The sequence below is a fragment of the Schistocerca americana genome, chromosome 6, assembly GCF_021461395.2.
Source record: "Schistocerca americana isolate TAMUIC-IGC-003095 chromosome 6, iqSchAmer2.1, whole genome shotgun sequence".
Lineage (NCBI taxonomy): Eukaryota > Metazoa > Arthropoda > Insecta > Orthoptera > Acrididae > Schistocerca > Schistocerca americana.
Window position 1 is genome coordinate 223073106 of NC_060124.1, and position 144179 is coordinate 223217284.

Here is a 144179-nt window from a genome sequence, read left to right on the forward strand (position 1 = left end):
TGCGGTCGCGTTTCAAGATCGCTCAAAGGAGGAAAGGCCGCTGGACCTGATGGGATACCAGTTCGAATTTACACAGAGTGCGCGAAGGAACTTGCCCTCCTTCTTGCAGCGGTGTAGCGTAGGTCTGTAGAAGAGCGTAGCGTTCCAGAGCATTGGAAAAGGGCACAGGTCATCCCCGTTTTCAGGAAGGGACGTCGAACAGATGTGCAGAACTATAGACCTATATCTCTAACGTCGATCAGTTGTAGAATTTTGGAACACGTATTATGTTCGAGTATAATGACTTTTCTGGAGACTAGAAATCCACTCTGTGAGAATCAGCATGGGTTTCGAAAAAGACGGCCGTATGAAACCCAGCTCGCGCGATTCGTCCACGAGAATCAGAGGGACATAGACACGGGTTCCCAGGTAGATGCCGTGTTTCTTGACTTCCGCAAGGCGTTTGATACAGTTCCCCACAGTCGTTTAATGAACAAAGTAAGAGCATATGGTCTATCAGACGAATTGTGTGATTGGATTGAAGAGTTCCTTGATAACACAACGCAGCATGTCATTCTCAATGGAGAGAAGTCTTCCGAAGTAAGAGTGATTTCAGGTGTGCCGCAGGGGAGTGTGGTAAGACCGTTGCTATTCACAATATATACACTCCTGGAAATGGAAAAAAGAACACATTGACACCGGTGTGTCAGACCCACCATACTTGCTCCGGACACTGCGAGAGGGCTGTACAAGCAATGATCACACGCACGGCACAGCGGACACACCAGGAACCGCGGTGTTGGCCGTCGAATGGCGCTAGCTGCGCAGCATTTGTGCACCGCCGCCGTCAGTGTCAGCCAGTTTGCCGTGGCATACGGAGCTCCATCGCAGTCTTTAACACTGGTAGCATGCCGCGACAGCGTGGACGTGAACCGTATGTGCAGTTGACGGACTTTGAGCGAGGGCGTATAGTGGGCATGCGGGAGGCCGGGTGGACGTACCGCCGAATTGCTCAACACGTGGGGCGTGAGGTCTCCACAGTACATCGATGTTGTCGCCAGTGGTCGGCGGAAGGTGCACGCGCCCGTCGACCTGGGACCGGACCGCAGCGACGCACGGATGCACGCCAAGACCGTAGGATCCTACGCAGTGCCGTAGAGGACCGCACCGCCACTTCCCAGCAAATTAGGGACACTGTTGCTCCTGGGGTATCGGCGAGGACCATTCGCAACCGTCTCCATGAAGCTGGGCTACGGTCCCGCACACCGTTAGGCCGTCTTCCGCTCACGCCCCAACATCGTGCAGCCCGCCTCCAGTGGTGTCGCGACAGGCGTGAATGGAGGGACGAATGGAGACGTGTCGTCTTCAGCGATGAGAGTCGCTTCTGCCTTGGTGCCAATGATGGTCGTATGCGTGTTTGGCGCCGTGCAGGTGAGCGCCACAGTCAGGACTGCATACGACCGAGGCACACAGGGCCAACACCCGGCATCATGGTGTGGGGAGCGATCTCCTACACTGGCCGTGCACCACTGGTGATCGTCGAGGGGACACTGAATAGTGCACGGTACATCCAAACCGTCATCGAACCCATCGTTCTACCATTCCTAGACCGGCAAAGGAACTTGCTGTTCCAACAGGACAACGCACGTCCGCATGTATCCCGTGCCACCCAACGTGCTCTAGAAGGTGTAAGTCAACTACCCTGGCCAGCAAGATCTCCGGATCTGTCCCCCATTGAGCATGTTTGGGACTGGATGAAGCGTCGTCTCACGCGGTCTGCACGTCCAGCACGAGCGCTGGTCCAACTGAGGCGCCAGGTGGAAATGGCATGGCAAGCCGTTCCACAGGACTACATCCAGCATCTCTACGATCGTCTCCATGGGAGAATAGCAGCCTGCATTGCTGCGAAAGGTGGATATACACTGTACTAGTGCCGACATTGTGCATGCTCTGTTGCCTGTGTCTATGTGCCTGTGGGTCTGTCAGTGTGATCATGTGTTGTATCTGACCCCAGGAATGTGTCAATAAAGTTTCCCCTTCCTGGGACAATGAATTCACGGTGTTCTTATTTCAATTTCCAGGAGTGTATAAGTGACCTTGTGAATAACATCAGAAGTTCACCGAGGCTTTTTGCGCGGATGATGCTGTAGTATGTGGAGAGGTTGTAACAATGGAAAATTGTACTGAAATGCAGGAGGATCTGCAGCGAATTGACGCATGGTGCAGGGAATGGCAATTGAATCTCAATGTAGACAAGTGTAATGTGCTGCGAATACATAGAAAGAAAGATCCCTTATCATTTAGCTACAATATAGCAGGTCAGCAACTGGAAGCAGTTAATTCCATAAATTACCTGGGAGTAGGCATTAGGAGTAAATTAAAATGGAATGATCATATAAAGTTGATCGTCGGTAAAGCAGATGCCAGACTGAGATTCATTGGAATAATCCTAAGGAAATGCAATCCGAAAACAAAGGAAGTAGGTCACAGTACGCTTGTTCGCCCACTGCTTGAATACTGCTCACCGGTGTGGGATCTGTACCAGATAGGGTTGATAGAACAGATAGAGAAGATCCAACGGAGAGCAGCGCGCTTCGTTACAGGATCATTTAGTAATCACGAAAGCGTTACGGAGATGATAAACTCCAGTGGGAGACTCTGAAAGAGACGCTCAGTAGCTCGGTACGGGCTCTTTTGGAAGTTTCGAGAACATACCTTCACCGAGGAGTGCAGCAGTATATTGCTCCCTCCTGCGTATATGTCGCGAAGAGACCATGAGGATAAAATCAGAATGATTAGAGCCCACACAGAAGCATACCAACAATCTTTCTTTCCACGAACATACGAGACTGGAATAGAAGGGAGAACCGATAGAGGTATTCAAGTGCCCTCGGCCACACACCGTCAGGTTGCTTGCAGAGTATAGATGTAAATGGAAAAAAAATCTCCAGCAACGCTACGCCATCAAATTCTGCGTGAAACTCGCAAAAACCGCTATGGAGTCCCTCAGAATGATTAAGGACGCCTATGGGGATGTTAACCTGGGCCGATAAAAAGTGGTAGATGGTTGGAGCTGTTCTGGGAAGGGTGGGAGCTCGTCAAATTGGACCAGCGCGCCAGTCAACCATCAACTTCAAGGACTGATGAAAATGTGCCCAAAGAAAAGGCGCTCCTGGCCTCCGACCAGTCCTTAAACATCCTTCTGATGGTTGATGAGTTGAGTATTTCATACAGTACCATCTAAAAAATTGCTACCGAGGATTTGGCATGAGAAAGGTGTGCACCAAGTTTGTGCCAAAAATCCTGAGTGACGAACAAAACCTGAATTGTGTGCAAATCTCCCAGGAAATTCTAAAGTGTGTCCACGAAAACCCAGATTTTCTTCACAACGTGATTACCGTTGACGAACTGTCTTGTTTTGAGTATGACACAGAGACCAAATGCCAGAGCGCTGAGTAGCACACCGCTAATTCCCAGCGTCCGAAGAAAGCCAAAATGAGCAAGTGAAGGGTCAAAACGATGGTCATCTGCTTTTTTGACCCTCATGGTATGGTTTACCAGGAATTTGTACCCCCCGGACAAACTGTGAATGCTAAATTTTACGTGGAAGTGCTTGAAAGGTTGTGAAAACACGCCCTCTGAGTGGGGCAGACATCACCGCCTGTTGGAAGGTGCACCATGAAGACGCGCAGTGCCACTGCACGCTGTGGGTGTTGCAACACCTCACCAAGCACAGGATTGCCACGTGGCGTCACCCTCCCTACAGTCCACATCTGTCACCGACTGACTTGTTCCTCTTTCCCCAGCTCAAGCAGGACCTCAAGCGGCATCGATTCGGCTCTGTAGAAGACTTCCAAAATGCTGTGATGGTGTCTCTGAAGAGGATCACGGAAAGCGAGTCCAAGAAGGCGTACGTGCAGTGGGACTCGCGATATACGCCTTGTGTCAAAGCACAAGAATGCTACTTCGAGGAATACCATGGATTTGTACCAGCTAGTTCAATAAAAAAATTTAAATTAATTCAGTCCTCCTACTTATTGATCACACCCTGTGTGATAGTGATGCGAGCTTCGTATTCTAGGCCTTGTGTTGCTGTACAGTTTGTTCTAGCATAATTAATTAACGATTATCTTCCAAAACTCCATGCATAAATATGGGATTTTTCCTGGGCTCATACCTCGGGTTATATTGGTGACAGGTAGTGTCAAGTGTTTTGTATGGCTCTTGGGCTGTGGATCATTCTATTCCTAACAAACTGTTATTCTACTGTAACTATCCAACAGAACAGGTCAAAGTTTGAATTTCATACAAGGCGAATGCAGCCAGTTGGTTGGTTCTTTAGTATGTGATCTGGTCTTCGGCGCGCCTTAAGGTGTTTGTGGATGCACCATTTAGCTCATGGACAGTTCCTTAGAAAACCCGAGGATAGCATTTTTCGCCATTTTTTGCCGTCACCAGCGAGTATCTAAATAATTAACAACAGCAAATTCCTGAAATTTCAATGCTATATTATCTAGGCATTTATCTAGAAGTGCCACCTTCCCTTTTTAAAATTTGTATCCGTTATCGAGAAACAACCCAGAAACATGGTTTTTTGTGTACCAAAACCCAGACGTAGATTCCAAGACGGCCAAGCACAGCAAATGGCTGAAATTTTTACGATATATTCCCAAGATTCCGATTTCGAACTATCTTGAAAATTTTCTTGGTATCTTTATGAGTTTCCTAGATACAGAGGTTCAGAGTTATCTATGTGTATACATAGAATACGCACATAAAATCCAGTATGAGGCGAAAACGTGGTTTATAAAGTGATGCAACACAGATAAATACCTGTTATCACCAAAAGGATTCTGAGAACCCCATGATGTAGTACATAAGCACACGCAAAATTTTTGTGCGTGTGAAATCCTGTCTGAAGTGCAAATTTGGTTTTGCATTAATTTCAGTATCGCATAAGTAAACCATCAAAATTTTACTGAACCATAAAGTTCTTTTCATATGAGTTACATGCCCTGCTGCACCAGCGATAAAAAGAGAACCAGCTTTCATCCTCCTATTGGACCACAATAAAGGTGAATATGCTCCTGTTTAATCAAAGATTCTGACTGAAATGCGGGATACCAGCTGCCAGATCCTACCTCCCTGAGCAGTGTTAAAAATTTACTCAAAAATTCGCCCTTTCTCAAACGAAGAGAAAAGGAGAGAGTAGCAGTGGAAACCAGAAAGAAAACAAGAAGTACTGGAAGATGGTAGACAGTGGTTGTGGTATAAAAAGAACGAAGAAGACAATGGCAGTGTGAGAAAAAGTGAGGGATACAGTGATAGTGGAACATAGCTGGCAATGACAGAAAAGTGCTAGGAAAAGAGTGAAGGAGAGAGTGTCAGCCAGTGAGAGAGGAATAAAGAGAAGGAGAAAGTGGAAGGGAGACAGAGAGCTAGTGATAATGAGGGACAGGGTTATGGCAAAGACAATGAGGAAGCGAGAGGTAGTGGGGAGAGAGAGCATCATTGAGGAGAAACGAATGAGAGAGTAGCAATAAGAGAGAACAAGGCGGAGATAGTGACAATGAGAGAAGACAGTAGCAGTAGGACAGAAAGAAAGAGACTGGCTGTGAGGATAGCTCGTGGGAGTAAGGAGTGAGTCGTATGTTAAAATCACCAGTATGCTAGAGGTTTTGGGAAAATGTTTAAAGGTGCTGAGGAAGGCGGAATGATGCGGCTGGTACCCCAATTTTCAGTCACTCTTCTATTAAATGCTGATAATTAAAACAGTCTCGATCCCGTTTTCAGATTTTTATTTGTTAGTAACAGGCTTCGGCCCTTTCCTCAGAGCATCTTCAGGCTTTTCTCAGCTACACTACTGGCCATTAAATTGCTACACCAAGAAGAAATGCAGATGATAAACGGGTATTCGTTGGACAGATATATTATACTAGAACTGACATGTGATTACATTTTCACGCAATTTGGGTGCATAGATCCTGAGAAATCAGCACCCAAAAAACCACCTCTGGCCGTAATAACGGCCTTGATACGCCTGGGCATTGAGACAAACAGAGCATGGATGCTCATGCAGCTTCAACACGATACCACAGTTCATCAACAGTAGTGAATGGTGTAGTGTGACGAGCCAGTTGCTCGGCCACCATTGACCAGACGTTTTCAATTGGTGAGAGATCTGGAGAATGTGCTGGCCAGGGCAGCAGTCGAACATTTTCTGTATCCAGAGAGGCCCGTACAGGACCTGCAACATGCGGTCGTGCATTATCCTGCTGAAATGTAGGCTTTCGCAGGGATCGAATGAAGGGTAGAGCCACGGGCCGTACCACATATGAAATGTAACGTCCACTGTTCAAAGTGCCGTCAATGCGAACAAGAGGTGACCGAGACGTGTAACCAATGGCACCCCATACCATCACGCCGGGTGATACGCCAGTATGGCGATGACGAATACACGCTTCCAATGTGCGTTCACCGCGATCTGAAAAAATGACGTTTTGCCATTCGTGCACCCAGGTTCGTCGTTGAGTACACCATCGCAACCGCTCCTGTCTGTGATGCAGCGTCAAGAGTAACCGCAGCCATGGTCTCAGAGCTGATAGTCCATGCTGCTGCAAACGTCGTCGAACTGTTCGTGCAGATGGTTGTTGTGTTGCAAACGTTCTTATCTGTTGACTCAGGGATCGAGACGTGGCTGCATGATCCGTTACAGCCATGCGGATAAGATGGCTGTCATCTCGACTGCTAGCGATACGAGCCGTTGGGACCCAGCGCGGCGTTCCGTATTACTACACCGATTCCATATTCTGCAAACAGTCCTTGGATCTCGACCAACGCGAACAGCAATGTCGCGATAGGATAAACCGCAATCGCGATAGGCTACAATCCGACCTTTATCAAAGTCGGAGACGTGATGGTACGAATTTCTCCTCCTTACAGGAGGCATCACAACAACGTTTCACCAGGCAACGCCGGTCAATTGCTGTTTGTGTATGAGAAATCGGTTGGAAACTTTCCTCATGTAAGTACGTTGTAGGTGTCGCCACCGGCGCCAACCTAGTGTGAATACTCTGAATCGCTAATCATTTGGATATCACAGCATCTTCTTCCTAACGGTTGGATTCCGCGTCTGTAGCACGTCATCTTCGTGGTGTAGCTATTTTAATGGCCAGTGGTCTATTATGGCTGATGGTGGCGACAGATGGATCGTGATCCGGAGAAATAAAGACGTCATCAGTGACATCCTTATTTCTGCGGATCTCGCTCCGTCTGCCACTACCAGTAGCAATAACAGCGGCGAAACGCCTGAAGATGACCTGAGGAAAGGACCGAAGCCTGTTGCTAACAAATAAAAATCTCAAAACGTGAACGAGATTGTTTTCATTTGATTTTAAGCATTTTATACCAGTCGCTGCTTTGCTACAGTTAGAGAACGCTTTTTAAAATTTTAGTCTTATATTAAGCAGTGGCAAATTTGTCTTTTTTTGTGCTCCGATAGAAGCATTATTCCGCTGGTATAGTATAGTCTGTTCAACTCAATCCTTTTCCGTTTTCATTACGTCGCAATTAATCCACTGTGCTCACAGCCACAGTCTCCCCCTCTGATGTCAGTGTCTCATTCTTTCCTGTGATCACCTACAGTGGCCGCGGATGCTCCCGGGCGCATCACAGTCTGCGAACTTATTTACCTCACGAACAAGACGGTGCGCTCCTTCACCCGTATGCAGTATTCAGAGCCGCCGGCGGCGGCAGCGGCTGTTGCAGTCGGCAGGAACGGGGGCGTCCCACGTGTTGCAGGCGCCTCGAATAATTCAGCCGGCGCTGAGTGACGCCTCGCCGGGACGCCGCGACTGCGGGACGATGGATTCCCGGCGTCCCTTTACGGCGCCCTGGCGGGGCCGACGCGGCACCGTAAAGCGTCCGCGCCTACGCCGCCCACGCACCGCTAACAAGGCTCTCGGCCGGCGCGTGGCTTTCTCTTCCCTTTCTTTTAATCCGGCGGGCCGCGTATTCCGAGTGTCTCATTAATGCCGGCGCGGCATTCACGCCTCCCACGCGCCGCGCGGCATTCGCGCCCCGCCTTCGGCAGTTTTCGGAGCTCTCCGTGCGTCTCCGCCGCGCGGCGGCACTCTCGGGCAGAACGGCCCGCCGCATAATGCGTAGCAGGGGGGCCGTCTCGCTGCTGCTGCGTCTAATATATTTTTAACGACAGCGACGCAGTTAAAAGTGCGTGCGCCATATTTCCTCGCAGCCGTGACGGCCGGGAGAGCCGCTATTTGCATTCGGAGCGAGCTCGCTGATTACTTTCTCCCTGTCGACTTGTAACTGCCGCGCTCCCTGCGACCGGATGCGGCTGTTTATGGCTTTCGCTTCCAACGAGACCTCCGTCACTAGTACAGCTATGGTTTAGCCTTATAAAAAGGTAAACGTGCGAAACACCTTTCGCTGGCTCTCTTTGTTTTGTTTTATTATTGCTCGCGTAACAACTAATATATGAGATAAAATATGTTGCTACGAAAAGAGCCCCGAAATACCTTTTAGTGATGCTCTACTGTGACTTTCTTTGGATCATTAATTTTCAACAAAACAAAATATATTATGTTCTTATTATTCTGGATCTGGATTTCTATTAAAGGAACATTTTTTCGTAGCTGTAACTCGCCATAAAGTTCAACATATCTTCCTTACTTTACAGTTATTGAAAAGGTTAATGAAAATTATTTCATTATCAATACTTATGTTACAGTACGCAATGATTGTTCAACATCAAAATTTTGCAGTGGATTTTTGTTAACAGTAAAACACCAATAAGTACCACGACTAACACGAGAACATGAGACTATTATCACAGAAAAAGATGTTTTTACTATAATGTTTGCCAGACAAGAACTACGCACAGCAAGATTTCTTTTATGTTATGAAGGTAAATTATCTTTTTGCACTGATAATAATATATCATCAGCAGCCCGCGTCAACCTGTCCGCTTCTTTGCGGTATGATTGGTTTCATTTAATGCAGTTTGAATGACCCACTGCAGTGGCTCGTTCGTTCGTAGCGCAGCTCTGCACCACGAATAATATTTAAATAGCTGAAAATGTCTTAAAAGGATGGCATACAATACCAGGCAAGCTTATTACAAATCATAATGCAAGTTTTCACTAAGTAACTCTATTCAAAACATTTAAACACATTAAATTATTACACACCTTTACAATGAGTACGTAATGTCGTACGTCTCTCAATCATGACAAAAGAATGCTACGCAAGCGTACAATATAACGTCACAGGCTCTTCCTACTCACGTAACTCCAAGAAGACGACAGAGAAATTAATGTTCCGTCACTATTATTTATACTTGTCACGTATTCTCATCTTTGTTTGATATTTAATAAGTATCGTCTGTGACGGTTTCAGTAGTCGCCGGAACAGATGTTCTCTTTAAAAAAAAAACAGTTCAATTATTCTTTTCCCCATTTTTTCCTTTAACCACATATAATATATGTTTTTCTAAGAGACGTTACACACCCCAGCGTGCGACAAGCCATCCGGCCCCACAAAACTAAATGAGAGCTTTGCACGCCTTTGAGATGGAACAAGGGGATGCCACGACGCTCTGATCACGGACTTACTTCAAACTTTGTACATCTATAGTAGGCCATTAAAACAACATAATGGGAAAATAGTAAGGTGCAACACCCTACCACCCTGGCAATTCCGAGAAAATCGCAAGAGAAGTTTTACGCTTCTATCATGTAAGTGATGTTGAAACATCCCCTTAGAAAAATTTTATAAATAATATTGCTCGTAAACCTCTTACGTTATCTGATTTTCAAACAGCTGAGCAAGACTGAACGTACTCGGACAGTTCTCTCTTTACTTACTCTGATCATCACTAAACTGACACACAATATTTTTTTTGCGCAACGCAATCTGACTTTCAATAATCCCTACAAAAGAATGGCCCTGACTAATAATAAGATATACCTTTCATGAATCACTTACCTCACAAAAATCTTCGTTACTCAAATTACTGCAATACAGCGTGCGCCAATACTGCCAGCTGAATAACTACTGAAGGCGCTGACTACTGATAGGCATAGTTAGCAAATGAAAGATTTCGACAGAGAACAAACAATGTATTTACCTTAATAATGTTCAAAAGTCATCATATATATATCAGTTCATGATATCCACTACTACAAATTTACTCTTTCTGATGGACACACGTCCAGATCGCCCGTATTCGAAATTCTGCCATCTTTCTCCCCACATCCACCACTGCTGGCGGCTCACCTCCAACTGCGGAAGACTACGAGCTGTTGTCATCGAACTGCCCAACACTACAGTAGCGAATATTCCAACAATGCCAACCAGCCGCAGACTGCACACAGCACTGCCAGTGATTTTCATACAGAGCGCTAGGTGACGTTACCAACATAAAAACCTAAACAGCCTACTTACAATGTGTTTGTGCGCAGGTGCCGGACGTCAGAGTTCACGTTGGTCACGTGGTAGCCGGCACCGTAGCTTATCATGTTCGGTCAGAAGGTTAGCTGCCCTATGTAATAAACAACTGAATGAATGGAGCAACGATGAACTTTAACGGGTGTCATGAGATATACGCCCCGAACAAATGCAACGAGCAATAACGGACAAAATAAGATTAAAAAAAAAAAGGAAAGGGCGGCTAGCGTTCGAGCTTCATAAGACAAAAATGTATGACACGACGGTTCACCTCCGGCTCAAACTTTCATTTTTACAGTACAAGTGTAAATTCTGCAATATTAAAAAGAATTGCACCTTGTAAAGGGGAATCCACCTCTAGCATTACTTTTCCTCAGGTGTAGTTGTCGATACTAGTATCATTTTTCGAATTTAGGACAGGTCAGTACCTATCTCAGCTGCTTTCCTGATAACTTTCATATAATTTTATACACAGTATGCTATATATCGAGCTAAAATTTATATAAAGGAGTTACTTTATTTTCAATGTTACAATCGACAAGTACTAGTCCTGAATGCACAGTTAAAATTATTTTTTTAGGAACATTTGAAATTATCAGTTATTTGGCACACTTACCATTTCTATTATTACTTACACAATCAAGTACTGTTTACTATGTTAATTTGTGGATTCATTAATGAAATAATAATCGAAACTAACAGAAACTCATTTGTCAAGAAAAACTGTAAACCCTTTGGAATATTGTCATTTCCGCCGAGTGAAGACGAAGTAAGCATGCTTCTGATGTGATCGGACGTATTTGTGTATTTTGGGCGAACAATGTAATTTCGGCTTTGTTAATGTGAAAATTCAAAAGATTGTATGATATACTAAAATGTGACAAAATATATTAACGTAAGAGCAAAAATTCTGCAACAACAATCTTCCAATCTTCAGATTTATTTAGATCAATTCAACCATGACGTCCTAAAATGCGGGAGTTCCGGCTTCCAGAATCAAACCCCTAGGCAAGAGGAACTGGAGCCAACTCTACACGAAAAGCTAAGTAAACTAGAAAGCTTCTTGTAGTCTTCGCTCCTCTCAAATTTCTCATAAAATGCGTTGCTTATTGTCGACAATAACTGGAATTAGGTAGGAGGGGGAGAGATTACAACCTACAGAATTCGTTCTTGCTACAGTAGCAAGTCTCACCGCTGCGCAGGTTAACTTCCAAATGGGGCGTGCCTCTGCATTTACAAGGGATTTCGCAAATTACGACAGGCATAGTTTTCAGGAAAATTCCATTCGTTTCTTCATTTACTTGTCGATAGTTATAAATATGTTTGTTCTAATAATTAAATTTAATTATAAATAGTAAGTAGTCAAACAACATGAAATCCACTGGAATTTCATGCAAATACACGTGGTTTACTTCATTGTATTACCTCTCAAATGTCAAAGAAATGTGTGTGAAATTTTATGAGACTTAACTGCTAAGGTCATCAGTCCCTAAGCTTACACACTACTTAACCTAAATTATCCAAACGACAAACACACACACCCATGCCCGAGGGAGGACTCGAACCTTCGCCGGGACCAGCCGCACAGTCCATGACTGCAGCGCCTTAGACCACTCGGTTAATCCTGCGCGCCTCAAATGTCATATAAATTAAATAATATGACCAATGATGAAAAAATATAGATTAAAAATTAAGACTGAGCGGGAATCGAACTGTCGCCTCATACACGTTCGGCTTACGGAGCTCAAACGCTAACCACTTTTTTTAATGCCATACTAAAAGTGTACAAAGTTTGAAGGAAATCTGTGATCCCAACGCCGTTGCCTCCCCTTATAAGTTAAAAATTTTAGTGGATAACGTGATTTCTAAGGCACTGACTATATATCCTAAAGTTCAAACTTATACAAAAATTTTATTCTAATATAATTGGAAGGTGTGTAACAGAAACAATCTGTCGGTGAACACAGTAACAATATTATGAAAAGAATAGTTGCTACTCACCATATAGCAGAGATGCCGAGTCGCAGATAGGCCCAACAAAAAGACTGTAAGAATATGAGGTTTCGGCCTGAAAGTTATCTAAATAAGTAAAAATAGAGTGAAAGTTATCTAAATAAATAAAAATAAGACTGACGTCCTCTGTTTCTGATTGTAAGCTCTGAGCTGTAATAATAAATGAACTGTCGTAATGAAACATGTACTGTCGTGATATGAAAGCACAGTTGCACTGTGTTAATAATTAATTGTTGTAATGAAAAGGGGAGTCTTTCAAACTGTAAATGTTAGCCATCTGACTGCAAGAACTTTGATCGGTATAAACTGCCTGAACAATGAACTTTGACATGAAACCTAGAGTAATTGGTTTTGCAAAATTGATCACCAAAACTGTCTATGAACAACATAAGTTAACCCTGATTGAATAAATAAATAAAAAACATCATAATATTTTCTCCTTGCTTCTATTCTGCGCAAATCTGGATAACGCGTTGCAGTGCTACTCTGTCTTGCACGCCCCTATGCTACAGCTGCAAATTACTGTATCTGCACAGAGAAACTCGAGAGGTGCAATGAGTTCTATGTTAATTGAAAATCGAACTGTTTTTCGAACGCACTTGGTGGGATGCTTCATTAAAAAGAATTTTAAGAGAAAGGTTAGTAAGAAAATGATATATGCGCATAAATGACAACACTAAGTTTTTTGTATACTGTGAAAAAACGCTCAAGACCGATTAACATCCAAACAATACACTTTCCTATCTCTCAAATATAGCAACTTTCAGTACAATAACCAAGCTAGTTCGATGACGCAGCAATAGAAAAAAAAGTAACATCATTAATATCTTTACCGTGGACATTCCATTATTCCTGGTCCTTCACATGTTGATTGAACAAAGCGATAAATTGAAACTTTAAATTTGAAACATATTATTGCCATTGATTCCTCACTTTTACACAAACATTGACTACATCCTTATTCAAACACTGCTTAATACTGTCCGTCTAACTCGAACACAACTAAACTTTGACTACTCCACCGCGTCCTCACGCATCTCAACGATACTAGATTAACTTCTGCGTTACAGATTCCAACATCGCTGCTCACTCACAATCGATTCAGATACTAAAATTATACATGACACGTATGAAGCCAACAAGGCCTTCGTCGAAAATAGACAACACACACACACACACACACACACACACACACACACACGCACACACTCACCCAAACGTATATACAATATTAGTAAACGCAATAATTTATTCAATAAGTAATTCAGACACACAGACACACACACACACACACACACACACACACTCACATACACACATACACATACTCACCCAAACGCATACACAATATTAGTAAACGCAATAATTTATTCAATGAGTAATTACTGTTTAGTATTTTGCGTTAGAATGGCTTGGCAATCTAGTTGGGAAGGGAACTCTGTAAACGATACAAAATCTAGTAGTTTGAAGTTATACACCGAATTTATAGATCATTCACCTGTCTTGAATAATCTGTTCATTTTTTAGGATTTCGCTCCTCAATCGATAAAAAAGTAACTCTGACAGGATCGCTTTGTTGTCTTTCTGTCTCTCTGGGCAGGTGCGACCAGGACTCGTGGACTGAAGGTTCAGTACAAATCTGACTATGTGGATCGATAGTTCATCCATTCTGGGAATCGATAATCTCGACATTTTTTCCTGTTGCCTACATTAATACTGGCAAGATATCGGTACTAGGGATTCTGTGCACCTCATTATATAACAAATCGTCACTGTCAATACAGCTGTTTTGTATTGCAGAAAAACCAACCCGTTTAAGGGGAGTAGGACGTCAAAAACTAAAAAAAAAAAAAAAATAATCGAAAGTATGCCTATTTCACAGCGCGCATCTTCCTGGATAGTTTGATGTATAAAACATATATATTTGAGAGATAATAGATAGGTTATTTGGTCGTAAGCGTACCAAGATGCAGCGCCACACCCCTTTGCACAGTATGTTTCTGTCATAAGTAACTGTATTTCGCTCTATAGAATTCGAATGTTTATATTAGCGCCAGAGATTGTCATACGTGAAACAAAGGACTATTGATATTGATACTTCCTTTGAAGAAATGTTTTCATGGCGGTACCCAAAACCCAAATGAAACTTTTAACCAATGCGTATGGGAAAGATTGCCAAAAACAATTTTTGTGAGAAGAAATGCACTTTTTGTTGGTGTTCATGAGGCAGTTTCATGTTTTAATGATGGTGTGCAAAGTAGGAAATATGTTTTAGAGAAAATGGGAATTTAGTCCGAAGTGAACTGCATCAAGCGATAGACAGAGAGCGTATAGTGAAAGCAGATAAATCATTTTTGGAGGTGATAAAATCAAGAAGAATGCATCATAGGAATGTGAAAAGGGAGAAAACTGATTTATAAAATTAAAAGACCTTGCTTATGGTGCTGGACGGTTCTAAAAGAGCGCCAAATAGAAGTTGAAAATTTAACGGCCATTTTCCGCAAAACACCAATTTCCGTACTTTAGTACATATAACACCCAAGATAAATATCCTATTACTTTGAAACTTGTTATTATTAAACACAAACTTCTTAATGCAAAACTCTAGAATTTTCCAAATCTATTGAAATTGTGGTAAAATTGAGATGATTAACTGTAAAATTTGATTTTTTTTTCTAAACATTAAGTTTATAATGTAACAGCTCATTCACTTGTTCATAAATTAAATAAATTCTAGAGTTTCGTACAAGTTTGTAGGCTGTGCAAAGTTCATTGAAGAATCTCTCTTACTTACGAAGAAACGTGGACCTATAGCAACAAATGCAGCCGTATAGTAAGTGAAAAATTTCATATGTAAAAAAAATTATTTTGTTATGTTTTTGAACTTCCACTGCTATGAATGTGAATCCTGAGTCCTTCCTGATCATGCTGACACAGTTTTATGAATTTATTTGTAAAAGTATAGACAGTGGTAATTAAAATGTCCTGTGGCACGTCTCCTGCTCCAAGTCGGCCGGTTTGACGTCCTACCCCCCCCCCCCCCCCCCCCTTAACTAGTGCTCTGTTCCCTCGACGTCTTACGACACGCTCTGTGGAAACACCTGTGCTTCTGAGCTCTTCTATATTTCCTCGTGCAAAAGTATCCTGAAATTTAAGTGCCATTGCTATCCTTTAAGATGTAAATTCTGGGATTTGTTCTCTGCATTTTGAAAACTGTGAATATCTCACTCGATCAGTCTGAAGGAAATGATTTCTCAAATGCTGTTTTGAGATATGTACCAAATTACCAACATTAAATTTCTGTTTACGTTAATCGAGCATTTTAATACGATATTATACCATATCCATGAGTCCATTATCATGAACATCGATTGGTCTCACTTTCATTGTGGCATGTTTGGTTTGGTTATACTGTGCAATTATTTCTGGGAGGATATGTGTCCATTTGTATGGGCTATGATCTGTTATTGTTCTGTTCAGACGTTCCACGATACTCACCTGCCGGTGGGTGAATGTTGATTAGTGATATATTCCACACCGCTGCATCACAGTCTTGATATACCTATTCAAAAACTTTCTACCGTGGTCGGCTTGGAGGTTGCCTGGGCGTCGATTCGTTCATGTCTGCAACAAAGGCTCAAACACATCTGCGACACTTCTCCCCGTTTTTGTTTTAACAGGTAACGCCCAGGCAAATGTGGAGTATGTATCGATAACCAACAAAATATATTTGAATCCATTATTCTCAGGTGAATATTTTCTCATGTGTACAAGATCAGCCTGCCGTAAGTCATCCAAAGCTTTAATCATAACATTTCTACGAGGATATGTTTTGCGTGCTGGTTTATGCAATTCTCGAACTACTGTCACCATACTCATTCGATTATACCTCTCTCTATAGGCTCTGAAATTACTGAGACAATCTCATTAGAATGAACGGTACTGACTGCAGCAGCTGTTGCCATGAGCACTCGTAGTTGATCTGTTTATCTCATTGGTATCGTTGTAGTATGTATACTAAGGAGGCCGAGTGCTGACTCTTTTATACTGAATGTCGGTACCATCACCACAGCTATTTCGACCGTCTAATAATAATAGTTTTTCATTGTCTCTGTATTTCGCACTGCGTTGGTTTCCTGCTTTCCTGTGTACACATGTCAATTGTAGTACTTCACCATTCATCTCAAGGGCTTTCGGTGAAAATTTTACAGTTTTTGAGGGATTTAGGAAAACGATGTTCAGTAGACCTGGTGTTCTTTGAAATTCCCTATCCTCTATCTCTACTGCATTTTCATTTAAAGTTATGTATGGTTTTCACCACTGAAACCAAATATTTTGTCTGTCCTAGCGTCGGTGTGGCGGTTAATGAAACCGGCAAAAGCGTCATCATTTTGAGATTTCGCTGAGAGGTCATCGGGAGATTTAGTAACTGGTTTAAACGTTTATCGTAGTGTCTGCTCTCGATCCAAATGTCCTATCCTCCACAAGCGTAACTTCTCTCGAATGGCGAAGACCTTATGCTTAGTTGACATCTTGCTATACACTACATCGACTGCTTCACAGGGTGCCCTTTATATATATTTCACTCATTCTTATAGTTAAGTCCCTTGCCGCAGTGGCTACACCGGTTCCCGTGAGATCACCGATGTTAAGCGCTGTCGGGCGTGGTCAGCATTTGGATGGGTGACCATCCAGGCCGCCATGCTCTGTTGCCATTTTTCGGGGTGCACTCAGCCTCGTGATGCCAATTGGGGAGCTACTCGACCGAATAGTAGCGGCTTCGGTCAAGAATACCATCAGAGCAGTGTGCTGACCCCATGCCCCTCCTGTCCACATCCTCCTTGAGGATGACATGGCGGTCGGATGGTCCCGATGGGCCAGTTGTGGTCCGTAGACGGAGTAGTTTTTTATAATTAATTCATTTACTTTCTTTTCAATTCCATCAACTTTTACAGCTACGTCGTCTACTTTCTTTCTCAAAATGGTGTTTGTGTATGTCTCCAGTTTCTTAACCATAGTGGCATCTAGTTCATTCATCGCTCTCTGAAGGGTCTGGACATACGTCTCTTACTCCTTAATTTTACATTAGAGAGACTGAAATTTTCCATCCATGTACAGACGCATTCTCTGTCTATGCACGCCTATCCTCTTGGGCTGAGTGTCTGACAAATGTGTGAACTTCCCCATGGTGTGAATGTATACTAACAGATTCATCACTTTTCTCATAGCTATATAAACTCCTGGAAGTTCAATCTGTACCTACTGTCATTCAGTTTCCTTGATTTATCAATAACAAGAAACCCACAGTGTGTGTGATTCCAACAATATGCAGAAGGCTTTACAGATCATTGAATGACATGTTGGTTCTTGCATGTGCCTGGAAAATATCTCTTAGAGTCAAATTGTCATGACTGAAAGCTATAAAGAGAGTTGCATCATTCCTCACCAACTGCTACGGGGTTCTGCGGTATGTGTGACTCAAATAAATTACGAACAAAGCAGAAATATTGTAGAATTTGATCTTTGTTTCCCACAGAAACATCTTCAAATACGGACATTGTGTGTGGCTTTATTTAATCTGGTGGGAGAATTTGACTTCTTTGACTGAATGTTGTGTATGTTATTCGATTAACACCCTGCAGTATCTGTTGCAGTAGCTGGTACTTGGGTTTAAACAGCTCTTTTGAAAACACACATAAATGCCCAATGCAGATTCCATTCGGGTGTATTAGTAGTGACATGGGAACATTTGTCTTGCCGCTGCTGGATGGATCTACAATCGTTGCTCTTACATTATTGGGTAGGAGGACCCAGTTCTTCTTCTTCTGATCTTCTTCCACACAATCACAGGACCAATCAATTACAATAAAGTTGTGATGTTACACCCACTCGGCCATGATACCTATTACATCAAGTTTTGGCATGCAATAGGCTTTTATAGAAAAATGAATGCTTGTAATAATAATAATAATAATAATAATAATAATAACAATAATAATAATAACATGTGTAGCCATTATAGTGCAGTCATTTTACTGACTGAACTACAATGGCTACACCCGACATTACAATTGAAACTTTAGTTACATTAGAAAAACAACAAAGATTTGCTATATATATTACATTTCAGCAGTGATACTTAGGCTGTATCAGCTCAACAACAAAAACAACTTATTAATTTTTTACAGTATTTCTCAGATAACCAAATTCCATATGTATTTCTCTCAAACTAATGGGTGTCCCTTTAGCTTCCTCTTTTGACACCACACTGCTAAGAAGTTCTAAAGCGTCAACATGCCCACTATACATATGGAGATAGTTCACAACACAATTTGAACATATGGCACCCTAGGGTTCAACCTTTCAAGCACAAGGTGTAGCACTGTCTGTAGGTTGAACAAATTTGTAACAGTGGGGTGCTTCAGATAAATGTATCCACCTCCAGATCTCACCATGACTGTCACACAGTAATACAAAGATATTATAGGCAGTGTCAGACAAGCACAATAAATGTCCAGAGATGGAGAATACTTGGAGGTCATCGGTTGGTTGGTGTCGTGCTCTGCACGAAACAGGTTCATCCCACTCCAGCTCCATAAACTGCACTTTAAAACTTCTTGATGGATTTTCAATTTCTAACACAACATGCTATTCAGTGTTCACTGATTCTTCTATATCACTATTTAAGCACTTTGAACTGCTAGCTGTTAGATTATAAGTTGAAGTGAAAAGCAGTAGAACACTGCGAGGAATTGGCAATTCCTCATCCACCACATCAACACTCTGTCTTTGCAGTAACACCGGAATGTTCTGGGTGGTAGATGTGCTGGAGATTAGTAATGACCTACACTGTATCATGTAGGGCCCACATAACAGTTATTCTGAGAGTTGGGAACTTGCTGGGTGTCATCGTTACCCAAATCAGTTAGTGGGATGGATAAAAGTTGCTTGTTGTCCTGCTCCTACATGGTGGTCATGTACCCTACAGGATATCACACTGTTGCAACTGCTGCTGGTTCTGACAGGTCAGAGTTCCCTGAAGGTCTGAATGAGCTAATGGTAGCTGCTGCTGGTCCAGACGTGCTCGATGTCACAGCTTATCCAGTGGAGTTGAACGAAGAATGTGAACTCGACCAAGAAGTGGAGGAGGCACTGCTACATGTGGTAACAGTAGCAAAAACATGTAAAGAGTTACTTTTATGCCTCTTCTTCAATAGAGAGGCAGATGAGAATCTTCACTGCTGTTGACACTTCACGGATCCTCTTCTTCCAGAGACTGACTGCATCTGAGCCAATGAGATACTGCATCCACCTAACATTATATAATTATCATATGACTGGAAATTAATAAGTCAGTCAATTTATTGACTTCGGCAGCATTTCTAGATTGGCTCCCAGTCAGGAATTTGCCTAGGAAGGAGTTCTTGCATGTGCCATATCCAGCAGGGGAAGGCTTGTTGGTTTCCTGGATAAAATGCTGCTTTGCTTGCAGTTCAGCCTGGCTGCAACTGATGGTGCATGCAGGCCCAGCTATGGCATGTGACAGGATGTGGCCACTTGAAAGAGAAAGAGAGAGAGAGAGAGAGAGAAAGAGAGAGAGAGAGAACGAGGTATCACTATCAATGGGTTGCTGTCACCTGATGCTTTGTTTGAGGATTAGCTTCTGGTCTGCTGCTTCTCTCCTGACCTGCATGCTTCGTAGTACATGAGGTGGCCTCTCTCCCAACATGTGTGCGTGGGAGGACAGGAAGCAGCTGGCACATTTGTCCCATGTTGGTGTGAAGATGTGATCAAGAGATTTTTGGCAGTGTAATTATGTGTGGTGATTTATGTTGACGTGGGTTTCATGATGATATTCATTGTGTGATCAGAAAGAAAAAGTGATCTGTTTAATTACATCTTTTTGATTTATTTCACAAGACCTGTATCTTCCCATGCAGCAGAGAATGATAGGCTTTCCCCACCAAATAAAAGAAGATAAACACCTGCAAATTAAATTTTATAAATAATTATGTAATTGACATTGATTTGAATTTCCTGTGCTCCTTCCTCTCCAGCACAGACTGAGTCCATGTCCTGCCATTTTACGTATGGGTTAGGGAACAGACAGGGAATTAAGAGGGATGGAGTATTTACCTGAGGAGGAGAGGTTAATTAATTTACCGATTTAATTAACTAGTCAATTAATTTAATATCAAAATTGTGCTTGAATTGTGAGGGGACTTCCCAGAAGGGTGTTGGAGCAGGAGATGGAGGGGGAGGACAGGTTATGCCCAGGGAGTCGTAAGTCAACCCCCAGGGATCATAAATCAATTAACAGAACAACAGATTAAGTGGAGGATGACGAAGTCATAAACCAGTCAAGTTTGCCCCTCAGTGTATGCAATCCGCACTAACAACATGTGCTGATACTCCTGTTGCTCCTCTACTCCCAAACTTACATATGTCATCAACTATTTGTCTACAACCTGCATTCATACATCCATTATGTACATTCGTGTACAGGGGACACATTTAAATCGTAAATCACTTGCTGATGCATGATTCAATATTCCTTCTGATATGCATGCATGTCTGAAGGAAGACTGAATCGCACTTCTGAACAACAAAGGCACTGCAGTATGACAATGGACAGAAATCCTACTTGTTCTGATGAATGGCAGATTGTTCTAAATGTGGATACTGTAAGATAAAGCTGATGAGTAGGGGAAACAACCCTGTAATGTTCGAACACATAAAAGGTGCGCTGTTTGACTGTGACCTCAACTAGGTATCTAGGCATAACGTTGCAAAGAGGTATGAAATGGGACAAGCACGTAGGAACAGTAGTAAGGAAGGAGAATGGTCGACTTTGGTTAATGGGAAGCATACCTCTTTCTAAACGAGACATAATATAGAACAAGTGCACATCCTAATCTTGAGTACTGCTCGTGTCTTTGGGATCTTCACCATGTCGAATTAAAGGAAGACATCGAAGAAATTTCAATGGGTGCTGCTGATTTGATACTGGTACGTTCGATCAACACACGTGTAATACTGAGATGCTTCGTGAACTGAAATGAGAATCCCTGGAGGCGGTTACTGTGTTCCTTACGCAAAACGCTGTTGAGAAAATTTAGTGAACCGGCATTTGCACATGCCTACATAACTATTCTACTGCCGCCAACGTACATTTCAGTGTAAGGACCACGAAGGATGGGTAGAGAAAACTGCTTGAGAGTAAATCGGAGGCAGGCGAAAGCGTTTAGGAGTAGCATTAATGAGATTATCGATAAACTTAACTTCAAAACCGGCGACCACGATTTAGACGAACTGTCTTGGAAGCGAAATAATAAATGACGGGCGAAGCAAGGATGAAATGAAAAGCAGACTAGCGCAGACAAAGGGGCCATTAATTACCAAACCAGGGAAGACGCACTGTTAGATTATGGAAAAAAATATGACCTACGCAATCCCAAAGACAGAAAGGGCACCTAAATACGAAAGCTAAAGTATACAAGCAGCTTAACAGCTCATGTAACGAAGCTGCTGAATGGAAAAGAAAATTAAGGAGCTGTTAGACAATATTCAGCTTGATCTTAGGAAAAGTAAAGGTGCTAGAGAGGCAGTTCTACTATTGCCCTTGATAATGGAAGAGTTCAGATAATCAATAAACATTCATAAGAAATGCAGATTTAGAAAAAGCGTTCGATAATGTGAAATGGATTAGCTCCTACTCTTCTATCTATACATCGATAAAGCAGCGACAGGAGCATATGGGAGTGTTTGGAGTGAAATTAAAATTCAGGGTGAAAAAATATCACTGATAAGATTCACTGGTGACTTTGCCATACTCGGCGAAAGTACAGAAGAATTACAGGATCTATTGAATGTAATCAACAGTCCAGTGAGTACGGAATATGAACTGAGTGTAAACCGAAGAAAGTAATTAGTAGTAGAAACGAGATTAACGATCGATCAACTCAAATCAAAAGTCGTGACCATTAATCAGATGAAGTGAAGGAATTCTACTGCCTTGGAAGCAAAATAACATTTGGCAGCCGGCCGGAGTGGCCGAGCGGTTCTCGGCGCTTCAGTCTGGAACCGCGCAACCGCTACGGCCGCAGGTTCGAATCCTGCATCGGGCATGGATGTGTGTGATGTCCTTAGGTTAGTTAGGTTTAAGTAGTTGTAAGTTCTAGGGGACTGATGACCTCAGATGTTAAGTCCCATACTGCTCAGAGCCATTTGAACTATTTTCTTGAACATTTGGCAACTGAAGCAAAGAGGGCGTAAATAGCATGCTAACAAAGGCAAGAATCATGGAATCATGGACAGTGGGAAAACAGCAAAAAAGACAACTGAAACGTTTGACATGTGGTGCTATACAACAATGTTGAAAATTAGCTCCCTGACGGCGCGTGGGAAAAAATGAACATTTAAATATTTCTGTTCGAGGTCTGATTTGTATTATTTTACAAAATTCTTACGGCTTTCGTGGCCACTTGTTGTCAAACTGCCTATTGACTGCTGTCTCGGGTTCTTCGGTCGACGTTCATCTAATGATCTTACTATCGTTTATATTATTTTATTACGATGATCATTTATTCCTATGTAAGTTGGCAACAGTAAAATATTTTCACATTAAGAGGACAAAGCTGGTGACTGAAATTTCGTGAAATGATATCGCTGTAACGAAAACCGTTCTTGTTTTGCTGTTGCCAACCTAACTGGCTTATCATATCCGTGACCTCTCTCCGCTATTTCGCGATAATACAAATTGAGCAGGCCTTCTTTGAACCTTTAGAACTTCCTCCGTCAATGATACCCGGTAAGGATAGCATAATGTATAGCAGTACTCTAGCAGAGATCGGACAGGCATATGTAGGTAGTCTGTTTAGTAGACCTGTTGCATCTTCTAAGTGTTCTACCAATAGAACACAGTCTTTTGTTTGCCTTCTCCATAACATTAGTTATAAGATCGTTTACATTTAAATTTTTTGTAATTGTAATTCCTAGGAATTTATTTGAATTTTTACCTTTCTGTAGTTCCTGTAGTCATGTCCTAGTTCATGAACCACGGGCAACGTATGAGTGGCCGAGTAAGTGGTCCCGACAGTCGGGATATCAGTTACTTTGGAATAGGGCTGGCCATCTCAGACATATTCTGAGTCGTGGTCACCTTTGTGCTCATACGGCAAAGACTACCAAATCCACCGGTTAGTCCCTCAGCCGTTAGGGGTAAAACCCAATGGGACTCGGGGCAAGTAAGGCTAGCAACCTGCTTCCCTGGTACTTTAAATATGATGCTGGCAACAATCAGAGCAAAATGCCTCGGACCTTTGGAGGTGACGGAGTCCCACCTCTAACTGACAAACCAGGGACTCCCAAGATACGACTTGGCAAACAAATGGTAATGAGATGGGGAGCTATTAATATCAATGAGGGCTACTCTGGGAAGAAGGTAGAGCTGGCAGAGGCTGCAAGTAAGATGGGGCTGGACGTTTTAGCTGTTAGTGACATTCGGGTAAGGGGTGAGAAAGAAGGGGAAGTGGGAGAATACCTGTCAGGAGTCAAAGCAGGAATAGCACAATGGGGTGTAGGGCTTTACATCAGGAAAGAAATGGAACCCAGCGTAGTTGCAATAAGGTATGTAAACGAACGACTGATGTGGATATTTGACAGTGTCTAGCAAGAAAATTAAGATTGTGTCAGTATATTCGCATTGTGAAGGGACAGATCAAGATAAGATGGATAGTTTTTATGAGGCACTCAGTGATGTAGTTGTTAGAGTAAAGGATAAGGACAGTGTTCTGCTCATGGGTGATTTTAACGCCAGGATTGGAAATTGAACGGAAGGGTGTGAAAAGGTTATGGGTAAATTTGGAGAGGATATGGAGGCCAACAGGAACGGGAAACAACTCTTGGATTTCTGTGCCAGTATGGGCTTAGTAATCACAAACTCCTTTTTTAAACATAAGAACATTCACCGGTATACTTGGGAAGGCAGGGGAACCAGATCTGTCATTGACTATATAATAACAGATCAGGAATTCAGGAAGGCTGTGAGGGACACACGTGTATTCAGGGGATTTCTTTGATGACATTGATCATTATTTAATCTGCAGTGAAATTGGGATTGTGAGGCCGATTGTGCAGGAGGTCAGGTCCATATGTAGGAGGATAAGAGTGGAGAAACTTCAGGATAAGGAAACCAGGCACAAGTACATAACAGCGATCTCAGAAAGGTACCAGTTAGTTGAATGTAGTCAATTACAGTCATTGGAAAAGGAATGGACAAGGTACAGGGACACAGTACTAGAAGTGGCTAAAGAATGTCTTGGAACAGTAGTGTGTAAAAGTTGGATGAAGCAAATAGCTTGGTGGAATGATACAGTCAAGGCAGCCTGTAAAAGGAAAAAGAAGGCGTATGAAAAATGGCTACAAACCAGATCCCAGGTAGACAGAGAAAGTTATGTTGAAGAAAGAAACAAAGCCAAACAGATAATTGCAGCAACCAAGAAGAAATCGTGGGAAGACTTTGGAAACAGGTTGGAGACTATGGGTCAAGCTGCTGGAAAACCATTCTGGAGTGTAATTAGCAGTCTTCGAAAGGGAGGTAAGAAGGAAATGACAAGTATTTTGGACAGGTCAGGAAAACTGCTGGTGAATCCTGTGGATGCCTTGGGCAGATGGAGGGAATATTTTGAAGAGTTGATCAATGTAGGTGAAAATGCGATCAGTAATGTTTCAGATTTCGTGGTAGAATGGGATAGGAATGATGATGGAAATAGGATCACATTTGAGGAAGTGGAAAAAATGGTCAATAGATTGCAGTGCAATAAAGCGGCTGGGGTGGATGAAATTAAGTCGGAACTCATCAAATACAGTGGGATGTCAGGTCTTAAATGGCTACACAGGATAATTGAAATGGCCTGGGAGTCGGGACAGGTTCCATCAGACTGGACAAAAGCAGTAATCACACCAATCTTTAAACATGGAAACAGAAAAGATTGTAACAACTATAGAGGTATCTCTTTAATCAGCGTTGTGGGTAAAATCTTCTCAGGTATTGTTGAAAGGAAAGTGCGAGTATTAGCTGAGGACCAATTGGATGAAAATCAGTGTGGGTTTAGGCCTCTTAGAGGTTGTCAGGACCAGATCTTTAGATTACGGCAAATAATGGAGAAGTGCTATGAGTGGAACAGGGAATTGTATCTATGCTTTATAGATCTAGAAAAGGCATATGACCGGGTTCCTAGGAGGAAGTTATTGTCTGTTCTACAAGATTATGGAATAGGAGGCAAACTTTTGCAAGCAATTAAAGGTCTTTACATGGATAGTCAGGCAGCAGTTAGAGTTGACGGTAAATTGAGTTCATGGTTCAGAGTAGTTTCAGGGGTAAGACAAGGCTGCAACCTGTCTCCACTGTTGTTCATGTTATTTATGGATCATATGTTGAAAACAATAGACTGGCTGGGTGAGATTAAGATATGTGAACACAAAATAAGCAGCCTTGCATATGCGGATGACTTAGTTGTGATGGCAGATTCGATTGAAAGTTTGCAAAGTAATATTTCAGAGCTAGATCAGAAATGTAAGGACTATGGTATGAAGATTAGCATCTCCAAAACGAAAGTAATGTCAGTGGGAAAGAAATATAAACGGATTGAGTGCCAAATAGGAGGAACAAAGTTAGAACAGGTGGACGGTTGCAAGTACTTAGGATGCATATTCTCACAGGATGGCAACATAGTGAAAGAACTGGAAGCGAGATGTAGCAAAGCTAATGCAGTGAGCGCTCAGCTACGATCTACTCTCATCTACAAGAAGGAAGTCAGTACCAAGACTAAGTTATCTGTGCACCGTTCAACCTTTCGACCAACTTTGTTGTACGGGAGCGAAAGCTGGGTGGATTCAGGTTACCTTATCAACAAGGTTGAGGTTACGGATATGAAAGTAGCTAGGATGATTGCAGGTACTAGTAGATGGGAACAATGGCAGGAGGGTGTCCACAATGAGGAAATCAAAGAAAAACTGGGAATGAACTCTATAGATGTAGCAGTCAGGGCGAACAGGCTTAGATGGTGGGGTCATGTTACACGCATGGGAGAAGGAAGGTTACCCAAGAGACTCATGGATTCAGCAGTAGAGGGTAGGAGGAGTCGAGGCAGACCGAGGAGAAGGTACCTGGATTCGGTTAAGAATGATTTTGAAGTAATAGGTTTAACATCAGAAGAGGCACCAATGTTAGCACTGAATAGGGGATCATGGAGGAACTGTATAAGGGGGGCTATGCACCAGACTGAACGCTGAAAGACATAATCAGTCTTAAATGATGATGATTTTACCTTTAAATTCGTGTGATTTATGGTGTAACCGAAATTTAATGGATTTCTTTCGTACTCATGTTGATGACCTCACAATTTTCCTTATTCGGAGACAACTGCCACTTTTCGCACCATGCAGATACCATGTTTAAGTCATTTTGCAGTTGGTTGTGAATCTTGATGATTTTAACAGACTGTATACGACAGCATAATCCGCGAAAAAATTTAAGAGGGCTGCTCAGATTTTCCCCTAAATAATTTATGTAGATTAATCACAAAAGAGGGTCTACAACTGTTCCTTGGGGGAACAACAGATATCACTTCTGTTCTACTCGATGATTCTCCATCGACTACTACAGACTGTGACCTGATAGGAAATCACGAATCCATTTGCACAACTAAACATAGGCACTCAGACTGATTAGAAGCCCTTTTGTAAGGAACAGTGTCAAAAGCATTCTGAATATCAAGATATATGGAATCAGTTCGTGATCTCCCGTCGACAGCATTCATTAATTCGTGTGAATAGAGATCTTGCTATGTTTCACAAGAACGGTATTTCTGATTCCGTGCTATTTGTCAATAAATCGTTTTCTTCGAGGTTAACTAGTGATGTTCGAACGCAGAATATATTCAGAAATCCTACTGCTATTCGACATTACTTATATGGGTCTGTAATTCTGCGGATTAGCAGCTTTCTAGTCATTGGGTCTTTCGTCGAGGGAGTAGTTTTATGTGATTGCTAAATATAGAGTAACTGTATCAACATGCACTGAAGGGAACTTAGTTGACATACTTTCGGGACCTCAAGACTTGCCTTCATTTCGTATTTTGTTGCTTCACTACGTACTTCTGAGTTACTCACGTTGGCAGCTACACCTGATTCGAATTCTGGAATATTTATTTCGTCTTCTTTGGCGAAGGAGTTTCGGAAAACATAACTCCACTTTAGTGAGAATGTCATCGGTAATATTGTCATTGGTATCGCAAAGTGGCGTCTTACTGCTTGTGTGTTGCACATATGTCTTTGGACTTTCTGTCGGATATCGAGAAAGAGTTTCTTTATGGAAGATATGAAAAGCAACTAGCATTGAACTCCGCTCTGAGGAGCTGTAGAGGATAAAAGCTGTAGGGTAAGACAGAGACTGGACTACATCCACCAATAGTCGAGTACGCAGGGTGCCAGTCAAGTGTTAGTCTTAGATGAAGAGGCTGGCGCAAGAGAAGAATTCGTGATGGACCGCAGAAAACCAGTCAGAAGGCTAACGAATAAAAAAAAAGTTTTAACAGCTGGTGGGACGTGGCAGGCAGAACTTCCAGAATGTAGTAGCTCTACAGAATCTACATTGATGAGCCAAACAAACTAGTACACCTGCCTAATATCGTGGTCCGCAGCTCGTGGTCGTGCGGTAGCGTTCTCGCTTCCCACGCCCGGGTTCCCGGGTTCGATTCCCGGCGGGGTCAGGGATTTTCTCTGCCTCGTGATGACTGGGTGTTGTGTGATGTCCTTAGGTTAGTTTGGTTTAAGTAGTTCTAAGTTCTAGGGGACTGATGACCATAGCTGTTAAGTCCCATAGTGCTCAGAGCCATTTGAACCATTTGAACCTAATATCGTGTAGGGCCCCCGCGAGCACACAAAAGTGCCGCAGCACGAAGTGGCATGGACTCGACTAATGTCTGAAGTAGTGCTGGAGAGAACTGACACTATGAATATCTCAGGACGGTCCATAAATCCATAAGAGTACGAAGGGGTGGAGATGTCTTCTGAACAGCACGTTGCAAGGCATCCCAGGTACGTTCAGTATTGTTCATGTCTGGGGAATTCGGTGGGCAGCGGAAATGTTTAAACCCCGAAGAGTGTTCCTGGAGCCACTCTGTAGCAATTCTGGACGTGTGGGGCGTCGCAGTGTCCTGCTGGAATTGCCCAAGTCCGTCGGAATGCACAGTGGACATTAATGGATGCAGCTGATCAGACAGGGTGCTTACGTACGTGTCACCCGTCAGAGTCGTATCTAGACGTATCAGGTGTCCCACATCACTCCAGCTGCACACGCCCCACACCATTATAGGGCCTCCACCAGCTTGAACAGTCTCCTGCTGACAGGCTGGGTCCGTGGGTTCATGAGGTTGGCTCCATACCCGTACTCGTCCATCCGCTCGATACAAGTAGACTCGTCCGACAAGGCAACATGTTTCCAGTCATCAGCAGTCCAATGTCGGTGTTCAGGGGCCCAGGCGAGCGGTAAAGGTTTGTGTCGTGCAGTCATCAAGGGTACACGAGTGGGCCTTCAGCTCCGAAAGCCCATATCGATAATGTTTGGTTCAAATGGCTCTGAGCACTATGGGACTGAACTTCTAAGGTCATCAGTCCCCTAGAACTTAGAACTACTTAAACCTAACTAACCTAAGGACATCACACAACACCCAGCCATCACGAGGCAGAGAAAATCCCTGACCCCGCCGGGAATCGAACCCGGGAACCCGGGCGCGGGTAGCGAGAACGCTACCGCACGACCACGAGCTGCGGGCCGATAATGTTTCTTTGACTGGTTGGCACACTGACACTTGTTGATGGCCCAGCATTGAAATCTGCAGCAAGTTGCGGGGGAAGTGTTGCACTTCTGTCACGTTGAACGATTCTCTTCAGTCGTCATTGGTTCCATACTTGCGGGATCTTTTTCAGGCCGCAGCGATGTCGGAGATATGATGTTTTACCGGATTCCTGATGTTCACGGTACTCTCGTGAAATGGTCGTACGGGAAAATCCTCACTTCATCGCTACCTTCGGAGATGCTGTGTCCCATCGCTCCTGCGCCGATTATAAGGCCACATTCAAACTGATCTTAATAACCTGCCATTGTAGCAGCAGTAACCGATCTAACAACTGCGCCAGACACTTGTTGTCTTATTTAGACGTTTCCGACCGCAGCGCCGTATTCTGCCAGTTTACATATCACTATGATTGAAAACGCCTATACCAGTTTCTTTGGCTCTTGAGTAATTAATGAATGACTTCAACTGGATGCTTCAAGGTACTTGCTGAGTCTATCTAATTCTCGTTGAATTGAGGCTATTATCGAGGCCACGCAGTACTGTCCTATTGTCCCCAGGTGGATCACTAATTTTTTTGTACAGTGTTCATATGCTGTAGGATAAAATAAAACGATATACATTAAAATTATTACCTTTCCTCCTATTCTGGTTACAGTTTTCTGGAATTAGTGGAAACGGCGGAGTGCGGATCCGCTTAACGATCAGGGAGGCTGGGCGGCCGCAGCCGTGGTCTAACCCGGTCCGTCCGACGTTTCGAGCAAATTACTGCGTCTGCAGCGCAACTTGGCCGTAACAGTCCAGCGCCGCCGCTGTTGCCGGGATTAAAACGGAATCCCTTTGCTCTTGTAATTCCAAGGAAATTACGTGATTAGATGCTTTTAAAGAAATTAAATGACTATGAGACCGTGAGAGGATGAATCTCTCGGAACAGGTAAATGCGTAAAAAAATAATTAAGCAACGATTGAATTTCATTTCGACAACTTAATATCGTAATGCCTTTGCTGTCTTACCGTCTATCTAAATCACTGGTTAATTTCATAAAACGGCAATATTCGAATTCGTTACGAAAACGGAAGGAGGGAAACTTTAGTGTGACATACACGCTGCTGTAATTAATGGTCTCGTAAACCGAGAGTCAGACAATATTACTGCGTGCTCTGCGTCATCCACCGTGCTGTAGCGGTTCTATAGCTGGCAGGTCTCGGGCGGGTCACCCGTTTGTTCCCTGTTTACTGTAATTACCATCTGACGTTTGTCATTTCCGGGTGGTTCTGCGACTTCTTTATTAATGGCTTATTATAATGTTCTAGAACATTCCTTTTTTTATGGGTCGTCAGTCTGCTGACTTGTTTCACGCAGCCCACCACGAATTCCTTTGCCAATCTCTTATACAGCTATATTTACATAGATATTCCGCAAGCCACCGAACGGTGCACGGCGGAAGTTTACATATACCACTACTGGTCATTTTCTTTCCTGTTGCGCTCGCAGACAGAACGAGGGAAAAAGTCCGTATGCTTCCGTGTGAGTCCTTATCCCTTTAATCTTATCTTCATGGTCCTTGCACGAAATGTATGTTGCGATAGTAGAACCGTTCGGCAGTCAGACTCAAACGCCGAGTGTCTAAATTTTCTCAATAATGTGCCTGGAAAACAACGTCATCTTCCATCGAGGGATTCCCATTTGAGTTCTCGAAGCATCTCCGTAATACTTGCGTGTTGTTCGAACCTCCTGGTAACAAATCAAATAATCCGTCTATGAATTTCTTCAGTGTCTTCCTCTAACCAGACTCTGTGCTGATCCCAAACACTCGAACAGTACTCAAGAGCGGCTCGCGCTAGTGTCCTATAAGCCGTTTCCTGTACAGGTAAACCACATTTTCCTTAAATTCCCCGAATAAAACGAAGTTGGCCGTTCGTCTTCCCTATTACAATGCTTGCATACCTGTTCTATTTCTTAGTGCTTTGCAACGATACGCCCAGATATTTAGTCGACCTCTCTGTGTCAAGCTGCACACTAGTAATCTTGCATTCAAATATTGCTGTATGTTTGTCCTAATCATCTGCATTAACTTACTTTTTTCTGCACTTAGAGCTAGCTACCATTCATCCAACCAACTAGAAATTTTGTCTAAGTCGTCGCGTTTCTTCCTGCACAGCACAGCATCGCAGCAGACAGCTGCAGATTGCCTTTTCCCCTGTCCGCCGGTCTTCCTCTACTCTGTGAAGAACCTCCTCATTTGTTATCAGTCCACCTCATTTTCAGTTATCCTTCTGAAGCACCACACGCCAAACTCTTCGATTCTCTTCTTTTTGCGGTACATTCCATGCTTCACTATCATAGAATACTGTGCTCCAAAGGTGCATTGTCAGAAATTTCTTTGGCTAAGGCCTAATAGTAAATTTATTTCACTAAAGATTGCCCACTTTGCCTTTGGTAGTTGTGAGACGCCAATAGAACTACAAGCCTTTTGGCTGCAATAGCGTTCTGCACTATCTGGACCGCCCAAGAGACAGATCGTTCCTCACGAACCTAGATACGTAAACGATTAGGTTGCACCATGGGTAGAACGATATGGACAGAATGGCTCTGAGCACTACGGGACTTAACATCTGAGGTCATCAGTCCCCTAGAACTTAGAACTACTTAAACCTAACTAACCTAAGGACATCACACACATCCAAGCCCGAGGTAGGACTGGAACCTGCGACCGTAACAGTTGCGCGGTTCCAGACTGAAGCGCCTAGAACCGCTCGGCCACACGGGCCGGCTGAGTCCCAGGATTAGTCCCTACAGTAAACGTTAAAAGTTTAACAACGAAAAGAGTGTTTCATCTAGGTACTGAAGTAAAAGTCCTCACCCAGTTTAACCCAATTTTCATACCATCATTGCTCATAGGCACATATATAATCAAGAAAGCAATAATTGATATTAACATGGGTGATGAATTACAAAGGGAGAGGAACTACCAATGCTGAATTATACAACGCACTTAACTTATAGGTAGATTGGTTGACAAGCTATACGAGGAACATATGGGACGTGCTGCTCTATTTCCCTCTTAGCCTGCAATGCCAGATAATCTCACCACAGCTGGTGAGTCAGAGTGTCGAGTCCTGCATGCGACAGAGTCTCCTGGCAGCAGCTAATTATTCAGCCGACGTGTGATCAGCTGGCTTCCAGAAATGCGAGTGCTACCTCCTCAGCGCATCGAAAGTCAGACCGTCCGTTTCTACACGGTTATTAGCCTCGAAGGTCTGCTTCTGCGTCTTCATCCAGAGTGTCCACTTGAACGTTCTGCTCGATAAAGACCAAAAAATTCTACCTTTTCTTTCTGCTCCCCACAAAACCCACTCAAAAGTGTATTCCACCAGTCAGAAGGATTCGCCGAACGTTGATCACTGAGATAATTCTTTAAAACAGCAATCCAACATCCTACCAATCGTTTGTTTCAGGAGTTAAATAATGGGCCTCCTTCCATTGAATGCAACTCTGAGAAAGACGATCTCCAAACTCTCATTTCTCAGGTATCCTTTTACTTCACCCAGTGAGCTGTTTTCCTGAGTTCGATAATTTCTAGAAAAAACGGTATCCGGAAAAGCCATTTACAAATATTTTCTTAGAACAGCCAATGGACCTTCTTCCCACCTGGCGAAAGAGAGAAGTGTTTACTCCACATGCAGTGGTCATAACTGCCCATTAAAGGAGAAGAGAAAATGTTAACAATAAACAGCTGCTAACATACCACGGGAAAGAAAGGATGAAAATCTCTCCATCACCCTGGAACTCACTGTTTTTCTACGAAAAGCGTTACTGGCGAAAAATAACATTCTATCTGTGTTTTCTGGGCAGAGAGACTGACTTGTAAAAACAATTTATTCTCCACTGGCCAGATGCGTGACACGGTTTATTATGCCAGCTGCTTTTATACAAACTCCTGTGCAGTCTTGACTGCTCACACGTACCAACACCAGTCCGGATAATTTTGTGTCCCTGATCTGCGTACCTGACGTCCAGTGTCTGGGTCACTGTCCCTGCCCAAAGCAGCCTGGTTCACAGGCCAACGTCGTCTACCTTTCCCACCCCCACACCCCCCTGCCGAGTAGGTGTGCCCTGATCTGTTCGTCTTTGTTTGGGCGATTTTATAGCTATAAGGCCCGTGGACCTGGTGAGTTGGTTTGCTACTGGACCTCTACCGTCTTGGCCAGACCACTCTCTGCTGTCCCATACTCCTTCAGTGTAGACATGTAGCATCTGGCATGCGGTCGTGCAGTGTCCTCTCACAGTCACACATGTCGGCGACCCGCTCAATGGTGATGGTAGGAGGGGGAGGGGGGGAACAGAAGGTTGGTCAATTAGATGGGTGGCTTAAGGAACTACCTGTTCTCCTTAAGGACCTCTCAGGACTGGCCAGCAGCAGCCCCTGTGTTCTCCTTCCACATGAAGACCCATCCAAAACTCTGTGAAGCTCATACAGCAAAGCAAGTACAGGACTACAGAGATAGAGGGGATTTAAGAGATGATTTAACAGCTCGATCTCTGTAGTCACCGATACCACCCATATCGTGACTTGTAAAAACACACTATGCTGTCGATCAAAAGAATAAAAAGCAAGGATATATGAGACTTGTCAATCTGCCACGTCATTGATGCATTTCTTAGTCTGCTTCTTATTCAACAGTATGGAATACAGGATCTGGGAATTGTAAAGGACTGAGCTCAGACGCAGCAAAAAAATTAAACCATTTTGTTTCAGTACAGTAAATTTACTCCAAGTACAGACTGGTAACCTGAGCAAATTTATTAAAGTAATACAATTACTGAAGTGTAAAGCACCCAAAATCAAAACTCAACAAAAGCGCCAATTAGGGGCAATATCAAGTAATTATTTAACTGTGCTCTAAAGAAAATTAGACCACTAACTAAAAACAATTTCAAAAACTGTTAATATGAAATCGTTCAGAGGCACCAATAAGAAACAATATCAAGAATCGGGTAAACGCACTATAAAGAAACTTAGACCACTTACCAGAAATTATTTTTAAAATATCAGTACTGAATAATAGTTCAGAGGCACCAATAAGGAACAACGTGAAATAATTACTCAAATGCGGCGAAAAGGCGCTTACACCACTTATCAGAAATGATTTTAAAAATATCAGTAATGCAACATAGATTAAACTGCAATCCAGGGTTTACAACCGAAGAACGTGAAGCCTGAAAACTTTGTTCAGAAGCCTGTATTTACATTCGTCATCGGAAGCAAGCGGCTGTCACACTAATTTTACATAGATAGAATACAGTGAGGGTTTATACCTCTAAAAGAGAAAGACGGCAACATTAGCATATATAAAATATATTTAAAATAAATAAATGCATAGTATTTCAGATAAGGTACCAGTTCTGCCCACTTCCCCTTTTAACATCTAAGAACATGTATGAAATTACCAAATGAAGCGAGTGGCAGCTCAGACGATTAAGCTCCAAAACAGCATAATGTAAGACGCGGCTCAGATAGTATGTAGTGAAAATTACTAAAAGTACCCAAGGTGCAGACAAGCTACTACTTGCTCTCCCTTTGGAAATTTTAAACAAAAGGAACATTTAAATACTGAAGCATCCGAGCTCCCCCGAGCACTGTCAACACTGAATCATACCGAAAGTAATTTCATTTACTTTTGTCCCCCAGTAAGACGTAATACGGCAGACAGGAGCTCACTATTCCGTTGTGCGATGATAATGGCCGCAGTGGTCTCGCAGCCAGTAACCCCCAGTGAAGTACTTTCGCACTGGAATTAGAAGAAGCCTTCATCACGGAAAATGCTCCAAACCAGCAAGGTAAATGCCAATGAGGAACCGACGAGCTCATATGTGGCTATCCATCACACAGCCACCTCCAAATAGGAAAACTTGCCGCCCTTGAAAGGTAACATTCGCTGCTGTCCTGGACAACACTCACTTTCTCGTGGCTGCTAGCAGACTGCCACCAAGATATGTTTCAAGGCCCTGTCTCCCCTTGTGACCGTGCACGACATCCCTCTGCTGACACATGTGGGTAAATCAGTGTTCTCGTGGCATGACCAAAAAACTCACAGACAAAGCACCTGCCAACCTACCCAAAGTACATCGATACGAACTTATCACTTGTGTCCTTCTTAACGTGTCCATTGTATGTTATTTTTCATTAGAGAAAGGAGAATTCCTTCCTTTCATTGCTGCAAACAATCCCAACATCGTAACACTCGTAAATAAAAAAATTTAAAACAATTAGTTTTTTCTAAAATGTGTGTGAAAAATTATTTAGAACTCCACATTCTCCAATCAAAAAATAATGAAATGGAACAGTACAGTACAATAATACAAACCATATGAAAAGTAGGCCTATTTTATATACGAATTTATCCGGTCGTCCAATACCTGTAAGTAACTGAAAATTATCATTCCACATAAAAATTTTGAAACTAACTTATCAAAAATATTGTATGTAAGATTTTTAAATGTCTCTTGAGGCTGAGTGCTATTCACACAATTTTTCTCTAGTTTCCCATGGACCTAGAGTAAATAGTACGGCAAAAGAAAGAAACTAAATCCAGGGTGAAAAATCAAATCCTGTGAACTATTTAAAAACAAACAGTGTGCAATGATCTAAAGTATTCAGCGTATGGATGTTATTATGTAAACCCATGTGTAGTGTTTCCTGACATAATATCACATTTACAGTAATGTTCTATGTTTATGTACAGAACTTTGTATCACACGCTATTCCTATACATGTCAACCAAAGAGAAAAACGAAAACAAATCTGAAAGGTAATATAAAAATTAATTAAGCAGTAATAAATAGGAAATTAACTAGTGAATCGAGAGAAATCAGAATGGTGCTATACTTCTTTATGTGGGAAACAAAAACTGTCCCCATTAGGGGCATTGTAATACATCGTACCTAGGAATCGTGATTTGCGATGTGAATGATGTTTTGTCACGGTCGAGTTAAAATGCAGGGGCATTATGCGCGCGAAATCTAAAAAAAAACTTTGTCGCTCTTTTCTTTCATTTGCTACATTAAGAGAATTATTATATAACTATGAACGGCTACTTCACTTCCACCATTCTGCTGTTGATCGTAGGATTGGTAGATGGTTGAGGTACTTGTACAATCTTATATAAACAAATAACTATTGTAATTTATTTGAAAAATATTTTGTCTTCATTTAAAACAACTACGTAAGTCCTTAATTCGAGTATCAGTAAATTGAATATAGAATCAGATTCCCATGAATATTGGAAGTTTAGGACAGAGATAAAATATAGCATATGATGTATTTGCATATCTATCAGGAGACGCAATCAGTCAAACCATGTAAGCTACGTAGCCCTCGCTCTAACATAGAGATCTGTCATAAAATGGTCCCAGTTTTCCAGTACTGTCGTGACGCCTGTGATTTCTCACAATTCCCTACACCGGTCTGCAGCTCGTTGTCCCTGTCAAAATGCTGTCCCCACAGCCAGAAGTTCGTGTGATTGAAGAGATAAAATTCAGAGGTAGCCAAGCCTGGGCTGTATGATCGGTGATGTAACACTTCCCATCGAAAAAGCTGCAGGAGCGTCTCCTTTGCATCTGCAGTGTGCGGCCGAGTTGGAAACGTATGACAGTCATATGGGCTGCATGAAATCATGTCAAACTCTTCAGCAGGATTTCATACTAGGCTGGAGACCCTATTTTCTAGACATCTTTACGTATTCACGATGCGCTCCGAACTCAGTGTGACGTGACACGATAGATAAGCTTATTATAGACACTGAGCAACACATGAACAAAGCTCCACCAAATTTTAATTGTGGTTTTAATTTCGCGACCAATCAGAAGTTGAAAGAAAACTAGTCTTGCACATTACGGAGCACCCGACCATAACCCTTAGGTATTGGTGACTTAATTTGCTCTACTTTTCTTGTCTAGTCAGTTCACCGAGAAACCCTGCCACTGCTGTATGGTGTACCAACTTCGTGTTTCACAGGTGTTGTCAGGGATACTGTGCAGCGTCACTGTGTTCTATACAACAAAGGATGCTTACACTTTTTCAGCTCTCCCGTTTTGAGACCTCCTGCGGTGTAATCACCGGCTCGAGGGGGTGGGGGTGTTGGAGGGAGAAGTGGGATATTGACGCAAGTATGAATAAAACGGAAAGGGGCTCCCCTTTAAGATTTCCAAGTTCGACAACACCCTCAGTGCTAGCCGCGCACCTTTGTTGAGCATTTTAAAAATGTACCTGTATATCGAGAACCTGTCACCGATTCCTAGGCAACTTCTTCGACGACCTTTCAGCTTCTGCAGGCTCTAGGGTAAAAGCGGAGCGCCACTCAGTTGTAGGATGCTAACTGAGTTGATTCTCCATCTCATTTTCGGTTTCAAATTGAGTATAGTGAAATTATAGCGTCTAAGGTAAATTTGCGTATGCCTGATATCAATAATCTCGATACTGTATTGACTACCATCAGTGTGAAGTAACTTCTTCATCGTTTAGGTTAGGCGTATTGTCTGCGTTCCTCCAGGTGTCTCAAATCACGGATGCTCTCAGTTTACACTGTCTGCTTAAGATGTCCCCATAGATAAAAATCAAAGGGCGTTAAGTCAGGGGATCCGGGCTGCCACTCCACGGGACCACGGCGACCAATCCACTTCCCTGGCAGTTGTTCCTCCAACCATTCACGGACACCAATGCCATAGTGTGGCGGGGCTCCATCGTGCTGAAAATAAGATGGGAAATTGTCGTCAGCGTTCAGTGTGGTAGGGAACACAAGGTCCTGCAGCAGCATCAGGTGCTGTGGTGCAGTTAAGGTGTTGTAAATGAAAAATGGCCCAATGATGCGGGTGTCCCATATGCCACACCACACCATCACCTTCCCTGGACTATGTTATCGAAATGGGGCAACACAGTTCGGATTTGCGTCACTCCAGTATCGATAATTATGTCGACTAACCTCCCTGTTCAAAGTGAAATACGCCTCGTTGCTGAACAGTGTGCCCTTGGCAAACGAAGGATCCAGTTCGTGTTGTTCAGTAGCCCACAGGCAGAACTCCAACCGGCGATCACGGTCATCCTCATTAAGTCGACGTTGCATCTGCAGCTTGTAAGGATGCCACTTATTGGTGTGCAATATCCGGACAACGGAGGTTTGCCTTATTCCACATGCTAGGGCCACACGACGGGTACTTCCTTTAGGACGTTTCACAAACGACGCAACAACCGCAGTTGCAGTTTCCTCATTGGTGGCAGTCCTTGGTCGCCTACTACGTGCCCTGTCGTGAACAGAGCCCGTCTCCCGAATTTGGTGATCACGTGAGCCACTGTGCTGTGTGACACAGGTTCTCTGTCTGGGTGCCGCCCGCTGTAGTCAGCTGCTATTGTTCAGTAGCTGCGTTCCCCTGATATAAGGATGATTTCGATCTTCTGTTCACGTGTCAGACCCATTTTAGATCACCTAGAACAAAGAGAGACATGAGTCGGTATCAAGGTAATTTTGAACATTAGTAACTTCTAAACTGAACAAGATAGACAAAAACAAATTACACCACTAAATTCCAGAGCTCAAGCGAATGTTATTTGATGTGTCTTACACCCCCGTTCCCATTTAAGAAAAATGACTTGAATCCAAAATGGCAGATTTCAAGATGGCGGCCATGAATGACATTCGCTCCAAAAGTTGCGGCCCCACGTCAAACCTATGTTCCCATCATCACATTTAAATTTTCTCTTTAATCTTCCAACATACGAAAGTGTCCAAGGACTTTTGCCTTTATATAATACAAAAACCTTCATAATGGCAAAAACTTGCAGTTCGTAACTTGTGTTTACTTTCCGACAAGGACTGGCAGTCACTTTAAGTTTCCTGGCTTCTAGGAGAGCCTTAATTTGCTGATGCTGTGAAACAGCCTATATGCACACCACGCGTTCGGTAATACCATAAGAAACTACGAAATGTGGAGTTTAACGCCGTACAGTATGACGGCTCATAAATTTTGCTTATGATGTGAAAACTATGCCGCATCACATTGCCTACGTTCCTCTCCACGAGGCAAACGTGTGAAATACCTGATTCTTCATTTCACGCCTCGCGTAGTAGAGGAATGTGAAATTCCACGCTGTGACGTCACCGGCTCCTCGTCCACGTTCCTATTCAAGTCCCGGGTGAGGCTGGCTTTAACGGGCAGACACACGAGACGAGAAAGGTCGAGTCGGACAGGGACTACGTGTATAACGGAAGTGTACTTTTCTTCTGGAGCCCGCAGTAGCTATCGACGGATCGACTCAAGTCGTACAGTCACACTACTAACACAGTCCAGTAAGGCATTATCACTTTCAAGCCATTCTGCGAGACCGTCTTGAACGCGCTCCGTCAATACCGATAGGTTTACTGATCAAAAGCTGCAGAAGTGGCGAATACAAAAGTACTGCAGTAACGTAGCAAATTATTAGGAGTTGTCGCCTTACACTGAAAGCATAGCTTGCCGTGGAGCCGGACAGCAGATTTTGCTCATGGCACTGGCACAGCTGACCCTGGCTACTGGGCCGAGCGAGCCGTGTACTTGTTTAACGCTGCGTGCAGTACGTGACGCATACTGTCTACGAATCTGAAGATGTACTATTAAATATTTATCGATATTTATTCAAACGTTGTTGTTGTTGTGGTCTTCAGTCCCGAGACTGGTTTGATGCAGCTCTCTATGCTACTCTATCCTGTGCAAGCTCCTTCATCTCCCAGTAACTACTGCAACCTACATCCTTCTGAATCTGCTTAGTGTATTCATCTCTTGGTCTCCCTCTGCGATTTTTACCCTCCATGCTGCCCTCCAATGCTAAATTTGTGATCCCTTGATGCCTCAGAACATGTCCAACAACCGATCCCTTCTTCTAGTCAAGTCTTCTCCCCAATCCTATTCAATACCTCCTCATTAGTTACGTGATCTACCCACCTAATCTTCAACACTCTTCTGTAGCACCACATTTCGAAAGCTTCTATTCTCTTCTTGTCCAAACTATTTGTTGTCCATGTTTCACTTCCATACATGGCTACACTCCATACAAATATTTTCAGATACGACTTCCTGACACTTAAATCTATACTCGATGTTAACAAATTTCTTTTCTTCTGAAACGCTCTCCTTGCCATTGCCAGTCTAAATCTTATATCCTCTCTACTTCGACCATCATCAGTTATTTTGCTCCCCAAATAGCAAAACTCCTTTACTACTTTAAGTGCCTCATTTCCTAATCTAATTCCCTCAACATCGCCCGACTTAACTCGACTACATTCCATTATCCTCGTTTTGCTTTTGTTGATGTTCATCTTATATCCTCCTTTGAAGACACTGTCCATTCCGTTCAACTGCTCTTCCAAGTCCTTTGCTGCCTCTGACAGAATTACAATGTCATCGGCGAACCTCAAAGTTTTTATTTCTTCTCCATGGATTTTAATACCTACTCCGAATTTTTCTTTTGTTTCCTTCACTGCTTGCTCAATATACAGATTGAATAACATTGGAGAGAGGCTACAATCCTGTCTCACTCCCTTCCCAACCACTGCTTCCCTTTCATGTCCCTCGACTCTTACAACTGCCATCTGGTTTCTGTACAAATTGTAAATAGCCTTTTGCTCCCTGTATTTTACCCCTGCCACCTTTAGAATTTGAAAGAGAGTATTCCAGTCAATTTTCAAACGTAGTATACCAAATTCTATGGATAAAACATCCATACTGTTAAAATTTCAAATAGATAACTTCATTATCTTTGGATATATATACATTTTTACCTGAAACATATAATAACCGTGCTGACATTGCGAAGCTGGGTTACGGACTGTAATGTATTCATTTATAGTATCAACTGAAACTACAATCAAGAGGATAGGCTCATATAATCTAATTTTCTGGAATTTTCTTTACATTCATTACCACAGATTTCTGACGTAATTAAAAGTACTTTGGAAAATTATTATTTCGTCGTGGTTTGGTTGTGTGTTTTGGAGAGATTGAGAGAGTGGATGGAGGACATAAGTAAAATGGGAATGTGATATTTTATTTAAACTATGTAAATGTGTGCATGTGAAAGTTGTGCAATGGGGGAAATTGTGACGTATGTCCGAGTGAGCCTGATATTGTAAAATGAAACCAGAAGGGGCATTGAGTATTAAATTTATTAGTAATTTATTTTTTGGAAAGGAATCGTATTTTGTTTTCATTAACATTTTATTTATTTTCGGAATTACGAGATCTCTAGTCTAAATTACTTGTGGTAATCTGATTGGCTGACATTTTACATCTACATCTACATCCATACTCCGCAAGGCACCCGACGGTGTGTGGCGGAGGGTACCTTGAGTACCTCTACCGGTTCTCCCTTCTATTCCGGTCTCGTATTGTTCGGGGAAAGAAGGATTGTCGGTATGCCTCTGTGTGGGCTCTAATCTCTCTGATTTTACCCTCATGGTTTCTTCGCGAGATATACGTAGGAGGGAGCAAATACTGCTTGACTCTTCGGTGAAGGTATGTTCTCGAAACTTTAACAAAAGCCCGTACCGAGCTACTGAGCGTCTCTTTTACAGAGTCTTCCACTGGAGTTTATCTATCATCTCCGTAACGCTTTCGCGATTACTAAATGATCCTGTAACGAAGCGCGCTGCTCTCCGTTGGATCTTCTCTCTCTCTTCTATCAACCCTATCCGGTACGGATCCCACACTGCTAAGCAGTATTCAAGCAATGGGCGAACAAGCGTACTGTAACCTACTTCCTTTGTTTTCGGATTACATTTCCTTAGGATTCTTCCAATGAATCTCAGTATGGCATCTGCTTTACCGACGATCAACTTTATATGATCATTCCATTTTAAATCACTCCTAATGTGTATTCCCAGATAATTTATGGAATTAACTGCTTCCAGTTGCTGACCTGCTTGTTTTTGTAGCTAAATGATAAGGGATATGTCTTTCTATGTATAGGCAGCACATTACACTTGTCTACATTGAAATTCAATTGGCATTCCCTGCACCATGCGTCAATTCGCTGCAGATCCTCCTACATTTCAATACAATTTTCCATTGTTACAACATCTCGATGCTCCATAGCATCATCCACAAAAAGCCTCAGTGAACTTCCGATGTCTTCCACAAGGTTATTTATGTATATTGTGAATAGCAACGGTCCTATGACACTCCCCTGCGGCACACCTGAAATCACTCTTACTTCGGAAGACTTCTCTCCATTGAGAATGACATGCTGCGTTCTGTTATCTAGGAACCCTTCAATCCAATCACACAATTTGTCCGATAGTCCATATGCTCTTACTTTGTTCATTAAACGACTGTGGGGGACTGTATCGAACGCATTGCGGAAGTCAAGAAACACGGCATCTACATTAGAAGTACCGCGAGGATACAAGTGCTCGAGATGATCTGATTGGCTGCTTAACATACTGGCCAATAGGAATTCAGCATTTCCCGCTCGTTTGAATGGGGCTTTGTGCCTCAGATCTAAGGTATGAGTCGACAGATAGTCGCTCGGGAGCCGTCTTTTGGTAAACTACTACGTTAAACCGTGCTGATCAAATCTGTACCAAAATGAATGAATCCGCGCGATTGATCGGTTCTTGAGTCTTTGACGAAAATCGACTGCAGTATGGAGTATTTGTGAAAGTTTGAGCGTTGTCAGTTGTTTATTTTAGGAGATATTGGTGTGTGAGCATATGATGTCGTATACAGTCCGCCTCCAGTAGCTGAGTGGTTTAGCCGGCACGGTAGCTAAGCGTGTTCGGTCAGAGAGCTGGTTGGCCTCTGTAATAAAAAACTGAGTGGAAGGATCAACAATCGAACTTTAACGCATGTCATGTGGCGTCCGCAACGGCCAAACCCAACGATCAACAACGAACAACATTGCAAGAAAAAAAAAAAAAAAGCAGTCAGCGCGACAGAATGTCAATCCTAAGAGCCCGGGTTCGATTCCCGGATGGGTCGGACATTTTCTCCGTTCAGGGACTGGGTATGGTATTGTTCTAATCATCATGATTTCATCCCCATCGACTCGCAAGTCGCCGAAGTGGCGTCAAATCGAAAGACTTGCACCCGACGAACGGTGTACCCGGCGGGAGGCCCTAGTTACTCGACATTTATTTATTATGTCGTACACAAACTTCGAGTGGCCTTTTTCGTGCAGATTACGAGACATTAAGGCTAGCACTTCTGTACAAGAAGCGTACTGGACGACTGAATGTGGTAACTCGCAATTTGTCGTACGCCCGCGACTGTTTAGGATGTTCAAAATATCGGGTAGGACTAAGTATCTTTTGGCTGCCTTCGGGTTTGAACTTCGTACAGAGGCAGTCCTTAACATTGCATAACTGATGCAGAGATATTAAATAATTATTTGATAGCTATTTTCCGTGTTTTAAAGACAATAAACCAACTTAAAAGAAATTTTAGGCATTTTTTGAAACGAGTCATGCAAGAATCCCGAACGCTCGATAGTTTAACTTTCAGCTGCTGCCCATGGACTAGAGTTCTGTGGCCTTTGCGTGGTGTGTATGTAGTCGAATTTTCGTCAACGCTTCTTTTGTCGGCTAAACCAGTATCTACCTTCGCAGAGAGAAGGAGCAGACAACCTGAAACCTATTCAGGCACCCGGGTGGGGTGACCGAGCGGTTCTAGGTGTTACAGTCTGGAACCGCGCGACCGCTACAATCGCAGGTTCGAATCCTGCCTCGGGCATGGATGTGTGTGATGTCCTTAGGTTAGTTAGGTTTAAGTAGTTCTAAGTTCTAGGGGACTGATAACCTCGGAAGTTAAGCCCCATAGTGCTCAGTCATTTGAACCATTTTGAACTATCCAGGCAGGTGGACTTACTGTTTGGAAGATAGTGAGGGCGAAACCCACCCCGTCGCACTGTGGTGTGATCGCAGTTGCTGCGGGAGAGGCAACGCCAGGATAGAGACGATGTGCCGCTCCACCACTGCTTTCCGTCAATCATTACGTCACTTGCATATCGGTCAACTTTTCAACAGAAAACCTCCCCATGCTGCTGTCTATCGCGTACTAACACAGCCGGAAAACCAAACCCTAGACTGAACCGACTAGTGCTGAAACCAAATTTGCGGGCGGAGGGTAAAGTCTGCATTACCGTTTCCCAACAGTAATTGGCGTGACTGAGTGGAGAAAGTTTCCACACACACAGCGCGTACCATCGGCATTGGGACTATCGTGCTGATATTTCCAGTGTAATACACTGAAGTGTCAAAGAAACTGATATAGGCATGCGTTTTCAAATACAGAGATATATGAACAAGCCGAATACGGCAGTGCGGTCGGCAGCGCCTACATAACACAACAAGTGTCTGAAGCAGTTGTTAGATCGGTTACTGGTTGGTTTGTTTGTGGGATGAAAGGGACCAGACTGCTACGGTCATCGGTCCCAGATCGGTTACTGCTCCTACAATGGCAGGTTATCAAGATTTAAGTGAGTTTGAACGGGGTATTATAGTCGACGCACGAGCGATGGCACACAGCATGTCCGAAATAGCGATGAAGTGGTGATTTTCCCGTACGACCATTTCACAAGCGTACTGTAAAAATCAGGAATTCGGGAACACATCAAATCTCCGGCGTAGCTGAAGCCGGAAAAAGATCCGGTAAGAACGGGACCAATGATGACTGAAGGGAATCATTCAACGTGACAGAAATGCAACCCTTCCGCAAATTGCTGCATATTTCAGTGCTAGGCCATCAACAAGTGTCAGCGTGCCAACCATTCAACGAAACATCATCGATATGGGCTTTCGGAGCCGAAGACCCACTCGTGTAACCTTGATGACTGCACGACACATAAATTTACGCCTCGCCTGGGCCCGTCAACACCGACGTTGGACTGTTGATGACTGGAAACATGTTACCTGTTCGGACGAGTCTTGTTTCAGATTGTATCGAGCGAATGGACGTGTACGAGTAGGGAAACAACCTCATGAATCCATTTTCCCTGAATGTCAGCACGGTAATGTTCAAGCTGGTGGTAACTCTGTAATGGTGTGGAGCGTGTACAGTTGGAGTGATAACGGGACTGCTGATAGGTCAAGATACAACTCTGCATCCACTCATGTGCATTGTGCATTCCGACGAACTTGGGCAATTCCAGGAGGACAATGCGACACCCCATACATCCAGAACACTCTTTTGAGTTGAAACACTTCCGCTGGTCACCAGACTCCCAAGACGTGAACATTACTGAGCATATCGGGGATGCCTTGCGACGTGCTGTTCAGAAGACATCTCCAACCCTCGTACTCTAATGGATTTATGGACAGCCCTTCAGGATTCATTGTGTCAGTTGCCTCCAGCACTACTTCAGACATTAGCCCAGTCCATGCCACGTCGTGTTGCGGCACTTCTGCCTGCTCGCGGGGCCCTACACGATATTAGGCAGGTGTACTAGTTTCTTTGGCTCTTCAGTGTAAATGGCATCAGTCTGGAACGAGCAGTGGAGACCAAGGATCCCTTACTCATATACTCACAAAACGTCCAGGAAAAACCTCAGAAAATGTGTCGGTCGTATTCGAGTTCCGGCTGTGTCTTCAATCCTTATTTTGGATCCAGTCTTCTCATCGGCATCGGCTAAGTTATAACTGTGTCTTTCTGTTGACTTGCGTTTTGGCTTATAAGTTATTGGTTTTTATTACTTTTCGCATGAAATGTAGAGTTGATTTTATGTTAGAAAGGCGAGTGCCTGTTCTACAACTCTGTTCTGGAGAGGAACATCAGGCTGTGTCCAACGATAAAAAATTTCTTTCCATATTATGCGATGGAAGCTTCAATTACTATTTTTTCTACTTTATTGTTGATAGTCAGTTTTATTTAATTTATGTTTCACTATTGAAGCATTGCATGTTCGTTTATGCGAATCATTCGTACGTAGCACTCGAATATGTAAAAGAAATCTATTTACGTGACTATACATTTATTTCGATACATCGTATTTTTTAAAAATTTTCTCTCTTATGAGATAACTTCAGTTGTGAAGCTAGAGTAATAATTTATTGTACCATGGCCAGAGACTTTAACTAACGAGATACACTTCTAGAAATATCCAGAAGTCCTACTAGAATTTTTTTTTTTTATAAATGGGACTACCTGTCTTCATTTTTTATTTCCGCGTATTTGCACCCTTTTTGTTGTATCATGTCAAGCTGTGAACATTAGGCGGGCCTCTCCTGTTACTAGGTCGAAATAAATTATATTGTAATCTCAATGCAGACTGTATTTATTTCAGAACACTTTAACCCCATTAGTTTCCTGTTTAACGAGTAATATTTTTATATGTTCTGGAGGCGTATTCGGAAACTAAGGTCCGATCGGTCACGAAATGGAAACCACTGTGAAAATCGGATCGAAGCTTTTCACAGATGTGTTAGGCAGTGTCTCTAGTAACCCCGTCAATCGCATCACATCGCTCTTTTCAGTTCTGAACGAACAGTGAGCACGTAAAGATGCCTAGAAAATTGTGCCTCCGCCAAGCACGAGTGCCTGGTGAGAAATTTCGCCTGAAGCTATGGAGCCCACATCAGATAACTGTCACCCGTTTCCTTCTTCAAGACAATTCTCAGCCGCATTCTGCAGGGGCAATGAAGATGCTCCTGCAGCGTTTTCAATTGGAAGTGTTTGATTACCCACAATACAGCCCGCAATTGGCTCCCTCTGCGTTTCATCTCTGCTCACATGAACCGCTGGCCATGAAAGACAACATTCTGGTACAGAAAACGGGCTGCAGGCCAGCGTAGAGAATTGGCGGAAAGCCTCCTATAACGAGGGTATTGGAAATTTGGTACAACGCTACGGGGAACGTGTCAGTCGGACCGGCGACTATGTAGATAAGTAGCTGGAAGTGTGTAACTCACTATTGCAAATAAGACATTTTTGATTTTGACAGTAGTGGTTTCCATTTCGGACCGACCGAACCTTACTTTCCGTGTACAGTGGCCGCATCAAATAAAAACTGAGGGTGGATTTCTCGCTGGTATAATGACCGGACACGCGTTCTTTCGTTATTTATTCTTTGTTACAAATCAGAACTACCATGAGATTTGTTTCCCGACCGTTTCCTCATTCTCGCGCATGTTTTCACGTGAGAACTTTGTCAAAAAAATCGGCCGTCTATCACCGAAGTATGACGTCATCAAACGCCTCAGTGGTCTGACGTCCACAGCCCCACAATTTAATTTTGACGATGACTTATTTCATAAATACATGCAGATTTAGAATCATGCAATATTTTACAGCTTTTTGTCTGAAACGAGACTAACATTTACTCATTGTCATTGGAGCTTTCTCTTTCATTCGCAGCATTCGAGTTATGCAAAATTTCTTCGTATTAATTACATCTTCATATCGTGATCTAATGAGAAAAAAAATTTATTGAAATATCTCAATCTTTAGAGAGACAAGGAGGAACGCTTCACTATGCTGCTGTTAGATCTTTCGTAGCTACAATTTTATTATTTCGTTTCGTTATCGATCGAGAGTCTAAAATATGAACAGAAAAATGGAAACAGAAATACGACAGAAATTAATCGTTTCAGTGAAGGAGTGTGTTTTCAGATACTTCAGGAAATGGAAAAACAAAAGAAAGAGGAAATTTAAAGTTTGATTGGCCCGACTGCGTTGTATAACAGCTCGTTAACAATACTAAATAGCTCCAAGTTTAGTGAGGGCACTCGTAGCGAAGGCACGGTCTCACTGGTCAGTCATATGACCAATCTCAACGGTAAAGGAATAAAACATGCCGTTTAACTCTTGGTCTTTAAAAAATAAAACAAAAAAGTGTAAGTCTTGTTGCAACCCTTGTTGACTCAAGTACGAGCAGCCCTCAGCGGCTCGCCATCTTATTTACAACTATTCATGACGACGCATTTCCGGGTTAGATTTTGTTTAAAATGTGACTTGTAAGTACTGCATCTCGTTCCAGTCAGTACAAACTTTAATTTTATTAATGTATTATATACCTGATGTGTTTTAGAACAGTTAGTTTAATTCTGAAGACGGCGCTCATAGTAGCGTCGGAACCTGGTTAATTTTGACTTAATATTTGTGACCGAGGGCTTATTTGTTCTAATATAAAATAAAACAAATATTATTCTCGCAGCGAGAAATAAGCCGACGTTTTTTGTGTTAACGATGGGTGTCGCATGAAAAATGTGGTGAGCAATAAACGTTTGGTCTGATTTCAACTGTGCACTGAAAAAATTGCACATATGTACCGAAACACCGTGGAAAATGAACATGGCGGCTCACCTGATACTCGTGGTACATGGTTTATGTTCGTTGCCTACTCTTTATAGAATGGGATTTAAGAAAAATATATACTGCGTTATTATAAATGATTGCTAGGGGAACTGGACTAAAGCTTGTGTCACGGATAAATAATTCCCAAAATTTCGTATATTTTCCTGTGTTCACGGGGCAGAAACGTAAATTTCTGCATGGTATCTCTGCACCAATTAATGATTCAGTGACAAAACAAAGCGTTTTCTAAAAAAATACTCTCGGGGCTGCTGTATGCTAATACAATGAAAAGTAAAACTGAAGCTTCGCGCAACTGTTAAGAGGTGGAGTAACTTGGAATGATTGGGCCTGTTGATAAACGACGGGGAACGAATAAAAATTTTCGATATGCAGTGGCACTGAAGCGTAAATCGTTCGCCTGTAACAAAAAGGAAAACATGAGGCTATAAATTCAACAGATGCCGCATGAATATGTATCTCACAGTTCACAGCTTTATCTCGCGGGACAGCCCGATAGGCCAGACAAATAGCTGTTTTCGATTGTTCTTAAATTATTCTCTATTACTCTCTTACAAAATTTCACTTTGCAGTGAAGAATGCGGAATGAGAAGTTATCAGAACATAAAATTTCACAATTAATACTGGGGAGAAAGAATAGCGGTGTTCAAGTAAATTATCTGGCATATGCTGATGGTTCTACTGTAATTTCAGACAGCCTAACAAATGTTATGGTGCAGATGAATCTCTTGCAGGAGGTGGTGTTCAAGAACTAGAGAATTTTCTTAGGAACACGAAATTTGGTACACAGATAAAGAATTATCGGAAAGTTTCGTAACAGATATTTGTTAAATAGAAAAAGTAAAAAAAATATTTGGGAAAAATAACTGAAGAAAATGAATTACTAAAATCAGCTGCAAAGGAAAGAATCGTAAGTCACAAATAATCTTGATCTAATAGAGAGTGTCATGATGGATACAGGGATTAGTGAACACAAGGTCATTCTAGCGAGGCTCAAAACCATATCAACCAAAACCACTAAAAATAAACGCTAAATATATCTATTTAAAACAGCAGATAAAAATTCGCTTGATGCCTTCCTAAGAGAGTCTCCATTCCTTCCAAGCTAATTCTGTAAGTGAAGACCAGATACGGCTCAAATTCCAAGATACGGTATCGATAGCAATAGATAGATTCATACCTCATAAGCTAATAAGAGTCGGGACTGATCCACCATGGTACACAAAACACGCCAGAACACGGTTGCAGAAGCAACGAAAAAGCATGCCAAAGTCAGAAGAACGCAAAATCCCCAAGACTGGCTAAGTTTCACGGAAGCTCGAAATTTAGTGCGGACGTCAGTGCGAGATGCTTTTAATAGTTTCCACAGTGAAACATTGTCTCAAAATATGGTAGAAAACCCAAAGAGATTCTGGTCGTATGTAAAGTACACCAGTGGCAAAAAACAGTCAATACTGTCACTGCGCAATAGCGATGGAAATGTTACCGACAATGGTGTCACTAAAGCGGAGTTACCAAATACAGTTTTCCGTTATTCCTTCACGAAAAAAAATGAAGTAAATATTCCAGAATTCGAAACCAGAACAGCTGTTAACGTGAGTGACGTAAAAGTAGATACCTTAGGTGTTGCGAAACAATCGCTTAAGAAAGGCAAGTCTTCCGGTCCAGATGGTATACCAATCAGGTTCCTTTCAGAGTCTGCAGACACAATAGCGCCTTTCTTAGCAATCATGTACATTCTCACTTGACAAAAGGTCTGTTCCTAAATACTGGAAAGTAGCACAGGTCACACCAATATTCAAGAAAGGAAATAGGAATAACCTATTGAATTACAGACCCATATCACTGACCTCAATTTGCAGTACTCGAACAGTTTGAATCACCTGGGATCTCAGGTCGATTCCATATTCCTAGATTACCAGATGGCTTTTGATACCGTTCCTCACAAGCGACTTTTAATCAAATTGCGTGCATATGGAGTATCGGCTCAGTTGTGTGACTGGATTCGTGATTTCCTCTCAGAGAAGTCACAGTACGTAGTGATAGACGGTAAATCATCGAGAAGAACAGAAGTGATATCTGGCGTTCCGCAAGGTAGTGTTATAGGCCCACTGCTGTTCCTGATTTACATAAATGATCTAGGTGATAATCTGAGCAGCCCTCTTAGATTGTTTGCAGATGACGCTGTAATTTACCGTCTAGTAAAATCATCAGACCATCAATCCCAATTACAAAATGATCTAGAAAGAATTTCTGTATGGTGCGAAAAGTGGCAATTGGCTCTAACCAAAGAAAAGTGCGAGGTCATCCACATGGGCACTAAAAGAAATCCGATAAATTTTGGGCATACCATGAATTGCACAAATCTAAGGACTGTCAATTCGAGTAAATACCTAGTAATTACAATTACCAGCAACTCAAATTGGAAAGACCACATAGATAATATTGTGGGGAAGGCGAAACAAAGACTGCGCTTTGTTGTCAGATCACTTAGAAGATGCGACAAACCCACTAAAGAGACAGCCTTCATTACACTTGTCCGTCCTCTGCTGGAATATTGCTGCGCGGTGTGGGATCCTTAACAGGTAGGAATGATGGAGGACATCGAAAGAGTGCAAAGAAGGGCATCTCGTTTCGTGTTATCGCCCAATAGGGGTGAGAGTGTCACTGATATGACACGCGAATTGGGGTGGCAGTCACTGAAACAAAGATGGTTTTTTTTTGCGGCGAGATCTATTTACGAAATTTCAATCACGAACTTTCTCTTCCGAATGCGAAAGTATTTTGTTGACACCCACGTGCGCAGGGAGAAATGGCCAACATAATAAAATAAGAGAAATCAGAGCTCGAACGGAAAGATTTAGGTGTTCCTTTTTCCCACGCGCCATTCGAGAGTGGAATGGTAGAAAAGCAGTATGAAGATGGTTCGATGAACCCACTGCCAGGCACTTAAGTGTGAATTGCAGAGTAACCACGTAGACGTAGATGTAGATGAAAGAGCTTTTGGGTAGCAGAAAGATTGTTTATAATAGAAAAAGGTTATATATCGAAGTTAAGTGGGCATGCTGAAAGCTAATGCGTCCGAAATGTTCATATGAAAGCTCGTAAAACTTTTTAAATAAAACAGACTTAATCAACATTATACATATTTATTCTTCGTGTCTAGAGGTTTACTTCTTAACATAGTCACCCTGGCGACGAACTCATTTCTCCCAACGAGAGACCGCCAATGACAGACCAGTTTTTTGATGTCGTCACTGTAGAATGTTTGACTATGTTGACGGACCAACAACCTCACCTCCGCTTGCTCCACTTCATCACTATCAAAGTAAGTCCTCAAAGATGTTCTTTAAGGTTTGTAGGTAGACTAATGCAGATGGAAACCCAGTTTTAAGCAAAGAAGGGAAAGCAGAAAGGTGGAAGGAGTATATAGAGGGTCTATACAGGGGCGATGTGCTTGGGGACAATATTATAGAAATGGGAGAGGAGGTAGATGAAGATGAAATGGGAGATGTGATACTGCGTGAAGAGTTTGACAGAGCACTGAAAGACCTAAGTCGAAAGAAGGCTCCGGGAGTAGACAAAATTCCATTAGAATTACTGACATAACTCTACCATCTGGTGAGCAAGATGTATGAGACAGGCGAAATTTCCTCACACTTCAAGAAGAATATAATAATTCCAATCCCAAAGAAAGCAGGTGTTGACAGATGTAAAAGCCGGCAAGGGTGGCCGAGCGGTTCTAGGCGCTACAGTCTGGAACCGCGCGACCGTTCCGGTCGCAGGTTCGAATCCTGCCTCGGGCATGGGTGTGTGTGAAGTCCTTAGGTTAGTTGGGTTTAATTAGTTCTAAGTTCTAGGGGACTGATGTCCTTAGAAGTTAAGCCCCATAGTGCTCAGAGCCATTTTTGACAGATGTGAAAATTACCGAACTATAAGTTTAATAAGTCACAGCTGCAAAATACTAACGCGAATTCTTTACGGACGAATGGAAAAACTGGTAGAAGCCGACCTCGGGGAAGATCAGTTTGGATTCCGTAGAAATGTTGGAACACGTGAGGCAATACTGACCCTACGACTTATCTTAGTAGAAAGATTAATGAAAGGCAAACCTACGTTTCTAGCATTTGTAGACTTACAGAAAGCTTTTGACAATGTTGACTGGAATTCGCTCTTTCAAATTCTGAAGGTGGCAGGGGTAAAATACAGGGGGAGCGAAAGGCTATTTACAATTTGTACAGAAACCAGATGGCAGTTATAAGAGTCGAGGGACATGAAAGGGAAGCAGTGGTTGGGAAGGGAGTGAAACGGTGTTGTAGCCACTCCCCGATGTTATTCAATCTTTATATTCAGCAAGCAGTGAAGGAAACGAAAGAAAAGGTTTGAGGTTCGCCGATGACATCGTAATTCTGTCAGAGACAGCAAAGGACTTGGAAGAGCAGTTGAACGGAATGGACAGTGTCTTGAAGGGAGAATATAAGATGAACATCAACAAAAGCAAAACGAGGATAATGGAATGTAGTCGAATTAAGTCGGGCGATGCTGAGGAAATTAGATTAGGAAATGAGACGCTTAAAGTAGTAAATGAGTTTTGCTATTTGGGGAGCAAAGTAATTGATGATGGTCGAAGTAGAGAGGATATAAGATTTAGACTGGCAATGGCAAGGAAAGCGTTTCTGAAGAAGAGCAATTTGTTAACGTCGAGTATAGATTTAAATGTCAGGAAGTCGTATCTGAAAGTATTTGTATGGAGTGTAGCCATGTATGGAAGTGAAACATGGACAATAAATAGTTTGAACAAGAGAATAGAAGCTTTTGAAATGTGGTGCTACAGAAGAATGCTGAAGATCAGATGGGTAGATCACATAACTAATGAGGAGGTATTGAATAGAATTGGGGAGAAGAGAAGTTTGTGGCGCAACTTAACTAGAAGAAGGGATCGGTTGGTAGGACATATTCTGAGGCATCAAGGGATCACCAATTGATTACTGGAGGGCAGCGTGGAGGGTAAAAATCGTAGAGGGAGACCAATAGATGAATACACTAAGCAGATTGAGAAGGATGTAGGCTGCAGTAGGTACTGGGAGATGAAGAAGCTTGCACAGGATAGAGTAGCATGGAGAGCTGCATCATACCAGTCTCTGGACTGATGACCACAACAACAACAGGTAGATTAATATCTTATGGGTCGAAGATGTACAGAAGTTGATCGATGGTAGGGAACCCAAGCAGCAGGTTGCTGCAAATGTCGCAACGCTCGTGCGTGGTCTGGCTTCGTCGTGCTGAAGGATAGGGTGCTCCATGTGTGGAACAATTCTTCGAATTCCAAAATCGATTACAGTACGCTGTTTCTCAAGTACTGGCACAGTTATGTTACCCACCGACATGTTACACACCACATTTCGGAGCCATCTAGCGACAGAGGGATGCAGATATTTAGGTATTAAAAATAAAGATGTAGAATGTTAACAGCGTTTGGTTTATTTGAAAAGATTTAAGAGGTTTGACATTAAAAAAATACAGAGGCATTGATTTTCAGCACACCCTCGTACAACTGAACATCACAATATAGTGGTGAAGCCAGAATGCCTGTATGCCAGTGAGTGCCGCCGGCCAGTGTGGCCGAGCGGTTCTAGGCGCGTCAGTCTGGAACCGCGCGACCGCTACGGTCACAGGTTCGTATCCTGCCTCGGGCATGGATGTGTGTGATGTCCTTAGGTTAGTTAGGTTTAAGTAGTTCTAAGTTCTAGGGGACTGATGACCTCAGATGTTAAGTCCCATAGTGCTCAGAGCCATTTGAACCATTTGAACCAGTGAGTGCCTAATGGTAAGTGGATAAACTAGACACATTGGAGTAAAGAACTGCAAGGAAGATACTGTCCTCTAAAAACGACCAGCTCTTTTCAGTTAATAAATAACGATGAAATATTTACATCACAATGCAGAAACTGTAAGAATGGTTCAAATGGCTCTGAGCACTATGAGACTCAACATCTACGGTCATCAGTCCCCTAGAACTTAGAACTACTTAAACCTAACTAACCTAAGGACATCACACAACATCCAGTCATCACGAGGCAGATAAATCCCTGACCCCGCCGGGAATCGAACCCGGGAACCCGGGCGCGGGAAGCGAGAACGCTACCGCACGACTACGAGCTGCGGACTAAACTGTAAGAATCAGGAGACTGATATTCTTTTGCCATTTTTATACAGTGATGTCAGCAGATGAAATAAACATTTTCCCAAATACCTTAGGCGAAGAAAGTGAGCAGCAAACTGGACTGAAGAGGTCAAGAAATAATGACAGAAAAAAATCACGGCACCAAAAAGAAGTTGTGCAACGTAAACGAAAGTTGGTATGCGTGTTTCTACATCTGAAAGATGATGTCTATTCACATTTTGTGCCAATGGCATAAGAGTCTAGCTAGTAGCGCCACTATGAGAATGAAAATCACGTTTGCTTTAAATACACGCTGTAACGGTCATGAGCTTTTGTTATCTCTGAGACTGAACGCGATGAGCTGATGTTAGTCAAGAGTGGCTTTAAGGCGACAAAGACGCCATTATCAACTCAACACATCACTGAGGCTGAACGAGGTTGTTCAAATGGCTCTGAGCACTATGGGACTTAACTGCTGTGGTCATCAGTCCCCTAGAACTTAGAACTACTTAAACCTAAATAACCTAACGACATCACACACATCCATGCCCGAGGCAGGATTCGAACCTGCGACCGGAGCGGTCGCGCGGTTCCAGACCGTAGCGCCTAGAACCGCTCGGCCACTCCGGCCGGCCAACGAGGTTGTCTAGTAGGGCACCGAAAAGCTGGGTGTTTCCTATGCGATACTGCAAAATAACTTGGCACGAATGCAGCCACTGTGTATGGCTGCTAGAAGCGGTAGTGACGAGGATGTGCTGAAGCAAGATGACCAGCCTCCGGAAGACAACGTGGCATTATCGAGATTGAAGTTGAAATATCACCTTCATAATCGAATAATAGCGAGGAAAAAAATCCATTATTGCTGACTGGTATTTTGTACTGCACCATTCTTTCTTCTATGGATTACTTTGGAAGCAATTATCGTTATACGTACTTGAAAAAAAAAATATCAAGTTTGAAGTAGGATAACAAATGAAAAAATGATATAGTTTTCCCGTGATATAATTAAAAATGGATAATTTCGGATGTTTCCCTTTACTTGTACTGTAAAACCTTGCAAAATCTCATGATTCTGGATTAATAGGATGTATCATGTAGGTTTTGATGAGTCAGCTCTCTTGATTGAATTGACTTTAAAGCTTAAAATTTTTACACCGCCAAGGGACTACAAACCTTAGTATGTGAGATAAATTTGAACTTGATACGCCAGTTTGTTCCAGAGAGAAAGAGACAGAGACAGATAATAAATACCAAAAATATTTTTTCGTGTTATATGATTAAAAATTTACAATTTTCGAATTTTTTCCTTTACTTGTACTGTGAAACCTTACTTCTTGTTGAAGTTGAAGATTCTAGGTCAATGGGAAGTACCCCAAACATTTTGTTGAATGAGTTCTTGAGAATCAGAATATGTGACATAAATGGCCGTATGTTTTGATTGTTTTAGATGCTTAAAATATTTACACCGCAGACCGTAATATGTGACATGCATTTGAACTTAATGTCTACTCGTTCCTGAGAAAAATAGTTCGTAGCAGTCGGACAGACAAACGAATGGACAACAAAGTAATCCTATAAGGTTCCGGCTTTACAGATTGAGTCACAGAATCCTAAAACCACACACGGAAAATATTATCTTCAATTAAACAGGAAAGTTTTTTCGTATTGTGTCTGTGTTTGCAAACTCTCATAACAACACAGATCAACATATTATTGTAAGGTGGCGTGGTCTCCTGACCTTCATTTCTTACATATTCCGACCTCACCATTGTATTCTGTGTATCAAGACGTTTCATTCGAGCACAAACTCTGTGGGGTAGAGTCAGTTTTACATATTTCCATTTAATCGATATGCTAATCTAATAAATAATTCGCAAATGCGCATCGAGATTAAAAAGTCGAGGCTGGCGTACATAAACATTCAAGACATGACGGCCACAGGAGTTTTAGTTCGGCAGAGGTAACCAGCCCACTGGAAAGTCCGTAGGAGGGTGACTTAGCATGCAGCTGTGCCGGCCGGCCGACTGCCCAGGGACCAAAACAGTTTTTGCCAGAGAAAAGGGATAATGGCTTGCATGATCACCTTAAAAGCAAAACCCACTATATTGTTTGGGAGAGCCCCAGCATACGCATTTTTTGATGGACCTAGTGCGCATTTCAGAGTTCTCACAGGTGGACAGAACACCTAATGCAGATGCTATATATTTCCAGATTGGTCGGCTTAAACGGAAAGCCATTCTGCCGTTTGTAAGAGTAACGCTGATTGGCGGACTATTTCTCATGCAATGAGCCAGAAGAGTGAGGGAAAGACAGCAGATGATATACCCTTTCGCTTTTTGCGTGGAGAGGGGTCATTCCGGTGACGCTCTTGATGCGGGAACACGTAATGGGAGCGAGTGCCCTCGTGTGTGTATGCAGAGAGCGAGGAACAAAGACTCTGCTCAGTACTGCACTAAGAGAGCACCTCTGACGCTACCGAATTGGACTGATACTCTATATTGAGTTGCTCGTGATTAAACATTTGTTCACTGTGTTGGCTGCAACACTTAATGTGCGGTGTGTAAACACAGACAGAGTATTAGCGGCTGTGAGTGAACATTGAGTGGCATCGTGGTGGACTGGTTATCTGACCGGTGTACCACGCCAATAATTAGACTAGGGTCAGATAGGAGTCCTTGACTTCATCAAGGCGTAGTGAGAGTTCGACTGGCGAAGGTCAATCCAGATAGAAAGAGGTAGTTTTGTTATTTTTCAGCGGCGAACGACACAGGCAGCAGTCGTTGCAGCTCATGGTATTGTGCGCTACAGTGTAGGCGAGCCCCATCTTTCCTCCATTAGAAATAACGTACTTCATTCACGTCACTCCATTACATTTCTCACGCAACAGCCTCGACCGTACTTAGAAAAATACAGTTGAATAATTATTCAAGTTGAGTAGGTGCAGCTCTCAGCGATTCTGCCGAGTAAATAACATTCTTAAAGAAAAGGGATAAAAGAGCTTTCCTATACTTTGTATGTAAATTTCATTAACAGGATTCCTATCCATAAGAGGTAACCTCCTATTCCGAAAAGAACTCGGAAATTTGTGTATCAGTTTTTAAATAAAAGTTTCACTTGATTTTCTCAGATTTTGCAATAAATAATATCTTATATTCGTTTAATGTTTTTCTTACACTATCAATACTCCAGTAGCCAAGTATCCCACTAGTTACATAAGGAAATAGATTATTTTTGTGTCTTTTCCTTACAGTGCACGACTCCAGAAGATATTTATTTCTGAAAGTTTCTCAGGCAAAAAAAAAAAAAAAGGTTCAAATGGCTCTGAGCACTATGGGACTTAACATCTGAAGTCATCAGTCCCCTAGAACTTAGAACTACTTAAACCTAACTAACCTAAGGACATCACACACATCCATGCCCGAGGCAGGATTCGAACCTGCGACCGCAGCGGTCGTGTGTTCCAGACAGAAGCGCCTAGAACCGCTCGGCGACCGCGGCCAGCTTTTTCAGGCATTTCTTTTTGGTACGTTAGGCGAGTCTGTCTGAATTCTGTGGTAGTGTGGGGTGGAAATTGCTTCTTGCAGGAGCCAAAGGGTACTTGTCAGATAAATCCGTTGCGCAGCTCGTCAACAGAACACCCACACACTTACATTATTTATATTTACACAATTCTACTATAATAATTTGTTTAATATAGTGATGATTTGTATTGTGGTGGCTAAAGGAGGTGTGTCATTATTTTTATTTTCACAGATAGACCCATGTCGGAAAAAAGTAGACAATAAAGTGCCGAATATTTAAACTATGGCTTTATTCAACAAACCTTAAACAAGGCATTACGAATGTGTCTCATATATCAGGGAGTACTCTCGAAGTAGTGAAACATTACATGCTAGAAGAACATCAAACAAAACTACATTCTGATTGAAAAAAAGAAATAAAATAATGTCTTACTTTCAAAGCCTCAAAGCACAACTTCCAAGGCATCAAATATTTCCTAATGTATCTGGGGTTGCATCGAATCTAGAAGTAGTTGGGTTGCTTGCCTCTTATAAAGTTTCTTTACATATAGTTAAAGTGGGAAAATCCCACAGCACTGACGAGAAACTGATACTGCCAGCTGTTAGTGATGTTTCTCAAACTGTTCTGCACAAACCACCACCAGATATCACTAAGAAAGTCCCTTTGGAAAACAGAACAGTATACAGATCAATCGTTGAAGTTTTTGTATGTCTATCATTTTGACTGGAGGTCTGTGGGAACACGGCCGTTCACCATTGTAAGAAAACGAAACACCTACAGCCGTCCTTATGGTCTTACTTATTGTGTATCTACCAGTTTCGGCGCTTCAGTGCGCCATCTTCAGGACGCAGTTCATGCTGAAGGGGTTATCACGATCCATAATCACGCTGCATCAGTGTCCAAAATAACTGGATTATGCAGGTTATCTGTAACTGAGACGTCAGCACTGCAACCATCAACTGCCAGTTGGGTCTTCCTCCCTCTGTCCAAGAACGCACTCCACACACAAGCAAAATTTCTGCTAACAGTCTCTCACAGCTCAACCTCTTTGGAGATGTTGCCCGCTATTACTCAAATGCTACTGAAGTTTTACTTTTCCGCGTGACATCCAAAATATTAGAATTTTCTGTATAAAACAAAACTCTTACACATTGACCTGTAGACTTGATACGTATAACACATACGTCTTGAGAAATTCTGTTATATTGTTTATATATTGGCACACTTCAATTTGGGACGTGAAGTCTTGAAATCGATTATGGAATAAAAATTTAATACCATCCTTGCAGATTAAGGTATGTTATTTAGTGTTCCTATACTAAACTGCTGCGTTCCCACCGATCCACTATAATGTATGGTCAGGACCGTTTCCGAAGCATTGTCTTACAAGTGGAAGAGAATTGAGATAGGTCACTCGAAAGCTTGGACGAGTAAATTAGAAATCTGTACTGAGCCTCACGTGCTCTAAAAAAGCTGAAAACGGGCCAAGTGTGTTACAAAAATGAAACTTAATGCTCCACAATCTGAAACCCATGTGATTTACAGTCAAGTAAACGCAGTACAAATGTGTGAAGCCAGCAACAAGTTCACCATAGACCAGAAAAATCAGGTGAATGCCTCAATCCTTAGATCTGCATAGGATGTCGTCACGATAGCAGGAAGAGCAGATGTGTTCCTTTATGCTGCGACCACGAGGCTTCCCAGACCTAAATGCGCTGCCCAACATTGTGATTGGCCAGAGCCTGTCAAGAAACGCTCGTCGTGCCAAGGTAAACGTTGCAGCTTCTGCCAAGAGATGTACTGCGCTAGATACGTATAGGTAACTACATAGCTTTGAGGCTAACGAGTGACTGCCGCGTAGCACCCACAAATACACTGTATGGAAGGTGTCAAGTTCCCTTCGACAATAATGTACACTACTGCTCATTAAAATTGCTACACCACGAAGATGACGTGCTACAGACGCGAAATTTAACCAACAAGAAGAAGATGCTGTGATATGCGAATGATTAGCTTTTCAGATCATTCACACAAGGCTGACGCCGATAGCGACACCTACAACGTGCTGACGTGAGGAATGTTTCCAACCGATTTCTCATACACAAACAGCAGTTGACCGGCGTTGCCTGGTGAAACGTTGTTGTGATGCCTCGTGTACGGAGGAGAAATGCGAATCATTATGTTTCCGACTTTGATAAAAGTCGGATTGTAGCCTATCGCAATTGCAGTTTATCGTATCGCGACATTGCTGTTCGCATTGGTCGAGATCCAATGACTGTTAGCAGAATATAGAATCGGTAGGTTCAGGAGGGTAATACGGAACGCCGTGCTGTATCCCAACGGCCTCGTATAACTAGCAGTCGAGATGACAGGCATCTTATCCGCATGACTGTAACGGACCGTGCAGCCACGTCTCGATCCCTGAATCAACAGATGGGGACGTTTGCAAGACGACAACCATCTGCACGGACAGTTCGACGACGTTTGCAGCAACATGGACTATCAGCTCGGAGACCGTGGCTGCGGTTACCCTTGACGCTGCAGCACAGACAGGAGCGCCTATTCAACGACGAACCTGGGTGCACGAATGGCAAAACGTCATTTTTTCGAATGAATCCAGGTTCTGTTTACAGCATCATGATGGTCGCATCCGTGTTTGGGGACATCGCGGTGAAAGCACATTGGAAGCGTGTATTGGTCATCGCCATACGGGCGTATCACCCGGCGTGATGGTATGGGGTGCCATTAGTTACACGTATCGGTCACCTCTTGTTCGCGTTGACGGCACTTTGAACAGTGGACGTTACATTTCAGATGTGTTACGACCCGTGGCTTTACCCTTCATTCGATCCCTCCGAAACCCTACATTTCAGCAGTATAATGCACGACCGCATGTTGCAGGTCCTGTACGGGCCTTTCTGGATACAGAAAATGTTCGACTGCTGCCCTGGTCAGCACATTCTCCAGATCTCTCACCGAATGAAAACGTCTGGTCAACGGTGGCCGAGCAACTGGCTCGTCACAGTAGACCAGTCACTACTCTTGATGAACTGTGGTATCGTGTTGAAGCTGCATGGGCAGCTGTGCCTGTATACGCCATCCGAGCTCTGATTGATTCGATGCCCAGGCGTATCAAGGCCGTTATTACGGCCAGAGGTGGTTGTTCTGGGTACCGATTTCTCAGGATGTATGCACCCAAATTGCGTGAAAATGTAATCACATGTCAGTTTTAGTATAATATATTTGTCCAATGAATACCCTTTTATCATCTGCATTTCTTCTTGGTGTAGCAATTTTAATGGCCAGTAGTGTATGTAAGATCAAATTGAGGATGGATGGTAATCAGTAAACGGTACTAGAAGTACGCTACGCCACACACCGTCAGGTGGATTGCGGTATGTTGATGTAGATGCAGTAACAGGCCCCTCGCTTTCTAAGGAACGATCGCGGTTCACGAAAACTGACAACGGCCGGGAGAGTGGTGCGCTGATCACATCAGTTACCCCCTTCCCCCCATGACCGCATCCACTGGCGCCCATCGGCTGACATGACACAGCGATGTTTGTTTGTTTGGCCTGTACGGTACGTTTCCCAAAAGGGTGCGTGCGACAGAATAGCGGTAGCAAAATTGGGAGTGCATTGTGATGTAATGTAGAGCAGATAAGCACGCTCATTTCTAAAAACATTATCGTTAATGCAGTTGCGTCAATATTGCGTGACTTACTTTTTACACGCAAACGAAGTAAATGTGTTACATCACGTCTTATCAGCATACTATTTCTTCGGAAATAATAGGCCTAACAGTGTAATTCTCGATCTGCGTGGTTCTGGTATCGGCAGCTATTGAATAAATAGTTCTTGTACAGTGTACTCCTGAAATGCGTACTTTTGTCAATACACACTCCTCGCCTTATTCAATTAAAACACTATGATAGGAGAGAGTTTTCACATGTGTTTCTTGTAAGCAATAAGGATTTGATGTCTGCACGCACGATTCGCAAGGATTTTCGCCTTCACCACTGAATCTGTAAATATTAATACTGTGAATAACGTAATGACTACAAATACTGTGCACTATGCACTGCCTTTTACATACAGACTTGAGGTGATAAATCAAGAGATAAGAAAACTAAAAATAAATACCAGAAAGATGAAAGTCATGGTTATAAATAAGAAAGGAGGCGGAGGAAAAACCGACACAGAACTAGGCATTGAACTACGCTAAGAAGTTACCGAATTTCAACAACTCAATAGGATTGTGGAGGAAAACAACTGATGCCTCAAGGAAATCAAGAGAGGAATAGCAGTAGCCAAGACTGCCTTCCTAAATAACAAGAACCTTGACTGAGCAACCGCATCAGCTTCCACACTAAGAAAAGATTTGAAAGGATCTTAGCGTGGAGTGTCCTGACATATTGATGGGAAACCTGGACGCCATCAAAGCATGAGAAAGCCCCTCTGGAAGGTGCGGTAATGTGGTTTCTGGAGAATTACAGGAACTAGCTGGAGTTACAGAATAACAAAGCAAATGAGATGGTTCTGAGAGAAGAAAGAATTGCCGAACGTTATGCACCAACGCTAAGCAAAACTCATTTGACACTTAATTATGCATGATATTTTTCTGTAAAAAATTTTAGACGGAAAGATTGCAGAGAAGAAAACGAGGGGACGGACTAGGACATCCTATTTAAAAAATGTGGTTAGTAAGTTGGGATGTTCATACTTAGAGATGAACAGAATTTCTGAAGAGAGGAAGCTGTTGCTGCAGCGAAACTTTTGAAACAAGAAGAGTAAGAAGAAAAAAAAGTGAAACGAACAACAAAACACGACACAGCAAGTTTGGCAATGAAATCTTCTAGCAGGTAAATATTTTTCCGATGACCAGTACCACTAACTGTAGGTAGCCACAGGGCTCAAGTGAGAAAGTGAGAGATTATACAAACGAGCACGTACATCTGGCTCGAGCAGGCCTGAAAACTTCAAAAACTAATTTCAATGGCGAGATTGATGTTTGAAAGACAGCCTTTCTTCCACTTTATGTATTCAATCATGGAGACACATACAAATAGGCTACTTAAATATTTTAGGAAGGGTCTGTGGTCAGTGAGACTATTTTAAGAGGGCTGACAGCGGTTGTAATACTGGATTCAATGGTAGTTAGATGTATAAATTTATTAGAGGTGGTGGAGCTGAGAGCTTGTTTTGTCGGACATACACGGCTGTGGCAAGGGGGAGGGGGTACATTGGTACTAATTTAAGAGTATGGCGGATAGACGTGGCTTCGCAGGTAGATGCCGTGTTTTTTGACTTCCGCAAGGCGTTCGATACACTTCGCCACAGTCGTTTAATGAACAGAGTAAGAACATATGGATTATCAGACCAATTGTGTGATTGGGTTGAAGAGTTCCTAGATAACAGAACGTAGCATGTCAATGTCAATGGAGAGAAGTCTTCCGAAGTATAAGTGATTTCAGGTGTGCCGCAGGGGAGTGTTGTAGGACCGTTGCTATTCACAATATATGTAAATGACCTTGTGGATAACATCGGAAGTTCACTGAGGCTTTTTGCGGATGATGCTGTAGTATATCGAGAGGTTGTAACAATGGAAAATTGTACTGAAATGCAGGAGGTTCTGCAACGAATTGACGCATGGTGCAGGGAATTGCAATTTAATCTCAATGTAGACAAGTGTAATGTGCTGCGAATACGTAGAAAGAAAGATCCTTTATCATTTAGCTAAAGTATAGCAGGTCAGCAACTGGAAGCAGTTAATTCCATAAATTATCTGGGAGTAGGCATTAGGAGTCATTTAAAATGGAATGACCATATAAAATTAATCGTCGGTAAAGCAGATGCCAGACTGAGATTCATTGGGAGAATCCTAAGGAAATTCAGCCCAAAAACGAAGGAAGTAGGTTACAGTACACTTGTTCGCCCGCTGCTTGAAACTGCTCACCGGTGTGGGATCCGTACCAGATAGGGTTGATAGAAGAGATAGAGAAGATCCAACGGAGAGCAGCGCGCTTCGTCACAGGATCATTTAGTAATCGCGAAAGCATTACGCAGATGATAGATAAACTCCAGTGAAAGACTCTGTAAAAGAGACGCTCAGTAGCTCGGTACGGGCTTTTGTTGAAGTTTCGAGAACATACCTTCACCGAGGAGTCAAGCAGTATATTGCTCCCACCTACGTATATCTCGCGAAGAGACCATGAGGATAAAATCAGAGAGGTTAGAGCCCTCACAGAGGCATACCGACAATCTTTCTTTCCACGAACAATACGACACTGGAATAGAAGGGAGAACCAATGGAGGTACTTAAGGTATCCTCCACCACACACCGTCAGGTGGCTTGCGGAGTAGGGATGTAGATAGCGAAAGTATGTATCAGCAGACAGAAGGAAGACTCTGGCTGGCGCTTTCACAAAGCGGAAGCCGCTGCAGAGGACACAACGTAACCCACAAGGGGTCCACTGGCTATGAGAAATGGCGAGCTAGGAGCAGGCCACAGCGTATTGTCCCAGAGGCCAGAGGCAGAACATTTTACTACTGCTTTTGCCTTGTTGCGATGAACCGAGGCACTGACAACTGGTCTCGGGCGAGCGGGAGTGCATTGCATCGTTTCTGCAGGGATCCTTACGTTATTTTCTGGGAACCTTCCTGTAAGACTGGCATCAGGCCTGCGCGAAAATTTCGTCGAAGCGGCCGAAATGGGTTGACAGTGCAGGACGCCTGAGGCTGTGTTGCCAGGAGAGCTGGTGCATTTTTCTGGGGCCACATAGGCACACAGGCCGCACTGTTAACTGATCACGCGAAATAACAGTGATCTGCTTGAGACACTGACCGTGACAGCAGCAAAGGTAACAGCGGACTCCTGTTTAATACCTAGAGATGTGTTAGGACTGGAGGAACAGCTCTTTCCCGTCTTGCGGAGGAAGGCAGTACAGTACAGCGTCTAATATGCGTAAGTGATACGCGATTGGATAAGGAGACTGCTACCATTTTCGATTGGTGGTTTTCAGCTTTCTGGCATGCTCTACAAATGGAACATTTCGCGGACTTGCACTAAGTGTGAGGAGGAAGAATTCAGTCAGATGCCGTGGAGCTGACAAGTAGACTCAATCTTGTGGTGTGTAGAAGAGTAGTAGGATTCAGGTGGATGCCGTGGAGCAGAGAAACTGATTTGATATTGGGCCCGGGAGGAGGGAGGTCGATTTGTGCTGGAGTCTGGGAGCGAAGATGGACCCGAACGAGAGACGGAGATCCACCATTCAACCTGATGCAGAGGCGCAATGGCAACCACATTCAAGGTTCCTACATGCAAATGGTGAGCTTTCGCAGTACCATTACGAGAAACCTTTAGAGTGAATTTCACTCACTGCACCCCGTGCCCACGGCAGCAGCAGTCACTGTCCGATTTAAGCACACTGTGCTACTTTGCAGCAGTCAACAGTTCACAGTCACTGTCAGTCGTGTTAGTTACAGTCTGGTCATGTTATTCGGCTTTAAACTCTGAATTAGAGTAAATTTGCCGTCCCGTGTTCAACATCGTCGCCTGTACCTCAGTACATTTCATTTTATGAATCAAAGTATAAATATAATCGATGTATTATATTGACGTATGTCAAAGCAATTCATGTCTTTTGGAAATAAATCTGTTGTGATACTGAATTATATTTGTCATTCAGGAAGACAAGATTCCTTGATCACCTGTATCAATTTTGTTTTACTACGCGTGGAACAATAGGATTAGTCGTGGAATAAAATGCTTTATTTAATTTTCAGTTTCACTACACATTCTTGTCGTTCGTGTTTCAACTCTGTTGCATAAAAATTTCGCAGTAGTGTAAGAGAAGGGTGGTTCTGTGTCTCAGAGATATTCAGAGGCAGAAGTCATCAGAAGTGCCGCCATACCTGCGCACCAAACAGGTCATTACGTATGTTCTGAAAAGGTTGGACGGACGTTCCTAGTCTCGCAAACGGTCGCATGGGAACTGCTGAGTGTGGGTTTCAGTGTGTTAAAGATTTCCAGTGAGGAACACTGACTGCAAATCACTTCTATGAACATACACAAGTTATGAGGTTGGAGCACTGATTATAAAACTCTTGTGGCGGTTTGCTTTAGAAATATTGCAGGAACTCGTCCTGGTATGCAATTTATAGTGGTCGAGGTAGCATCTTAGGTGGCCAAGCCAAAATCCATGTACATAAGCATCTGCTCTGCATGTCTCCGCTGGCGCAGAAGAGTGTTTCATGAGCACAGATTCATCTGTAATTTCTTCAAAAGCAAATTAACATACAGTGAATGCTCACACTACAGCATGCAAAACTGTAATGTTAGTTCAGTTATTACGAAATTGAATAAATTTTACGGAGAACCCTCTTATTTGTATGACGTTGCACTCGCTCTGGTCTGGTTGCATGCACTGATTCGGCTGGGAACAGCGTTATAAAACAACTTCATCCTTTCCTGAGGCAAGCAGTCCCACAACTGATGTAACTGGTGGTTGATAGCCTAGACACTGGAACTAGGATTTGACGCCTGACCAGGTCCCACAAGTGTCTGACGATCTTGATGATCATGCAGGCAATTCATAGAGATACGTGCCAATATGCGGTTGAGCATTGTCCTGTTGAAAAATGGTAGCACAGTACTGTTGCTGTGGAGTTATCACATGAGAACGCAGGTTGTCCATGATGTACCGTTGTGCTTTCAGTGCTCCGTCAGTCACTACCAGCTGTGGCATGATGTCATACACGATGTTTCTCCGTACCATAACGCCAGGAATAAGGCCGCTGGGCCTCCCCAAAACATTGGAAGAATGGTAAATCTCCTGAGGCAGCCGCCATACTCCCCGAGGACGGTCATTCGGAGTAGCGCAGAACCGCGATTCATCGCTGAACACAAAGCGACTCTTTGCATTACCGGTCCATGGTTTCCGTCCACAGCAGCACTCAAAACTGTAGAGGTGTTGACAGCTACGCATGATATGCATTCTCTAGCTCTGGTGCTGCTAGTCCCCGAGCAATAGTGTGGGATGACACAGAATGTTGGAGGTGTCTATTACTTGTTCTCGAACGGCAGACGTAGTTGTGGATGAATTACGATGTACCTGGTGCACAATACGGCGATACTCGCCTGTGGTGGTCAGACGCAATCGATCGCAATCTTAACGATGTGTACGCCTGTCCACACACTCCAACATCGGGCCATTGGCACATCCAGATGACCTTCAAATTACACCATTCGACCAGCCAGCCAAATGGAGACCCATTTCAAACTCAGATGCTGGCAACGTTGTCTCACGCGAATATGTGGTACTTACAGTGATCACTTAACATCTGAAACTGCTCACACCCCATGTATTCCCTATCAAGGCTGGTAACAATACTAAACACGATCAGTACTAACGTATTCTGGTAGCCTTTCTGTCTGTCACAGAGAGTTACAACTCCTGCTGTCGGTGTGTACGTATATCAAATTACATTGATATCAGACCGTGTCTTCAGACTGCTTCACTCTCCTTGTCGGGTAGTGTATAACGTTATATGAGAAGTAGTGCGTTTAAATACAGAGTGTTTCGTTTCATGTGATCCGTACTGGAGCGCAATCCTTTATGAAACTCATTTCATTATTGTTGGCTGACCGGCTCAAAAGCTGCTTTTTTGAACTGTAGGATAATGGTCACTAAGGCAGAGTGCATAGTAGGGAAGAGACGATAGCGACAGGTCGTCGGAACCAAGCTAATAGAAATGGTGGGGAAAGCATAGTAACCTCGACTTGACTGTGAGGTCGCGAGGAAGCGTCAGCGACTCGAAAGAGTGAGGACCCCGTCTTCAGAGCGCGGCCTTATAAATTTTATGTGTAACCTGATTTCTGCACGGTAACTGGCTGCGCCGTGCTAATGTTGGGACCTCGAATTGCTTCGCGAGTACAGTTCACATCGTGAATTAGAATTATTCCGCGTATGAAACTTTTTACGAAGAAGGGTGTTGATATACACCAAAAAAATGGTTCAAATGGCTCTGAGCACTATGGGACTCAACTGCTTAGGTCATCAGTCCCCTAGAACTTAGAACTAGTTAAACCTAACTAACCTAAGGACATCACACACATCCATGCCCGAGGCAGGATTCGAACCTGCGACCGTAGCGGTTTCGCGGTTTCGGACTGCAGCGCCCAGAACCGCACGGCCACTTCGGCCGGCCTGATATACATCGAGGATTTATTCATGAACTGCGAGGACGCTTTGAATCAGCTGTTGTGAATTTGGCTACGAGCTTTTGTTGCTGAGACAACTAATGCCACTACATCACAGTTATGTTCTAGTGAATAATCTACTGAAATTTAAAGTAATTCTTGTGTCGCTCAGTTTAAGTATTTAAATCCACCCCAGGGTATATTTATTTATTTATAGTGGAGTAACAAAATCTTCAATGAACTTCATAAATAGTAATTGTTTTAAATATGGTAACTATTTTGCAGCGGTGTGCGGTCAATCTCTAGACAACAGCTGATGGGCCAAATTCATTTCAAGTGAATCCAGTTCTACATGTATGTTCTTCTCTCAAGATACGGTTACTGAAATAGGGCGATAGCTTACAAGGGTAAGCTTGCTTCCCCCCCCCCCCCCCCCCAATCCTACCGAACCTCGCCCATTGTAGGCAATCTTCTGAACTGACTATTTTACCTGGTACCATGGCACCAATTGAAGCTGTTGGTTGGTTGGATGTTTGATTCGGGGGAGGGGACCAAACGGCGAGGTTCTCGGTTCCATCTGATTGGGAAAGGACGGGGAAGGAAGTCGGCCGTGCCCTTTTAAAGGAACCATCCCGGCGTTTGCCTGAAGAGATTTAGGAAAATCACGGATAACCTCAATCAGAGTGACCGGACGCGGGTTTGAACCGTCTTCCTCCCGGATGCGAGTCTATTGTATTAACCACTGCGACACCTCGCATGGTAGTCGAAGTTATGCAGTATCTAAACGCTGAAGTGGAAACTGCACGAGGTGGAACGAACACTGCATGAGCCGGTGTTATGTAATACCCAGGTCGTGAAGACTCACGTTCAGATTCTGCACAATGGAAGATAGCGTCATCAGTACTTGTCAAACGACACAAACTTTGTGACCTTGTACAGTAGACATCACCTATATCAGCCAGTATTGTTGTCCCATATATTACATTTCCTATAACTGCGTGTACAAAATGTTCAAATGTGTGTGAAATCTTATGGGACTTAACTGCTAAGGTCATCAGTCCCTAAGCTTACACACTACTTAACCTAAACTATCGTAAGGACAAACACACACACCCATGCCCGAGGGAGGACTCGAACCTCCGCCGTACCAGCCGCACAGTCCATGACTGCAGCACCCCAGAGCGCTCGGCTAATCCCGCGCGGCTAACTGCGTGTACACAAGTTCGGGTTCCAATAAAGCGTCTTCAATACAGGCGATGCTGTGATTACTCTTCGTGTTGTTGAAATGACAACTTCGAGGCTCTTTACATTTTTTAACTCATGTCTGTAATGCGTCTCTGCAAATTCACGAGGGCTTCAAAGCCACACCAAACACCGATGGTGGACGGATTAAGGCCGATACACACAGAACTTTGCGTCACATCACGTCATAGACTGTGTCACCGCAGCATTTCGCACAGTATTTTTTTTAAATGACCGCATTCACACTGTCTGTCGACGGAAGTGGATCGTACGTAACCGCATGAAGCGCCACTGTCACCTCACGTGAAAGACTGTCAGCGGCAATGTTTTGATGTGACGTTGACGAGGCAGTGACGTCAAAAGACCGAATGATCCAGTGCAGTCCGATTCTGTCAAGTTCTGACGTGAACTACTTCGCGCAACGCAAACGTTGAGTCACGTTAATATTTATTTTATCATCCGCTCTCCTCGCAGCAGATTTTCTGTACTCACGTAAGGAGCGTTTTCATGAGAAAGAAATGCTGTTGTATTTCGGAAGGAGAAACATTACAAAATTTTGGATTACATCGACCAATAAGCGTATAAACAGAAGTCCTGAAATTTCTTCCACGACTTTTCCTTCAACAGTGAAAGAGATGTCACAATGCTGTTTATTAAAGGTATTTTAAAATTATTAAAAAAAAGGAAGAAAGCGAAGGACAAGGAAAGCTAGGCTGTCTAGCAAATATTCTACTTTACCCGTATTTATTAGTATCTGCTGGCGTGAAAAAAACTTTTGTTTCAAAAATAACAATAATTTCTTGGGTCTTAGTGCCCTTGTGCAAGTTTTTCTATTGGACGCCACTTCGGCGACTTCCGTGTCCCTAACCAGTTATTAAACTGAGGTCAGAGAGCTATAGCTGAGCCGTGGCTGGCTCGTGTTACGCTTTGCATTAAACCTTGGTTGCTATTCTGTGATTAGTCTCCTTCCGTTATAGCGATTATGCTGTTATCCTCTCTCTCCGCGAGTGTCAGCAGCAGCGTGTGTCGATATTCGCACCCTTGTACCATCTTTGGCCTCGCGATTATAGTTTCCGGCTGTGCCGTGTGGGCAGTTGGCCGGTTGGCCTGGAGAAGCGAGGAAACCTTCGTGGTGAGTGTCTGGCGGACGCCGCTGGTTCACCGATCCCGGACACGAAAGTTGAGTCTTTACTTAATCTACCAGCCAGCCCCAACTGTTAATATTTGGTCGTTTGAATTTCGTTGTGAGCTGTTGGGACATACCCGCGAGCAACAACGTGTGTTTTCAAATTGGCGAAATTCTAGCCGTCCTCCAGTGGATTTTAACTTAACTTTATTATTTCTGAATAGAAGTGCACCAGCGGAATCGTTCGTGCCGGCCGAAGTGCCCGAGCGGTTCTAGGCGCTTCAGTCTGGAACCGCGCTATAGCTACGGTCGCAGGTTCGAATCCTGCCTCGGGCATGGATGTGTGTGATGTCTTTAGGTTAGTTAGGTTTAGGTAGTTCTAAGTTTTAGGGGACTGATGACCTCAGATGTTAAGTCCCATAGTGCTCAGAGCCATTCGAACCGTTGTTTTAAATCTTCTGCCTTGTGGCCGTTAACGTTCCGGTTACCTGCCCTGGCCGTTGACGTAAATTCAGGCAGTGTATTTTCCTCGTCGTGTTGTGGCTGTCCAGCACAGCGTGTATTTTGACAGCTGAATGTGTAATTCGTTGTGGACGCCGATACCTTCAACGCAGGTTGTTCCGTTGAACTCCCTGTTGTGTGCTGGTCGGGTGGAGTGGAAGTTATCCTGTCGCTTGGTCCGTTGACTGTCTGTCGGTTGGGTTGCCGTCGGATTGAGAATTGCTGGGTCGACTGCCTGTCTCACCTAACCGAGCGTTAGTGTTTGAATTCCAGGCTGACCCTTGGAAACTTCTGAGCGCCGTTTGATGTGCTGCCTTTTCTTATTTGTCCTTGTTGTTTCTTTGTGTATGGCTTCTGGCCGAGTTTTAAAAAAAAAAGTTGTTTTCCCCTTAAGGCGTCAGATTGTTTGGGCCTTCAGCCTAATTCAGAGACATGTTTTAGGATGAGGCCTTATGCCTTATAAAATTCAAATTCTTGTTTTTGAGTCTTAAGTGATTGGCCTTCAGTCGGTTTTAAATTAAAGTTGTTTTGCCCTTGAGGCGTGAGATTGAATGGCGCATTTAGCCGGGAATTAAGTTCTAAAATTAAAGTTTGGCTTGCTCTGTTTTTAATGTTTTCTCTACTCTTGTAATGTTTGTCAAATGAATAAAGTAGTATGTTCGAGTGTAACTGACAGCCACTCATTTTGGCCCCTTTCCACCAATTAAACTATCTGTCCTGTCCTGCGGGTATAGCAGGGGATCTCAATAGTTTTTTTTAGATTTTAACGTCCCGTCAACAACGACGTCATTAGAGACGGAGCACAAGATCGGATTAGAAAAACATGGAGAAGTCGGCCGTGACCTTCCAAAGGAACCCTCCTGTCATTTGCGTTAAGCGATTTAGGGAAATCACGGGAAACCTAAATCGCGAAGGCCGGCCGAGGGTTTGAACCGTGTTCCACGCGAATGCGAGTCCAGTGTGCTAACCACTCCGCTACCTTGCTCGCTTTTAACGTAGGATCCGAATCTCGATTCATTCATGGCGATTGTTCACATCGTTGAGAGGTGAAGGCTAGGTTAAAACACAAGTTAAAACTCCACGGGCCAGTCGGATTGGATCCCTCGACTTATCGGCTTCCAGGCACGCGATTTAACGCCAGACCAGTATACCCGACATCTGCTTCTATCTAGCGTAGAGGTACTATGGTTTTCTTCTTTTCTGTGCCCTGTGACTCGGCGATACTGTCTTGCACTACCTAGTTTCTAAATTTTACTGGCGTCTCACTGCCGTGACCAAAAACCGTCCTTTGTCATGCGACTCTTAAATCCGGACAAATGAAACCTTTTAAGAACAAAATTTATTAAAACAAAATACAAATGAAAATGAAAATCCTTTTACATAAAAGTAGTGGCATCTTTCAAGAGTAACATTACTCGATGTAAACCACTTCAGCCGCAATGACCGCCTAGAATCTTGTCCTGAAGTGATCGCAAGGAGTCTTTAAAAGAGCGGTGTCCATATTCGCGAATGCTGCTTCGATAGCGGTGCGTAGAGATGAGACATTAGTGTGCCTTGTCTTATTGATAACTCTTTCGACTACGCTCCAAACATAATTGGCGGGGGGTTCAAATACGGGCTGTTCGGTGGCCAGAACTCCTTTGCCCAGAACATGTCAACGTTGTCCGCGAGACAGTTTTGGACTAAATGGTTCGTATGAGGTTCTCCTCTGCCGTCCGACGCATTGTTCGTTCGCTGACATTCAATGCTGACGCCAGTTTCCTCAGCGATTGCCCCGGGTCCTCCAAAATCAGGGCGTGAGCCTTTTCGATGACTGCTGCAGCTCGTGACACGCGTTTTCTGGAATGAGGTTTCCTCGCCGGGTTTGCGGAAACTTCCCCAGACTTCACCGAAGCGTTATACTTGGCCACAATACCGTAAAAAGTTGACATTGGGTACACGAATAATCGAACTATTTCAGTGGGCGAACGCCCAGCGCGAAGACTTTCGACAATCGCGGCTCTTCGGCTGTACTCCACTTGTCCTTAAGATATCGGCCATTTTGAGGTTATGACCGTTTACTAGTTGCCCATGGCTTAACGCCAATCGCGACAGCCGGCGGAACTTCGATATGGCGGGAATTTGAAGTTGAAATTTGTCAGGATTTAAGCGCCGCACCCTGCACACTGTAAGGAGTACTACTATCGTTGGTAAGATGACGTAGTAAATGGCACGGCTTACGCATGGTTGGTTATCCGGAAATTTCGGAGCCGAGCATGCCTTTCTCTGGCAGGGTCATTGTCATGCTATTTTGTTCAACAATGTCCATACACGATTGCCTATGCACTAGAATACGAGAAGAATTGTCATTCGGTTTTTAGTCGAATCAAGGAAATAAAATTTGGAGGAAAACTCCTGTAGTCACAGATTTTTGTACAGTGGTGGGAAGGAGTCTAATGAACAACATACTAAAAATATTGACTGGTTGGGCGTGAGCGTGGCGGTGGGACAATGTTTAAAAGTCACTTTTATAAGTTTCTCTTTAGTGCCTCAAAAATTACGGTCACTAGAGAAAATTTTTCCGGATATAACTTTAACCTAGGTTAAATTTCCTACAAAAAAATCATATTCTTTTTCTCTAAGACTGATAATTTCTGCGTTCCGAGGAATGGAAATATGGCATATTATTAAATAGTGTTTTAATCATATAAAATTTATGTTTATTATTAAATAAGATGAGTTAAGAACAAATATTAAATATTTGCACCACATATAAGTGCAGTAGAACCGTATTAATGGGTATATTGCGTTCTGGTGTGTGTGTGTGTGGGGGGGGGGGGGGGGGGGAGTTAACAGGACAGAAAGGAGAGGGTGGAGGTTTAGATGTGTGAGGGAGGGTAGGTCGCCAGTCTGTAGTCAAGCATCTGTTACTTCGAAGACAGCTCCGAGCCAGCCGACCTGTAGTGTGATTGCCAACGATACCCAAACCACCTTCATCTGCGACTTCAGTGGTGTCAGACGAGAGCTCATTGGAGGACAGGCTGGAGATCGGTTGTGTTGATGAAAGTTGGTTCTGCCTCGGTGCCAGTGATAGCCGTGTGTTGTTGAGGAGCAGTCCGGTTGAAGGGCTGCAACCAACGTGTGCTGGACACAATGGACGTACACCTGGAGTTATGGTCTGGAGTGCTGTTTCATTTGATAGCAGGAACACTCTCGTGGCTATCCCACGCACTTTGGCAGCAAATTTGTACGTCAATCTGGTGATTCGACATGTTGTGCTGCCATTCATGAACAGCATTCCAGGACACATTTCCAACAAGATAACGCTCACCGACAAGCCGCTCTTGTAACCCAACATGCTGTACAGAGTGTCGACAAGTTACCTTGTCCTGCTTGATCACCAGCTCTGTCTCCAATCGAGCACATATGTGACATCATCGGACGATAACTCCAGTTCATCCACGAACAGTTAACCGTCCCTGTATTGACCGACCAAGTGCATTCTGCACTGAGTACCAGCGTTTCACATTTGCAATGGCTTACTTCGCGCTTACTTTAACCTGTGTTCTTGCAGCGTTAATCACTGAAATATGTTACCTAGTCAAATGTATTCCAGAAGTTTCATCCCTCTATTAATTATTTTTTGGCGTTGCATTTTTTGCCGTCAGTGTACTTGACTTTAATTTGTGTAACTTTAATATTCGTAAAGAGATACATTATCGTACTGGGCAAAACGGTCAAATTGTTTTAGGCACTATGCGTCTTCTCTTTATTAGCCATCCCGTACCCATGTCCAATTTCCGCAAAACTAAAGCATAAAAGGGGTGAGGGAGGCTACAACGCTCTAGTCTGTGTACTTGTCAATCAGTCCTTCCCAAGCGTTGTAGACATACTGACTTGCAGAACATGCAACTTCTTCTGCTTTAATAACAGCCCCTCTGCGGCGAGCTCTTCCTGGGTTTGAGAACTGACAGATTACTTCAAGCTGAGAGGGGCACCGGAAGGGTCAAAACTGTAAAATTTCTATACAGGGCGTTTCGCAATTAATAGCGGGCGCTTGGGACACTAGGCTGAGACAGATGCCCAGTTGCAAGTTTTGTATACGGTGTGTATCATAATTAGCAGCGAGAATTGCCACTGGTGATAGTGTACAAAGGGAAAGTGGCAGAGGGGGTGGGGGCACCATATGATAAGCCACGTGCGTGGGAAAAGTCGTTATCATCACCTGAGAGAGTTTGAAACGGTCCTAATTGTATGTCCCCATTTGGCCGGCTGGTCGAATCGTGCAATATCCACATTTGTTGGGCTTTCGGTTGTGGCAATGGCCCGATGACAGAATGCATGAGAACGTGAGGAGAGGCACACTGGCCGCCAAGTTTCCGGTTGATCACGTCTGCCCACAACAAGGGAGAATCGCTGTAATGTGGAGCAAACACATGTAGCTCTTTCACTTCTGCGCCACACAAGAAGAAGTAACAGACTCCCTGCAGTATTCTGTCTCATACCGCAACAATGGACGGAACCTACAAACAACTGGACTAGGGAATTTCCGTCCCACACGTAGCCCACTGTTAACAGAGCGTCTGGAGTGGTGCTGTGACCAGAAGCGTGGACTGCTGATGAATGGCGTCGCATACTATCCACGACCCTGGATGACCATTGTGGGCGAATATGGCGGCGATCTGGGAAAGTCTCGCTTTCCAATTTTTTGGAGAGGCACAGCGGTCTTACTTCTGGAGTCGTGGTGTGGAGGTCCATTTGGTACGACTTCAGGAAAAGAAAGGAAGATTGGGCTTAACGTCCCATCGACATCGAGGTCATTAGAGGCGGAGCATAAGCTCGGATGGTGTCAAGGATGGGGAAGGAAATCGGCCGTGCCCTTTTAAAGGAACCATCTCGGCATTTGCCTATAGTGATTTAGGGAAATCACGGAAAAGCTAAATCTGGATGCCGGTTTGAGCCATGACTTCAGGCCATGGCTGAGAGTGACTGAAGGAACTCTGACAGCACAATGGTTTGAAACGGATATCCTGCGTCTTCATGTGTTACATCTCATGCAATAACATCATGGCACCATTTTTAACTGGACTATGCTAGTTCCCACATGGCACGTATCTCTATGAACTGTCGGCGTTATGCGGAGTTACTCCTGTGGCCATCAAGATCCGCAGATCTGTCCCCAATATAACATGTGTTGGACCAATTCGGGCGTCAAATCCGCCCCAGTGCCTAATCCCAGAATATCAAGGATCGGTTGCTACAGCTGTAGACCAGCGTGCCTCAAGAAATTATACAGCAACGTCACGAGACATTTCTCAACGGACTAAGGATGTGCATCCAGGAAAGAGGTGGCCAAATTGTCATCCTGGTAAGTGAGCTCCTATTACCAAGTGCTTTGTACATTACACTTGATGTTGTAGTCACTGAAATAACATCACACACTCTCTCAACTCGTGAAGTTTCATTTCATTTCTTCCTCACCTTTTGAGAGATTGACATTTTCTATCAGGCACTGTATGCAGCTTGGCTGTATACCTATTGTAAAAACTCTTTCCCACCATGCTTGTTAATGCTGCTGTACGGAAGTATTAACTACCTCTATAGTGTGTACTAAAAAGAAAATTCTGTAAAATTCATATAAAAATTGAAACCACAATAGTAGCACGTTTTAGCATATGATGGAAAATAACTGAGACAGGAGAAGAGGAACAAAAAATATATCATAGCTGGCATCTGGACCACCTGCTTGAAGAATACCAGGGATCTGACTAGGGACTACATTGCTTGTCGAACAAATGCACGATCGAATTTGGTTCTGCAGATTACCAGTCATTAATGTCATGACTTCAATATTTCAGGAGTGAACCGTTGTAAGTTGCTAATGGTCTGGGTACGAACTTGATGAAGAGATATGGATTTACAGCTAAATATGCTGTCGACCTGACGAGGGCGTTGTCTCCGTATTCATAGCAGTGAAGCAGAATGTCGCTTGTTAACTGGCGGTCAGAGTGGCAGGGATTACCGCAACTGTCGTTTCTACGTTGTTATCCCGACTGCTACGTTAACAGCTTCAGGCAGACACAAGGCGACAAGGGTTTAGTCCTGCAGACCAGATAGCGGCGATTCGCTCGACCGTAGCAACGCACCAGCTAGCGTGCAAAACAGTGAGCTGTCTTCGGGGGCGAGGCAGTCTCTAATCTGCTTCTGACGTGAAGGGAAAGCTTTACTTCTGCTAGGCGCGAAATAACTCAGGGATCTAGCGCCGAATTATTTGTCAGTAACACGGACACCTGGCTTTCAGAATATCGTTAAGCACTCCAGAGGAGCACCAACAGGGCGTCAAACATTCAGAGGCTGTTACGCTCTTAATAACGTAGCATCATAGGGCGAAATCTGTTAATGTCCCAGTTCATAAGAGCTGCAGCGCCTGACGCGATACCTTACTAGTTTGTACCTTTTGTTTGCACGGTTGGCTGTTTCATGTAGTATGTACAACGTATGTACATGTTACAACGAAGTGCATCCAGACAGCTTCCAAAACTGATTCATTTCTATGTGTGGTTATGTGCAGGCCATTTATGCTTTTGTTAACTGAAGTACCACATCGTGATGACAGTTGCTCTCTATTGCTTATGTATTCATTTATCTGCGAAAATTTCTGGGATAGAACATTTTTAACACAACAGATACGTCAGAGAGAACAATCGAATTAAGCGTAACACAGTACATAGTGGTGGTCATGAAGTTTTGATTATGACCTCGAAAGGAAAATTTTATGTAATTCATTTTTATTTGTTTGCGGGTACATGTCGGCAGTCTTGTAAAACAATGAAATCCCGGCGACACACTCTCTTAGCACACTGCTACAGGAGCCGAAAGGATGATGTAGATTATCGCGTTGTAAACGTCTTGTCTGCATTTCAAGGGTAACGACGCTGCATCAGTCCATCCGCTGCATAGTTGATGATAGGGATGGTGGCTATCGCTGAAACAACCGGTTATCAGTTATATGGTATTTTTTTTCATGCCACTTTAACCAAACAGTGAATACAGCTCAGAATAAACGGCCCTTCGAAATAACCGATTTTCGGCTTTTTATTCCTATTATTTACTGTAATTAACGTAGAAATCGAACAAAGATTGAAATAATTTCACTCTTTCAGTTTCAAGACGCATATAATCAAAATATCAAGCTAAAGAGGTAAATGAAAGGAAACTTAGTCCGTCCACCGTTTGCTGCTTTTCTTGAATAGCAAGAAGTGGTTGAGTACTACAAGAAAACACCATTATTGTCCTACTGATTTTAATTTCTTGACATTCTGCTCAAAAATTATGTTGTAATCGGGGATTATATGACTATTTAAGTATTATGATCAAGGACTGTGCGGCTGGTCCAGGCGGACGTTCGAGTCCTCCCTCGCGAATGGGTGTGTGTGTTTGTCCTTAGGTTCAAATGGCTCTGAGCACTATGGGACTTAACTGCTTTGGTCATCAGTCCCCTAGAACTTAGAACTACTTAAACCTAACTAACCTAAGGACATCACACACATCCATGCCCGAGGCAGGATTCGAACCTGCGACCGTAGCGGTCACGCGGATCCAGACTGAAGCGCCTTTAACCGCACGGCCACACCGGCCGGCGTTTGTCCTTAGGATAATTTAGGTTAAATAGTGTGTATGCTTAGGAACTGATGACTTTAGCGGTTAAGTCCCATAAGATTTCACACACATTTGAACATTTTTTTGAGTATTATGAGTAGTCAGTGCTAAAGGGTAAAATCTGAGGTTGAAGAACGCCGTTTTTCGTTTTAATTTGTCCATTTTCAAGGGCCGCAAACAGGTAAGGGCATACTATGCAGACAGCCGGCCTCTGTGACCGAACGGTTCTAGGCACTTCAGTGCGGAACCTCTCTGCTGTTATGGTCGCAGGTTAGAATCCTGCCTCGGGCATGGATGTGTGTGATGTCCTTACGTTGATTAGGTTTAAGTAGTTGTAAGTATAGTGGACTGACGACCTCAGATGTTAAGTCCCATAGTGCTTAGAGTCATTTAAACCACGATATGCATTCCTTAGCTCTGGTGCTGCTAGTCCCCGAGCAATAGTGTGGGATGAAACAGAATGTTAGAGGTGTCCATTACTTGTTCTCGAACGGCAGACGTAGCTGTGGACGGATTACGATGTACCTGGTGCACAATACGGCGATACTCCTCTGTGGTGGTCAGACGCAATCGATCGCAATCTTGACGATGAGAATGCCTGTCCACACACTCCAACATTGGGCTACTACCACATCCAAATGACCTTCAAATTACACGATTCGACCACCCAGCCAAATGGAAACCCATCATGAGGCCGTTGTCTTACACGAATATGTGGCATGTGTGTGGTATTTACAGTGGTCACTCAACCTCTGAAGCTGATCACACCCCATGTATTTCCTATCAGGGCTGGTAACATTACTGAACACCATCAGTTCAAATGGCCCTAAGAACTATGGGACTTAATATCTGAGGTCATCAGTCCCCTAGACCTAGAACTACTTAAACCTAACTAACCTAAGGACATCACACACATCCATGCCTGAGGCAGGATTCGAACCTGCGACCGTAGGAGCAGCGCGATTCTGAACTGAAACGCCTAGAACCGCTCGGCCACAGCGGCTGGCAGACGATCAGTACTAACGTGTTCTGGTAGCCTCTCTGTCTGTCACAGTGAGTTGCAACTCTAATCGCTTACACACCTGCTGTCGGTGTGTACGTCTACGAAGTTACATTGGTATCAGACCGTGTCATCAGACTGCTTCACTTTGCTTGACAGGTAGTGTATAACGTCGTATGAGAAGCAGAGTGTTTCGTCTCATCTGATCCGCATTGGAGCCCAATCTTTTATGAAACTCATTTCATTATTATTGGCTGATCGGCTCAAAAGCTGCATTGTTGAACTGTAGGATAATGGTCACTAAGACAGAGCGTATAGCAGGGAAGAGACGATAGCGACAGCCAGTCTGAACCAAGCTAATAGAAATAGTGGGGGAAAGCATAGTAACCTGGACTTGAATCTGAGGTCGCGAGGAAACGTCAGCGACTCGAACGAGTGCGGACCTCCGTCTTCAGAGCGCTAGCTTATAAAGTTTGTGAGTAACCTGATTTCTGCACGGTAACTGGCCGCGCTGTGCTTTTGTTGGGACCTCGAATTGCTTCACGAGTCCAGTTCACATCGTGACTTAGGAGTTATTCCGCTTAAGAAACCTTTTATGAAGATGTTAAGTCCCATAGTGCTTAGAGCCATTTGAACCATTTTTGTTATGCAGACACAGGCTACTTCCTATTTTTGTTGAACACTAAGTTTGAATTCTTGTTTAGTTTTCAATTTATTACTGTTACCACAATTTCCTTTCTTATTTATTATTGCGTAGAAATGGCAGAAAAAGTTTAAACTGTTAAAGCAAATGAAGCATTGTACTTCATTGCTACGTAACGCCATAAGAATATTTCCAGGCTAGGGTCGGTGCCACTCTGCAATACGATGTATGTACAGCGGCGACGGCGAGAAACTGCAATATAGGCAGGGTGGGGCCAAGTCTCGCACACTGCACGTACACAGGTACCATAAGCCACGGCACACGGCAACAGGGACATACCTGTCTCAGAAATACTTTACCAACTCTCATGCCGCGTGTATGTTGCTCGTTTCTGTCGGCATTACTATTAAGATGGCCCTGATCACTTTTCCAATTTTCTATATTGACGTAGTACTTTTACCAATAAAAATTACTTTTTTTAAAAAATAGGTTTATTTAAAATCGAAAATTTTAGCACTGGTGCTACGACTAATTGCTATTAGATTTTTCTACTCGGTTATTAGTAAAATATAAAAATTACCTGTTATAAAGAGACCAAAGAAATACCGAAAAATACCGGAGAAATAACCTGCTCAACAGACTGGCAGGCACCACTTTGGGATGTCATGCTGCCACTCTACGAACTGCTGCACTGGCACTGGTGTATAGCGCTGCAGAATACTGTGCCCCAGTCTGGAGCAGAAGCCCGCACGCCAAAAAAGTGGAGGTACAACTAAATGCCACTCTGAGAACCGTCACCGCCACTCTCAGGCCAATCCCCCGTTGAGTGGCTTCCGGTGCTAGTAAACATCGCTCCTACTTCCATACGTAGAGAGAAAGCAACCCAGTACATAGTAGAAAAAATTGAAGCAAACCCAAGGCTAATCCCAACATGCCGACATGGGAGGACCCACTAAACTCAAGTCCAGGAAACCTATCGCCTGGAGCAGAACATTGGGCAGAGAGGGCCTCGATGCTGAATGGAAGAATGCATGCCAGGGTCTGAGAAGAGGCGTCGTGGAAAACCATCACCTGATCCACGACCCAACAAAAAGGGTTGAAGGCTTCAATCTCAACAGGAAACACTGGTCGGCTCTAAACAGGTTTCGCACGGGAGTTGGACGATGCAGACAGCAAACAACCAAATGGGGCTATACAGACGATTCGTGTTGTGACTGTGGCGAGGTACAAACAATGGACCATCTTCTGGTTTGTAACATTCATGGTTTCTGAGACGGGTCTCTGATGTCGCTCCACAAGTTAACGGACAATGCCAGGAAATGGATCCATAATCCTAATTTAACTGTGTAATTAATTGTCATAAATGTATGTGATTTTTGTTATTTTAATGTAATAATGTAGTTTCCCTGACATAATTGTAATGCAATAACTGATATAATTTGTTTCCACATTGCAAGTTCCAAACGTTAATTGTGATCTATATTAATCTTATATGTTCTTTGTAAAATGTATCTGGCAGATCGAAGGAGAAATAAAAAAAAACCGGTTATTCAGAACTAAAACACCGGTTTCGGGTTCAATCGGTCTGCTTATTCCGTAACTAGTTGGTGATCGTGACAGCAACAATACTGTTATATCACACAGTAGGTACGTGGCTGAGATGGTTCAATATAGCAGGACAAGACTAAATGGTAATGAATAGAATGGTAGAAACAGAATGGTAGACAATTTATGTGTGAAGAGCTGATCAATAGAAGTAAAGACCTTGGAGCTGGAAGACCAGCGTACCACAGTCGAAGCCATAGTGGAGAACAGCGAAAATTAGTCATCGATCAGTTTTCGACTTATTTATCGACATTTTGATCACGACGAAGATCGCCGACCGTTGGGTTCTGCGACTGCTCACAACCTTTCAAAAAACCTCAACTACCGAGGCAGCCGCGGAAAAGTTGCAGCGGTATCAGGCCAGTCTGGATGATTTCTTTATTCACTCAACTCCTACCGACGTGAGTGAGGTGTTCACTATGATCATTCAGGCAATGGAGCAAATGAAGCAGTGGAAACATTACGTGGATTTACCATCGCCAGAACTGCGACCCCTCAACCACCAGTGGGAAAGATGATGCTGAAGGAAAAGCTTCTATCCACAGATGAGGAAGTATTTGGAAAGGATCGCTCGAGCGAAATTCAGCTTGCCCTTTTTTCGCATGATATCCTCCGAATCGTAGACGAAGCGCAGCAGGCAGATTCCTTATTCCTAGATTTTCGGAAAGCATTTCACTTGGTGTCCCACTGCAGACTGTTAAAGAATGTACTTGGATATGGACTAGGTTCCCAGAAACGAGAGTGGCTCGAAGACTTCTTAAGTAATAGAACCCAGCATGCTTTTCATCAGAGATAAGGGTTTTGTCAGGAGTGTCCCAGGGAAGTGCGACGCGCGGGCTAGCAGCGTGCTCTTAGGCACCTTGCCACGATTCGAGCGACTCCCTCTGTCGGAGGTTCGAATCCTCCTCGGGCATAGTTATGTGTGTTGTCCTTATCTTAAGTTAGTTTAAGTTAGATTAAGTAGTGTGTAAGTGTAGGGACTGATGACCTCAGCAGTTTGGTTCCATAGGAAATTGCCACAAATTTCCAAATTTCCTGGGAAGTACGACGGGACCACTCTTATTCTCAATAAACCTAAACGATCTGGCAGACACGGTGAGCAGCAGTCTGCGGTTGTTTGTTGATAACACTGTGGGGCCACGTGAAGATGTCGTCACAGTCTAACAACAGTCACAGCACTCCGTCTCGGATCGCGCGGGGCCGGCCCTTTGTGGCCGAGCGGTTCTAGGCGCTTCAGTCTGGAACCGCACGACGATTACGGTAGCAGGTTCCAACCCTGCCTCGGGCATGTATGTGTGTGATGTGCTTAGGTTAGTTTGGTTTAAGTAGTTCTAAGTTCTAGGGGACTGTTGACCTCAGATGTTAAGTCCCATAGTGCTCAGAGCCATTTGAACTTTTTGGATCGCGTGGTTAGAGGTGCCATGTCACGGATTGTGCGGCCCCTCCCACTGGAGGTTCGAGTACTCCCTCGAGTTGTGTGTGTTTTGTACATAGCATAAGTTAGTTTAAGTAGTGTGTAAGTCTAGGGACTGATGACCTCAGCACTTTGGTCCCTTAGGAATTCACACATTTGAACTCCGTCTCGCTTTATTTACCCACAGCGACAACAGTACCCCAAGCGGCCTGTAAGCGACACTTCTGAATACGATATCGGATGAGTGCGAATACTAACTTGATCTGCAACATACTTTCTATAATAGCAAGTGTATGTAGCCCCATAAAAATCGACAGTAACTAAAAAAAATTACATCACTTTTGTGATTATTTAGTAACCTAAAGACCGTGGGAGATACGAAACAGTGCATTACAGGATAGTTTATTTACGATCTTAGCTGACAGAGAACGTTGAATATGAATGTAATAGCTGTCAAAACTCAGAGCCATTACATTCATATTCAACATTCTACAACTTTCGCTGAATAACTATCGACACGCGCACCTCACATAAAAAAATCATACATTTACACTATATATATATATATATATATATATATATATATATATATATATATAGTGTAAATGTATATATATATAACACACAGATATAAACATAACAGAAATGAAAAGACGTTAGTTTTCGGCGTATACTTCTTTAGGTTGCCAACATATTTGTAGACAACCCAAACAGGATGAGACACATAGTGAACTCACAGTAGTTAAGTCTTGAAATTACAGTTTCCGATGAAATAGGTGAAATTAATGACAGAAGACTGGCGATGCAGCACAAGAATAAGGGCAAACAAGATGAAACATGGGAAGAAAAAAGTTCGGGACATAAAAACATGCTTGTGTTTCGTACATAGAGCTGTAGTGCAACCTCCAGTATGTGACCAGATGAGAGAAAACGCAGATGCCAACCAAAAACCCGAAGAACTGTAAGTAAGTATATATTTACATCAAGAATGAGATGTCAACCGTTTTATACTCTACAAATAACACATATCAAAACAAAACTGTATCATTCTAGATCCCACTGATAATGCCTCAAAGTGAAAAAGGCGTAACGCGTCTGGGAGAAATAAACAGTACAGCAAGAAAAGACCGTTTTTATTTATAAAATAAATATTTTCCAGGGAGTTTTGGGTGTTAGCTCTGAACCGGATAAGCAATGACTGTAAAGAGATTTAGAATGGGTATTTGGTGAACTAGTTTTATGGCAATTTTGATGTGGTTTTTTGACCCCTCGCTTTTTAAAATATAAATTTCTTGTGTACTTCATTTGGCTGTAGTCCCCTATGTGCTCGTAAATTATATTTTATAGACTCAGCACAGGATTTCCTTGGGGTGTTCAGCGTTTAGTTGTTAATTTGATTTGGTGTTCACGCAGCTGGGGTGTCCGTAGTTCAATACTTACTAATGCCAGCTCTGTACTAAAGGTATCTATGCTAAACTTAACTGCTCATGGGACTTGTACTGCTATGCGCGTAAGTGAGTGTCCGAGCCTGGTTGATGCTTGTCATCCTTGTTTTGCACGCCTGTGGTCTCCTGATTAGTAACTCGGAGATGAAGAAGTTTGTCCAGGATGGAGTAGCATGGATAGCTGCATCAAACCAGTCCGTGGACTGAAGACAACAACAACAACAGTCTACTGGTACACCGTTTGTCCCTCAGGCGGCGTTCGAACGGCTGCGCTTGTGAGGTGTTAACTGTGCCCGCCGTTGATTGCGACGGTGTCATCGGAGCCCACTCATACACGGAATTCATTTATAAGGTAAGTTGTATTCCTTTGGTACTACCACTCAGTCTTTGACACAAATTTGGTGTGTTTGCTTTAATAGCTTGTGCTCTCCATGCCGTCACTAATTTCTTCGTGAAAGAAAATGGTTTTAATTTTGTATATTACCATACCTTCAGGTTGCATATCGATATTGGTATACTTTTTACTCTTGTTGTATTTTTATATTTCAAAAAAAGTTTCATATGCCTATGCTTTCCTAAAAATGTTGGTGCACATGAAGAATTTCGCCCTTGTTATGCACAAAGAGTATGGGGTCTCTCGCCCCGCTAATAGCTATTATCACGTATTGTTCAAAACCATTTTAGTAAGCAGGGGTTTCAATCCCGCCATTTTCCTGGATCGACTGCTAACCTTTTATTACCATCATCTTGTTCTTTCTAGGGTCAAATTATTATCAGTATGGTTGCCGCCCCTTCGGGCTTGTTATCTGCCGAAAATAAATTTAGGGAATTGTTATTATTCGTTCAACCCTTAGTTAATTGCTAAAATTGTTATTAATTGGTTCATGTGAATGATCTTTTGTGCATTAATGGGTTATTTCTAAAGCCATTTTGAAGTTACTTTAAATTATTGTTTTTCTATCCGGAAGCTGTATATTGTCGAATTATTGTTTTCAAATCGTAAACTTTGTTTGAGTTTAGAGAACTTTTATATTTTCATCTAAAGCGTATTGTTTTCTTTAATTCTGAAACTTTTTATGAATTAATCATTTTGTGTACAATAAGTGGTGAAAGATGATCCAAAACTCACGGGTTCAGTCCTTCCACTAAAATCCTTACGGCGATTTTGGGCCCTACGTGTGATGAATGACAGCTTGCTCTGAACATGAAAAAATGTAACTTAATGTGAATGAGTAGGAAAAATAATCCCATAACATTCGATTACAGCATTATTAATGTACTGCCTGACAACACTTCGATTAAATATCTAGGCATCATGTTGCAAAGCTGTATGAATTCAGAGGAGGACGAAATAAGTGTTTAACGTCCCGTCGACAACGAGGTCATTAGAGACGGAGCACGAGCTCAGGTTAGGGAAGGACGGGGAAGGCTGTGCCCTTTCAGAGGAACCATCCCGGCATTTGCCTCAAGCGATTTAGGGAAATCACGGAAAACCTAAATCAGGATGGCCGGACGCGGGTTTGAACCGTCGTCTTTCCGAATGCGAATCCAGTGTGCTAACCACTGCGCCACCCCGCTCCGTGATACGAAGTGGAACGGGCACGTAAGGACGTAGTAGGGAAGGCGGAAGGTGGGCTTAGATTTGTTGGACGAATTTCAGGAGTGTGTTTCATCAATAAAGGAGACCGCGTATAGAACACTAGTGCGACCCATTTTTGGGTACTGATAGAGTGTTTGGGACCACTACAAGGCCAGATTAAGCATACAGGGTACTTTCTCGGCTCAATATTACGTAAAAATCAACACCTATTTCTTTCAGGCACTGTTTATTATATATATGTTTTACAGATTTTTGTTGATATCAGGTAACACAGCACATTTTCTAAACAAATCAGAAGTATTTTGAATATTTTTGAACCTGCTTAGGGTTATTAAAAAAATTAGAAAGAAATTGATGCAGTTTTGTTGTTTCGAAAATGTTCCTCAAATTGACGTACCATTTAATCCAATATTGTAAATTTGAAGGAGACAAAATTTTTACCAGATATGCTGGCTTAGATATGATGGCTTAGATACTAGACCTATTTACTTCTACCTCTTATGCACGTTACAAGGATAAAAAAATCACCTATTACATTTTAATTTTTATAAATTTTTTCCCAGTAAAAATGTAATTTTTTCTATAATTTAGTGGATTCTGCAATAAAGCTTAGGTCTACTACACAAGTATGGACTGTTGCAAATTACAGAAAAGAATTAGAGCAATGCTTTATAAACTTTAGGAAATGTGTGTACCTGAATTCTGAAGAATGCAACTTATGGGAAATTGTGAATGAAGATACGAGTCGAATTGAACTACTCAGAACATCCCTGAAGCATAGTCTTCAACCTGCAGCATTTCTTCATCTTCAAGCTTCCTCTTGGCATTCCTTTTAGCACTTTATGCTTCTTTGGTAACTTGAAGAGCGAATCTTTCGGCTTCATGCACTCGTTGTCTGTCATGTGCAAGCAATTGATCTTCCATATTACAGCTACACTTTATGCCTAAATTTCTAAGGACCTCCAACCTTCCTGTCACTTCAGCACTGAAACATATCACTGCATCTAGTACACCGACTTTTAATGTATTTAGTCCTACAAAAACATTCATGAGTAATCTTTCCCATATGCAATGGTTGAAACTTTCATTTGCAGCCGGCCGGAGTGGCCAAGTGGTTCTAGGCGCTACAGTTTGGAACCGCGCGACCGCTACGGTCGCAGGTTCGAATCAAATGGTTCAAATGGCTCTGAGCACTATGGGACTTAACATCTGAGGTCATCAGTCCCCTAGAACTTAGAAATACTTAAACCTAACTAACCTAAGGACATCACACACATCCATGCCCGAAGCAGGATTCGAACCTGCGACCGTAGCAGTCGCGCGGTTCCGGACTGAAGCGCCTAGAACCGCGAGACCACCGCGGCCTCGAATCCTGCCTCGGTCATGAATGTGTGTGATGTCCTTAGGTTAGTTAGGTTTAAGTAGTTCTAAGTTGTAGGGGACTGATGACCTCAGAAGTTAAGTCCCGTAGTGCTCAGAGCCATTTTTTTCATTTGCATTCTGAGTACCCCCATGAAGACATTTACTAAGCAAAACGCGGTGACTCAGGTCTCTAAAAATTGGTTTTATTTCGTTCATAACAGAAAGGTTACAGTTCTTTTCGAAATAATACTGGTTTCTGCAACGGAAATAAAGGGGGTGTGGCACCATACATGACCGTAACTTTAAAATTTGGTATATATAGGTCATTTTTCATTCGAAATCCTATAATGTATGTATCAGTGTAATCAGGAATGACTATAGAATTTAATGAAGTCATAAAAAATTTCGATTTTCCACCATTTATAAGTACCCTGTATCCTTAAGGAGAGACATCGAGGCAATTCATAAGTGTGCTGCTAGATTTGTTACCGGTAAGTTCGACCAACATGCATGTGTTACAGAGATGCCTCGTGAATTCAGATGCGAATACCTGGAGGGAAGTCGACATTCTTTTCACGGCACCTTTGAGAATATTTAGAGAACCAGCATTAGACGTTGACTGCAGAAAGATTCTTCTGCCGCCAACATGCAGTTCGCTTAAGGATCATGAAGATAAGAGAAACACTGGTCTCTTACCAAGGCTTATAATCAGTCGTGGGTATACTAGTTATAGCATGTATGTGAATGTGATATGGTCCACCTCTCTCACTACACTGGTCCCTCTCAACCCTACACCTATAGTCGAGCCGGCCGCTGTGGCCGAGCGGTTCTAGGCGCTACAGTCTGGAACCGTGCGACGGCTACGCTCAGATGTTCGAATCCTGCCTCGAGCATGGATGTGTGTGGTGTCCTTAGGTTAATTAGGTTTAAGTGGTTCTAAGTTCTAGGAGACTGATGACCTCAGATGTTAAGTCCCACAGTGCTCAGAGCTGACGTGAGATGGACGACTCCGGTATTTTAAGCGGCAGTACCTTAATAATATGTTGTACTGATGTTAATATGACACTCTACATCAACACGCTGCCAGAAGTAAAAAAAGTTGAAAAATACAAATTTTCTGCTGAAAAAAAAGCAAAAATGGTTCAAATGCCTCTGAGCACTATGAGACTCAACTTCTGATGTCATTAGTCCCCTAGAACTTAGAACTAGTTGAACCTAACTAACCTAAGGACATCACACACATCCATGCCCGAGGCAGGATTCGAACCTGCGATCGTAGCGGTCGCTCGGCTCCAGACTGTAGCACCTAGAACCGCACGGCCACTCCGGCTGGCTGAGTCTTCTCTTTCACCGTTTGAAGATACCATTGCGTGGTAGATATTTCCAGAATGACAACGAGGTAATTTGCGAGGTGGACGGTTTTCTGAATCCAAGGTCTCCGCCAAATCATCCATCGCTGGAAAAAAAAAACCGCAATGGAAGGTGAATATGTAGAGAAAGTCTAACACACCATCATCAAATTACATCGCGGCAGCGTGGTTTTGTTTTTGAGCTGATAACTCAAATTTTATGATTAGTCCTCATTCATGCGTATCATACCGGTAATTTCACGCAAATGTATTACTCCGAAGAGGTGATCCTCGATCAGACAAATAAAATGATTGACAGTAGAACAGATCTGAGCGTGAAAGCGGGCAGCGTTGCCGGCTCTCCGCTACCTCGCACACAGTGGAGTGAGGCTACAAACGGCAGCTGTTGTGGTTCCGCGTAGAATACACTAGTGTTAGCGACCAGCACAGGATTGTCACTTTTCCGCGCAGTCTCGAAATTCGCTTCTGACGTCTGTTGCGCAAAATAAACGTGTCGGACAGGGGTGCAAAGCGCGCAGTGATAACGAGTCACAGCTGGTATTTTATCGGCTACAAGCGCTGACCACATGTGACTGCCATAGCAGAGAGATGTGGCAACAATGATCAGCTTGGAAGGCACGACCGAACTAATTCTCTAATTACTTGTTGGCGTGGTAGCTGCCTTATAAGCAACTTTGTCTCATTAAGTTCGTTTTTCCCGTCTAGATAAAGAAGTGGAAGCCCTCGCTGCTTCCTAAAAATTGCCAAACAGTGCACTATAGTGAAAAAGTACTTTGAGTTAATTAACGGTATGGGGTATGCTACACTTTTGGAATAGACGTATTTTGCACGCTTCCAAATAAAAATTCCTCTCTCGGGTAGAAGTAGGCATGACAAACATATTAGGCTTCATTTCAAAATTCACATGCACCATTTGTCAGTATTCCCTCATAAAGTTTCGTAGTTGTAGCTCGGTGGCATAATGGTAAAGTGTTGCGCTATGAACTTGTGGTATTAGGTTCGATCCCTGATCAGTCATAGGATTTTTATATTTCACCTCTGATAATGTTAAGGACTGTGAAAACTGCGAAGTTGTGTCATGGTCCAGAACCCACGCTAAACAACGGGTACCGTTACAACCGGCTGTGTAAGCCAAGTTCGACGGTCGGAATAACGCAGTGGCTTACCACTTTCAACAAAACAATGAATAGTAAAGCACTGTCCTACTCAAACCAATGTTCTAACTGATGACAGGTCTACATTTTGGTGAACGAAGAGCTCCAGCACCAGTGCACCCAGTGGAATGCTACACTAACGACAATAGAAATCCACCATATCTTATGAGAGAAAGCCGTCGTTCGTCTTTCAGATTTCACTACTGCTATTTAACTTGGTGCCTCAAACGTTGTCAGCACTTACACCGTCCTTCCAAAACCTTCCGTGTCTGGCTTTATTCCTGCTGTATACTCCCCGTCGCGACGTTAGTGCTGTAAGTACAGTGGCAGCCTTAACTAACAACTGTAGGCAACAGATGTGCATAATTGAACGAAGTCTTTTTCCTGTGCAGGTTTCTATTAATTTCGAAATTAACACTTTATTTAATACTTTTGCTTTTAACTAATTTCGACGGGCATTTTCAAGCCACGTCTGTCGCAGTGAAGAACAGTACTCACTCAATATTTTACCTTTCACACATTTGTTCGGAGGAAGCTTCCTCTAACGGTGTCCTTAATAAAGATTCTTTCTGATCATAGTAATAATTTGGCACACCTATCACAATTGTGGATTACGTGTGCAAAATGAGAAAAAATCAGCTCATATGTTTAGTTTTGTAGCTTTACCAGCATACTTCACATTGAAATACACACATCAAAAAAAGTTTTGCATCACCCCGGTTCCCAGAACTCCTGAAGATGGACGTCGACTGTGGCTATTGTATCACAGACAAAGTCCCTTTGACTGCACAGAGATGTCACTAAACCAGCCCAAAGATGTAAACAGCCATGCGTGAGCGGCGCCTATTAGACCGGTGGAGTCAGACAGCCGATCAGTTCCAGTCATTTCACGAGGAAGGAGGTACACGGCTGGTGTTGTATGTAGTTCAACCATACCTAGGCGGTTAATGCCGCGGTTCGATCTCAACAAGGGAAGTGACCAGGCGTCTCGGAGTGAACTAAAGCGATGTTGTTCGGACATGGAGCAGATACAGAGACACAGGAACTGTCGATGACATGCCTCGCTCAGGCCGCCCAAGGGCTATTACTGTAGTGGATGATCGCTACCTACCGATTATATCTCGAAGGAACCCTGACAGCAACTCCACCATGTTGAATAATGCTTTCCGTGCAGCCACAGGATATCGTGTTACGACTTAAACTGTGGGCAGTAGGCTGCATGATGCGCAACTTCACTCCCGACGTCCATGGCGAGGTCCATCTTTGCAACCACCACACCAAGCACCCTGATACAGATGGGCCCAACAACATGCCGGAAGGACCGCTCAGGATTAGCATCATGTTCTCTTCATCCATGAGTGTCGCATATGCCTTCGACCTGACAATCATCGGAGACCTGTTTGGAGGCAAACCCGGTCAGGATGAACGCCTTAAACACACTGTGCAGGGAGTGCAGCAAGGTGGAGGTTCCCTGCTGTTTTGGGGTGGCATTACGTGCGGCCGACGTACGCCGCTGGTGGTCATAGAAGGCGCCGTAACGGCTGTACGATACGTGAATGCCAACCTCCGACGATAGTGCAACCATATCGGCAACATATTGGCGAGATATTCGTCTTCATGGACGACAATTCGCGCCCCCATCGTGCACTTCTTGTGAATGACTTCCTTCAGGATAACGACATCGCTCGACTAGAGTGGCCAGAATGTTCTCCAGACATGAACCCTATGGAACATGCCTGATATAGATTGAAAAGGGCTGTTTATGGACGACGAGGCCCACCAACCTCTCTGAGGGATCTACGCCGAATCGCCGTTGACGAGTGGGACAATCTGGACCAACAGCGCCTTGATGAACTTTTGGATAGTATGCCACTACGAATACAGGCATGCATCAAAGCAAGAGTCCGCAGCTCGTAGTCTAGTGGATAGCGTTGCTGCCATTGGATCACGGGGTCCAGGCTTCGATTCCCGGCCTCGTCGGGGATTTTTTTCTGCCTAGGGGCTGGGTGTTTGTGTTTCCCTCATGATCTCATCATCATTATCATCTTTCGTGACAGTGCCTAGATTGGACTATGGAAAAAATTGGAGTGCGAAAAAAATTGGGACTTCGTAAGGGCGCAGATGACCACGCAGTTGAGCGCCCCACAAACCAAAAATCATCATCATCATCAATGCAAGAGGACGTGCGACTGGCTGTTAGAGGTACCGGGGTGTAGAGCAATGTGGACCACCACCTCTGGAGGTCTCGCTGTATGGTGGTACAACACGCATTGTGTGGTTTTCATGACCAATAAAAAGGGCGGAAATGATTTTTATGTTGACCTCTATTCCAATTTTCTGTACAGTTTTCGGAACTCTCGGAACCGAGGTGATGCAAAATGTGTTTTGACGTGTGTGCTTTAGTTTCATATTTCATATAAAACTACACATGATGCGGTCAACCTCTTAAAATTGGCCATTTCATCTTGGCAGTAACTGGTAACTTATTAATATAAATACTAAGTAAGCTGCAAAAATTGAGGACCAGTACCTCTGTATCTGAGGAACATCACCTCAAGATTGTCTCGAGACTATTCATAAAATTACTTAATAACAAATAACTTTTGGTACTAATTTTTTTAACTTAATTCACTTAATCGACTTTGAATATTGTACGCTAATCGATGCAAGATGTATACAACACAGTATGTCGGAGATTACACGAGTATTCCGGCATTTGAATTCGATAGTGTCTTGAGTTGTTCTCTAACATTACAGAGACAGATTTTCTGCACAAATAATCTGCCGCTTAAGACGACCGCGATAATCTAATGATAATTATAATCTGACCAGTAACCCGCTCTAGCCTCTCATGGGTAGCACTAACTGTCTAAGATTGGACGACTTGGCTGGTGTATAAGTAATATCGTTTATTGACCACTGAATAGAATTATGATTAAAATTCAGAGAAAAACGTTAAGAACTGAATATCACTACTTCAATATGACTTAAACAATTTAAGCACCACAGAACTGTAAAGTTCTCAGGAGGCACAAATGATATCTATTCGACGTTTAATGGGAGTTTCGAGTGACATCTTGTGGAAGTGATGGGAGATGAAAGCTACCGCAATGTCCGGTCCGCCCAGCTGCAGCGCAAGTACGTCACGATTTGCTCGACTGCAACGGAGTTCATTACGAACTGCGGTCACTTGCTCGACGTCTGACCCCAGCGCAATTCCAGCGCAGGCTACATTTTTTTGTGCGAACTTTTCCTTCGTTTGCCTTAACACCCAAATATTGCTTCCATACCAAAATAGGTTCTTATCAGCTTAATGTCTGATACATCTTACTTCGTAGGTCGTATAGGAAGTCGGCTCGCGCCATTCTCACGACAGGGGTAGTTTTTGCTGGCCTATCTCCTGCGTCATTAGTGACAGTGGCTAGATTGGACTATGGGAAAAATTGGGGTGTGAAGAAAATTGCGACTTCGTAAGGGCGCTGATAACAACGCAGTTGAGCGCCCCGCAAACCAAACATCATCATCAATGCAAGACGACGGGCTACTAGGTATTAGAGGTACCAGTGTGTGCAGCAGTCTGGACCACCACCTCTGAGGACCTCGCTGTGTGGTGGTACAACACGCAATGTGTGGTTTTCATGAGCAATAAAAAGGGCGGAAATGATGTTTACCACTGTCTCATGCGTCCGTATCTCGTGAATCAGTCTATCTATAGTGAAATGCGTGCCAAAACCTCTACAGCAGTTCCTGAGATTAGCCTGAACCTAAAGACCGAAACTGTGGTAGGGGACTTTAATTGATACAGGTTCTAACTGAATTCCCTTTACAGGCTTTGAGGACAGCTTCGTTACATCAAAATAAGAAAAAAAATGGTCTCAAAAGTGCGTAGCTGATGTACTATGAGCACTTGTTCATCTTCGCCACTGTGAAACACATCTCTTATATACACTTCTGGAAATGGAAAAAAGAACACATTGACACCGGTGTGTCAGACCCACCATACTTGCTCCGGACACTGCGAGAGGGCTGTACAAGCAATGATCACACGCACGGCACAGCGGACACACCAGGAACCGCGGTGTTGGCCGTCGAATGGCGCTAGCTGCGCTGCATTTGTGCACCGCCGCCGTCAGTGACAGCCAGTTTGCCGTGGCATACGGAGCTCCATCGCAGTCTTTAACACTGGTAGCATGCCGCGACAGCGTGGACGTGAACCGTATGTGCAGTTGACGGACTTTGAGCGAGGGCGCATAGTGGGCATGCGGGAGGCCGGGTGGACGTACCGCCGAATTGCTCAACACGTGGGGCGTGAGGTCTCCACAGTACATCGATGTTGTCGCCAGTGGTCGGCGGAAGGTGCACGTGCCCGTCGACCTGGGACCGGACCGCAGCGACGCACGGATGCACGCCAAGACCGTAGGATCCTATGCAGTGCCGTAGGGGACCACACCGCCACTTCCCAGCAAATTAGGGACACTGTTGCTCCTGGGGTATCGGCGAGGACCATTCGCAACGGTCTCCATGAAGCTGGGCTATGGTCCCGCACACCGTTAGGCCGTCTTCCGCTCACGCCCCAACATCGTGCAGCCCGCCTCCAGTGGTGTCGCGACAGGCGTGAATGGAGGGACGAATGGAGACGTGTCGTCTTCAACGATGAGAGTCGCTTCTGCCTTGGTGCCAATGATGGTCGTATGCGTGTTTGGCGCCGTGCAGGTGAGCGCCACAATCAGGACTGCATACGACCGAGGCACACAGGGCCAACACCCGGCATCATGGTGTGGGGAGCGATCTCCTACACTGGCCGTACACCACTGGTGATCGTCGAGGGGACACTGAATAGTGCACGGTACATCCAAACCGTCATCGAACCCATCGTTCTACCATTCCTAGACCGGCAAGGGAACTTGCTGTTCCAACAGGACAATGCACGTCCGCATGTATCCCGTGCCACCCAACGTGCTCTAGAAGGTGTAAGTCAACTACCCTGGCCAGCAAGATCTCCGGATCTGTCCCCCATTGAGCATGTTTGGGACTGGATGAAGCGTCGTCTCACGCGGTCTCCACGTCCATCACGAACGCTGGTCCAACTGAGGCGCCAGGTGGAAATGGCATGGCAAGCCGTTCCACAGGACTACATCCAGCATCTCTACGATCGTCTCCATGGGAGAATAGCAGCCTGCATTGCTGCGATAGGTGGATATACACTGTACTAGTGCCGACATTGTGCATGCTCTGTTGCCTGTGTCTATGTGCCTGTGGTTCTGTCAGTGTGATCATGTGATGTATCTGACCCCAGGAATGTGTCAATAAAGTTTCCCCTTCCTGGGACAATGAATTCACGGTGTTCTTATTTCAATTTCCCGGAGTGTAGAACAAGTGCTCACAGTTTCTAAGGTATGAGTTTTAGAGTCCATGTTTACTGTACATTTGTTCATGCTATGGTTTAAGGAACCTGTCCTCAAAGTCTGTAAAGGGAATTTAGTTTCACCCTGTACATGTAAAGAAGACAGATGATATGCCACCGCTGGCCGGTATGGCCGTGCGGTTCTAAGCGCTTCAGTTTGGAACCGCGTGACCGCTGTGGTTGCAGGTTCGAATCCTGCCTCGGGCATGGATGTGTGTGATGTCCTTAGGTTAGTTAGGTTTAAGTAGTTCTAAGTTCTAGGGGACTGATGATTTGAAAGATAAATTATGTGTCCAAAAGTTATGGATTTAATTTGAAGATGCTCTTTTTATGACGTCTGAATATTGCGGCAAGATGTGGCGTAGAAGTATGTCGCACGATAACTGAGCAGTCTGATACAGACAAACGTGCGGCGAACATGGCAGTACGTCCCGAGTTAATCGACTGTGACGATGGTACGATCATTGATGCATACAACATGGCAGATTACATAAGAACTGTGAGTTCAACAGTGTCTTCGGCAGTTTTCCAATATCGCAACGATAGACTTTCTACATAAGTAATCCGCCACTCAAGACGACCACGAAAATCTGATGAACGGACGTCACACCAATTTCGCAGAGCCATAAGGGGCCACTGACGGTCGATGTGAGTCAAATTACTGCCGATTTGAATTTTTAGCGCTAGAAAACCATTTCTACCAGAGTTGTACGGAGACGAAGGCACCACAAAAGTACCGGAAAGGCTACACCAGCCGAGAACCAAAATAACGTCCAGGTACATCTACAGCTACATCCACAGGTACAGGAATTTTCAAAAATACATTTACAAACTTTGTTACATGAAAAGAAGAAACTAAGTTCATATAAACATACGTTCTAAAAGGATTCTTTTTCGAGTTACTACTGAACTTCAAGTTGAACTGCTTTCAAGGTACTGTACAATCCAGAAAGTTCACCGACCCACTTACCTACCCGCCGTTGAACTCATTGTATCCTAGAAGACGTTTTGTTGTCAGGGACTCTTGCTTCGATTCCTCATTCGTCTGTCTTCAACGTGTCCATTATGTACATGCACTACATTGTGAGTTAACTGACAGTGCTCCGTTCAAACTTAGCAGGATATTCATTTCGTGACCAGGGGTCCATGATGTTTATGTACGGCCGTGCGTTTGTTAATGGACACTAGGCTGCACAGCTGTATCAGATGGCGTTCTGAGACCGAAGACAACCGAGTCATCCCACGGTTGCTGGTATGTATCGTTGGGTTGCTGAGATAGAATCCTTTGCAACGCAGGCTACTGACCGAGGAATACCAGGTGTTGCTAGTAGGCCAGACCAGGAAGAGCATGTTCTACGGGCCCTCAAAGAAGAACCAGGTGTGAGCACAAGACAAGCGCCCCTGTTTTGTGGTGCATCTCCAAGTACAGCATGGAGGATACTTCACGAGCGACTCATGCATCTGTATTTTCTTCGACATGTGCAGCTCCTTACGTCTGCCTATCGCCCAACAAGGGAGGACTTTTGCCAATGATTTGTTGCATAAACTGGCAATCCGTTGTTCGTCTCCTCAGTGGTAACGTTTGGAGGAGACGGAATAACAAATTTGCATCAGAATCTTCACGGTACGGCACAGGCTAGACATTAACAAAAGCTTAAAATTAATGTGTAGGCTGGAATTGTTGGTGCTGTCTGGTAGGGTAGTATGCTCTCCCAGCATGTCTTACAGAAGCTGTCTGCAGGGACATTAAACAGGACACATCGCAGATCTACAAGAACATGTGCCCTGCAAATGAGAAGAAACGTACGGTTTATGCGTTATGGAGCTCCAGCACATTTCGATGTTCGAGTTGCTTTGGCTGGTAGCCGCCACGCCAGATGGATAGCTAGAGGAGCGTCATTTGCATGGCCTCCACGTTCCCTCCACCTCAGCCCTTTGGATTACTGTCTCTACGGGCACCTTAAACAACTCACCTACGCAGGGGACCACCCGACAAGAAATTCTTCATCGACTGTCATGGAAGCCTCCGAAACCTTTCGAAACCGTCAGGGCGTATTTGTAAGAGTGCGACATACTATGATTTGACAGGTGCATGCGTGTTTAGAAGCAAGACGACGGCATGTGTTGACGATCTCCAGTCGGCTAAACTATAAATTTTCGTTAATAACCCGAAAACGAAGGAATTTCTTACATGTTTATACGAAATTTTTTCTGTTTTTGATGTAAGGAAACTGTTCCCAGAGTTGTAAAATTATTTTTAGAATGCCCTGTATACACCCCAAACCACCATACGGTGCATGGCGGAGGATAACTTACACCACAGCTAGTCTTTTCCTTTCCTGTCCCACTCGTAAATGTTTCCTAAAAAGAACGCCTTTTTTCCTCCAGGAATTCCCATTTGAGTGTCTGCAGCATTTTCGCTATATTTATTCCTTGATCGAACCTGCCGATAAGATATGTGATGGGGATCGCAAACACACGAGCAGCCCTCAGAAATTGATCGCACAAGTGTTCTCTAAGCGGTCTCCTTTATAAATGAGCTACACTTCGCTAGATTTATCCCAGTAAACCCAACTTAACCATTCGTCTTCTTCACAATCGACGTCAAGTGCTCACTTAACTTCACATCGCTTTGTAACATTGATAAACAGAGCAGCAGTAGTGGAGCCGAACATTACAGGATCGTTATTCTTATCTATATACATTAACTTACTACAATGCACATAACATATGGCTCAATCCGATGTACTCTAGTAGTTCACAGGCTTCCTCTGCTAACCAGAATAATGACCTCTAACTATCGTAGTCTACCCATGAGAACGGATCTGGCGCTTTTGAATCTTAAAAGACTAAAATATATGATCCTGTACCAAACATGGGAAATCTTTATAATGTTAAGATATTTCGTAGAAACTTTGACACTCATACGTTTGTAAACACTTCGTATCTATCAAAACATGCGGTGCATGTTAGAAATCTATTCTGTGACAAATCTAAAGTGCTCAGAGATACAAATTTACGTGTGCAACGATAAGAGTGTGGAGTAAATGTATTCAATGGCAAATCTAAAGTGCTCAGCTGTACAAATTTATATGTGCAACGATAAGAATGTGGCGAAAACTGCGAACATCATCTGTTGGACGAAAGCTATGAAAACAAATACTCCAAACCGACATTTCATGACAACTAACCAATACAAAACGCACGACACGTTCTAATGAAAGCCGTCTGATGATGAATTGCAATGATTCGAAACCTGTAACGGTAGCTTTCGAGAAAAGGAACTTACAGTAAATTTGTGGCTGGTTGCTGTCTCAACACCATCAACATTTGTCTTCAAGAAACGGCCACAGTCTCCAACCATGTCATGATATGACAAAAGTGCATTAAAGTCACATCACCCATCTCTGCGTGATGCTGCTGGCATGAATGCTAAGGATTTTAAATCTCTTGCAGAATGGGAATGTCGGTGGGACGCAATATCAGATGTGCGCCTGCATAACGTATTTTCAGGTGCTGCCGCGCGGGATAGCCGCGCGGTCTATGGCGCCTTGTCGCGGTCCGCACTGCTGTCCCCGTCGGAGGTTCGAGTCCTCCCTCGGGCGTGTGTGTGTGTGTGTGTGTGTGTGTGTGTGTGTGTGTGTGTGTGTTGTCCTTAGCGTAGGTTAGTTTAAGTAACATTAAGTAGTGAGTAAGCTTAGGGACCGATGGCCTCAGCAGTTTTGTCCCATAAGACCTTACCACAAATTTCGAATTTTTTTTTCTGGTGCTAGATGTGCAAGTTGTTTCGATCCTTTCACGGTGATGAAGAAGACTTCCTGCAGGGCAACTCCAGATGATGTGCACTGAGTTGAAAGACTGGATATCTAGTAGTGAAGCACAAACATCACTAAGTTTCTCATCTGTATATGTGTGTATGTTTGCATGTATATGTAACCAGTGGTATGTCTGTACTAGCTGTGCGCTAAGTAAACAATAAAATACATTATTCCACATTTAGTACAAGATGTCGTTCGTCACACCAAATAGAAATCCTGTCCAAGTCTTCCTGTATCTCTCTACTGTCACTCAATGGCAACACTTCCCGATACACTATGTTGTCATTAGCAAACAGTCGCAGATTTGTGCTCACTCTTGGCCATTCGCCTTTCAGTGTATACTGTACGAGATAACATCCACGAACTCGTTCGCTGTTGCTGCTGTCCTCCACTGGAAGAAGCTGTTCTGCACTCTGCACACATTTCGGTGTCTCGTTGGTCTTAAGAAAAAGCTGAGGGACTTCCTTCTGCCACTTTAGCACTTCGTCTTCAGGCCACGAGTGGCCTACCGGGACCATCCAACCGCCGTATCATCCTCAGTGGAGGATGTGGATAGGAGGGGCGTGGGGTCAGCACACCGCTCTCCCGGTCGTTATGATAGTATTCTTGACCGAAGCCGCTACTAATCGGTTGAGTAGCTCCTCAATTGGCATCACGAGGCTGAGTGCACGCCGAAAAATGGCAACAGCCCATGGTGGCCCGGATGGTTACCCATCCAAGTGCCCACCACGGCCGACAGCGCTTAACTTCGATGATCGCACAGGAACCGGTGTAACCACTGCTGCATGGCCGTTGCCAGAACGACGTCATAGGTGAGGAAATTTTGGGTTCATCACTTGGAACTAGAAACGAAGTGGTAATGCATGGAACGACGCCGCACCACCTCTCCTCTGAGGAGAAAGTTCAAAACTGCGCCCTCAGCCGGTAAAGCCATAGCGACGTTCTTCTGGGACTATGGAGTGGTTATTCTGTTTGATGTGCTCCCTCATGGTGCAGCGATCAATCTGAAGTGTACTCCGCTGCCTTCAGCAAATTGAAGAAACAACTTCAGCGTGTTATTCGCCACAAAAATGTCAACGAACTTCTCCATCTCCATGACAAAGCAATAACTCCCACAAGTCCCCCCACTTGAGAGGAGCTCACAAAACTTCATTGGACTGCACTTCTTCATCCACTCTCCAGCCAGGGTCTCGCACCTTCCGAATTCCATCTGTTTGGCCCCATGAAAGATTCTCTTGCAGGGAGCAGTACGTGGATGATGGTGAAGTTGTTGATGCAGCAGGACGTTGGCTCCGAAGTCGACCAGTAGAGTGGTGCCATTCTGGCATAGTGTCGCGTCCCGGCACAGCCTCACTATAACAGAATGAAGTAAGTGCGAACTGCGTAGCGCAATTGCGACGTTAACAACAATGGGTTAGTTATTAATTGCTGTCAACCTTTATATTGGAGATGAGAGGGAGAGAACCTCCTTGGTTTGAAGCAAATAAGTTTCCGGAAAACAGGTTGCAGAATTGCAATAGGCAGAAAAGATTGGTTAGTTTCTATCAAGTTTAATCTCACATATACTTATGTGAGGTGTTGGACCGTAAACCCCTTAGTAAGATTCACTCTATTTATTCGGACTTGCTACTTCAAAGCTAATTGCCGGTACATATAAGAAACAAGTACAAAGCAATCACTTGTTCTTGGTTAGCACTGAAATCTTTCTAAGTAATTGAGACAATGACTGACAGCCTCTGTTCAACACTATTCCAATGAAACTCTAAAAATCCTACTTGGCCTGCAGTTCCTGAGTGTCCACCAGAGTCTATCACCGTCTTCTCGTAGTTGAAGTCTTTATCAGCTGTATCGGCTGCTATGGGCCTACTCAGCCCCACTGGTGTCTCGCTGCGGAATCTCAAACTGCCGGCACTGGCTCTGAATCTGCATCTGAACCTCTTCCTCTAGCTATTCCGCTGCCTGGCCTTTTATTTCGTTTCTCATGTACTTGGGTGCACACGAGTTAATTTGTTTCAAACGACCCTTTCATTTCTAAGTGATCGGATTGCATAAGAATGCCTATGGTTCCACATGACACTCTCGTTTCTAAGTGGTCGGCTTGTGCAAGAATGCCTTCGATTCCACAAGACACTTTCGTTTCTAGCTGCACACAATTTGGTTCCACACAAGTCTTTTCCGCACGTGACTGACACACTGTCTTGCTGTATTATCGCCCTGGTGTTTGCGTCTTCCATTGTGCAAGTTTGATTCATGCTGCTTCCTCTGGCAGGAAGTCAAACACTAAGTTATTTGATCAACAAGCCATACTTGGCAGCCTCCGTCGCTTATCTTGTCCCTACGTCCTAGTGTACTATTTCTTAATGTTGGCTGGCTGCTTTGCCTATGGAGCCTGGACTCTTATTATGGTCATAAAAGCAAGAATAAAAATTAAAATTTTCTACGGTCACAACTATAGAGGCTCCCGCAGTAAGGTGGCATAAGGCCGTCGCGTTGAAAGGAGAGAGCGTTGAAAAACATGATTTTGTAGCCAGAACAGTGGGGAATAATATGGTGTATAGGAACGCTGCTTTCAGAAAAAAATATGTTTAGTTACTTACTGAACGCCACTCGTACTACAGTCATGCTCATAAATCAAGGATAATGCTGATACGTGGTGAAACAACGCTCAGGTGGGCAGTTTTCGTGTAATCACCTCGGGGTATGACCATGTGGTGCATTTGATCTGCAGTCGTCGCACGGTGGCGCTGGCAACATTCCACATACGCAGAGGTGTGTTGCTGCATGCCAGAGTACGGTGCAGCGAGTAAGTGTGCAGACGTTTTCAGACGTTCTAATGGTGGCTGTGTGTTGAAAATGGCTCAAAGAACACATATTGATGACGTTATGAGGACGACTGGAGGCTGGTCAGACAGAGCAGGTCGTCGCACGGACCGTCCGTGTGCGACGAAGTGTGATCTCAAGATTATGGCAACGATTACAGCAGTCAGGAAACGTGTCCAGGCGCTACAGTACGGGATGTCCACAGTGTACAACAACACAAGAAGACCGATATCTCACCATCAGTGCCCGCAGACGGCCACGGAGTGCTGCAGGTATGCTTGCTCGGGATCTTACCGCAGCCACTGGAACAGTTGTTTCCAGACCCTATGGGACTTAACTGCTGAGATCATCAGTCCCCTAGAACTTATAACTACTTAAACCTAACTAACCTAAGGACATCATATACATCCACGCCTGAGGCAGGATTCGAGCCTGCGACCGTAGCGGTCGCGCGCTTTCAGACTGTAGCGCCTAGAACCGCTCGGCCACTCCGGCCGGTTCAGACGACTAAACAGACATGGTTTATTCGCCAGGAGACCTGCAAGGTGCATTCACGTAAAGTCTGGTATCAAGAACACAGTACATGGTCATTAGAACAGTGTTCACGGATGAGTCCAGCTATAGTCTGAACAGTCATTCTCGCCGGGTTTTCATCAGGCGTGAACCAAGAACCAGATACCAACACCTTAATGTCCTTGATAGGGACCTGTACAGAGGTCCTGGTTTGATGGTATGGGGTGGGATTATGATTGGTGCACGTACACCCCTACATGTCTTTGAGAAAGGAACTGTAACACGTCAGGTGTATGGGGAGGTCATTTTGCACCAGTATGTCCACCTTTTCAGAGGCGCAGTGGGTCCCACCTTCCTCGTGAGCCGAGCTGCTATCGTGGAGGAGTACCTTGAAACAGAAGATATCAGGCGAATGGAGTGCCCTGCCTGTTCTCCAGACCTAAACCCCATCGAGCGCGTCCCGGATGCTCTCGGTCGACGTATCGCTGCATGTCTTCAAACCCCTAGGACACTTCAGGAGCTCCGACAGGCACTAGTGCAGGAGCGGGAGGCTATACCCCAGCAGCTGCTCGACTACCTGATCCAGAGTATGCCAACCCGTTGTGCAGCCTCTGTACGTGTGCATGGTGATCATATCCCATATTGATGTCGGGGTACATGCGCAGGACACAGTGGCGTTTTACAACACATCTGTTTCGGTACGGTTTTCTCAACTTATCATCAATACTGTGGACTTCCAGATCTGTGCCGTGTGTGTTCCCTATGTGCCTATGCTATTAGCGCCAGTTTTGTGTAGTGCCACGACGTGTGGCACCACATTCTGCAATTATTCTTAATTTATGAGCTTGAGTGTATATGAATTTTAGTTTCTGAATGTAGTGTAGGATGCTTACATAAATCTAAAACAGGAGAATGTCTATTTTCCTCATTTTGTCAGGCTAAAAAGAATAAGGCTGAGTAAAGGGCTGGAGGAATCGAGAAAATCTGTGAAAGACCTCTTTGGTTTCTTATTGTGGCAGAGTCTTCTGGCATAAGGTGGCTGTAACTTTGGACTACTGCTCCGGCATAAGGGGGCTGTAACTTTGGACCACCGTTCCTGTGAAAGAGCAGCCAGTGTGGAGAGGCGTCCGTCTGTCAGGCCGGGGGCGGCGCGGCCCGCCCCCGCGCCAGCAGACTTACCTGCTCGCCGGCGCGACTGCTGAGAAACCGCTCCGCAGGTGGCGAACTTATTAGGGAGCGGGAGGCAGAATAATTCTCGGCGGACAGCCAGATTAGTGACTCGGTGCGCCCTGTCGCGGGGCCTAATTAAATTAAAATAAAGCCTGCGAGGCCGGCGCGTAATGAACTCGCTTCACAGGCCGACGTGCCGTGCTCTGCGGCCGTGACGCGCATGCGCCCTGCGAGGCGCGGCCACGCCGCGGACCGCTGCTCGCCTCGTGGAGAGGCCGCCGAGTTCCAGGCCACAGCTTTGTTTACTCGCTCTCACGTGGACTGCCAAATGTAAACAACCGTTCGGTTAGACGAGGGTCATTCGAAAAGTAAGAACTTTTTTTCTACAAAAAACTTTTATGTAATGTAACTAAACGAAACCGTATTTTACATATTCTCTTTGTCAGGAAAGTTCCAGCACAAGTTTCTTTTTTTTATCTCTGAGGATGCATTATTAGAAAGGAAGAAATGTAATTTTTATGTTGCCTGATACGTGTGCGTCCTTGAAATCACCTTGTCCATGTTTCCGCATGAACTCACTTGCAGGCAGGGCTGTGCTTAGCAACACTTGGCACGAAAGGCAAAGGTCCCGATTTCGAGACTCTGTCCGACACACAGTTTTAATCTGCCAGGAAGTTTCATATCAGCGCATACTCCGCTGCAGAGTGAAAATCTCATTCTGGAAACATCCCCCAGGCTGTGGCTAAGCCATGTCTCCGCAATATCCTTTCTTTCAGGAGTACTAGTTCTGCAAGGTTCGCACGAGAGCTTCTCTAAAGTTTGGAAGGTAGGAGACGAGGTACTGGCAGAAGTAAAGCTGTGAGGACGGGTGGTGAGTCGTGCTTGGGTAGCTCAGTTGGTAGAGCACTTGACGGTGAAAGGCAAAGGTTCCGAGTTCGAGTCTCGGTCCAGCACACAGTTTTAATCTGCCAGGAAGTTTCATATCAATGCACACTCCGCTGCAGAGTGAAAATCTCATTCTGGAAACACTTGGCACATTAGTTACGGTAACATGTTGGATGCTGATTGTGAGCGAAGAGTGAACATTAAGTTCTCATTTAAGTTCGGGAAAACTCCTAGTGAAACGCGAGCAATGATTGAGCAAGCATGTGCAGTAGGGGCACTTTCAGGAAGCCAAAGTCGTGTTTTGGAGTGACACAAAAGGTTTCGTGAAGGCAGAGGTTCAGTGCAAGATCATCCCAGAGTTGTCCGCACGTATATAGCATATACCGATGCAAACATGGAGCGTGTAAGGCAGCTATTGCAAGGAGACCGTCATGTAACTGTGGGTGCGAATCAGAAGAACTTAATTTGAATCGTGGTGTACGGCGTAAGATTCTACACGAAGAGTTAGGGAAACGGAAACTTAAAGCAAAATTTGTCCCTCACACATGAACAGACGAACAGAAAGAGGAAAGACGAAGAATTTCTGGCGATCTGCTGGATAGAGCTAAATGCGATCCCACGTTTCTGTCAAAGACTATTGCTCGGGATAAAAGTTGGTGCTACTAGTATGACACACGAAGTGTCAACGTGCTGAATGGCGGATTTCTGGGTCACTAGTCTCGAAAAAAGTCAAACGAAAACATTCCAGAACAAAGACAATGTTGTTCGCTTTCTTTGATACTAAAGGATTAGTTAACCTTGGGTATGTTCCTCCAGGTCAAACAGTGATAGAAACGCTTTACACCGAAGTCTTGAAACGTTTACGACAAGCAGTTCGACGTCGCTGCCCTGATTTGTGGCATTCTCAGGACTGGTCCTTATTGCATGATTATGCAAGACCCCATATTGCTTCATCTGTAACTAAGTATCTGGCCAAATACTCTGTTATTGCCATCGCATATCCACCATATTCGCCAGACCTCTCGCTTTGTGATTTTTGCTTGTTTCCGCGAGTGAAAAGGCGACTCAAGGAAAGCTTCATCAAGATATCACACACATCCAAAGGGCTGTGACAAATGAACTTACAAGCCTCGAAGTTTAAAATTTCCCTGCTTGCTTCCAAGATCTCCAGAAACGCTGGCAACCGTGTATAGACAGCCAAGTGCACTGCTTCGATAGGAGCTAGCATCATTACTTGGTTAGTGCAGTTTTCTATTTTTTTAAAACAAAAATACCCTTTCTGGAACTTTTCTGACAAAGGGAGTACATTCAATAAAATGTTCTCGGGTTTCCAACCGCGTCAATTGGTTAAAACTACACGAGCTTTCGGCCAAGCACTCCTTGGCCATTGTCAAGTGTTATGACTGCCAGTGGGCGCCCTTATATACGCTAGCTGCCGGTTGTGACGTCACTGGTGCCCGTGACATTGCCATATATGGACATGTATTGAACGCCAACTCAACCCGAGAACATTTTATTCAATGTTATCGCCGCGAGACTCTGCATTGAAACAAAGGGAGTACTATTTTAACCCAGACTGCTTTTCTGCGTAGTCACCGTTCAAATTTATGCACTAGTCGTACCGTTTTACCAGCTTTTATATACCTTTTGCGTACTACGGCTTCTTTAAGTTCATCATGACTTCCGTAGCGTCGTCCACTCAGACTGCATGGCGTATGTTGAAACACTTCCCACTGAAACAGCTCATGCAAGTATTACATCATTCCAACTGCATGGTGACGTGCATTATCGTGAACGAGGATGACTCCACAGACTAGAATTCCGAGCCAATTGTTTCCAATGGCACGGCGAAGTCGTTGAACGGTTTGACAGTAGGCCGCTGCATTTGTGGTCTCACCTCTAGGCGTGTAGTCGATGAGTCAGACACCTTTACCATCACAAAAAACTGCAGTCATACTCTTTCTGGTTCTCAAAATTTATTTTGCTTTTCTCTGTTTTGCTTAGGGGTCCTAACGATGCCATTCCGCTGACAGGAGCTTTGTTTCTGTGTTAAACATGATATCCAAGTCTCAACACCAGTGACAATGTCATTCAAAAATCCATTGCCATCCTTTTCATAGTGACTGAGAAGTGTCAGCGCAGCTGACAATCGTTTGGTTTTGTGTTGTCTGACAAAATTCGAGGAACACACCTGGCACACACTTTTTTATAGCACGGATCTGCACTAGCAGTCTCGTACAACACAGTTCATGAAATTTCCGGAAAGAATGATTACAGTTCACTAACAGTGAAACCCCTGAAACTTCCTGGCAGATTAGAAGTGTGTTCCGCACTGAGACTCGAACTCGGGACCTTCGCCTTTCACGGGCAAATGCTCTACAATCTGAGCTACCCAAGCACGACTCACGCACCGTCCTCACAGCTTTACTTCCGCCAGTACCTCGTCTCCTACCTTCCAAATCCCTACCTTATCGATTTTTGTTTCAATCCTTGCTTTCAGTCCGTCTGTTACCACTGAGGGCTGGCCCAAGTGATCTTCTTTGTGAACATTCTTCTGTCCACAATTAAGCATGATACACCACTTCCGAACTGACGCTTCGTTCAGCATTTTTACCTTAAACCTCAGTTTCCTGTCCATAAATTTCGATGAGTCGGACTTCTTCCGCACTTAAAAAGCTGATAACACTACGCACTTCACACTTGGAGGGATCGTCAGTTTTGTTACACATTTTAAAGTCGCACAGCCAAGGAGTAAGCAAGTATTGGGTCGTGGATGTTGCCAGACTGAAACGGATGAGTACCATGGTCAGTGGTGGGTCGGCGGTGGTGATGGGGGGAGGTGGTCACGTGTCAAGATAAAACGTCCTTTACTTTCCGAATGACCATTGTAGTCTGACATATCGGTTGGATTATTCATTCATCTAGTGAGTGGGGCATTTAAGGAGATGGGACCTGGATAAACTGACTAAACCAGAGGTTGTACAGAGTTTCAGGGAGAGCATACGGGAACAATTGGCAGGAATGGGGGAAAGAAATACAGTAGAAGAGGAATGGGTAGCTCTGAGGGATGAAGTAGTGAAGGCAGCAGAGGATAAAGTAGGTAAAAAGACGAGGGCTAGTAGAAATCCTTGCGTAACAGAAGAAATATTGAATTTAATTGATGAAAGGAGAAAATATAAAAATGCAGTAAATGAAACAGGCAAAAAGGAATACAAACGTCTCAAAAATGAGATCCACATGAAGTGCAAAATGGCTAAGCAGGGATGGCTAGAGGACAAATGTAAGAATGTAGAGGCATATATCACTAGGGGCAAGATAGATAGGTACTGCCTACAGGAAAATTAAAGAGACCCTTGGAGAAAAGAGAGCCACTTGTATGATTATCAAGAGCTCAGATGGAAACCCATTTTTAAGCAAAGAAGGGAAAGCAGAAAGGTGGAAGGAGTATATAAAGGGTCTATACAAGAGCGATGTACTTGAGGATATTATTATAGAAATGGAAGAGGATGTAGATGAAGATGAAATGGGAGATACGATACTGCATGAAGAGTTTGACAGAGTACTGAAAGACCTGAGAACTACTGACGGCCTTGGGAGAGCCAGTCCTGACAAAACTCTACCATCTGGTGAGCAAAATGTATTAGACAGGCGAAATACCTCCAGACTTCAAGAAGAATATAATAATTCCAATCCCAAACAAAGCAGGTGTTGACAGATGTGAAAATTACCGAACTATCAGTTTAATAAGTCACAGCTGCAAAATACTAACGCGAATTCTTTACAGACGACTGGAAAAACTGGTAGCAGCCGACGTCGGGGAAGATCAATTTGGATTCCGTAGAAATGTTGGAACACGTGAGGCAATACTGACCTTATGACTTATCTTAGAAGAAAGATTAAGCAAAGGCAAACCTACGTTTCTAGCATTTGTAGACTTAGAGAAAGCTTTTGACAGTGTTGACTGGAATACTCTCAAATTCAAAAGGTGGCAGGGGTAAAATACAGGGAGCGAAAGGCTATTTACAATTTGTACAGAAACCAGATGGCAGTTATAAGAGTCGAGGGACATGAAAGGGAAGCAGTGGTTGGGAAGGGAGTGAGACAGGGTTGTAGCCTCTCCCCGTTGTTATTCAATCTGTATATTGAGCAAGCAGTAAGGGAAACAAAATAAAAGATGGGAGTAGGCATTAAAATCCATGGAGAAGAAATAAAAACTTTGAGGTTCGCCGATGACATTGTAATTCAGTCAGAGACAGCAAATGACTTGGAAGAGCAGTTGAACGCATTGGACAGTGCCTTGAAAGGAGGATATAAGATGAACATCAATAAAAGCAAAACGAGGATAATGGAATGTAGTCGAATTAAGTCTGGTGATGCTGAGGGTATTAGATTAGGACATGAGACACTTTAACTAGTAAATGAGTTTTGCTACACTCCTGGAAATTGAAATAAGAACACCGTGAATTCATTGTCCCAGGAAAGGGAAACTTTATTGACACATTCCTGGGGTCAGATACATCACATGATCACACTGACAGAACCACAGGCACATAGACACAGGCAACAGAGCATGCACAATGTCGGCACTAGTACAGTGTATATCCACCTTTCGCAGCAATGCAGGCTGCTATTCTCCCATGGAGACGATCGTAGAGATGCTGGATGTAGTCCTGTGGAACGGCTTGCCATGCCATTTCCACCTGGCGCCTCAGTTGGACCAGCGTTCGTGCTGGACGTGCAGACCGTGTGAGACGACGCTTCATCCAGTCCCAAACATGCTCAATGGGGGACAGATCCGGAGATCTTGCTGGCCAGGGTAGTTGACTTACACCTTCTAGAGCACGTTGGGTGGCACGGGATACATGCGGACGTGCATTGTCTTGTTGGAACAGCAAGTTCCCTTTCCGGTCTAGGAATGGTAGAACGATGGGTTCGATGACGATTTGGATGTACCGTGCACTATTCAGTGTCCCCTCGACGATCACCAGTGGTGTACGGCCAGTGTAGGAGATCGCTCCCCACACCATGATGCCGGGTGTTGGCCCTGTGTGCCTCGGTCGTATGCAGTCCTGATTGTGGCGCTCACCTGCACGGCGCCAAACACGCATACGACCATCATTGGCACCAAGGCAGAAGCGACTCTCATCGCTGAAGACGACACGTCTCCATTCGTCCCTCCATTCACGCCTGTCGCGACACCACTGGAGGCGGGCTGCACGATGTTGGGGCGTGAACGGAAGACGGCCTAACGTGTGCGGGACCGTAGCCCAGCTTCATGGAGACGGTTGCGAATGGTCCTCGCCGATACCCCAGGAGCAACAGTGTCCCTAATTTGCTGGGAAGTGGCGGTGCGGTCCCCTACGGCACTGCGTAGGATCCTACGGTCTTGGCGTGCATCCGTGCGTCGCTGCGGTCCGGTCCCAGGTCGACGGGCACGTGCACCTTCCGCTGACCACTGGCGACAACATCGATGTACTGTGGAGACCTCACGCCCCACGTGTTGAGCAGTTCGGCGGTACGTCCACCCGGCCTCCCGCATGCCCACTATACGCCCTCACTCAAAGTCCGTCAACTGCACATACGGTTCACGTCCACGCTGTCGCGGCATGCTACCAGTGTTAAAGACTGCGATGGAGCTCCGTATGCCATGGCAAACTGGCTGACACTGACGGCGGGGGTGCACAAATGCTGCGCAGCTAGCGCCATTCGACGGCCAACACCGCGGTTCCTGGTGTGTCCGCTGTGCCGTGCGTGTGATCATTGCTTGTACAGCCCTCTCGCAGTGTCCGGAGCAAGTATGGTGGATCTGACACACCGGTGTCAATGTGTTCTTTTTTCCATTTCCAGGAGTGTATTGGGGGTGCAAAATAACTGATGATGGTCGAAGTAGAGAGGATATAAAATGTATACTGGCAATGGCAAGGAAAGCGTTTCTGAAGAAGAGAAATTTGTTAACGTCGAGTATAGATTTAAGTGTCAGGAAGTCATTCCTGTAAGTATTTGTATGGAGTGTAGCCATGTATGGAAGTGAAACACGGACGATAAATAGTTTGGACAAGAAGAGAATTGAAGCTTTCGAAATGTGGTGCTACAGAAGAATGCTGAAGATTAGACTGGTAGATCACATAACTAATGAGGAGGTATTGAATAGAATTGGGGAGAAGAGGAGTTTGTGGCACAACTTGACTAGAAGAAGGGATCGGTTGGTAGGACATGTTCTGAGGCACCAGGGGATTACAAATTTAGCATTGGAGGGCAGTGTGGCGGGTAAAAATCGTAGAGGGAGACCAAGAGATGAATACACTAAGCAGATTCAGAAGGATGTAGGTTGCAGTAAGTACTGGGAGATGAAGAAGCTTGCACAGGGTAGAGTAGCATAGAGAGCTGCATCAAACCGGTCTCAGGACTGAAGACAACAACAACAATAGTGAGTGAAACGAGTATGAGACCAACTGACCCTAAACGATAGATTCAGTAGGGTGGACTGTTCGCTGATACTTTTCAGTGTATCCAGCTTGTGGGAGAAACCGAATAAAAACAATCGAGGCTGTTGGTTTTAGTTTTACGTGCAAGTTGGATTATTGTTCGCCGGCCATTGTGGCCGAGCGGTTCTAGGCGCTGCAGTCTGGAACCGCGTGATCGCTACGGTCGCGGGTTCGAATCCTGCCTCGAGCATGGATCTGTGTGACGCCCTTAGGTTAGTTAGGTTTAAGTAGTTCTAAATTATAGGGGACTGATTGTAACGCCGGAAATACATATCCTCCTATTTCCATCTATTGCACTCTAAATTTTTTCCTTATTTTGTTACCTGAAAATATGACATTTCTGTATCTTTATATATTGTAATTGTTTCACTATTTGTATATACATATTTATGTATTGATGTCGATGTATAATTGGTTTCTTTTGTAAATACTATTTGTATTTTTATGCTGGGTCTTGCCTAGGGATAACTGTGCTATCGAACGAATACATCGATAGGTCGTGTGGAGAACCAAAGTGTTTAGGATCTTTGGTAGTGTTAACTCGGCCGCATGGAGCGCGGGCAGAGGGAGTCTGGCTGGAGTAGGGCGGTGGAGCAGGTGTGTTGAGTGATGCTCCCGCGAGTTGCCGCGCTTTCGGGGTTTGGCAGCATGTAATTGCGCTCGACTTGCTATGATAGTTTCTGACACGGTGTCGCGGACGGGAAGCATTAGCTGGAGACATCAAGAGCCCGTTTCGCCTTGTGACCGTGTCGGGAAGAAGGCGCGCCAACATCCAGCTTCTGCAACAGCGACAGCCGACAATGAGTGACTGTCGCCACCTCCTCGATCGACGGTTTCAAACCTTCAATCAACCAACAAGGAAGACTAAAAGCACGTAAAGTTTCAGAACTGTATGGCAGACCTCAGCTTTTCAAATTGTTCCATTTGCCTCGCAAAATTACAGCTACTTAGCATGAACCTTTGTTGCTCATTGTCCCAATTGCATTACCAAGCAGAATCCCTTCCTATTCCGGAATGAACCAGAGTGTCGTTGAAATTAAAACGCCAGCATTAGAGTAATATAATTCCATTTCACTGCTTTAATTTCAAAGTTCAGTTAAAGTATTCATAGCTGGCTACAATATTTAGATTACACAAGCACAAATTAAGAGTGCTAGTTTCGTTACGATATTTTGGCTTACCTGTGACTGCAGCTCAGCTTGGTACGTTCTAAATTTTACTATTGTTAAATGTTCAGAATCATTTAATTCAAGTCCAAAGTTAAATCTATTAATTCTAAATTGCGTAGATTCAAGTAGCTTTTGAAATGAATTTTGAGGTAGCCCAAGACTAACCTTATTTTATTGAATTTCGTAGTGCTTCAGAAACAAAGTTCACTATTAATTTCAGTCGCTACATTAACTTTCAATTTTCCGGTTTTATTAATTCTTTTGCTAAATTAAGTCAGAGTGTAGCGAAATTCATTACTTCTGACAAAGATTCAGTTTTCACACATGTCAACCTTCAGTTGCCACCCTTTTAGTGCTAATTACATGTGCAATAATCTTTCATTTTCAGTTACTATAGTATTTGCCCATAGGACTGGCGACCTTAATTTTCCCCAAATCTCAAATATCTAATTAACGCCAATTAATTGTTAACGTAATGACCGCACATTTACTTTCTTTATTAATTTTACCCTTTTCTCAAAATTAATTTCCACCCATTTCATTTGCATTTTTTCTTTCATTTAGATGTAACCCTTTCCTCCCTCTTTACCGAGAAACTAACTTCGGTGACGATTGCTTTTCCCAAATTTCCATTAGGTGCACGCGGTTTAATTTTTCACTGTCATTAATGTCGATAAGAGAGGGGGAGGTTACATGATGACCTCAGATGTTAAGTCCCATAGTGCTCAGAGCCATTTGATTATTGTTCACTCATGTATTTCGAGCGAAACCAGCTTATGGGAGCAACCGAATGAAAACAGTCGACCCAGTCCGTTGTAGTTTCTTTTCAAGTGAAACCAATCTGCAGATTTTTTGTTGGTTGAATAATACATTCGTTCTTCCAATGAAATCATTTTTTAGTGTTTTTGTTGGCTGAGCTGTTCATTCCTCCGAGTGAAACCAGGCTGTACTCTTTCCTTAGTTGAACTAGAGCAGTGCTGCAAAACAGAGTACACAAAACCTCCAGAGGGTAGACTTACCCCTAGAGTTACATGAGGACATCTCAAGTGGCACGCCGAAGTTAAACTACACATTATCGTTACAGTGCTGTAACAAATATATATGAAAAGTCCGAGCACAGAATTGCGGGTTGTGGGGAGTCTTGGTTCTATTTGTGCTAGGGACATGGGGTAAAAATTTTTCGGGTTAGCCAATTTTACAGCCACTTGAAAATCCGTCTTACTGTGAATATATTAGAGTATAATGAACGACGTACAGGAGTTGGTACCCAGGCAAATCCTATGAACAGACTAATTCCTTTTGCAAAAGATTTTATTTGTGCTCATATTAATTCTCAGTGAATGGCGCCATTTGTGTGTGCACCGTTCGGACTTTACGTGTAGAGACAGTCACCTTTCAATAAATCCCGACTGGAGCGAGACTGATCGTTAAAATCTGGTATAGCGGTGTATTGGACCTTCGTCTTAGATAAGTTTTAACCGTTTGAAAAACCTAGATCCTGTTGGGTGTTACGAGCAAAAAAACACGTTTTTCAGGGAGGTTTGTGAAGGGCATCACTTCTAAATTGTAAACTTGTATGAATCGGTTCAAACTTTGTACGAAGGTAGATGAACGGATACCGTAATTTTTTATCCAATAATGTTTATCCGTTGTGGAGATTCGAGGGTTTAAAGTCGAGCTAAATGTAGCACTAAAAATTCGTTCTGATGTGAATTGAATGCGCGGAAGTGATTTAAACTGAGTAAAACAATATAAAACCAAAAAAATCGTTTTTACGATAAAACTGAAAACCTGTTTTCAAAAAAATTGGATTCACAGGATTTTACGTACAAAAAAAGCACGTTTCCTGTGAGTTTTTTTACGCTCGCCACATCTATGTTTTAAACTTGTGCGAATCGTTTCAAATTTGATAAGGTAGACAAACACACATAATTAACAGTCGTCCTGTTGTTTTGTGAAAGCTGTATCCATTTCCGCTATATAACCAACATGTTTCAAAAGGCAATGAAAAAACCTATACCAGATCAGTCGTAGCCCAAGTCAACCACAATCTACATCGGTTGCCAAGCTATGGCGGTCTAATGTAAAAATTGTGGTACAGTAAACTATTGGAACTAGAATGAAAAATGTGCCTATCAGAGCACAAAATAAGCGAAAATGCCCTGGGCAGAGTAGGGGATGTAAAAGAAGAGAACAGATTTTCGACTTATCTGGCACCTTCAATGACACACAAATCAGAACTGCTTGACATATTAGCGCTTTTTTTTAAGAGTTAAACCTACTATTCCATCGCAGTGAGCTCTCTTAGCTGCAAGATGCTGGCACATCTGCATCTTGCAATTTATAGGCTGAAGTCTCTAATTCTGTGCCCAAAATCCAGAAGACTCGCCAGCCATGGAAAACAATATATAATATCGTATGGCTGAAGAGCATGCATGTTACAGCTGACGAAATTTCCGTGGAGGGGATAAAATTTCTGGGGTGGGATGAATTATCTTGCATGACATGGGAACTATCACTAACAAGTAGAAAAGCGCGAATATGTCAAGATATTTAGTTTTTAAAGCTTTTAAGCTGTCAAATCGAAAAGCTACTTCCCTTCTTTTACACGCCTAACCCCGCTCAGGATATATGCGCCTTTTTTATATGGTGATATGAGCATTTTTTCATTCTGGTACACACATATTCCAGAATGAAATTTTCACTGTGCAGCGAAATGGACGCTGATATGAAACTTCGTGGCAGATTAAAACTCGCGACCTTTTCCTTGTGCAGGTGTATGCGCTAACGACTGAGCTACCCAAGCACGACTCACTGCACTACCTCACCGTTGTACCCCCACCAGTGCCTCGTCCCGTAGCCTCCAAAATATGGAAGGTAGGAGCCAAGGTACTGGCGGAGGTAAAACGGTGAGGCCGGGTTTGGGTAGCTCGAAGGAGCACTTGCCCGTGAAAGGCAAAGTCCCAAGTTGGAGTCTCAGCGTGCCACACGGTATTAATCTGAGATGAAGTTACATACATATTAATTTAATTACCTGCTGAGCAGTCTGATATCCCGGCTCGACAAACTCGAAAGCCCGCCAGAACGCATGGGCTAGACGCCAGCCTTTAGGCGGCGCCCCTAAAATTTGCTAGCGCTGCTGTTGCTGCCTCAGTGAGCGGACCAGGCCCCTCTCACCCCTTCCCCCTTCCTCCCCCCTCCCACCACCTCATCACACGACAGCCTATCGGGGCTCACGGCCACGGTACAAGGCTGGCAGTTCAGGGGCTCGGACCCAGCGCTGCCAAATTAGCGACTTCACCACTAGATTAAGCGACTTTTTGACATCAATAGAGACATTTTAAAAGTGTTTAGCGACTAAATTTTGCGGCTACTTTTCAAACTACGTTTCTTTAACTACTACATGCAACTCCTCTTGAGAATATATGTGCCCTAACTCTTAGTTCTGCTGGGAAACGCTAATTAAACTCAAAAGGAACAGCTTTTTGATACTTCTAAAAGCTGGAGCATGGCAGTCTGAAATCGACATTTGTCTCGTGCCACTTCGGAACTGTTCAAGTAGCTTGGAGTCGGTTGTTGTCTCGTGTCATTTCGGAAGTGTTCGGGTAGATTCGGATGGCAATGTTAACGCTAAGGCTAGGTTCAAGTGCATTTTTGCACATTCTAATTGCTCTGTGTTGTGTCGTGCATAGTGAGCGAATACAATGTGGTGTAATGGAATTAACAGTGAAGAGAATGTGCTAGGTTCAAAAATACAAAATAGAATGGGAGAATAAATCTTAATTTAAAGGCTGGCTGACAGTATTTTCTGGAAATGATGTTAGAGATATGTGTCGCTACTGCCACACTGAATTTTATACTAAACTGAGCGTTATAAACGAACACGCTGAAACCAGGAAACATAAAGTCAGACTTACATAAGACTTTGACCGTGGAACATCTGGGACAAATGTGTAAAAATATATTTTCTACATTTCAAGGAAGTACCGCTTTCTGATGTAGGTAACGAAAAATTTAGTCTGCTGGTAGACGATTCCTCTGACGTAAGTGTTTCAAAACATGTAGGAATTGCAATAAGATATATATAGTGAATGAGAAAAAATTGTTGTCGACATTTTTATCACTTACTGCAGTCGAAAAAGCCGATGCAAAAGGTCTGTCCGATGGAATCGTAGTAACTTTTAAAGACCACAGCCGGGAAATTAAAAAATTGATGGGATGACACAAAAGCTTAAAAACTAATTAAGGACTGCCGAATCTCGTACTTGTGCGTTGCCTATGTCATTCTTCACAACTAGCAGCGAGTCATTTCTTAGAAAACACTATACCCCGAAACACTAAACATGGTAAGAGAAACCTATAGTTGGTTTTGTCTACTTCCGAGTCGTCAAGAAGAACACAGTAAAGTAATTGAAACAATAAGTTGCGCCAAAGCATCATGGAAAATACTTAAACTATGTCTGACGTGAGGACTTTCCGTACAGCCAGCAGTCTGTCCTACTTTCAACAATGGCATGTACTGAAAGTACATTTGTCGCGTGGGATTAGCCCAGCGGTCTAGGGCGCTGCAGTCATGGACTTTGCGGCTGGTCCCTGCAGAGGTTCCAGTCCTCCCTCGGGCATGGGTGTGTGTGTTTGTCCTTAGCATAATTTAGGTTAAGTAGTATGTAAGCTTAGGGACTGATGACCTTAGCAGTTAAGTCCCATAAGATTTCACACACATTTTAACATTTTTTTGAAAGTACATTTCTCTGTGTAAAACTAGAGAGAACTGTTAAACAGCGGAACTGCTCCATAGTATATTCGAATATCCAAACAGCCTGCTGTCCTTACGTTATTTACAAAGTGTTTTAGGTGAAGTCTGAACAGCCATGAAAGCATTTGAGAGTGAAAACACCTATCCCACAAAATTGGTGGACATGCTTACTTTTCTTTTGCGATCATTTTATAAAAGAGGATTTGCGAGCCTGCAGTTGCCCTGAACGTCCTAATTACATATGATCAAGAAATACCCCTTAATCCATACACGAGACTCGGCTTGCTTTTGTAACCTGTGCTAGCGAGTATAACGTATCTGAGGACAGTATTCCTAGCAACAACAAGAAATAATGCACAAAGTCGCCTACAAGAATAATTACATAATAATTCAAACAAGATTGATTAAGTCAAGGTATACCATTACTGGCTCCTCTTAAGGACTAATAGACACTGTAAGTTGGATATGCAGCAAATGGCAGATGGCTGGTTAAAATGTAAAGCTATAACCTGAAGGCAACACGGAGTAAGGGAGCATACACGTACGTACCTTTAGCCTCAGCGCACACAACTTTAGTTACAGGCCAAAACCAATAACTCGCCCCCAGGAAGGGCCGTAAGGTCTGAAACAAACAGAAATTACAGCTAACAGTATCAAATACTTAATGATAACTAACAACGATTTCAAGTACAAGATAAATATTGCCAAATACTGGCTTGACGCTTACAGAAACCTTCAGATTGACACGCACAGCCCCAAAACGGGTCACTCAAAGGCACAAAGGAACCGGAATCCTGACCAGATCACACCGGAGCACAATTAACAATCTTTTAAGTACAATACTTATTGAACAGTCTTCATATATAATTTCAAATACACGCCAAAGAGGTCAACAGCTTCAGGACCCCAGGTAGGCACCGGATAATACTGTCCTCGTGCTTGTAGTTGATAACAAGTTGTCGAATACGTCTCGGCGTATTTAGCACACCACAGTTAACTGATGCAATTTGTAACCAGGTTGCATGCGACGAGAGCCGCTCCTCGGCCGCTAAACTCGCCGGTAGCAACAGTCTACGCTGTAGGAAAACGTGGGCCTCATGGCCCATCTTTCAGAAGTTTCAGCCCGCTGCAATCGTCAAAACGCCGAGTACTCAGGCTCACCCGTCCAGTTCCGTGTCCCACACACCGCTCACTACCCACAGCTCCAGAGGGATCACATAACCAGGCAAAGATGCTAGGACGAGGACCATAATCGATGGAACGCGCACACAGGTGGTGGCAGTAGGATAGCGAGCGTGACGTGACGGGAGCCGCCACGGCTCAATTTGTTTGGTACATAAGTTCGTGGAGTTTTGATTTGTATGTAGGTATTCACGTTGCTATGGGTCTATTTACCGATTGTCATTTTTTATATCTATAGTCCACCGTTGCTATTTGAATTTACATATTGTTATTTTGTCATTAGGAGATAGTATGTGGAGCTGTGGTCGCTAGAAAATGAAGTGCCAAGTGGAGTAATCGGAACATTTTCTGTATATTCTTCTGTTTCAGTTCAATAGAGATATGACAGCAACGGGGCAGCCACAAACGGTTGCTCCGTCTATGGGGATAATGAAATTGACAGAGCACAGCAAGAAAATGGTTTTCTCGTTTTAAGAAGGATGGAGGAAGGCAATGGCAAACAACCTCTGCTAGAACCTTGCCCAGTCGGCGGTGCGGGTCTCCCGCATCGTCCCCGACGCTCCTCCGAGTATGGGACCTCATCATCATCATCATCATCATCAGTTTTGACATTAGTGACTCTCCACGTTCAGGAAGATCTTCGTAGTTCGATGAAGATCGTTTAAACGCATTAATCCACAATCACGTCAATGTACTAGGGAACTAGCAAATGTGATGATCTGTGATCATTCCACCATTGTGTGGCACTTGCATGTAACGGTGAAGATTAAAAAAAAAGGGGATATGGCTACTGCATGCTCTAAGCCAAAATTACATAAATCAACAGATGGCCAAATGTGCATCACTGCTTCATCATCATCAATTGGCTCATGAACAACATCCACCATTCCTACCCTATATCGTCACTAGTGATGAGAAATGGTATCTTTATGTTACCATAAGAAAAATAAATGAAGGATGAAACCGAACATTGGAGTAACTCCCCTTCTGAACAATGGAGCAACTCCCCGACATCCACAAAAGATAATGTTATGCATCTGGGGGAACAGCGAACGTGGGCTGTATTACTTAATTGCTTCCCCGAGGTGTAATCATCACTGCTGACATTTACTGTCAAAATCCGAGACGTCTTGTAGACACAGTCCAATAACAACGACCAGGGAGACTGTGTGAAGTAACGCTACTCCACCATAACGCCCACCAGCATTCTGCTAGACCGATCATAAACTCTGTTATGGAGTTGGGCTGCGAAGTCATCCCTCACCCATCTCATTCACCTGATCTTGCTCCATTAGATTTGCACCTTTCCCGCTCTCTATTGAACAACCTCCAAGGAACTTCTTTTCCAGATTAAAATGCACTCCGAACATGACTCGACGAGTTTTTCTCCCCAAAACCACGTAATTTATACAGTTGTGGGATCGAGAAACTACCTCAGCGTTGGCATCCTGTTGTAGATAGTGAAGGGGATTATATTACTGATGACTAAAGCCTGTATCATGTGTATCTGGTGTGTTTGTTCAGCTTATGGATATTTTAAATATCCCATTTATGCAGTAAGCAGTCTGACAGCATCTACGTTCGCTCCCATCTGGACCGATGAAACGTGTAACGTTATCGGTGCTGCAGCCCACTGGCTACAGCCACCAGCTATTGTACGAAGCCTGTGAATGCAGCATGTGTGACTGTGAGCACTTCTAAGCAGCACGAGCGGAATACTTTATGAATGAGAGACCGAGAGGTCAGCTGTATTCTGTGCATGTTTTGAGCATGGCGACCGACACTACAAGCCTAATTTATGTTCGCTTCCAGAATATAATATGGGATACGTGTAATTTCAGGTCTTCCACTATAAAGACCTTCAAATCAGTAATAATGTTTTCGAACTCAAGGAAATATTGAGGGAGGAAGTGTCCAGCCAATGTTTGAGAGAGACTAGTCTTAATCAACAGCTTTATGCCGTGAAACCAAAGTAAGGTCGCATAAATATGTTTACTGGAATTGCGTAATATGAGACTGGTACATGGATAACGTTAATAAGTGCCATGTGCAGTATCTCTTCTTTTATGTTGTGATAGAAAGGTGATCCAAGGTAAATATGAGAATAGAGCAGGATTGTTGGGATGCAGTAAATCTTTAGATGCATAGTCGCTTCTTTAATAGTGAAAGAGATTCTTCTAGATTAACCTATTTGGAACAATGGGAAAATTCAGGTCGTTGGCGTTGTAGCTTCCACTTCTGTGTGTCCAGATAACTAGACAGTTTTAATGGCGCTGTCACAAGCAGACGAAATCAGCGCTAGTTGATAGATACTCGTTTGTCTCTGAGTGCTGCCAACGTTAAGTAAGTATTCACTGTACATTTGTTAAGAGTAATGGTGCCACCACTGCTGGAAGCAGCCGATATTTCCCTTCCCTCACCACTCCTCTGCCCTCGACAGTCTAAATGCGGAGGAAAGACCATTCCTGACAACCGCTGCACCAGTAGTCATCTTGCTGTGGCCAAGCACTACAAAGGCGAAATGGTTAAAGAAATGTTTCGTGGTGAAAAAGCATACAAAATCTGTTACATTCGCAGCAGCTATAAGCGATCTCTTAACAAACAAGATATATTTAAAAAAGGTTGAATGTACTATTTCTCACATAGAGGGTGCTAGGTGTGTGAGCTCAGTAAGTTGGCGACTGACGAAAGTGAGCTGAACCACATTACATAAGTGTTTACTTCATTTGTAGACTAATTATTGCTCTAATAGCAATATGTTTTAAGGTTGGTTAGTATCTCCAAATACATGTGGCAAGAGCAGGCCATTAAATCTTATTTTTCGCAGGGGAGCAGGTCAGATGTTAAAGTGTGAATACGTGGACTCAGAGCTATACTGACAAGCGTAGTCCACTTAGTGACGCAGTTACTACCGTGCAGAAAACATGAGGTAGTAAATTATGTGATGATTCGCTGGAAGACTGTTAGATGCAGAGAAAAAACAACTAACATGGTAAAGTGAGTGCATACTAGTACACCAATGATTACAGTATCTGCAGTTATATTCATCTCATCCTGTATTACGAGAAGAATGTGAAAGTGAAGCTAAGGTCATATCCAGCTCAATTTTGAACCATTTGGTAATCAATGGTGTTGAGCAATGTGGATAAAACGTGTTCATTTGTTATTGTGCTGTAGCTGGAAACAAGTGCACTTATGTCATTTAGAGATTCTACATGTTAAACAATAAGTATAATTTGATGCACAGACTGATGCCATTAGTTTTCAACAGTGTGGATTTAGATGGTGTGCAGAAATTCTAGAATGTCCAAATAAAATTACAAATCGGCATGATACATGATATTGCGTTATTGACTAGGGAGCAGTCTGGTTATTCAGCATTTTTTGAAGAGTGGAAACCACTCATATCTTCCCGTTAACAGTCATATTTACAGTAGCACAATGCTTTATGCGTCATCATTTACTCCCCCAAAGCCTTTTGCAAGATTCTCCCCTAGGGAGTAGGACTTGCAGTTTGCACTCTCCCTATTTTTATATTAAGTTATTAAGTGTAATTGTTAAAACCTATCCTCTCCTTTAGGAGTCATAGAAAAGGATCCTTGCCTCCTTCGCCTGGTGTTGTAATAATGTTCCCTTTCCCATTCTTCAGTTCCTGGTGTTTTTTGTGGCCAGGTTTGATTCACATTGCGTAAGCCCTGACGCACACTAGCGCTCAGCTAAATAAAAATAATAACGTAATTCTCATTTTTTAATGTAATATTTAATGAAGGTTTATAAACTGCAACGTTTTTAATAACAGTTTACAAATTGCTCATAGTTGAAAATGTATGGGAGAGATCATAATTCGATGTATGTCGTCTTCCTCTAACGAACTAGGTGGCTTAATATGTTTACTTTGTAGTAGGCTGAAGGAGCGGTGTGTGCCACTTTCACAACTAATGCTAAGCAAGGATGTCCAGCGTCCACTCTAGTCCGATTAAAATTACTTGACAGTCGCCATCTGTCTCTTGTCACTATAGTGTTGCTGCTAACTACTGCTCGCTTACAGGCAGTAGTTGGACAAAGAGAGCATTATCAAAATAATACATTTAAAATGCTCTGCAGACATGCTCGGTAACAATAAACTGTCAAAATAATGCATTGCACAGCCTACGGACACGAAAAAAACTAGTAAATTGTCAAAAAATAATGTATGTGTAACACAATGCATACATACTCACAACGCATAAACAGCTGAAAATAATACGGTGCACAAACACTCAGTGCATGTAGAAAATGCAATGTATCACCGAACTGTTCCAACACGCACACGTGCTTTTCAGAGCCAGCCAGAATGAAGCCAGCGCCGGAGCGCGAGCCATCACTCGCACGCTGCTGCAGACGACAGCCAGAAGGTGAAAATAACGTCTATTTTCGGGTACACAGTTAGAGATCTTTGAGTGTTACACTGACTTCACAAGTCTAAGTAAATAAGTGCCATGTCATCCTCTGGGCCGCACACATGTGTTTATCATTGCTGGCGCGAAACCTCTCTACCTATGGATACTGACGTCACAGGTTGTGCTACAGAAATCTCTTATAGTGCCTCCCAGAATGACGTCGAGTGCTTTCTCCCTTGTGATCCTAAAGGGGCATGCAAGCTGTGTCTAGCCATGCATGCGTTTACCAGCCAAGTGTGGCTGACACATCGCCGCAAAATGCTCGCATAGCTACACACCATCGCAAGTGCATCTAAAAGGTTCTCAATGTAATACTGATGTCACCACATGGCTATGTAAATAAGACCCAAGTCAACCCCTCAGAAATTGTATAGCGTCGTAGAAATAGTTAACGGTCGATTTTGCAGGAGTTTTGTGATGGAAATTCTTGTCATAACAGAACCTGCTTACGACAATAGCCCAGAATAACACCAAATGCATTCATCCTCATGGTTCAATTGTAGCAGCCAGTTCATCACGTGTTACCCTTCCTGGAAATCGTCAAGTCCTGCTTCCAACGAACATCTCTGAAATGCAAATGTTGTCTCCGCTATGTAGAGGCTCCTATGTCCCAGCACAAATGATGCCTTGTGAATGAATGGAGCATTATGATAGGCTCTTACGGAATTTACCAGCCAAATTACTGATGCTGCCGGCGTGGAAGCACTGTCCACCCTTTTTTTATTTCTGCAGAGGAGATTTTCAGTGGTAAAACTATTTTGTACAAATCGTCAGCTGCAGATTAAATCGGTAATGGTGCTGCAGGGTGGGTTGGTCGAAGACAGTGCAAGGGGGTCTTTCAGTCTCTAATTTTATCCTAAGACTGTGAGAATGCTCTGTGACTCCCATCCGCTTAGAGAGAGATCATAAATTAAGCACTATGCTCGAGGTGCTAGAGATATGTAGAGCACTGTCTGGTATACTTTGATGATGTATATGTTCAAGAATTAATAATGAGTGGACGTACTGCATAGTCATCTATCTACATTCACAATGATACTCACAAAGTAGAGAAGGGGCGGTTTAGCTATGATACTGAAATTGGGAAACATGCTGTCGAATCACTGATCAATGTTGAAATTACTGTAAAATTGCTAAAATTGTTCGCATTATCTACTGTGATGCTTATTATTACAGTACATCGACAGCGTCTTTTCCATCTATAATATAATAAAATAATGGAATAGATGATAATAAAATGGTGAAATGCGTGGCTTTTTAAGATGTATTGAATTAATGAGATTAATTTTTCGGCATGAATGACAAGCACAATAAGCTGAGCTATGCCTGGAAATAAGTTCGTATTAGTTCATATTATTTTGCAGGTCGAAGTAGTTTCTTTCTCCGCTGTAGATTTGTGCTTACCATTCTTTATAATGCTTCGTTTGGTCGCCGTGTTCACCTTTGAAGTCTTGACCGTGTTCCCATTAAGCTTATCGGATCTTCGTAATTTTCCGAAGTACACAGGTGGGCTTCAGTTCTTGTAATTATTGTACTATTTGAAATAACAACTCACACGACCTTTCTGTTAATAAAACAATACTGTATTTTTCTAAACGGTGCACATATGAAATACATACTCCTCACTTATTCATAGGGACCCCAAAATGGCGGTCTACAATTACTCGCTAAAAATGGCGTGCTTCTCACTCGTTCACTAGCTGAGCACGAATCCTTCCTTCCTCCTACTGGTACCAGAAAAAAATCCTGTTTTTTAACAACTGAAAGTCAAAAATACATGACGGTAGGCATAGGCTCTATGTTGGACAACAGCTCCATATTCTCTTTTTGCCTTTGAAGAAGACGAAAACATAAAGGAAATGCAAAAGGTTTATCACACATCCCATCTGTCCACTGGTACACTGTTGGTTGCCACATAATGATAGACTGACATTGATTGTTTGAGTTGGAGAAAGAGTATTGTTGGAGGGGTAAAACCTTCTGGGGATGGCTAGCACCGAAACAGTGATCACGTACATGACTGCAATAAGAGGAATCAATCGAAACGGTACGCAGAGCCATCAGCTATTCCGTCTCTGTGACAGATGAGTTTAAATGTAGAGGTCATTAGTCACCTTTGGACAGCAGTTTGGAAACTCTCCACAACGCCGCAAAACTCTTCCAGTTTCCTTATGCTGTAACTGTCTTTTATTGAAAATCATCCAGTGTGTGTGGTCTGTTATGGTAGCATCAGTAACAACATGACTTATGCTGTCGACATCTAGTTTTCTGTGAGAAGCAATGGATCAGAACGTGTTAATGTCAGTTTAGAACCTGACACAGACCTCGAATTCGGGACAGAAAAAAAAAAATGTATGGCAGTGTACAAAGCATGTTACAGCAGAAAGAAACAACGTTTCAAACAATGACACAGGGCCACATGGAGGGTCTCTTCGACTTACAGTATAGTTTTCGGGATAAGGTCATCCTCCTACAGTACAGGCGATGCAACTTTACACTGGTCTGTGCAATGGATCAATAGTTGTATATTTAATATTATCGTCACTTGTGCAGATGGTATTTGTTTTTGACGTATGGGAGGAGAGAGATGTGGTAAGAATCTTATCAAGTTCTCTGTCGGATGAAGTTAGTGGAGCTTTTATATTTCGTAATTTCTCTCTGTTGGATGGTAGAGAATAACAAAGATAGCATGTTGGGGTGTTAGACATGAATGGGCCCTGAGGGACGCAGATCTGCCTCAGACAGCAGTTCTTGTACGTAGTTTGGGGACGCACCACAATGCAGTAGCAAAATCCTTGTCCTTCCCCCAGTTCCTGTAATGTCTTTTATACTACCTCGAGTTGCAGCAGCAGTCTTCTTTAGGCGCTGACCTTACACATCGTACACTCTTGGCGGAGCTACGACAACATGTTCCCATTTCCATGGAATGGTCAAAACGCGGCCCTGTCGCACTAACTCAGGTCACTCTGTATCTATAAAGGTTGCAGGAAGTGCTAGATATAGCTCTCTCTGACTTCTGCTCAGTTCCAACTCAAATTGGAACAATCACATGCGGAAAGCAGCAGAAATGGAAACAGTTGCAAGAGGCATAGGCAATATCTGAAATTTTACTGTAGCAGATAGGTTCCGAAAAGGTGACTGGTTTCGAGATATGAGAGTGCCAGAAATATGATTCACTAGTGGCTGTAATCATTAAAGGACTTCTCTATTGGATACAGCACAGGTATGTGGTTGAATGGAAAGACTTCATTTCAAATCATAGACATCATTTCTACCAGAGAGTGTAACACTAGAGATCCCAAAAGCTAGTGTACATTTCTTACAACCACCATCAGCACACCATCTGCAGTTTGTGATCCTTCTCAATAAACTTCCCCTATGACCCAGTGGATACATCACCGAACCTCTGATGTAGCATCGAGACAGAATCCGTTACAAATACTGGGGAAATATCTAGTGGCGGGATGAGGGAACTGCAAATAGCAGTTTTATACCACATTCCCTACCTGAATCACTTTCTAAATTCAGTGACTTTATCATGAGGTCGCACCATCGGTGAAATGTAGCCGCACTGTTGGTCTGATAATATACACTCCAGCGATCACCATCTATATTCGGTATCCAGGTATTTATCTGGAAAAACCACTTCATTTGATGAGACACGTCCACCCACTGTTGACTTTCGGTCAGTATTATTTCCTATCACTGGCCATCAGGTATTGGCCAAGTTAGTAGTAGGGGATGTGTGATAGGTTCGCCTTGACTATCAGGCTTATTAAGTATGTCTGTGTTCCGACCTGTGCAAAGGAAATAACTATGTCCAGTCATAAGGAAGGTATGGACTTGACGTGGAATACTGTGACAGCATAGAGAAGGGTATGCTAAGTCATAAGAATGTTACAGTTTTTTTTATTTCCACAGCGACAGCCATAAGCAAGGCGAATTTCCAATACTTCACTTACTGTCGAATGTCATCCAATTGAGACCACGATCGTAATATTTAACTGTAAGTACAGCGATGAAATATATATGTGGCACATTTTCTAGGATGATTCTGTCTATGCATGCTTGGCGGTAATACCCCCTGTGGCGGGAATGATTCAAATTTCCATCTAACCGTAGGAGGTGTCCAAATGGAGAAGCCTATTGGGGTACAGGAATGTAGCTGACTTAACTGTGTCGTCCTCTAGACGGCTGAATACCGAACTAATATTTAGTATGTGCTGGACAGCTTTCGTGATCACATGGAAATTTGAGAAGATTAAATAGGGAAATGTGTCTGCACTGGACCATTTTTCACTCCCATGTAAATTGTCCGATTGACTGCTCCTGCACATTTCGCGCCATTATTTAGTTGAGAGAATATCGATTGTGGTGGGTGCATCTAGCTTGTGAGAGACAGGTGGAAGACGTTTGCTGGTTCTCTAGACATGAGAAACATCATAGTTGACTTTGCAAATTATAAGGATGATTTGGACTCTGTTACATCACCGATACTGCTATTTGCAAGTGGAAATAACGATTTCCTCTATTTTTTTCGAGTTTTCACATAAAGGTCTTCATAGACGGGATAAGTTTCTAGTTAGTGGTTTACAGCACTCTCCACCTTGCTAAAGTTTCGGGTTCCTAGAGAAATAAAATCCAGTCTATATCTTTGGAATTATGTTGTGTGAGCAATACTGCTATGCAAGCAATATCGCTGTGTTCTCGATTTCGAGAAGTGTAAATGGTATAATATTCTGGCAACCTATGTGGTAATACATGTGTCCTTACAGTCCCAGAGTCTGGAGATTGTTGTAGAAAGCAGGCAAGCAAGCAAGCAGGTCAGGACCAGAAATGGTGACACCTTTGTGCCGACGGGAGCCGACCCAGCCTTTGTACAACAGTCTTAGCGGTTTATGTACGAGTGTCTCGCAAAAATGGCATGGTATTATGGCAGAACATGTGAAATTACGTATGTTCTTCTAATTCCAGAGTCTGGAGATGATTGTGAAGAGCAAGCAAGCAAGCAGATCGGCGCCAGAAACAGTAACGCCTTTGTGCCTAGGGGAGCCGACCCCAAATTTGTAGAACAGTTCTGAGAGTGACTTTGGTCTGCTGAAGGCGCTCTGGTCACACGTTTGGAGTGGATGACCACCCAACCTCGCAGGAAATATCTAGTGCAGTGAGGAGTATACTTAAAGTGCTAAAGTGTTTGTGCTTATGCTGTCTGTCTTCGTGGTGTATGTATGAGTGTCTGGCGGTCAATGGTATATGCATGATGCAAAACGGGCGATTTTGTATGGCCCAGGATACGAATTGTATGTTCATTACATCGACATGGTACGTGGTGATATATTGTTGAGTTGGAGATCAGTTTCACGCTTTAATATTCAATCTTCCATCCTCAGTGGCAGAGCAGTGTAATTGAGGAAGAGTCTTTCTGTATTTGACGATCTGTATGTCACTATGCAGGGCTCTATTGTCATTGCAATATGGCGATCTGTACATAACAGTTTTGTCACTGAAAGTCTCCTCTGCAGAAAGAAAAAAAAAAAGGTTGATAATGCTTCCACACCGGCTTGGTGGATAAATTCAGTAAGAGCCAATCATAATGCTCCATTCAATCACAAGACATTATTTGTACTGGGATGTAGGAGCCTCTACATAGCGGTGACAACGTTTCCGTTTCAGAGATGTTTTTTGAAAGCAGAACTTAACGATTTCTAGTAGGGTAACACGTGATGGACGGGGTGCTACGTTAGGACCATTAGATGGAATTCTTTTGGCGTTATTCTGGGCTATTGTCGTAAGCAGGTTCTGTTAGGACAAGGACTTCCATCATAAAAGCGACTGATAACCATTTCTGGGACACTATACAATTTCTGAGAGGTTGACTTACGTCTTATTTACAAAGCCATGTCACATCAGCATAACATTAAGAACCTTTTAGATGCGCTTGCGATGGTGTGTAGCTACGAGAGCATTTTGCGGCGATGTATCAGCCATAATTGGCTGGTAAATCCATGCACAGCTAGACACAGCTCGCATGCCCCATTAGGATCGCAAGGGACAAAGCAGTCGATCTTATTCTGGGAGACATTGGAAGAGATTTCTGTAGCGTGACCTGTGAGGTCAGTATCCATAGCTAGAGAGTTTTCACACCAGCAATGGTAAACATGCACGCGTGGCCCAGAGGGTGACTTGACACTTATTTACAAAGACATGTGACATCAGTATAACATGCAAAGAACTGTCACTGTGTACTTGAAAGTAGATGCTACTTTCACCTGCTGTCTGTCATCTACAGTGGCGTGAGAGTGATGGCTCGCACTCCAGTGCTGGCTTGCATCCTGCTGTCGCTGCAAAGCATGTGCGCACATTGGTCAGTTCGCTGATACATCGCGTTTTTTTACATGCACTGAGTGTTTGTGCGCTATATTATTTTCTGCTGCTTAAGTGTTGTGAGCGTGTTTGCATGATGTTACACATTCATTATTTTTTGACAATTTACAAGTTGTTTTCGTATCTGTATGGTGTGAAGTGCATTATTTCGACAGTTTATGGTTAATGAGCATATCTGTAGAGAGTTTTACATGCATTGTTTTGACAATTTACTATTTATTTGCATGTCTGCAGGCTGTGCAATGCATTATTTCGACAGTTTACAATTTGTTTGCGTGTCTGTACATCAATGTACCCCATTTTTTCGGTGATTTACGAGTAGTTTGCAGTTCTGTAAGCTGTTCAGTGCATTATTTCAACAATTTACAATTAACAAGCATGTTTGCAGAGCATTATACATTCATTATTTTGACAATTTACGAGTTGTTTATGTGTCTGTAAATGAGTGTAATGGATTATTTCATTGATTCACAAGTAGTTTGCCAGCCTCTGTGGCCGGATGGTTCTAGGTGCTTCATTCTGAAACCGCGTGACTGCTACGGTCGCAGGTTCGAATGATAAGCGTAATAATAATTAACCTGCTCCAGTTCCTGTTGCAAAGATCAACGAGTTGTATGTTTCCCCAGTGGCCACAAATCTTAACACGCTTGCCAGTCTTTGTCTGAAAGTAGAAATAACTCACACATTGGAAGCTTTTACTGTTATGAAGCTCTCTGTAAGATGTATATACCTGTCTCTGGGTTTATGGACTGGCTCGTTTTTGTATCTTGCCGGTAAGTGTCTTTTTCAATGCTTCAAAAAAATCTCCTCTTCCATTTGAATGAAATTACGAAACCAATGTCGATCTTGAAATGTATGTGATGTGCATTATTTCATAGTGCTGCTAGTCAATGCAACGTCGAGAATATAGGCATTATGGGTGCGCAAACTGACATTAGACACTCTACCTTTACCATATTCAAATTTAAGAATGAAAATGGGATGAAAATTCTATTGAGTTAGTGAGTAGCTTTTATTACTAGGTGTCTCAGGTCGTTGTTCAGTATTATCTAGAGTTCCTCTACGAGCAATTCGCTGTTCAAGGCATCAGCGAGCTCAGAATTTTCAATGCGACTTTCGCCGCCCTTCTTTGACGATCGCGTACGAAGTTAACGCAGTTACATTACGCGCGTCCGTTTTCTTAAAGAAACTGTGTGATCTGCGAGCCAAATAAGGCCGACATCTGCCGCTGGAGAGCACTGACAGCGTAGATCACGTTATCCAGCTCGGCCCGTGTGCCGACGACACCGTCTCCCGTGAGAACTGATGTCTCGTCCGCGTCCACGTCAATGTTAGTTGCCTCGTCCCGTGTGGGGATGGGACCATCTCGAAATGTCATTTCTCCCCTGCCTCTTGCAAAGCAGTTCACAGTAATCCTCGACTTCCCAATATCTGTTTCAGAATCAGACATTACTGTACGGTTTCATGATTCATGGACATAGCGCTTGATTGTGTATTATGCTTATAGAAAGCGTGACCTAAGGGTTGCACACTAGCTCTGCGTGTTCGGTCAGAGGGTTGGCTGCCCACTGCAATAAAAAAAAACTGGGTGTAAAGTATTCAACGATGAAGCTGTAGCGGTGTCACGTGACGTCTGCCCAGAACAAATGAAGAGAGCCGTGGCGAACTGAATGAAGAGAAAAAAAGGGCGTAGTGCCTTTGACTAGAAATTAAAACGTCCTGCGTCCCGGATTTCGTACCTGGCCACAACTCAAAATTTAAATAAAAATCACCAGCAGCGACGGGCGAATACTTCCGGCACGAGAAGTCACCCTCGTTTTGTCAACGGCCTTGTCAAAAGGGGCAGAGGTGTGGATTAATCAGTCATGATTAACATCATGAGGATGCAGAAGGCAATGGAAACCACAGTATTAAAAACACATAAGGTGAATCCATAGGTCATGTGGCCCACAACTGAAAAAGTCTATTTATGATCTTTCCATTGGCAAAAGATTCCGGATTACTTCACCATTCGATTCACTAGTAGAGGATTACCAAGGGGGAGGTGGAATAACCAAAGAAATGGTAACAATCTGCGAATTTGACAATAGTTTGAACGTAACAGGGAAGCTAGAATATCTTAAGAGGGATATGCAAAGACTTAATCTAGATGTAGTGGGGGTCAGTGAAGTGAAGTGGAAAGAAGAGGAGGATTTCTAGTCAGAAGAATATAGGATAATAAAAACAGCAGCAGAAAATGGTATAACAGTACTAGGATTCGTTATGAATAGGAAGGTAGAGCAGACGGTAAGTTACTGTGAACAGTACAGTGAAGGAATTGTTCTAAGGAGATTCTATGATGATGAAAATACTAATCCGTTCGTTATAATGTCAAAGCTGCATTTTAAACTCTTAATGTACAAGAAAATAAAACTCACAGAAAACCAAAAACTTTACTCTCTTTACGAAAGTCGTACCAGGCAATGCTTTTACGATTATGCGTATTGAAATGAATCATCCTGAAATGACCTACACTGGGACAGGGAGGTGGGCTGTTCTTTTGTAAGAATCGCTAACGTTATCAGTAGACGGCAGAAAAAAAATTATTACCTTAAAAACATACCCATAAAGCAAATCCATTCCTTCTGTTCCACAAATGCTGCTTCTGTATCCCCTCCTCGTCAGATTAATAATTCCTAACAATTTCCTTCAGCAAAATTCTCCTCCAGTATGCATTACGCTAAAAGGTCTGCCAGCTTACCCCATGTCCAACACTGGACCATTCTCCGCTCGAAAAATGAGCCAAAGATACACAAGTTCAAGGATTCTACTGTCACTGCCGTAAAAGTCGACTATTCCACAGATGTCACACGCGATTGCTTCTCTCTCGTAACGCGAAATTTCCACTCATTTTGAACTACCCGTAGATAAATGTCCAGTCCACCTATATATCTCCGTCTTTCATGCTCTACTGCCCGTTAAAATTGCTTCCACGAAGATGACAAGCTACACACGCGAAATTTAACCGAGTGGAAGAAGATGCTGTGATATGCAAATGATTAGCTTTTCAGAGCATTCACACAAGGTGGGCGCCGGTGGCGACACCTACAACGTGCTGACATGAGGAAAGTTTCCAACCAATTTCTCATACACAAACAGCAGTTGACCCGCGTTGCCTGGTGAAACGTCGTTGATGCCTCGTGCAAGGAGGAGAAATGCGTACCATCACGTTTCCGACTTTGATAAAGGTCGGATTGTAGCCTGTAGCCTATCGCGATTTCGGTTTATCGTATCGCGACATTGCTGCTCGCGTTGGATGAGATCCAATGACCGCAAGCAGAATATGGAATCGGTGGGATCAGGAGGGTAATACGGAACGCCGTGCTGGATCCCAACGGCCTCGTATCAGTAGCAGTCGAGATGACAGGCATCTTATCCGCATGGCTGTAACGGATCGTGCAGCCACGCCTCGATCCATGAGTCAACAGATGGGGGCGTTTACAAGACAACGACCATCTGCACGAACACTTCGACGACGTTTGCAGCAGCATGAACTATCAGCTCGCAGACCATGGCTGCGGTTACCCTTGACGCTGCATCACAGACAGGAGCGCCTGCGATGGTGTACTCTACGACGAACCTGGGTGCACGAATGGCAAAACGTCATTTTTTTGGATGAATCCAGGTTCTGTTTACAGCATCATGATGGTCGCATCTGTGTTTGGCGACATCGCGGTGAACGCACATTGGAAGCGTGTATTCGTCATCGCCATACTAGCGTATCACCCGGCGTGATGGGATGGGGTGCCATTGGTTACACGTCTCGGTCACCTCTTGTTCGCATTGACGGCACTTTGAACAGTGGACGTTATATTTCAGATGTGTTTCGACCCGTGGCTCTACCCTTCATTCGATCCCTGTGAAACCCTACATTTCAGGAGGATAATGCACGTCCTGCAGGTCCTGTACGGGCCTTTCTGGATACATAAAATGTTCGACTGCTGCCCTGGCCATCACATTCTCCAGATCTCTCACCAATTGAAACCGTCTGGTCAATGGTGGCCGAGCAACTGGCTCGTCACAATACGCCAGTCACTACTGTTGATGAACTGTGGTATCGTGTCGAAGCTGCATGGGCAGCTGTACCTGCGCACGCTATCCAAGCTCTGTTTGACTCCAGGCCCAGGCGTACCAAGGCTGTTATTACGGCCAGAGGTGGTTGTTCTGGGTACTGATTTCTCAGGATCTATGCACCCAAATTGCGTGAAAATGTAATCACATGCCAGTTCTAGTATAATATATTTCTCCAATGAATACCCGTTTATCATCTGCATTTCTTCATGGTGTAGCAGTTTTAATGGCCAGTAGTGTAAATAACGTACCTGTCATGTTCTTTCTTCTTCATTAGCATGTCAGCCACACACAGCAGTGACAAAACGATGCTCCTACAGTGTTTTCGATGGCAATTGTTTCATCGCCATCATACAGCTCAGACCTGGCTCTCTTTCATTTTCATCTCTTCGTTCACATGAACCGCTGGCTCTGAGAACAGCATTTTTCCAGAGACAGCGAGCTACAAACCAGCGTAGGCAACTGATAAAAAGCGCAGGCGGCCGCCTTTTATGACGAAGGCATTGGGAAGTTGGTTCCACACTGCGACAAATGTCATAGTCGGAGCGGTGACTACGTAGAGAAATAGGTGGGGGACGTAGCTGGATATATCAAATAAACCTTTTTTTATATTTTCCCTGTGTTTGCGATTTCGCGGCCGCTAGGACGTGAAAAACACTAGCCCTCGTATGTTAAGCATCTTAACCCCAGGGATCTCTGCTCGCATCATCTGCCCTGGATGTGCACGATGTAAACTGGATTGACTGTCATAAGGTGCATGAAATATTTTCCACGCTATCTTTATTACACCCACTCTGCGTACATCGATCTTAGTGTAACTGTTCCGGAGCGTGCATGCATCATGCAAAATGAACGCAACAAGAAAAATCACCAAAATTGGAGCTAATAAGGAGGTACTCGACAGTCACTCTTCCCATACGTCATTCGCGAATGGAAGAAGTACCCTCAGCCACACGCCGCAGAGTGGGTTGTCAAGTCTCGATGGAGACGTAATTACGGGAAAGAACAGATGAATTCATTCAAATTCAGTGATAATTCCAGGCCGAGAATCTCTTCTAGTATTCTGAGGAAACTTTATAAGTTACTTATTTTGCCACTTACGCGAAATTTACTACAGACCACTTACGCAGAAAACGTTGTTGTAGGAGTGTAGAATGGCAAACATCGGCAAGAAGCCGAGTGAACTGATGAACAGAACGACAGACTAAACATTTACGCATTACGTACAATGCATGTGTTGTCGCTGAAATGCATCAATGTTCATTTACTGAACAAATTAAGTCAGAAATACTACATCGTCGAATCAGTTACCTTGTGCGTATCAGTCTTCTCTATAACAGTCAGCACGAATTTTGCAGAGTGCTGTGAGATTTAGTAACAGGCGAAACACAACACGGTAAGAGGAAAGAACATCATCAACAAGAATAATTAATTTCTGGTGTCGTCCAGGATGTTTTATAGGAAGATTACTGTTCACCCTGTACCTGTAATGTGTGATATGATTTTTATTTCAACATCAGTTTATAAATAAAAGAAAACTACCCGATTGTCCACACAGATCTTGGAAATATAGCAACCTCAGGCAAATTATGATTGTTGTTTCTACAGGTACATAAATCGTATAAACTGCTGTTTATAAAACGTAAAAATATATTACCAGTCGATTCATAAGTAGCACCCAAAGGCTGTCATACCATAAAATACCTGCCTACTATCAAGGGAAGTGCAACGGAAGTATACCATGGAACAGAACAATGACACAGGCTTGGTCACGCTTACTACAATCACAGACTACTATCCACTGATGGTATATAGAAAATTTGCAGTTTATTTCCCAAAGAGTTTACCTGGTAAAACGCTTGTGCTATCTCCACTGCAATATTGTTCGAACACATGGAACAGTTATTTTTCTGGACTAACAGGAGGTACTGGAAATATAGGACATACTGCAAATGTAGTAAGTTGTTGTTGTTGTTGAGGTCTTCAGTCCAAAGACTGGTTTGATGCAACTCTCCATGCTACTCTATCCAGTGCAAGCTTCTTCATCTCCCAGTACCTACTGCAACCTACATCCTTCTGAATCTGCTTAGTGTATTCATCTCTTGGTCTCCCTCTACGATTTTTACCCTCCACTCTCCCCTCCAATACTAAATTGGTGATCCCTTGATGCCTTAGAACATTTCCTACAAACCGTTACCTTTTTCTAGTCAAGTTGTGCCACAAACTCCTCTTCTCCCCAATTCTATTCAATACCTCCTCGTTAGTCATATGATTTACAAATCTAATCTTCAGCATTCTTCTGTAGCTCCACATTTCGAAAGCTTCTATTCTCTTCTTGTCCAAACTATTTATCGTCCATGTTTCATTTCCATACATGGCTACACTCCATACAAATACTTTCAGAAACGACTTCCTGACGCTTAAATCTGTACTCGATGTTAACAAATTTCTCTTCTTCAGAAACGCTTTCCTTGCCATTGCCTGTCTATATTTTATATCCTCTTTACTTCGACCATCATCAGTTATTTTGCTCCCCAAATAGCAAAACTCCTTTTCTACTTTAAGTGTCTCATTTGCTAATGTAATTCCCTCTGCATCACCCGACTGAATTCGACTACATTCCATAATCCTCGTTTTGCTTTTGTTGATGTTCATCTTATATCCTCCTTTCAAGACACTGTCCATTCCGTTCAACTGCTCTTCCAAGTCCTTTGCTGTCTCTGACTGAATTACAATGTCATCGGCGAACCTCAAAGTTTTTATTTCTTCTCCATGGATTTTAATACCTACTCCGAATTTTTCTTTTGTTTCCTTTACTGCTTGCTCAATGTACAGATTGAATAACATCAGGGAGAGGCTACAACCCTATCTCACTCCCTTCCCAACCGCTGCTTCCCTTTCATGTCCCTCGACTCTTATAACTGCCATCTGGTTTCTGTACAAGTTGTAAATAGCCTTACGCTCCTTGTAATTTACCCCTGCCATCTTCAGAATTTGAAAGAGAATATTCCAATCAACATTGTCAAAAGATTTCTCTAAGTCTACAAATGCTAGAAACGTAGGTTTGCCTTTCCGTAATCTAAGATAAGTCGTAGGGTCAGTGTTGCATCACGTGTTCCAACATTTGTACGGAATCCAAACTGATCTTCCCCGAGGTCGGCTTCTACCAGTTTTTCCATTCGTCTGTAAATAATTAGTGTTAGTACTTTGCAGCCGTGACTTATTAAACTGATAGTTCGGTAATTATCACATCCGTCAACACCTGCTTTCTTTGCGATTGGAATTATTATATTGAAGTACAAGTAGTAACGCAGAGAATTTGTCAACACATAACTTAGTCCCGAGGCCACAGCGTCTGATCAGACCAGTCCCCACCGCCAAAGAAGAGAAGGTACTAATATTAATCCTCTAATTCTGATCACAGGTTCGAACTCCCAATAAAATTAGAGTAAATCGCTACCGGTACCAAACAAAGACCGCTCGATCAATTAATTGACAAGCCGTTCATCTTAATTTCTCAGTTACTACTACTAAACTAATTCTCCCAGATCCGCGGGCAATGCCGAGGAATTGTCTACATAGAGGATCATCAGTTGGATACAGCAGGATAATTTTGGCACTCCCAGTTTCTTTAATACAGTCAACGCATAAAATGGAGAAATCTAGCTTGATTCCCTCGTCGTTCCTTGGTCTTGTCTTGGAGGCCACACGGTGGAGGAAACATACAAAGTCTCCCGCGTTCTGGGAATCCGTGCCACGCAAGCTAAAGGCAAAAACTCGGACGCCCCAATCGACCAGAACAACGGGAACGGTTATATCTCCTATTTCTGTTAGGTTAGCTACTAGGGCCTATTCGTATATCGCAGATGTGCACCCTAGTTCGTCGATCGAGTATTTAAGTAGTCCAGAGAGCAGTCCTCCATCCCATTCCGTTGTGGTTACTAAATGCATCGTGCAGCAGTTACCGCCATTTTTGGGCAAGTATTGTCTTCCATAACTTTGGGAGCAGCTTTGTGTTAAACACCCGCGAGTTGCTCGTGAGGTTTAGAATACCGAAGCACGCTGCCACCACGATGACTGCGTCTTTGCTGCCGTTATAGCTGCACCGCGAGACAGAGACACTGCAAATCGACATGTAGTATGGTAGGCTCTATTGTCCGATCACTGTTACTCTAAACGCATTCTTGATCCAGAGCTAACTTCTTTGTTATAGTGATTCATGTTAATTCATTAGCGCTCTCTCTCTAGGGACTGGTCTTTATAGTGAAGACATTATTGTTTGTGTGAATTTCTGTTCTTTTGACTTGTCCATTGTTCGTCAAGGGGCTGCTTTTATGTGAGTAAAACGGTAGGAAACTTGTGACGGCGCTATCTCTCATTTATGTGACCATTTATGAAAAGATGCATTGCCAGACGATGCAGACTTTATTGGTCTGTGGCTTCCCTTTTGTCAGAATGGTTCAAATGGCCCTAAGCACTATGGGACGTAACATCGGAGGCCATCAGTCCCCTATACTTAGTGCTACTTAAACCTAACCTAAGGACATGACACACATCCATGCCCGAGGCAGGATTCGAACCTGCGACCGTAGCAGCAGCGCGGTTCCGGACCGAAGCGCCCAGAACCTCCCTTCTGTCACATTAATCAGTTCTTTGTTAGGCGACGAAACACTTGCTGTAAGAAACGAAGTCCGGCTCCTGGGACAGAAGATCAGCAGGTGTTTGATCTGCTAGGGAACTATGATAGCTGGTACAATTAATTCAGGCCCTTAAGAGGTGAAATGACAGCGATTCCAGCCATTCACCCAATCAGCCAATACACATGCTGCAGAAACGTCAAAGGCCTATTTAAATGGCTGGAGTCTGCTGGATATGTACTGGAAAACTGAAACTAGCAGTTTCAAAAGCAGTGTGAACCTTATGGAAATCTAGTTAAAGAAATTTTCCAGCACCATTTACAAAGATTTAATCTAAAGTTTCGTGTAACTTCGCGCATTCGTTTACTAGACGAACAGTGACGGTAAGGTTAAACGAACTATAACCGTTGGAGAACCACGCCAGCGTTCATGTCTTAAAAACATGGTGCGATGAGTAGTTCTGTCATACGTCTTTTGATGATTCGTTGAGTGCAAACTTAGATGAATGTGGGCCGCACCGTATCTGTGCAGCGTGAACAAGAGGCTGTCCCTCTTACTGGGAGAGGACAAAGGGACACCACCATATACCCATTCCCCGTTGTGTGGCTCCAAACTTCACAATGTACGGGGTCATTTAGGAACATCAATTACGTTTAAAGCGTCGAGTATTGACAGAACATGACACGCTAATGCTCTCTGATTAATTACTCACAAAACCAATTTGTGTACGTATGGAATAAAATAGGAGATAATTTTGATAGCACTTCTGCAGCGTTTGCATTTCCTAACTAAATTCACGGCTGCCACCGCGTATGTTTAGTCGTTGCATTATTACGGGTATTAATTCCATGTTGTCAGGGCCGGTTTACGGCCCAAGAGAAACTAACGGCTGCTTGGGGCAACAGGTCAGTAGGAGTGACAGAGGCAACCAGATGCTAACATCGTGTAGAGATTGTGCCAGAAACAGTAGTGAAAATTTAAATAGGTGAAAATCTACAATTATAGAAGCAGAACCGTTGCAGTAGACACGCATTTGGAAACGAGCCATTGGCGGGGCAACTGCGAATGAGTGATTACGATGTGCCACTCACTTGAGTATTAAATATTGTAATATTTATTATAAATTTAAGCAAAGTGTAGACTTTTAGAGTTAGCTCAGATGATTGACTTTTATCGTAGTCGCAAAAATTATTTTGTTTTTACGCTTGACGCATTTTGCTCTACAGCATCTGTGGTTCCAGAAACAGCATACGAATGGATGGAAACAGATTTTATACAGTTACAAGACGTAGTGTAAGTCTTGGTGGTGCACTGAATTACATATCTTAATCGAAAGACAATATCTATAATATGGTTAAAATTCCAGAATGAGATTTTCACTCTGCAGCGGAGCGTGCGCTGATAAGAAACTTCCTGGCAGATTAAAATTGTGTGCCGGACCGAGACTCGAACTCGCAGGAGAGCTTCTGTAAAGTTTGGAAGGTAGGAGACGAGATACTGGCAGAAGGTTAGCTGTGAGGACGGGACGTGAGTCGTGCTTGGGTAGCTCAGGGTAGAGTACTTACCCACGAAAGGCAAAGGTCCCGAGTTCGAGACTCGGTCCGGCACACAGTTTTAATCTGCCAGGAAGTTTGATTAAAATTACTTTACAGTTGACACTTCAAGCGTTGGAGCTAGTTTCGACTAGTTCTAGGCCCTTCAGTCTGGAACCGCGCGACCGCTACGGTCGCAGGTTCGAATCCTGCCTCGGGCATGGATGTATGTGATGTCCTTAGGTTAGTTAGGTTTAAGTAGCTCTAAGTTCTAGGAGACTGATGACCTCATATGTTAAGTCCTATAGCGCTCAGAGCCATTTGAACCATTTGAGCTGGTTTCCTCATATCAGAGAGCTCAACGTCACACCCGAACCGTCGAGACCCGCCCGAAAGACAGGCTGTGGCGCGTACGTCACAGCACGTGACACTGCAGGTCTTTACGAGTGCCACCAGCTGTCTCCGGCGAGGAGCGAGTAACTACACTCCTGGAAATTGAAATAAGAACACCGTGAATTCATTGTCCCAGGAAGGGGAAACTTTATTGACACATTCCTGGGGTCAGATACATCACATGATCACACTGACAGAACCACAGGCACATAGACACAGGCAACAGAGCATGCACAATGTCGGCACTAGTACAGTGTATATCCACCTTTCGCAGCAATGCAGGCTGCTATTCTCCCATGGAGACGATCGTAGAGATGCTGGATGTAGTCCTGTGGAACGGCTTGCCATGCCATTTCCACCTGGCGCCTCAGTTGGACCAGCGTTCGTGCTGGACGTGCAGACCGCGTGAGACGACGCTTCATCCAGTCCCAAACATGCTCAATGGGGGACAGATCCGGAGATCTTGCTGGCCAGGGTAGTTGACTTACACCTTCTAGAGCACGTTGGGTGGCACGGGATACATGCGGACGTGCATTGTCCTGTTGGAACAGCAAGTTCCCTTGCCGGTCTAGGAATGGTAGAACGATGGGTTCGATGACGGTTTGGATGTACCGTGCACTATTCAGTGTCCCCTCGACGATCACCAGTGGTGTACGGCCAGTGTAGGAGATCGCTCCCCACACCATGATGCCGGGTGTTGGCCCTGTGTGCCTCGGTCGTATGCAGTCCTGATTGTGGCGCTCACCTGCACGGCGCCAAACACGCATACGACCATCATTGGCACCAAGGCAGAAGCGACTCTCATCGGTGAAGACGACACGTCTCCATTCGTCCCTCCATTCACGCCTGTCGCGACACCACTGGAGGCGGGCTGCACGATGTTTGGGCGTGAGCGGAAGACGGCCTAACGGTGTGCGGGACCGTAGCCCAGCTTCATGGAGACGGTTGCGAATGGTCCTCGCCGATACCCCAGGAGCAACAGTGTCCCTAATTTGCTGGGAAGTGGCGGTGCGGTCCCCTACGGCACTGCGTAGGATCCTACGGTCTTGGCGTGCATCCGTGCGTCGCTGCGGTCCGGTCCCAGGTCGACGGGCACGTGCACCTTCCGCCGACCACTGGCGGCAACATCGATGTACTGTGGAGACCTCACGCCCCACGTGTTGAGCAATTCGGCGGTACGTCCACCCGGCCTCCCGCATGCCCACTATACGCCCTCGCTCAAAGTCCGTCAACTGCACATACGGTTCACGTCCACGCTGTCGCGGCATGCTACCAGTGTTAAAGACTGCGATGGAGCTCCGTATGCCACGGCAAACTGGCTGACACTGACGGCGGCGGTGCACAAATGCTGCGCAGCTAGCGCCATTCGACGGCCAACACCGCGGTTCCTGGTGTGTCCGCTGTGCCGTGCGTGTGATCATTGCTTGTACAGCCCTCTCGCAGTGTCCGGAGCAAGTATGGTGGGTATGACACACCGGTGTCAATGTGTTCTTTTTTCCATTTCCAGGAGTGTATTTCAGATGAGTTTAATAGTTCACTCTACATCTACATCTACATCCATACTCCGCAATCCACCTGACGGTGTGTGGCGGAGGGTACCTTGAGTACCTCTATCGCTTATCCCTTCTATTCCAGTCTTGTATTGTTCGTGGAAAGAAGGATTGTCGGTATGCCTCTATGTGGGCTCTTATCTCTCTGATTTTATCCTCATGGTCTATTCGCGAGATATACGTAGGAGGGAGCAATATACTGCTTGACTCCTCGGTGAAGGTATGTTCTCGAAACTTCAACAAAAGCCCGTACCGAGCTACTGAGCGTCTCTCATGCAGAGTCTTCCACTGGAGTTTATCTATCATCTCCGTAACGCTTTCGCGATTACTAAATGATCCTGTAACGAAGCGCGCCACCCTCCGTTGGATCTTCTCCATCTCTTCTATCAACCCTATGTGGTACGGATCCCACACCGGTGAGCAGTTATCAAGCAGTGGGCAAACAAGTGTACTGTAACCTACTTCTTTTGTTTTCGGATTGCATTTCCTTAGGATGCTTCCAATGAATCTCAGTCTGGCATCTGCTTTACCGACGATCAACTTTATATGATCATTCCATTTTAAATCACTCCTAATGCGTACTCCCAGATATTTTATTGGAATTAACTGCTTCCAGTTGCTGACCTGCTATATTGTAGCTAAATGATATAAAGGATCTTTCTTTCTGTGTATTCGCAGCACATTACATTTGTCTACACTGAGATTCAATTGCCATTCCCTGCACCATGCGTCAGCTCGCTGCAGATCCTCCTGCATTTCATTTCAGTACAATTTTCCATTGTTACAGCCTCTCGATATACAACAGCATCATCCGCAAAAAGCCTCAGTGAACTTCCGATGTCTGCGCGTTTAAATGCATGCAAGTTCTAGATAGTACACGACAAAGTTAAGACCTTTAGTGAGTACCTTTTCAATTACATATTTACATATTAATTTCCCGTGGTCCCTGTTCGGAGCCTAGTATCCGCGGAGTGTGGCGGACAAGCCGACTAGTGTGACGTCACAAGGTCGTTACAGGGCCCGCACGTCTCGCTGGTCCAGCGAACCTCCCTTCGTTGTCAAAGTGCCACGATAACTGGTAAATTCACTTCCAATTCTTTGTCCGTCTTTCTCTCTCGACATGTTTGGATTCCGAATCCTGGGTCTGGCACGACGCTGAGGAAATACACACGTTTCATACACAGCACTAACTAAACACTACTGGATCCTTCCGCAGAAGAAGCGATTCATCGTCAGGTATACTCGCACTGTTATTACAATTGCAGAGATCGGTTTACATTAGATAAGCTTCGCACGACGTTAACTGAAACAGCATTTTTAGTAGCTGCAATTTATCGTTGCGACTGGGGTACCAGAGGCATAAACACAAGAACTGATTGCAGGAAAGTGTCGTGGTACAGTTGTTAGTGTATAAACCTGCCGTGTAGAAGGCCGTAGGTTCGAAACGTGTCAAAGGTAATGAACGTTTATTATTATATCTAACTGTGCCTTAACTTGTTTAAATGTAAGTTGTTTTCATTACTAATACTTTGCCATGTCATTTTCATCATCGGATTGGCTTTGTAATTTGCTTTTATTTTTCATCCTAATATTCTTGTTACGTCTGGAACAAGCCTTTGTCACTTATAATCTCGCAACCAAGTAACAGCCAGGACTGCTTGTTGGTTGCTAACGCGGCAGCTCGTGCAGCCAGTGTGAGGATAGTTCCATGTAACCAATGGCAGCGAGAAATTACGGTTTGCTTTAGCGCTGGAACTAAAATTTTTCTGTGTTGAGTTTGTTCGTAGAGGTTAGCTTCAATCACCGTGAACAAAGCGGTTTAAGTCCTCCCCTGAAAATTTTTAACTGCCGTTTTCTCAGATACATTGCACACCACGACGTTGTGGTTAGCTTACTACATGAGTTTAAACCCAGGGCTACAAAACGCGTCGGCTCCCACTGTTCCGTCATTGGTCACTTAAAATCAGCTGCCGAAAGAGCATCTCACATTTGTGACAAACCTCATGTTAGCAACTTTAACGTTGCTCCACACTACACATTAACAGCATATCTTACACAAACGAAGGCCATGGCGACACCGAGGTGGCGCAGTGGTTAGCAAGCACACTGCACTCGCAGTCGGGAGTACGACGGTTCAAACCCACTTCCGGCCATCCTGATTTAGGTTTTTTGTGATTTCCCTAAATCGTTTCTGGCAAATGCGGGGATGGTCCCTTGGTTGTTGTTCCTGTAAAAGAAAGGTCACGGCCGACGTCCTTCCTCATCCATCCCTAATCCGATAGGACTGATGACATC